This window comes from Rattus norvegicus, chromosome 1 (assembly GCF_021556685.1).
Source record: "Rattus norvegicus strain SHRSP/BbbUtx chromosome 1, alternate assembly SHRSP_T2T, whole genome shotgun sequence".
NCBI classification, from domain to species: Eukaryota; Metazoa; Chordata; class Mammalia; order Rodentia; family Muridae; genus Rattus; species Rattus norvegicus.
Genome location: NC_141534.1, coordinates 89,589,772 through 89,732,996, shown reverse-complemented (window position 1 = coordinate 89,732,996; position 143,225 = coordinate 89,589,772). Strand labels below are relative to the sequence as shown.

The 143,225-nt window shown below is 45.4% G+C and overlaps 4 protein-coding genes, 1 long non-coding RNA gene and 2 pseudogenes across 8 annotated transcripts; 4 read left to right on the top strand and 3 right to left on the bottom strand.

Moving 5' to 3' along the window:
- The first annotated feature begins 3,212 nt into the window (after positions 1–3,212).
- Positions 3,213–32,088, top strand: LOC102557319 (carcinoembryonic antigen-related cell adhesion molecule 3-like). Of its 2 annotated transcripts, none has more exons than XM_087559119.1 (5): positions 3,213–3,472; positions 23,247–23,606; positions 26,556–26,915; positions 27,681–28,040; positions 30,658–32,088. In XM_087559119.1, the coding sequence occupies exons 1-5, from the start codon at positions 3,409–3,411 to the stop codon at positions 30,939–30,941; spliced, it is 1,428 nt and encodes a 475-aa protein (XP_087415245.1). In that variant the 5' UTR covers positions 3,213–3,408; the 3' UTR covers positions 30,942–32,088.
- Psg19 (pregnancy specific glycoprotein 19) lies at positions 21,823–32,088 on the top strand. The gene is made up of 5 exons (XM_087599926.1): positions 21,823–22,085; positions 23,247–23,606; positions 26,556–26,915; positions 27,681–28,040; positions 30,658–32,088. The coding sequence occupies exons 1-5, from the start codon at positions 22,022–22,024 to the stop codon at positions 30,939–30,941; spliced, it is 1,428 nt and encodes a 475-aa protein (XP_087456052.1). The 5' UTR covers positions 21,823–22,021; the 3' UTR covers positions 30,942–32,088.
- Positions 32,089–32,922: 834 nt separating this feature from the next.
- Phgdh-ps2 (phosphoglycerate dehydrogenase, pseudogene 2) lies at positions 32,923–34,555 on the bottom strand (annotated as a pseudogene).
- Positions 34,556–54,358: 19,803 nt separating this feature from the next.
- Mill1 (MHC I like leukocyte 1) lies at positions 54,359–80,384 on the bottom strand (the record flags this gene model as incomplete). Its single annotated transcript, NM_001011931.4, is given in 6 exon segments — positions 54,359–55,963; positions 60,237–60,761; positions 62,081–62,356; positions 62,552–62,815; positions 70,641–70,733; positions 80,257–80,384. Coding segments are annotated over 5 exon segments (1,214 nt in total), but the record flags the coding sequence as incomplete, so codon positions are not given.
- On the top strand, positions 77,481–78,014 carry LOC148007267 (homeobox protein Crxos pseudogene; annotated as a pseudogene).
- A 1,199-nt stretch (positions 80,385–81,583) lies between the features above and the next one.
- LOC148007266 (uncharacterized) lies at positions 81,584–89,469 on the top strand. 3 transcript variants are annotated; one of them, XR_015646285.1, is made up of 3 exons: positions 81,584–81,991; positions 87,564–87,723; positions 88,453–89,469. It is a non-coding gene; the product is annotated as an uncharacterized LOC148007266 (long non-coding RNA). The 3 variants fall into 3 exon arrangements; XR_015646287.1 differs by lacking the exon at positions 81,584–81,991 and adding an exon at positions 85,554–85,692; XR_015646286.1 differs by lacking the exon at positions 81,584–81,991 and adding an exon at positions 87,055–87,226.
- A 45,166-nt stretch (positions 89,470–134,635) lies between these two features.
- Positions 134,636–141,716, bottom strand: Igfl3 (IGF like family member 3). The gene is made up of 4 exons (XM_087610036.1): positions 141,640–141,716; positions 137,651–137,978; positions 137,410–137,476; positions 134,636–136,135 (listed from the first exon to the last, which is right to left on the bottom strand). The coding sequence occupies exons 1-4, from the start codon at positions 141,710–141,712 to the stop codon at positions 136,130–136,132; spliced, it is 474 nt and encodes a 157-aa protein (XP_087466162.1). The 5' UTR covers positions 141,713–141,716; the 3' UTR covers positions 134,636–136,129.
- Between the last annotated feature and the right edge of the window lie 1,509 nt (positions 141,717–143,225).

The window sequence follows — 143,225 nt, the reverse complement described above, 5'->3', positions numbered from 1 at the left end:
CTTTAGTAGTTCTCTGGTGGAACTTTTGGGATCACTTAAATAAACTATCATATCATCTGCAAATAGTGATATTTTGACTTCTTCTTTTCCAATCTGTATCCCCTTGATCTCCTTTTGTTGTCTGATTGCTCTGGCTAGAACTTTGAGTACTATATTGAATAAGTAGGGAGAGAGTGGGCAGCCTTGTCTAGTCCCTGATTTTAGTGGGATTGCTTCAAGTTTTTCTCCATTTAGTTTAATGTTAGCGACTGGTTTGCTATATATGGCTTTTACTATGTTTAGGTACGGACCTTGAATTCCTATTCTTTCCAGGACTTTTATCATGAAGGGGTGTTGAATTTTGTCAAATGCTTTCTCAGCATCTAATGAAATGATCATGTGGTTTTGTTCTTTCAGTTTGTTTATATAATGGATCATGTTGATGGTTTTCCTTATATTAAACCATCCCTGCATGCCTGGGATGAAGCCTACTTGATCATGGTGGATGATTGTTTTGATGTGTTCTTGGATTCGGTTTGCCAGAATTTTATTGAGTATTTTTGCGTTGATATTCATAAGGGAAATTGGTCTGAAGTTCTCTTTCTTCGTTGGGTCTTTGTGTGGTTTAGGTATAAGAGTAATTGTGGCTTCATAGAAGGAATTCGGTAGTGCTCCATCTGTTTCAATTTTGTGGAATAGTTTGGATAGTATTGGTATGAGGTCTTCTATGAAGGTCTGATAGAATTCTGCACTAAACCCGTCTGGACCTGGGCTCTTTTTGGTTGGGAGACTTTTAATGACTGCTTCTATTTCGTTAGGAGTTATGGGGTTGTTTAAATGGTTTATCCGTTCCTGATTTAGCTTCGCTACCTGGTATCCGTCTAGGAAATTGTCCATTTATTCCAGATTTTCCAATTTTGTTGAATATAGGCTTTTGTAGTAGGATGTGATGATTTTTTGAATTTCGTCTGTTTCTGTAGTTATGTCTCCCTTTTCATTTCTGATTTTGTTAACTTGGACACACTCTCTGTGTCCTCACGTTAGTCTGGCTAAGGGTTTATCTATCTTGTTGATTTTCTCAAAGAACCAACTTTTGGTTCTGTTGATTCTTTCTATGGTCCTTTTTGTTTTTACTTGGTTGATTTCAGCTCTGAGTTTGATTATTTCCTGCCTTCTCTCCTCCTGGGTGTATTTGCTTCTTTTTGTTCTAGAGCTTTTAGGTGTGCTGTCAAGCTGGTGACATATGCTCTTTCCTGTTTCTTTCTGCAGGCACTCAGAGCTATGAGTTTTCCTCTTAGCACAGCTTTCATTGTGTCCCATAAGTTTGGGTATGTTGTATCTTCATTTTCATTAAATTCTAAGAAGTCTTTAATTTCTCTCTTTATTCCTTCCTTGACCAGGTTATCGTTGAGTAGAGCATTGTTCAATTTCCACGTATATGTGGGCGTTTTTCTCTTATTGTTATTGAAGACCAGCTTTAGGCCGTGGTGGTCTGATAGCACGCATGGGATTATTTCTATCTTTCTGTACCTGTTGAGGCCCGTTTTTTGACCAATTATATGGTCAATTTTGGAGAAAGTACCATGAGGAGCTGAGAAGAATGTATATCCTTTTGCTTTAGGATAGAATGTTCTATAAATATCTGTTATGTCCATTTGGCTCATGACTTCTCTTAGTCTGTCTACATCTCTGTTTAATTTCTGTTTCCATTACCTGTCCATTGATGAGAGTGGGGTGTTGAAATCTCCTACTATTATTGTGTGAGGTGCAATGTGTGCTTTGAGCTTAGTAAGGTTTCTTTTACGTATGTAGGTGCCCTTGTATTTGGGGCATAGATATTTAGGATTGAGAGTTCATCTTGGTGGATTTTTCCTTTGATGAATATGAAGTGTCCTTCCTCACCTTTTTTGATGACTTTTAGTTGAAAATTGATTTTATTTGATATTAGAATGGCTACTCCAGCTTGCTTCTTCTGACCATTTGCTTGGAAAATTGTTTTCCAGCCTTTCACTCTGAGGTAGTGTCTGTCTTTGTCTCTGAGGTGTGTTTCCTGTAGGCAGCAGAATGCAGGGTCCTCATTGCGTATCCAGTTTGTTAATCTATGTCTTTTTATTGGGGAGTTGAGACCATTGATGTTGAGAGATATTAAGGAATAGTGTTTATTGCTTCCTGTTATATTCATATTTGGATGTGAGGCTATGTTTGTGTGCTTTTCTTCTCTTTGTTTTGTTGCCAAGACGATTAGTTTCTTGCTTTTTCTAGGGTGTAGCTTGCCTCCTTATGTTGGGCTTTACCATTTATTATCCTTTGTAGGGCTGGATTTGTAGAAAGATATTGTGTAAATTTGGTTTTGTCATGGAATATCTTGGTTTCTCCATGTATGTTAATTGAGTGTTTTGCTGGATACAGTATCCTGGGCTGGCATTTGTGTTGTCTTAAGGTCTGTATGACATAAGATGTGATTTTAAATCCAAATCTTGCTATTCCAGTGTGTTTGGACACCCAGTATTTGCTTTGGTGGGAGAACTGGGTTCTGATGATGCCAAGTAGTCTTGGTTTCTGTTGCCGAGTTTCCTATGCTTACCACTCGCCATCATGTTGTCTCTGGTGTTAGCTTGTCTTGCTGTTTCTGACAGTGGCTTGACCCTACTGTAGGCCTCTGTATCAGCACTCCTGTAGATCTGTTTTCTTTCAGCGTGATCTGGGAACAGAGAGCTGCTCATGAGTTTGTGGGACCTGAAGTCTCCAGGTGAGTTGCTTGGTGCAGTAGAGTTGGTCTTACCTCTGCTCTCTGGTGTTTAGGTACTCCTGTCAACTGGTTTTCAGCTCTCAGTGCAGGCGGAAACCCAAAAAGTCCTGCCTGTGACTGCTCCTAGGTCCCTGTGCCCAAAGGTCACCGATGGCACTAGGTAGTTTCCTTTTGGGTCAGGAATGAGGGCAGAAAGTAGTTGTCTCATCTGAGTTCTCAGGATTGTCTTTTATTTCTGAGAGTCCAGCTTTTTTTCCCTCGGAATTTGGGTGCAGGAAGCTGTGGGACCAGTTTAGTTCAGTTCTGTGGGCAGGCAGAAACCAGTAGGTTTCTTTGATGCTGACAGAGTCACGTCCAGGACACAGCCGATGTCATCCCTGGGATGAGTGTTGTTCTCTGAGGGCATGTTGATGCTTATCAGCCTTGTTGCTCAACATGTTGATTGCAGGAGAAACATAAAGAGAGAAAAGTTGAAAGGGATGTGGAGCAGCATTGACAGTGGTAGGGACAGAGCAGTGCCTTGGACACTGACCCCACTATCCACAGCTCATAGGATTTTGAGAAGTGCTCCTGCCTGGGAAAAAACTCAGCTCTGAAAAAGGAAGGACAGCAGAGGCCAGGAGCCTTGTTGGAGCTGAAGGTCTTCTCCTCAGAGCAAGGGCAGTATAGTGAGGAGAGACATGGAGGTGTCCTCTGTGCTTCTCTGTTCAGGGTGTAGCCCTTGGCAGGGGTTCCTGCTCACAGGTAAGTGTTCCTACTATCCGATTGTGTGGGGGAAGGAAAAATCAGAGGCCCAGTGTCTTCTGAAGAGGGGAAGTCTAGAGACAACTTGGGGTTTCTGAAATGTAGTGCAGAAGCTGTAGTGAGGGACAGAGGCTCAGCAGCAGGAAGCTCTGAGCAGACAGGAGCTGATGAGGGAATAAAAAAGCCTCAGCCGCCTGCCTGTATTCAAAATCAGTCAGAATGGCTACCATGGTCAGAAGCCCCACATTCCCCACCATGACAGGGTGACTCTCTGAATAGAGATCAGCCGTGGGAGGTCCAGCAAGATGGCTCACGGTGTAGAGACATGACAGTCTGAACTCATTCTTCGGCTCTCACGGGGTGGATGGAGATGCAGACTCCTGCAGGCTCTTCTCTGCCCTCCACACAGGCGTGTGTCATACATCTGCAGTGTGCACAGCAAGACATTGTGCTTTCCCGAACCCACACGAACACACTGAATTATTAAATCACACTTGAATATATTGATTTCCCTTTGCTCTGAGCCTGGGCACTATGTAGATAAGTCCATGGAGATATTAATCTTTCCTTCCTTTCTTCGTTTGTTCCTTCCTTCGTTTCTTCCTTTGTTCCAGTTTCCTTCATGTTTTTCCTCTTCTTTATCTCTCCCATTTGTTCCTGATCTATTTTCAGGAACTGAACCTTCCAAAAAGATGATTCCAGTCCTTGTCCTCACTAAGCCCTTTTCTCTTGGAGCAGAAGTCAGAGTATCCAGAGGAGAAAGTCAATGGTTTAATGGAACCTTAACTAGAACAGAAAACAATTCAGAAAGTGAGGATTGTATGAGGAGGGAAGGAAGAGGAGGAGAAAGTCAGAGAGCTGCTTCACCTCTCACCAGACCCTCTATGAGAAGAATGATATGGGGACACCTGTGTAGAGGATTCCATAGAGAGGAAATGACACCCTGTGAGTCTCTGAGGGCATGGAGGTCATGTTTCTCCCTTCCACTAATAGTGCTCCCCAACCTACAGGCATAAGCTGAGGGATGCTCACACCTGCTCAGGATCGGTGGCTTTTCTCTCTTCCCTTCTAGCCTCCCTTTTAACCAGCTGGCTCTTGCCCACCACTGCCCAAGTCACCCTCGAGTCCTCACCGCCCCAAGTGGTTGAAGGAGAAAACGTTCTTCTAAGTGTTGACAATATGCCAGAGAATATTATAGGTTTTGGCTGGTTCAAAGGGGAGACCGACATGAACCGTGGAATTGCACTGTATTCACTGAGGTATACTATAAGTTTGATGGGGCCCGTGCACAGTGGTCGAGAGACATTGTACGGCAACGGGTCGCTGTGGATCAAAAATGTCACCCAGGAGGACACAGGATTCTACACCTTTCGAATCATAAATAAACATGGAAAAATTCAATCAAATACAACCCTGTTCCTTCACGTGAAATGTAAGTAACTCTTTGTGAACTGTGGGTTCTGGGCGGTGTCCTTCCACTAGACACAGAAGTATCAGGCCAGGGCTGTGTCTCCCTTCCCCCTGCAGTGTGTGTTCATGTTGGGGCTTGAACATTTACTGCAGGACTCACATGGTGGAGAAGAATGTCAATTGGACACAATCCTTCATTTGATTTCACCTTGGAGAAATCTGAATGCATGGTGGGCAAGTCAGCCAAACATATCAGCCTCTGTCTAGACTCTTGAGGTTCTTAGCAGGAAACTGTCCTTGGGAAAGAAAGGAAGAAGGGCCCTGGGAGCCATGGAAGTCTTACAGAGTTGAGTACTAGAAAGCCCTGACTCCACAACTCTGCTCCAGACTCACGTCCTGATGGCCCCGAGTAGCTTTTTGCTAGGGATGGACCTTGACTTTCTGTCTGTGGAGCAGAGTGCTTGTCAGTAGTCAGTGTCAATCTCCACGTGGACGGGAACACTGCACTGCCATGAGAGCCATGATTAGGCTAGGTCTCCTGGTCATCCCTGGTGACCCAGCGAGAGAGCACAGCAGGGCAGATTCCCAGGTCATTAATCCATTGTCCTGATGGGGTTATGAGACATTTAGGAAGGCCAGGATCCTGAAGGAGAGCAACAAGGACACAGGCCTCCTTACAAGTTCTTGTCCTTTGGGGCAAGCACAACCTCTCCTACAGGCATATGAGGACAGGCTTGGCTGAGGTTGACAGTTCCCCAGACATGAGCTGCAGTTCCCACGGTGAAGAGCAGGGATAGCCTGGGACAGTCAAGGAATACAAATAAGTGGATATGTCTGGTCAGGATGTCACCTTGTATTCTGGCTTTTTCCCTGTCCCCATAGACCTGGAGGTCATTGGCACAGCCTTCTCAGACCTCTCGGCTGCTTCCTGTATCTGCTGCCCCGCCAGGGGATTGTGTTCACATTCCTGACATTCATTTTCTCTGGGAAAGCAAGGGTGTCCTATGGGAATCACCTAGACAGAGGTTCAAGGCATCTCAGAAAGGCCAGGCAGCACATGGGCAGAGCCACCTCACAGCTCAGGACACAGAGGAAGTGTGCCCACCATCTTGAATCCCTACATTGGACGATGGAGCCCAGAGCAGTCCTTCCAGGACTCAGGTCACCTCCCACACACTCAGGAAGTGAGGCTCCTGACACAGCTGCTCCTGGGCCCCTTTTCTCCCTGAGAATCCGGACTGGTGGCTGCAGTGAGAACGCATCTGTCCCCTCCCCCACTGGTCACACAGCTGGCCCCTTGGGATCCTCACACACATCTCTGTCTCCTTCCTCCTGAGAGCAAACTCCATCTTTGCAGGGCACTGAGAACACAGGGCAGACTGGGTGCCCAGCTGGTTCCTGGGTCACCCAGGGAGTGCAGAGGCTCACTCACTGGTGCTGACTGAGCCAGGAAGAGGCCAGAACAGAGGGCTGCCCCCGGGTGAGCTGCTGTCTTCTTAGGGCACAGAGATGCTCAGAGGTTTGTTTGTCACTGTGAGCTCTGTGGAGCCGAGACAGAAAGAGCCCAAAGCAGAGGTTAGGTGTGTAGGACTGAGTGTGCACAGGGCAGAGAACACAGAGCTACCCACAGCCCACGGGACTCTGGGAGATGATCCTGTCTGGGATGAGTCTGAGGCTTGAGGAGGAGATCTGGGCTGGATCAGATGTGCTACAGACAGAGGACAGCTCAGCCCACAGATCCAGGGAAGACCCTCTGCACCCTCTTCAAAGGCCCTCTTGATCATGGGTATGGAGACCACACTTTCCAGAGTGTGAGAGGAGAGCACTTATCTATTCTCTGTAGTCTCCTCAGCGGTTCAGTGATCCGAGAGGAGTCCGGGTTTTTAGAGATGACATAGTGGGACAGAGTCTCACTTGGTGAAGGATTAAGGGCAGGGGGAGATTGTTGTCACCCATCGTCATGAGCCCAGTGTTCTGAAGACTGAGGTTCTCAGCTGTGATGTCCCAAATAAGAAACCAAGCTGGTGTTGATCAGTGACGTGACTCATTGGATATGGATTTTGCTTCATGTCTGACAACCTGAGAACCAGTGAACAGAAGTTGTCCCATGATCTACACCTAGGGACGTTGTCCTACATCCACCAACACACACTAAGAAATACCCTTTACAGAAACACACCACACACACACACACACACACACACACACACACACACACACATACACACACGCACGCACGCGTGCAAACACAGAAACACAGTTTACAAAAAATTAAATTTAATGGAAGCATTCAACACCATACCACCAAACAGGAATTTGTTTAACCCATGCACATTTTTGGTCCTGAGACATCATTCATTCATTCAATCATTTATTATGTAGCCACAGATATCTGATGTATTTTTAGTCAGCATTTCTTTAAAGACCCGTAAGGGTTCTCATAATTCCCTAGCCCCAGTGGACTGGGAAACAGACCAGTAAAGACAGCTAGAAGGTGAATCAGGTATTGGGGGATCATTAAAAGAACAGAAACACAACAAAATCATCAGAGAGTGAAGACAGATCTGCATCAACTCTGAGTGTGAGCAGGGATCTGAGGACGGTGAGGCAGGGCCATGTTGACACCTGAGAAGAGAGCAGCATAGAGAGGAAATGGCAAGTGAGGGGCACGGAGTGCATGAAGATAATGCACTGACCTCCACTAGCTAGGGCAGGGAGACTCCCACACCTCAGCGGAGCACTGGACACAGCTGCTCAGGACTCAGGGCACCATCTTAGCCAAATACTAAAGTCCTGATGTTGATGGATCTCTCTTCCCTTCTAGCCTCTCTTTTCGTCTGTGGGCATCCTTTTAACCCCGAACAGCCCACTATTGAATCAGTGCCGGTCAGCGTTAGTGAATGGGGAAGCGTTCTTCTCCGTGTTCACCATCTTCCAAACTATCTCCGAACACTTTTCTGGTACAGAGGGGCACTCGTGTTGAACAAGCTTGAGATTGTCCGATACAGAACATTCAAGGATTCCTATGAGCTGGGCCCTGCCCACAGCGGTAGAGAAACAATGTTCAACACTGGGTCCCTGCTGCTTCAGAATGTCACCTGGAAAGACACTGGATTCTACACCCTACGCACTCTCAGTACAGAATTCAACGTCGAATTAATACACATTTACCTTCAGGTGAACAGTAAGTGATTCTCTGTGATTGTTCAGTGCTGGGTGGGGCTTTGACACTCAGGCCTGTCTCTCCTGACATGTGACCACCTCTGTTCTGCACTTGTCAACCGTGTGAGGAATTGACCACTGGGTGCAGGACACACACATAGGAGAGAATTGCCCATGGTTTAGACTTTGTCTTCAGATTCGCCATTGTATCTTGGAGGACTTAAGATGCCTGACACCTCTCTTGTTGAGACTCTTGTGACGCATGGGAGCAAACTGATGTGTCCTCACAGAACAGTGAGCACCAGGAAACTCTGGCCCTAGTTGTCTGTCCCTGGCTTGCCTAAAAATGTCCCAGGTTCCGTTTTACCAGGGCTTGTCACTTACTCCTGCTGAGGGCAGACAGTGAACCATGGATTTTGGCTGTGTTCATCAAACCAGTGTAAGTCATTATCACTACCCAGGAGAGTTTCATAAAGAACAAAAACAAAACAAAAAACCAACAGAAAAAAAATCAAACTAAGCCAGGGTAGTTGTAGACCTGCCCACAGGCCATTCTGATATCTGTGTTCTCAGTTAAGGCTCCCTGGTTCAGATGACTTACTCTCTGGTTTGTGTCAAGTTGACATGAAGCCTGCCAGCATAATTTCTGGGACTGCCAGGAAGACCCAGCCTATTCCAATTCCTCCCCCAGCCCTAGTCCTGTGGGCTACAGGCAGAGCAGTGAGAACATGTAGAACATGCTATCACAGGCTGACTGTAGGTACAAGGAGATGAGAAAGTCAGAGAGTGTGTATGCAGGGTGTGTAGAGACCGAGGTCATGGGAGACATCATCCCAAAGCACAGTGTGCATGAGTATGTGCAATGTCTGAATGAGGGCAGTGAGGGACAGCCACGGAGACACTAAGGAGAGAGCTCCATGCAGAGGAAATGACAGATTCCTCTGCACTGAGGGAATGGAGGCCATGTTGCTGACTTCCATCAGGTGGGAGAGACACACCCACACCTGCATCTCTAGGCTGAGGGAAGAATCCATCTCCTCAGGTTGGAGGTCGCCATCTTTCCACCAAGCACAGTGATTCCATGTGATGACTTTTCTTCTTTCCCTTCCAGCCTCCCTTTCCTCGTGCTGTGACCCTATTACCCCTGCCCCACTCACGATAGATCCAGTGCCACGGCATGTGGCTGAAGGGGAAAGTGTTCTTCTCTATGTCCACAATCTGCCCGAAGCTCTGCAAACCTTTTCCTGGTACAAAGGAGTGTACAGCCTTAAGGAATTTAAAATTGCAGAATACAGCATAGCGACAAAGTCTGTCTTCCCGGGCCCGGCACACAGAGGAAGAGCGACAGGTTACACCAACGGATCTCTGCTCCTGCAGGACCTCACTGAGAAAGACTCGGGATTGTACACACTTGTAACATTAGACAGTAATGCCAACATTGAAACAGCCCACGTGCAAGTCACCGTGCACAGTAAGTGACTCTCAGTGTCTTCCAGGTGCTGGGCGTGGCTTATCATAATTCATAATTGAACTGTGACGACTGGGCTGTTCCTGCTGTCCCCCACTACACTGTGTCCTGTCATGGGTACTTGGACACTTACTGCAGGGCACACATAGGGTAGACAAACAGCAGCAGATCAGAACCTCTTCCTTGCCTTTTTTGAAAAGAGTTACCCATCCTATGCAGGGCAAACTCAGCCCAAGGATGTCAGGCTCAGCCCTGACCATTGGGTCTTTCACCATGCACACGGCCCTGACATAGACTCTGTGGGGGTCAGATAAGCCCTAGGTGACATAGCCATGTTGTCCCCACACAGAGCACCAGGCATCCCTGGCTGCAAACCTGTGTGATGGGGAAACTCCAGGTGAAACTGGGAAATGTTTTGTCATTGTTTGGATTTGGAGTCCTCTTAGAGCTGACATGGTACAGAGCTGGCTCGGCATATGTCACCATCCAGTGCACTGCCATGAGTGTCACAGTTGTGCTAGTTACCCTGGACATCTTCTGCATCGACTCAGCCAAGAATAAATGGCTGGACAGGACCAGCAGGGTGCCCAGGCTCTCAACTAGCTGTGTGGATGGCCTTCACAGGAAGGTCACGGTCTCCAAGGTGATGGACAGGGGACACAGGTCTGCTTGGCAAGTGTTTATCCTCTGATGTCCTGCTCCTGGAATTCTCTCCTGCAGGAAATAATTTCCGAGTTGCTAAAGTGGACGGACAGCACCCAGACATGAGTTGCAATTCTGTGGTTGTTCACTGGATGGCGAAATAACTCAGACTAAGACTTCAGAGTCTGCCCAGTCTCCTGAGGCTCTTGCCAAGCTCAGCAGAAACCTCAGAGAAGTAATTCCAGGGACCACAAACTTAGGTTGTAGCCCAGATCCATCCCTGAACCTCCAGACCTGGAGTTCTCTTGGGCAGTCTTTCAGACCCACTAAGCACATCACTCTGTCAGAGGATCCTGTGTGACCAGGTTCCTGGCTCTCCCTGGCATATCCATGGGGAATCACCTAGACAGAGGACAGCTGCCTCCCAGGAAGGACATGGGCAGACCATAGATGAGGCTCAGCCAGCACAGGATGCTGAGAGTCCCTCTGGAGCTCTCCTAGGGATACCAAGCCACTACCCTTTCTCTAGGACTCAGGTGACCTCCTGTGGCACAGTCACATGAAACTCTACACATGACTGCTCCTGGGTCTCATGACAACTCACCCTGACTGGTGACTCCCTTCTGGTGAGTCCCTTTCCTAGCATCAGTCATCAGGTCCCTTCCCAGTCCTCATAGGCATCTCTGTCACCTTCCTTCAGGGAGGGAATCATACCTCAGAGCATTGACAATAAAAGTTCAGCTTAGGATTTTGTGTCATAAAGGACACAATGGGAAAACAGCAGAGGGCGGTCTCAGGGTACAGATATCACTATGAGCCCTTGCATGGCACCATCCCTGACAGCGGACAGCATCAGCCTGGGAAGGGCTCCTGCCTGGGTGGAGGCTGGGCTCAGAGGGAGGAAGCCTGCAGAGCTTGGGGCAGTGGTGTAACAAATTCTGTTCTGCACAGAGCAAGGGCAGAGCAGGCAGCCTCAGCCATGGAGGCCCACTGTGTACTCCTCTCTAATGCTTGGAGCCCCTGGCAGTGTCTCCTGCTCACTGGTGAGGAGAACAGTGCTGGACTGTGTGGGTCCAGGGGAACTCAGAGACTTGTTGGCATCTCCTAAGCTGGAACGACAAGAAAGGGTCCCTCAAGTTAACCTCTGACCTCCATTCAGGTGCTGTGACCTGCACTTCAGTGTACACTCAGGATGGTGTACATCTGCTCCTGCTCAAACAGCCACACTCACACTCACTCCCCTCACATAGGAATGGTACTGCGAGCTGGGGGTTTAACTGCTGTCAGTTCCCAATATGAGAATCTCATTAACACCTGGATATGCAAGAACTGTGGACATCTACTTATTACCCACATGCACGTGAGCCTGTGTAGCCACTGGTCCTTCCAAAAATATCGAATTAGATTTTTTTTTCTAACAAGGCCTTAGCTGTCAAGCGCTGAAAGACCGACCAGGAAGGCCATCTTGAAGTGAAGTCAGGTGCTGACTGGACCAGAATCAAGGCTAGGAGGGGAAAAGCTGGGGTCTATGGAGGAAGTAATGAGATAAAGTTTGCCTGCACTCTACATCTTCTGAGGGAGAGCGGGCATGTGAGGACAGTGAGGGTGGAGACACATGAGGACACAGTTCTACACAGAGGAGGCAACACACAGTCAGGTGCACCCAGGGCTTGGAGGTTGTTTGCTCAGTCCTGTTGGGATGTGCAGACTCTGCCTCCCACCTCTCCTGAGTGATGGATCTAAGCTTCTCTGGTCACAGAACCCCACCTTTTCACCAGAGACAGCTATCTCAATATTGATTATTTTCCCTTCTATCTTCTTGATTAAATGGTGTTCCCCATCCCTCTATGGTCCAGATCACGACTAAATCAGTTTGAGGAGCATCAGGAAGCCAAGGATCCAGACTCAACTGTAGTTGTTTCCAGAGAGCTTCTCCCCAGGGCTAGCATTGGACTTCCTGTTATAGCTCGAGGAAAAAATGCTTTGCTGACTCTCCAAGTCACATAGGGCTTGGGATCAGCTGTGCACCTCCATGACAGCTTTAGTCATGTAGGTCACATGTGTGCCTCCTTCTCCTGAGCTTCAGTGGACAGGTGCCAGGACAGAAACCCACTGTTCTGATGGACTATGGTAACTCAGATGAACATAATTTCTCCAAGGGAAGGGACAGAGGTGACAGTTCACCAGGCAGCTTCTTTTCCTCAGGAGTCCAGCCTTGGGTAAGTGGAACAGGTGCTGCTGATGTGAGCAGCTCCCCCATCCACCGGTCAGAACATTGCTCATACCTGACCTTAACTATAAGCACTGCAACCATTGTGCACAGCGTGTCCTAGTAGAGGGAATCTGAGGCACATCAAACTCATTGGCTGAATCAGGGTCACACAACCCCGGAGGTGACACAAGCAAAGTATAAGATATGACTGTAGTCACAGCTCCAATTTCTCCTTTCTTGGAGCTTCATTAATGAGCAATAGAGGGACTTTTTGAGCTGTCTGAAGTACTACTGTCATTTGATCCCCTCTGTTTCTTTGTAGAGCCTGTGACACAACCTATCCTGAGAGTCACGGAGAGCATAGTCACAGTACAGAGCTCAGTGGTCTTCACTTGCTTGTCGGACAACACTGGAGTCTCCATCCGTTGGCTCTTCAAGAATCAGAATCTGCAGGTCACAGAGAGGATGACCCTATCCCCATCAAATTGCCAACTCAGGATTCATGCTGTCAGGAAGAAGGATGCTGGACAGTATCGATGTGAGGTCTTCAACCCAATCAGCTCCAAGACCAGTCTCCCTGTCAGCCTGGCCGTGATGAACGAGTGACCCCTCCTCTCATCCTACAGCAGAGTGGGGGTCCTTTCTGTATTGAGATGCCCACACCTACACAACCCTGTCAGTTACAGATTTCCATTCATGCTCATGGCCATCTGTACTTCTCTCCCATCCCTCCCTACACCTGATACTGAACCCCTCCATTATCTTCTATATCCCCTCTTCCACCAAGTTCCCTTTCTCCTTCTTCCCCCTCCAACTCTATTTCCCCCTTCTAAGTGGGTTTCAATCCACATTTGACCTTCCTTCTTGTTTAGCTTCTTTGGGTCTGTGGAGTGCAGTGCGTGCATCTTGTATTTCATGGCTAATATCCACTTATAAGTGAACACATGCCATGCATGCCTCTTTGGGACTGGACTTCCCCACTCAGGATGTTATTCTGAAGATCCATCCATGTGCCTTCAAAATTATTGTTGTCATTGTGTTTAATAGTTTAACAGTAGCCCATGTTGTGTATGAACCACATTGTCTGTATCCATTCTTTCTAGCTCCTGGTGCCCTCCCAGCAGTGCTCAGCCCACTATTGATGCACAATGTAGCCCAAGGGGAAAATATACAATTTGTTCTTAGTGGACAGAGAGTTTCAAGCCCATACTGACATAAAGAGGGGAACTGACGTTGACAGCTGTCTTAGGGTTTTACTGCTGTGAACAGATATCATGACCTGTGCAAGTCTTATAAATGACAACATTTAATTGTGATTCAGTTCACAATTATCATCAAGGAGGGAGCATGGAAGTGTCAATGCATGCATGGTACAGCAGATTTGATTGTTCTACAGCTTCATCTGAAGGCTGCTAGCAGAATACTCATTTCCAGGCAGCTAGGGCTAGGGTATTAAAGCCCACACCCACAGTGACACACCTCCTCCAACAAGACTACACCTCCAACTCTGCAACTCCCTGGCCCAAGAATATACAAACCATCCCAACAGCCATGGATTCACAGTTTGTAATAGCCACCAATCGAAACTTGCTGGGGTCTGCACACAGTGACAGAGGCACAATGCAGGCCAATGGATGTCTGCTCTTACAGGGAACACCATCCCGATGGAGACAGGATATTTTGAGCCTTCAAATCTGATATGCTGAGGTAGAACCTGAAAAAAACCTCTTTGTGTCACCACGTGGTCAATGGTTTTGTGTGACCTCTTGGTGCTATGTGGTTTTGTTTCATTTTTTGTGCAAACTGGTCTACTTCCTGTAGTGGTATTAACATTATTGATAAGCCTTGTGTGGGGTTACTATCCTCCTCAGTGTTTTATGTTCCTGAATGAAAGACTGTCACACACAGCCTCTATATTTGAATAAGCCTTAAGCAGCACAGTTGGTGGATAATCGCCCAACCTCCATGTGTTAGAACCTGCCTCCCACTGATAGCTCTGAGTTATTGAGAGGCCAAATCTTTTGTGTTCAGTCTTCATTTGAGAGAACCTAATCTGAGTCTGAACTCCGGTAAGTTAACAGCCTGGTACCCAGCATTTGTTCCAAGTTGCCCTCCAACAAGACCTGCGCCTCGTTCCAGTCTCTAGGCTATCACCCAACAAGACCAGCATCTCCAGTTTATTCCCCCAACAAACCTGCAGCCCCACATTACAACCCCACCCCCTGCCCAACAACAACGAATGCAGAGGGGAGTAGAACATAAGTGTACGACGTGACTCTCAGCACCAGTCAATTATGCTAAAGGCCATCTTGCCTTCCGGTTAGATGCTTGCAGTTATCTCTTTGGGCTTCTTACTATTAATCCTTCCCCCGATAGTTTTCAGGACTCTCCCCTAAAACCGTCCTGCATGATGGTGCTGTGCTGGGGGAGGGGTGAGCTACCTCTCATAGAATAAAGACCCTGCTGTGAGTTGCATCCGACGGGGTTCTCTCTGTGATTATTATGAACTAATTTCCGTCTTGGTTCCATCTTGGTGGCTCTTCATTCCCTCTGGGCTGTGTTCTCCTGGACCTTCTGTGTGGTCCTCTGGCTCTTCCTCCTGCTTGCCTTCTCTGGCATGGCGGCTCTCTGTCCTTCTCCTGGTCCAGAGCCCTGGAAACCTAAAACCCTGCCTGTCTCTTCTCCCGAGTTATTTACCAATGAGAATTAACCAAGGGCAGGTTCCCAGAAGCTACTTTCCGATGCTCTTGTGCAAACAGTTTTGGAAAACCCAGTTAGCATTAGAAAACAAGCAGATACATCCTGTCAGAATTTCATGCCACTTTGGAGTTTTAGAATTTATCAGACGACATAGCCACTGTAGACACACTGAATTAGCCAAATGTCTTACCCTGTTGAGAGCAGGATTTGTGTGTTTGTGTTTGTGTGTGTGTGTGTGTGTGAGAGAGAGAGAGAGAAAGAGAGAGAGAGAGAGAGAGAGAGAAAGAGAGAGAGACAGAGACAGAGAAACAGAGACAGAGAGAGAGAAGAGAGAGAGACAGAGACAGAGAAACAGAGACAGAGAGAGAGAAAGAGAGAGAAAGAGAGAGACAGAGACAGAGAAACAGAGACAGAGAGAGAGAAAGAGAGAGAGAGAAAGAGAGAGACAGAGACAGAGAAACAGAGAGAGACAGAGAGACAGAGGGAGATAGAGAGACAGAGAGATAGAGAGAGATAGAGAGAGACAGAGAGATAGAGAGAGACAGAGAGAGATAGAGAGAGACAGAGAGAGATAGAGAGAGGTAGATTGAGAGTGTGTGTGCACACGTCTCTCTATGTGAGCATATGTATCTCTGTGTGTGTGCATATGTGTCTTTGTCTGTGTGCATATGTGTCTCCATGTGTAACTCTGTCATAGTATCAGAATGAGCCCAGATTGTGTGACTCTCACCATAAACACATCCTGAGAAAGATCCTTGGGCCTGAGATTCTGGCTGCAGCAACAGTGGGATCTTACCAGAAGGGGACAAGAAGGACATCCCGGCTCTGTTTCAGTGTCCCAGAACACTGAGTGTAGGTGACCTGCGGGAATATGTGTAGTCTTGGGATCTGAGCTGTCAGATCTATCAGAGCAGAATGACTCATTAGCTGCCTGAATGTCCTAGCTCATGGGACCGGACAGTGCACTGGCCTCAGGTAGGCTAGGTCACAGGGCATCTTCTGAGTCTCAGAATGGAGAGCACAGCTGTACAAATGCTTAGCCCATCAGGCAATAATTCTGATGGCTTAGGAGGCTTTACAGGAAGGGCACTGTCCCCATGAGAGGGACAGAGGAAAGAGGTCCTCTGGAGGATTCATGTCCTCTAATGAATCCTCTCCTGCAGGCAAAGAGGAACAGACACTGCTGATCTGGACAGGTGTCCTGCCCCAGTGTCAGGGCCTTGTTCATATTTAAGGCTACCTTGTAGACAGTGCAACAATTGTTCCCCAAGTGTGCTGTCACTGAGAAACAGAGACACAGGGAACACAGTGGTCACATGAGCCTCACACTGGACATGGGTGACAGACGTGAAGCACAAGCTGTCTGTCTCCAGCCACGTATCCAGTGTCTCCACCCTGAAGGCCTTCTCAGGTGTCTGTGAATCAGGGAGGAGTTGATGTTAATCTTGGTCATCAGATGCTGAAGGGGACAACTTGTCCAGGAATGGAAAACAAATGGACAGTTAGATCTGCCTCTGGTACTCAGCCAGGTGTCTGAAGAATTTCTGAGGCATTACAGAACTCCTGAGCCCACATACTAGACAGGAAGTCATGTTTGTGTGTGTGTGTGTGTGTGTGTGTGTGTGTGTGTGTGTGTGTGTGCAGCTGTCAGTCCTCCTGGGACATAATCGACAGGGCTTTGCTTCACCTTCCTGGTAGATCCTGCTTCTACCCCAGGGCTCACTCTGCTCAGGAGTCATTGATTTCCAACACCTTTACTCTCTGTCTCTCATCTCACCTCCCTGTGCTCTTTAGAGAAATCCTTGCAGGGATCGGCATTAGACCATGGATATTAGTAACACTGGTCTCCTGTGGAGAATGTTAGCATCCCAAACCCCTATCCCAGGTCTGCCAAACACACCTGTCTTTGGGGCCACAGTCCCAGCCCATGCTTCCTCTCTACCTTTTGCCAGTCAGCTCTGCTTCTGAGAACACCCATCCAGGAGGGCTGGAGAGATGGCTCAGTGCTTAAGAGCAGTGGAAGATCCTATAGAGGAGCCATGTCCAGTTCCTAGCACCCATGGTCACTCATAACCATCAGTCACTCCAGTTCCCAGGTTCCAATGCCCCCTTCTGCCCTGTGTGGGCACCGTGGATGTTGAGGTGCAGAGATATGCATGATGACAAAATAACACCACCCAGAGAATATTAGAATAAAGCAAATTGTGTATTCTGCATGGTCCTCCCCTGTACAGTCCAGGGCATTCCAGGTGAAGGAAGAAAGTGGTTTTCTCTCAATCCTGCCTGCCTGCCTCTTAGACCTCCATTTTTCTGAGATTCATCCTTTGTCTTCTGGGGTCCTGTGCCTCATCCCAGTCACCTTGGAACCCCTGGGAAGGTTGGTCCATGTGATGATGGCCTAGTCTGTGTAGTGAGCTGAATGCCAGGCTTGCTCATTGTCTCACGTGAGATTTCTGAACACACATCAGGCCCTGAGGTCAGGCTGTGGATGTTCCTTAGGGAAGCTCAGTGTGCTGTCTTCTTACATCTGACTGGAGGACATCTTTAGATAGCAATGCCTTGGAGATCTCTGTCACAGGCTCAGCAGTGGAGGTCAGTGCAGATGGAGGGACACAGCTCCATGGAACAAGACAGGCAGTGGGTCAGTGAGGACCAGGAGAGACCCTGGGGCTATGACTCCTGGTCCTAGGTCTGTACCATCAAGCTCTGCAGCTCAGCTCCCATGTGACAAAGACTGTTTCTCCCACACAGCACAGGAGACCACCATATCTGAACACTCAGTTTCTTCTGCCTGGTTTATCAAGGACATGTGTAGGGGGTGAAATTTACAGAGACAAACACTGGCTGCAAGAAGCCTTTGCCAGGATCAGAGGTCCCACAGGGAGCCATGCTTTCTCTCTCTTGTCTGCACAGCAGTGCTACCCAAGGCCACCATCAGAAATGACAGTTCCAGCCCAATAGAACATGACAATAGCAGCCTTAAGGTATGAACCTGAGACTTAGAATAAGCGCACATGTCCAGATTACACGGTCACAGCCTCTTAGCAGGTCAGAGGATGAGTTTGTCTAAGAACAGCGGGACTCCCATGACTCAATTTCCCAACAGACACAGGTCCTTAAGAGTGTGAACCTGGAACCTAGTGAGTGCCATCTGAAGTGACCCATCCAACCTGGACATTATCTATGAGTAACTTCTCTCCTTTCATTGCCATAACTGTGTAACTACAGAGTCCTGCTGTCAGGACATTTCGTCCCTACAGGGCATCCTTACCTAGCCCAAGCACCTGATGGACCCTGCGTTGAGCTGGAGTGGGTTGGAGGGACTTCTGTCTAAAGAGGCTCAGGAAAATACAGGGACATCTTAAACTCAGGCTCAGTGAACACACGAGTGTTTGGCGGGGTTCTGTGTAATGTGGTGCTGATGGAGCAGGGCTCATGCACCCCACATGAGTACTCCTTTACCAACCTGCACCCCTGGTCTGTCTGGGATCTGCTTACCTGACATTATAGCATAGATACTGTAGCCTTCTATAGACCAGCGTTTCCCCTTCCTTCTGTTGATGTCACAGGTGGCTTCATTCTGTTTCCTCCAATGGCTCAGATGTCCTGCTGCTGCTCTCCTCAGATACTCATTTCCATCCAGGGTCAAACCTCAGCCTCTCCTTCCAGGCAACCTCTCTCCCTCTTGCACATCACTCCTGGATTTTCAATGGGAAGCCCCAGTCCTGCTCCCTAGGTCTCTTTATTCCCAGCATCACTGCTACTCATGAGTCCTATATTTCCCTTTTCCAGAACTCCACCATTGGTCTCCACAAGACCACAGTGAAAAAAACTTACAGGTCTGGTTAAATGCGTCATTGAAATGTCAGCACAGAGCTTTGGGAGGAAGCCTTGGCTTTGTGGATAGACACAGACATTAATTCCCAGGCTGAGTCCTAGGGCACAAACAGTTCCCAGTCTCATGAGATCCAGCTCTGTCTCTTCTACTTCTTCTTGCCTCTCTGGTTTCTCCTGGGAGATCCTGGATAGGTCTTTGGGGTGGAGGAGAGAGAGAGAGAGAGAGAGAGAGAGAGAGAGAGAGAGAGAGAGAGAGAGGGAGAGAGAGAGAGAGACAGAAAGGCAGAGGGACAGAGAGAGACAGAGAGAGACAGAGAGACAGAGACACAGACATGCAGAGAGATTGATCCTTTCTAGAAGGTGGGAGGAACTCCCTTGGGAGAGGGGTGTACCTAAGTCATGTGGTTTTCATTTCTGTCACCCACTCATGCCTTTCTCTCTGTTCCATTTTCTCTCGTGATCTCCATGACCCTGAAGGAACACTCAGAACTTGGATCCATGCTTTTGCTCCTTTATCCCCAATGCTCCCATCTCTTGTCTCATCTCAGGTGAGGATTGGCTTCTGCTCTGAATCCAGTGGAGACATAAGAGGGAATGGATGAAGGCTACTGGGAGGCTTGTCCTGAGTCAGGGTGGAACCAATGCGTTGAACTCGCTGTTGCACTAACTCTTCCCGACAGACATCAGATTGTTGCTGCTGTCAGTATCTGCCCAGTGGGAAAAATGGTAATGACCTATGAGCTGTGTTCTGCCTCTGAATGTTCAGCTGAGTGGGGCTGTGTACACCAGCACATGTGATTTCTGCAGGGAACAGAAGGGACACTCCCTTGGAGAATGGGGAACTTCCTATGGAGTCCCTCTTTGGAGGAGGAGGAGGACACAACAGTTTGATACAGTGTCCTTGTTAGTATTATCTGTCACCTTGACACAGTCCAGAGTCACTTGGGAGATTGCTCATCTGAATAGCCATCCTTATCAGGTCTGGCTGTGAGCATGTCTGTGAGGGAGTGTCTAAACTGATGCAGGAGACCGAGCCCACTGTGGGTAGCACCATCCCTAGGCAGATGGTCCTCTGTTGTCTAAGAGAGCTACCTGAGCATGAGTCAGAGAAAGAGCCAGCAAACAGCATGTCTTGTGCCTTGACTTCCTCCCGTGCTGCACCTTGACCCAAGTCTGGACAGGAAATGCATGCTCTGCTCTCCTGAAAGGTTTCTGTTGAGGGTGTTTTTATCACGACGAAAGAAAGAAATCTACAGTGGTGGATAGGGAAGAGCATTTTGAGCATCCATTTGAATCAATATCCTCTTCCCTGTTCTAATAGCAGATCCTCAAAGTGCCCTCAGGGGCCACAGAAGAAAGGAATGAGCCCCCAGAGATGGGCCAGTGAGTACAGGTGCACCCCTTTTCCCTTACTGGCCTTTCCTTTGAGTCAGAGGAGAAATGTACCATGTCTTTCTTTTGACATTTTGTGAACTCTAGGCTCCTCCTAAGGGGTTCCAGCCACTGGAAGCCCACTTCTTCCAACTTTAGTCCAGGACCTCCTAGGAAGATATGGAACCCTGCCTAGACCCACCCTACACAAGATGGAAACAGGAGTTCTACAGAGCACAGTGGGCAGGATGACAGACCCTGCATCCACCTGTGCTGAAGGGATCCAGAGAAGGTCACAGTTGACTTGTTGATCTCCTCTGCTGTAGCCCTAGACATGAGATTGCAGTTCTCCCAGAGAACTCCAGGGGGCGATACCAGGATGCTCACTCAACACTCAGACAATTGTTTCCCTGAATCATGACCTTGACTAGGAGACAGCTTTCCTTCCTCTTCCTACTAACCTGGAGGTCCCTCACTAGACTCTGTTTCTTGTGTCTGAGAATACCCCTCTCTGTGGGAACCGGAAAGTCCCCTCCCTCCTGGCATCTCCCATAGGGGAAGAGAGGATTTCTTTTTTTTTTTTTTTCCGTTTTTTCTTTATTAACTTGAGTATTTCTTATTTACATTTCAAATGTTATTCCCTTCCCCGGTTTCCGGGCCAACATCCCCCTAACCCCTCCCGCTCCCCTTCTATATGGGTGTTCCCCTCCCCATCCTCCCCCCATTACTGCCCTCCCCGCAACAATCGCGTTCACTGGGGTTCAGTCGTAGCAGGACCAAGGGCTTCCCCTTCCACTGGTGCTCTTACTAGGCTATTCATTGCTACCTATGAGGTTGGAGTCCAGGGTCAGTCCATGTTTAGGCTTTGGGTAGTGGCTTAGTCCCTGGAAGCTCTGGTTGGTTGGCATTGTTGTTCATATGGGGTCTCGAGCCCCTTCAAGCTCTTCCAGTCCTTTGAAGAGAGGATTTCTGATGCGGACCCAGAGCAAGGGCAGAGCTGACTCAGGAAGATGCCAGAGAACTTGGGCTCAGCCAACAAACAGGGAAGCCATCCCATACTGCTGCAAGAATGCCATGAAAGTGTCCGTAGGAAGAAGAGCCCACAGTCCTTTTTAGGACAAACAGGTCCCCTCCTTTCCAAGACCAAGAACATAAAACTCCTCACACAGCTGCTCTTCAGCCTCTCTTGGGTCAGGAACTGGACTGGTGACATTAGTGATAAGGATTAATCTTCATTCACAGGCATCACTCGGTTTGTCCTTTTCAGCTCTCAGAGAAATCTGTGTCACCTTCTGCTGGGGAATGCCACCTTCCCGGTTCAGTGAGGACATAGGGCAGACTGGGTGCTCATCTGGCTCTCTGTGTCACAGGTCCACATAGGAAAGATGGTGGCTCCCTCTTTGATGCTGGCAGAGTCACGTCCGGGACACAGCCGATGTCATCCCTGGGATGAGTGTTGTTCTCTGAGGGCATGTTGATGCTTATCAGCCTTGTTGCTCAACCTGTTGATTGCAGGAGAAACATAAAGAGAGAAAAGTTGAGAGGGATGTGGAGCAGCATTGACAGTGGTAGGGACAGAGCAGTGCCTTGGACACTGACCCCACTATCCACAGCTCATAGGATTTTGGGAAGTGCTCCTGCCTGGGAAGAAACTCAGCTCAGCAAAAGGAAGGACAGCAGAGGCCAGGAGCCTTGTTGGAGCTGAAGGTCTTCTCCTCAGAGCAAGGGCAGTATAGTGAGGAGAGACATGGAGGTGTCCTCTGTGCTTCTCTGTTCAGGGTGTAGCCCTTGGCAGGGGTTCCTGCTCACAGGTAAGTGTTCCTACTATCCGACTGTGTGGGGGAAGGAAAAATCAGAGGCCCAGTGTCTTCTGAAGAGGGGAAGTCTAGAGACAACTTGGGGTTTCTGAAATGTAGTGCAGAAGCTGTAGTGAGGGACAGAGGCTCAGCAGCAGGAAGCTCTGAGCAGACAGGAGCTGATGAGGGAATACAAAAGCCTCAGCCGCCTGCCTGTATTCAAAGTCAGTCAGAATGGCTACCATGGTCAGAAGCCCCACATTCCCCACCATGACAGGGTGACTCTCTGAATAGAGATCAGCCGTGGGAGGTCCAGCAAGATGGCTCACGGTGTAGAGACATGACAGTCTGAACTCATTCTTCGGCTCTCACGGGGTGGATGGAGATGCAGACTCCTGCAGGCTCTTCTCTGCCCTCCACACAGGCGTGTGTCATACATCTGCAGTGTGCACAGCAAGACATTGTGCTTTCCCGAACCCACACGAACATACTGAATTATTAAATCACACTTGAATATATTGATTTCCCTTCGCTCTGAGCCTGGGCACTATGTAGATAAGTCCATGGAAATATTAATCTTTCCTTCCTTCCTTCCTTCCTTTCTTCCTTCCTTCCTTCCTTCCTCCCTTCCTTTCTTCCTTCTTTTCTTCTAGTTCTTTTCACGTTTTCCCTTTTCTTTTTCTCTCCAATTTGTTTCTAATCTATTTTCAGGAACTGAACCTTCCAAAAAGATGATTCCAGTCCCTGTCCTCACAAAGCCCTTTTCTTGTGGACTGGAAGTCAGAGTATCCAGAGAAAGGCAATGGTTTAATGGAACCTCAAACAGAACAGAAAACAATTCTGAGAGTGAGCATTGCATGAGGAAGAGGAGGAACTGGAAGAGGAGGAGGAAGAGGAGGAGGAAGAGGAGGAGGAAGAGGAATGGGAAGAGGAGGAGGAAGAGGAGGAAGAGGAGGAAGAGGTCAGACAGCTGCTTCACCTCTCACCAGACACTCTATGGGAAGAATGATATGGGGACACCTGAGTAGAGGATTCCTGGAGAGGAAATGACAGCTTTTGAGTCTTTGAGGGCATGGAGGTCATGCTGCTCACCTCCATTAAGGGTGCATCCTACCTACAGGCTGAGGGATGCTCACACCTGCTCAGGATCGGTGACTTTTTTCTCTTCCCTTCTAGCCTCACTTTTAACCTGCTGGCTCCTGCCCACCACTGCCCAAGTCACCCTCAAGTCCTCACCGCCCCAGGTGGTTGAAGGAGAAAACGTTCTTCTAAGTGCTGACAATCTGCCAGAGAACATTATAGCTTTCGCCTGGTACAAAGGGGAGACCGACATGAACCGTGGAATTGCACTGTATTCACTGAGGTATACTGTAAGTTTGACGGGGCCTGTGCACAGTGGTCGAGAGACATTGTACAGCGACGGGTCCCTGTGGATCAAAAATGTCACCCAGGAGGACACAGGATTTTATACCTTTCGAATCATAAATAATCATGGAAAAATTCAATCAAATACAACCCTGTTCCTTCACGTGAAATGTAAGTAACTCTTTGTGAACTGTGGGTTCTGGGTGGTGTCCTTCCACTAGACACATAGAAGTATAAGGCCAGGGCTGTGTCTCCCTTCCCCCTGCAGTGTGTGTTCATGTTGGAGCTTGAACATTTAGTGCAGGACTCACATGGTGGAGAAGAATGTCAATTGGACACAATCCTTCACTTGATTTCACCTTGGAGAAATCTGTATGCATGGTGGGCAAGTCAGCCAAACACATCAGCCTCTGCCTAGACTCTTGAGGTTCTTAGCAGGAAACTGTCCTTGGGAAAGACTTCCTGGGGGCCATGGAAGTCTTACAGAGTTGAGTACTAGAAAGCCCTGACTCCACAACTCTGCTCCAGACTCATGTCCTGATGGCCCCGAGTAGCTTTTTGCTAGGGATGGACCTTGACTTTCTGTCTGTGGAGCAGAGTGCTTGTAAGTAGTCAATGCCTTTCTCCACGTGGACGGGAACACTGCACTGCCATGAGAGCCATGATTAGGCTAGGTCTCCTGGTCATCCCTGGTGACCCAGCGGGAGAGCACAGCAGGGCAGATTCCCAGGTCATTAATCCATTGTCCTGATGGGGTTATGAGACATTTAGGAAGGCCAGGGTCCTGAAGGAGAGCAACAGAGGACACAGGCCTCCTTACAAGTTCTTGTCCTTTGGGGCAAGCACAACCTCTCCTACAGGCAGACTCGGCCAAGGTTGACAGTTCCCACAGTGGAGAGCAGGGATAGCCTGGGACAGTCAAGGAATATGAATAAACAGATATGCCTAGCCAGGATGTCACCTTGTATCCTGGCTTTTATCTCTGTCCCCATAGACCCGGAGGCCATTGGCACAGCCTTCTCAGACTTCTCGGCTGCTTCCTGTATCTGCTGTCCCACCAAGGGATGGTGTTCACATTCCTGACATTCATTTTCTCTGGGAAAGCAAGGGTGTCCTATGGGAATCACCTAGACAGAGGTTCAAGGCATCTCAGAAAGGCCAGGCAGCACATGGGGAGAGCCACCTCACAGCTCAGAACCCAGAGGAAGTGTGCTCACCATCTTGAATCCCTACATTGGACGATGGAGCCCAGAGCAGTCCTTCCAGGACTCAGGTCACCTCCCACACACTCAGGAAGTGAGGCTTCTGACACATCTGCTCCTGGGCCCCTTTTCTCCCTGAGAATCCTGACTGGTGACTGCAGTGAGAATGCATCTGTCCCCTCCCCCACTGGTCACACAGCTGGCCCCTTGGGATCCTCACACACATCTCTGTCTCCTTCCTCCTGAGAGCAGACTCCATCTATGCAGGGCACTGAGAACACAGGGCAGACTGGGTGCCCAGCTGGTTCCTGGGTCACCCAGGGAGTGCAGAGGCTCACTCACTGGTGCTGACTGAGCCAGGAAGAGGCCAGAACAGAGGGCTGCCCCTGGGTGAGCTGCTGTCTTCTTAGGGCACAGAGATGCTCAGAGGTTTGTTTGTCACTGTGAGCTCTGTGGAGCCGAGACAGAAAGAGCCCAAAGCAGAGGTTAGGTGTGTAGGACTGAGTGTGCACAGGGCAGAGAACAGAGTTACCCACAGCCCACGGGACTCTGGGATATGCTTCCACCTGGTAGGAGACTGAGGCTTGAGGGAGATAGCTGTGCTGGACCAGATGTGCTACAGACAGAGGACAGCTCAGGCCACAGATCCAGGGCGAACCCTCTGCACAGTTTTGTACCACCTGTCAGGCCCTCTTGATCGTGGGTGAGGAGACCACACGTTGCAGAGTGGGAGAGGAGCGAGTTCACCTATTCTCTGTAGTCTGCTCAGGAGCTCAGTGACTTAAGAGGAGTCTCAGGGTTTGTTCAGGTGATGACACCATGAGACAGTCTCATCAGCAGCAGGAGCGTGAAGGAGTAGGGGCAGGGGGAGATCGTTGTCACCCACAGCTCATCGTCATGAGCCTAGTGTTCTGAAGACTGTGGTTCTCCCCTGTGACATCCCAAATAAGAAACCAAGCCAGTGTTGTTCAATGATGTGGCTCAGTGGATCTGGGTGTTTGCTTCATTTCTGACAACCTGAGAACCAGTGAACACAAGTCGTTCCCTGACCTCCACCTAGGGACGGTGTCCTGCACCCATCCACCCACACACACTGAGGAACACCCTTTAAAGAAACACACACACACACACACACACACACACACACACACACACACTCACACACACACACAGAAAGAGAGAGAGACAGACAGACAGAGACAGAGACAGAGACAGAGTTTAAAAATAATCAAAGTTGGGTTGGGGATTTAGCTCAGTGGTAGAGCGCTTGCCTAGCAAGCGCAAGGCCCTGGGTTCGGTCCCCAGCTCCGAAAAAAAGAAAAAAGAAAAAAAAATAATCAAAGTTAATGGAACCATTGAACACTGTATCCTCAAATATAGGAATTTATTAAATCCATGAGCATTTATGGTCCTGAGTCATAATTCATTCATTCATCCATTCTTTCATTCAATCATTCATTATTTCTCCACAGACATATGATGTGTTTGTAGGCAGCCTTTCTTTAAAAAATATTAGACCCATACCAGTTCTCAAAATTCCTTAGAACCAGTGGACTGGGAGACAGACCAGTAAAGAAAGCTAGAATGTGAATCAAGTGTTGGGAGGATCATTAAAGGAAGAGAAACACAGCAAAAGCGTCAGAGAGTGAAGACAGATCTGCATCAACTCTGAGTGTAAGCAAGAGATCTGAGGACGGTGAGGCAGGGCCATGTTGACACCTGAGGAGAGAGCAGCATAGAGAGGAAATGACAAGTGAGGGGCACGGAGTGCATGGAGGTAATGCACTGACCTCCACTAGCTAGGGCAGGGAGACTCTCACACCTCAGCTGAGTACTGGACACAGCTGCTCAGGACTCAGGGCACCATCTTAGCCAAATACTAAAGTCCTGATGCTGATGGATCTCTCTTCCCTTCTAGCCTCTCTTTTCGTCTGTGGGCGTCCTTCTAACATTGACGAGCCCACTATTGAATCAGTGCCGGTCAGCGTTAGCGAATGGGGAAGCGTTCTTCTCCGTGTTCACAATCTTCCAGAGAATCTACGAACGCTTTTCTGGTACAAAGGGGTGCTTGTGTTGAAGAAGCTTGAGATTGCCCGATACAGAACAACCAAGAACACATATGAGCTGGGCCCTGTGCATAGTGGTAGGGAAACCGTGTACAGTAATGGGTCCCTGCTGCTCCAGAATGTCACCTGGAAAGACACCGGATTCTACACCCTACGAACTCTGAGTACAGATTTGAAAGTAGAAATAACACACATTTACCTTCAGGTGAACAGTAAGTGATTCTCTGTGATTGTACAGTGTTGGGTGGGGCTTTAACACACAGGCCTGTCTCGCTCTGGCCCTAATTGTCTGTCCCCGGCTTGCCTATAAAGTGTCCCAGGTTCCATTTTACCAGGACTTGTCACTTACTCCTCCTCCGAGCAGACAGTGAACAATGGGTTTTGACTGTGTACATCAAACCAGTGTAATCATTATCACTACCCAGGAGAGTTTCATAAAAAACAAAAACAAAACAAAAAACTAACAGAAAAAAATCAAAGAAAGTCAGGGTTGTTGTGGAGAGAATGGAGGAGTGCTGCAGACTGCTGGTCTCCTCGTAGTCTGCTTATCCTGATCTTATAGCACATGGGACCATGAGCCCAGGGGTGGAAATGCTCACAGTGGGCGGGCCCTCCCACACCAATCACCAGTTAAAAGATGTAGACCTGCCCACCAGTCATTCTGATATCTGTGTTCTCAGTTGAGGCTCCCTGTTTCAGATGACTTACTCTCTGGTTTGTGTCAAGTTGACATAAAGCCTGCCAGCATAATTCCTGGGCCTGCCAAGAAGAGCTGCCTGCTCCAATCCCTTGCCCAGGCCTAGTCCTGGGCGCTGAGGTAATGGAGTCCATGTTGCTGACTTCCATCAGGTGGGAGAGACACACCCACACCTGCATCTCTAGGCTGAGGGAAGAATCCATCTCCTCAGGTTGGAGGTCGCCATCTTTCCACCAAGCACAGTGATCCCATGTGATGACTTTTCTTCTTTCCCTTCCAGCCTCCCTTTCCTCGTGCTGTGACCCTGTCACCTCTGTCCCACTCATGATAGAGCCAGTGCCACGGCATGCAGTTGAAGGGGAAAGTGTTCTTCTCTATGTCCACAATCTGCCTGAAGCTCTGCAAACCTTTTCCTGGTACAAAGGAGTGTACAGCCTTAAGGAATTTAAAATTGCAGAATACAGCATAGCGACAAAGTCTGTCTTCCCGGGCCCGGCACACAGAGGAAGAGCGACAGGTTACACCAACGGATCTCTGCTCCTCCAGGACCTCACTGCAAGAGATACTGGCTTGTACACACTAGTAACGTTAGACAGTAATTCCAAAATTAAATCAGCCCCTGTGCAAGTCACCGTGCACAGTAAGTGACTCTCAGTGTCTTCTAGGTGCTGGGTGTGGCTTAGCACAATTCATAACTGAACTGTGACGACTGGGCTGTGCCTGCTCTCCCACACTGCATTGTGTTCTCTCTTCTCTCTTGGGCATTTGAACACTTACTGCAGGGTGCAAACAGCAGTAGATGAGATCCTCTTCCCTGCCTTTTCCTGCAGAGAGTTATCCATCCTATCCTGGGTAAAGTCAGCCCAAGGATGTCAGACTCAGATCTGACCCTTGGGCATCTCACCATGCACACAGCCCTGACATAGACTGTGTGGGGGTCAGATAAGCCCTAGGTGACATAGCCATGGATTCCCCAGGCAGAGCACCAGGCATTCCTGGCTGCAAACCTGTGTGATGGTGAGACTCCAGGCAACACTGGCAAATGTTTTGTTATTTGGAGTCCTGTTAGAGCTGACACAGTACAAAGTTGGCTCAGCATATGTCACCATCCAGTGCACTATTATGAGTGTCACAGTTATGCTAGATACCCTGGATATCTTCTGCAGAGACTCAGCCAAGAATGAATGGCTGGACAGGACCAGCAGGGTGCCCAGGCTCTCAACTAGCTGTGTGGATGGCCTTCACAGGAATGTCAGGGTCTCCAAGGTGATGGACAGGGGACACAGGTCTGCTTGGCAAGTGTTTATCCTCTGATGTCCTGCTCCTGGAATTCTCTCCTGCAGGACATAATTTCAGAGTTGCTTAAGTGGACGGACAGCACCCAGACATGAGGTGCAATTCTGTGGTTGTTCACTGGATGGCAAAATAACTTAGCCCAAGACTTCAGAGTCTGCCCAGTCTCCTGAGGCTCTTGCCAAGCTCAGCAGAAACCTCAGAGAAGTAATTCCAGGGACCACGAATGTAGGTTGTAGCCTGGCTCCACCCTTGACAGCGGACAGCATCAGCCTGGGAAGGGCTCCTGCCTGGGTGGAGGCTGGGCTCAGAGGGAAGAAGCCCGCAGAGCTTGGGGCAGTGGTGTAACAAATTCTGTTCTGCACAGAGCGAGGGCAGAGCAGGCAGCCTCAGCCACGGAGGCCCACTGTGTACTCCTCTCTAATGCTTGGAGCCCCTGGCAGTGTCTCCTGCTCACTGGTGAGGAGAACAGTGCTGGACTGTGTGGGTCCAGGGGAGCTCAGAGACTTGTTGGCATCTCCTAAGCTGGAACGACAAGAAAGGGTCCCTCAAGTTAACCTCTGACCTCCATTCAGGTGCTGTGACCTGCACTTCAGTGTACACTCAGGATGGTGTACACGTGCTCCTGCTCAAACAGCCACACTCACACTCACTCCCCTCACATAGGAATGGTACTGCAGCTGGGGGTTTAACTGCTGACAGTTCCCAATATGAGAATCTCGTTAACACCTGGATATGCAAGAACTGTGGACATCTACTTATCTACCCATATGCACGTGAGCCTGTGTAGCCACTGGTCCTTCCAAAAATATCGAATTAGATTTTTTTTCTAACAAGGCCTTAGCTGTCAAGCGCTGAAAGACTGACCAGGAAGGCCATCTTGAAGTGAAGTCAGGTGCTGACTGGACCAGAATGTAGGCTGGGAGGGGAAAAGCTGGGGTCTATGGAGGAAGTAATGAGAAAAAGTTTGCCTGCACTCTACATCTTCTGAGGGAGAGTGGGCATGTGAGGACAGTGAGGGTGGAGACACATGAAGACACAGTTCTACACAGAGGAGGCAACACACAGTCAGGTGCACCGAGGGCTTGGAGGTTGTTTGTTCAGTCCTGTTGGGATGTGCAGACTCTGCCTCCCACCTCTCCTGAGTGATGGATTTAAGCTTCTCTGGTCACAGAACCCCACCTTTTCACCAGAGACAGAGATCTCAATATTGACAAACTTGTTCTTTGCCTTCAATCTTCCGATTTAGTCTGTGCCACCCTCCCTCCATGGTCTCGTTCACTACTAAATCAGTTTGAGGTGCACCAGAAAGCCAAGGATCCAGACTCAACTGTAGTTGTTTCCAGAGAGCTTCTCCCCAGGGCTAGCATTGGACTTCCTGTTATAGGTGAGAGTGAACAAGGCTTTGCTGACTGTCCAAGTCACATATGGCATGGGATCATCTGTGCACTGCCATGACAGTTGCAGTCATGTAGGTCACATGTGTGCCTCTTTCTCCTGAGCCTCAGTGGACCAGTCCAGGGTAGAAACCCACTGTTCTGTTGGACTTCAGAGACTCAGATGACAGTAATTTCCCCAAGGAAAGGGACAGAGGTGACAGTTCTCCAGGCAGCTTCTTATCCTCATGAGTCCAGCCTTGGGTAAGTGGAACAGGTGCTGCTGATGTGAGCAGCTCCCCCATCCCCAGATCAGAACATTGCTTGCAGCTAATCTTAACTATAGGCACTGCAATGATCATGTAGGACAGTGTGTCCTAGTATAGGGAAACTGAGGCACAGCAAACTCAGTGGCCAAATCACAGTCACACAGCCAGTGAGTTAACACATGCAAAGTATAAGAAATGACTGTAGTCACAGCTCCAATTTCTCCTCCCTGGAAGCTTTATTACGTTTGAACTGTAGAGCAGTGAATTGAGCTGTCTGAAGTACTACTGTCATTTGCTCTCCTCCTCTGTTTCTTTGTAGAGCCTGTAACACAGCCCTTCCTGAGAGTCACAGAGAGCACAGTGACAGTACAGAGCTCAGTGGTCTTCACTTGCTTGTCGGACAACACTGGAGTCTCCATCCGTTGGCTCTTCAAGAATCAGAATCTGCAGGTCACAGAGAGGATGACCCTATCCCCATCAAATTGCCAACTCAGGATACATGATGTCAGAAGGGAGGATGCTGGACAGTATCGATGTGAGGCCTTCAACCCAATCAGCTCCAAGACCAGTCGCCCAGTCAGCCTGGCTGTGATTAATGAGTGACCCCTCCTCTCATCCTACAGCAGAGTGGGGACCTTTCTGTATTGAGATGTCCACACTTATGCAACCCTGCCAGTTACAGATTTCCATTCATGCTCATGGCCAACTGTCCTTCTGTCCCATCCCTCCTCACACCTGATCCTGAACCCCCCCATTATCTTCTACATCCCCTCTTCCACCCAGTTCCTTTCCTTCTTCTTTCCCCTCCAACTCTATTTCCCCCTTCTAAGTGAGATTCAAGCAACCTCACGGGGCCTTTCTTCTTGTTTACCTTCTTTGTGTCAGTGGGTTGTAGTGTGTGTATCTTGTATTTCATGGCTAATATGCACTTATAAGTGCGGACATGTCATGGATGCCGCTTTGGGGTTGGGCTACCTCAGCAAGTTCCATCCATGTGCCTTCAAAATTAATGATGTCTGTTTCTTCAATTGCTGAGTAGTAGCCCATGGTGTATATGAACCACATTGTCTGTATCCATTCTTTCTAGTTACGGGTGCCCTCCTGGCAGTGCTCAGCCCACTATTGATGAGCAATGTAGCCCAAAGGGTAAATGTTCAATTTGTTCTTAGTGGACAGAGAGTTTCAAGCCTATATTGACATAAAGACGGGAACTGAGGTTGACAGCTGTCTTAGGGTTTTACTGCTGTGAACAGACTCCATGACCTATGCAAGTCTTATAAAGGACAACATTTATTGTGGCTGGCTTACAGCTCAGAGATTCAGTCCATTTTCATCAAGGAGGGAGCATGGAAGAGTCCATGCAAGCACAGTACAGCAGATTTGATTGTTCTACAGCTTCATCTGAAGGATGCTAGCAGAATACCCATTTCCAGGCAGCTAGGGTTAGGGTATTAAAGCCCACACCCACAGTGACACACCTCCTCCAACAAGACTACACCTCCAACAGTGCAATTGGCCCAAGAATATACAAACCATCACAACAGCCATGGCCTCACAGTTTGTAATAGCCACCAATCAAAACTTGCTGTTGTCTGAACATAGTGTCCAAGGCTCAGAACATGCCAATGGATCACTGCTCCTTCAGAAAACCATCCAGATGAAGACAATGTTTTGACCCTTCAAATCTGAAATGCTGAAGTAGAATGTGAATAAACATATGTGTATTACCACATAAACAGATTTTGTGCGACCTCTTGGTCCTATGTGGGTTTCTTTCAGTTTTGCAGACTTGTCTGCTTCCTGTAGTGTTATTAATATTATTGATAAACCTTGTGTGGGGTGACCACCCTCTTCAATGATTTATGTTCCTTATGAAAGACTCTCTCACACAGCCTTTAATATGCTTTAATATGCTTTAAGCCACACAGTTGCAGGGCAACCAACCAAACTCCATGTGTTAGAATCTGCCTCCCACTGATAGCTCTGAGTTATTGAGAGGCCAAATCTTATGTGTTCAGTCTTCATTTGAGAGAACCTAACCTAATTCTGAACTCAGGTAAATTAATAGCCTGGTACCTAGCATTAGTTCCATGTTGCCCTCCAACAAGACCAGCATCTCCAGTTTATTCCCTCACGAAACCTGCAGCCCCCGGTTACAACCTCACCCCCTGCCTAACAGCCATGAATGCAGAGGGAAGCAGAAATTAAGATTATGACATGACTCTCAGCACCAGTCATTTATGCTAAAGGCCATCTTGTTTTCCAATTAGATGCTTGCACAGTGTTCTCTGTGTGCTTCTTACTATTAATCCTTTCTCAGATAGTTTTCAGGACTCTCCCCTACTAAAACTGTCCTGCATGGTAGTGCTGTGCTGGGGGAGGGGCGAGGTACCTCTAATAGAATAAAGACCCTGCTGTGAGTTGCATCAGATTGGCTTCTTTTTTGGGGGTAGGGAGAGTTACATTCTTTACTAGATATTAATTCAGGCAGATGCCCTGGTTCTGCAATCTCTTCTCCCTACAGATCACAGTGAGCAGGTTTCCTCAGCAGAGCCTGGGAGTCTGGTACCGCTGAGCTCCAGGGTCAGAAGTAGAACTGGAAAGCCTCAGACGCATGCTGCTTCCATGCTTTCAGGCTGGGCAGCAGGAAGGAGAGGCCCATGACGTGCCAGGTCTCTCCGTCAGATACCTTGGAGGTCTGGCAGGACAGCAGCTGCATACCTGCCTCTGCCAGGAAGCCGATCATAGTGGGCAGCATTATAGGGTTGGAGGGCTGAGCCCTGAACATGAGCAGGGGCTGGCCCCAGTGTAGTGGCACCTCTGGCCTGAAGACAGCTCTGTTGAGTACCTGCAACATTGGTATGGTGCCCTGGACCAAGCCCACAGGATTCGGGAGGCCTTCCCCATTGCCCTGCTCCCCTGGAACCCCAGGACTGTGGGAGGTGGTGACACTGAGGGCAGCCTCTTTCCCACGTAGCTTAGCATTCATCAAGTTCACATCTACCTGCTTTGATGCTTCTCTCAGAAGGCCGACAATGACTGTAGGGCTCAGGCAGGTCCCAGTATTCTTCAGAGATGTTCCTTGTGTAACCACCTGGATGGACCCTTTAGGGGAGCCAGCCCAGGAGTGCATCAGCATGCCCAATGCTTCTGCCAGACCAATATAAGGCTTGGTGTGTGACGAGAAGGCACTGGTAAGGACCTGGGCACTTACAACCCCTGTTAGAGATTTCCCCTTCACTATGTCCACAAATTGGACTGCCATTTCCTCTCCACAGCGGCTCTGGGCCTCCTTTGTGCTGGCGCCCAGGTAGGGACAGCTGATCACATTCTTGTGGTCCACTAAGGCCTGGTCCTGTGGTGGCTTTTCTGTAAACACATCCAATGCATCCCAGCATACTGACCAGACTGCAGGGCATGGATCAGGGCACCTTCATCCATGATACCTCCTCGAGCACAGTTCACCACTCACAGGCCTTTCTTGCACTGGGCAAAGGTTCTATCATTGAGCAAGCCTGTGGTGGAGGGCAGGAGTGTGATGTGGACAGTGATGAAATCACAGAGAGGCCAGATCTCCTCTAGTGCCAGGTGCTGAACACCAAAGGAGGCAGCAACTTCTGGAGAATTGATGGGGATATAGCCTACAGTCTTCATCCAAAGGACTACATTCAGGTAGCCACCTCTCTTCCAATTCTGCCTAGGCCAAGAATTCCCAGTGTCATCCCATTCAGTTCTGTCCCCATGAACTTCTTCTGGTCTCATTTGTCATCTTTCATTGACACCGCTGCCTGGGGGATCTGCCTGGCCAGTCACATGATCATCCCACAAGTGAGTTCTGCAGCACTGAGGTTGTTTCCATTAGGGGTGTTCATGACTAGGATGCCCTTCCTCGTGGCAGCCTCCAGATCCACATTGTCCACACCTGTCTCAGCCCTGCCCACCACCTGGAGCTTCTCTGCTGTGTTGATGACATCAGCAACGACCTTAGTAGCTGACCAGATGATAAGGCCTTCACAGTCCCGGAGTCTGGCTATCAGCTCCTCCTTGCTCAAGTTCTGCTTCCACCACCTGCAGCCCTCCATCTTGCAGGATCATCCGGCAGCAGGGGTCTAGGCTGTCACTGATGAATATTTTGTGCAGATTTGCGAAGGCCATTGCTCGAGCAGGGCCTTAGAATCAGTTGCTCTGGTGGGCAGAAGCACTTAGTACAGGAAACTGGAGGCAGGGCTGGCTCTGGTGACTGGGCCCAGATTGGATTATTTCTGTGATTTTTTTTTAGGGATCACATTTAGGCATTACATTAGGAGGTACTAATTTCTATGTTCTATCTAGGCTGCTCTTGACCCAATTGAGAAACCCTCTGGGCTGTGTTCTCCTGGTTCTTCTATGTGGTCCTCTGGTTCTTCCTCCTGCTCACCTCCTCTGGCATGGCGGCTCTCTCTCCTTCTCCTGGTCCAGAGCCCTGGAAACCTAAAACCGTGCACCTCTCTTATATCCAGATATTGTCTGGTAGCATCTTTATTTACCAACGAGAATTAGCTGAGGGCACATTCCCAGAAGCTACTTTCAATCCTCTTGTGCAAACATGTTTGGGGGACCCAGTTAGCATTAGAAAGCAAGCAGTCACATCCTGTCAGATTTTGTGCCACTTTGAAGATTTAGAATTTATCAGAAGACACAGGGTATACAAACTGAAATATCAGAATGTTTTACACTATTGAGAGTAGGATGTGTGTGTGTGTGTGTGTGTGTGTGTGTGTGCACATACATGTCTGTGTGTGTGTAACTCAGACATAGAATCAAAATGAACCCAGATTGTGTGACTCTCACCATAAACGCATCCTGAGAAAGATCCTTGGGCCTGAGATTCTGGCTGCAGCAACAGTGGGATCTTACCAGAAGGGGGACAACAAGGAAGTCCCGTCTCTGTATCAGTGTCCCAGAACACTGAGTGTAGGTGACCTGCGGGAGCATGTGCAGTCCTGTGATTGACCTGTCAGATCTATCAGAGCAGAATGACTCATTAGCTGCCTGAATGTCCTAGCTCATGGGACCGGACAGTGCACTGGCCTCAGGTAGGCTACGTCACAGGGCATCTTCTGAGTCTCAGAATGGAGAGCACAGCTGTACAAATGCTTAGCCTATCAGGCAGTTATTCTGATGGCTTAGGAGGCTTTACAGGAAGGGCAGTGTCCCCATGAGAGGGACAGAGGAAAGAGGTCCTCTGGAGGATTCATGTCCTCTAATGAATCCTCTCCTGCAGGCAAAGAGGAACAGACACTGCTGATCTGGACAGGTGTCCTGCCCCAGTGTCAGGGCCTTGTTCATATTTAAGGCTACCTAGTACACACTGCAACAATTGTTCCCCAAGTGTGCTGTGACTGGGAAACAGAGACACAGGGAACACAGTGGCCACATGAGCCTCACACTGGACATGGGTGACAGACGTGAAGCACAAGCTATCTGTCTTCAGCCACGTATCCAGTGTCTTCACCCTGAAGGCCTTCTCAGCTGTCTGTGAAGCAGGGAGGAGTTGATGTTAATCTTGGTCATCACATGCTGAAGGGGACATCTTGTCCAGGAATGGGACAGTTAGATCTGCCTCTAGTACTCAGCCAGGTGTCTGAAGAACTTATGAGGCATTCCAGAACTCCTGAGCCCACATACTAGACAGCAAGTCATGTGTTTTTTTTTGTGTGTGCAACTGTCACTCCTCTTTGGACATAATTGACAGGGCTTGCTTTATCCCCCTGGTAGATCCTGGTGCTACACCAGGGCTCTCTCTGCTCAGGAGTCACTGATTTCCAACACCTTTACTCTCTGTCTCTCATCTCACCTCCCTCTGCTCTTTAGAGAAATCCTTGCAGGGATCGGCATTAGACCCTGGATATTAGTAATACTGGTCTCCTATGGAGAATGTTAGCATCCCAAACCCCTATCCCAGGTCTGCCAAATACACCTGACCTTTGAGACATAGTCCCAGCCCATGCTTCCTCTCTACCTTTTGCCAGTCAGCTCTGCTTCTGAGAACACCCATCTAGGAGGGCTGGAGAGATGGCTCAGTGCTTAAGAGCAGTGGAAGATCCTATAGAGGAGCCATGTCCAGTTCCTAGCACCCAAGGCCACTCATAACCATCAGTCACTCTAGTTCCAAGGTTCCAATGCCCCCTTCTGCCCTGTGTGTGCACCGTGGATGTTGAGGTGCAGAGATATGCATGGTGACGAAATAACACCACACAGAGAATATTAGAATAAAGCAACTATGTATTCTGCATGGTCCTCCCCTGTACAGTGCAGGGCATTCCAGGTGAAGGCCCCTCTGCCTCTCAGACCCTCCATTTTTCTTCCTCCTTTTTCTTTTGTGGTCCTGTGCCACTTGCCAGTCACCATGGAGCACCTGGGAAGGTTGGCTCATGTTATGATGGCCTAGTGTGGGTAGTGAGCTGAATGCCAGGCCTACTCGTTGTCTCACTTGAGATTTCTGAACACACATCAGGCCCTGAGGTCAGGCTGTGGATGTCCCTAAGGGAAGCTCAGCGTGCTGTCTTCTTACGTCTGACTGGAGGACATCTTTAGGCTGCAATGCCTTGGAGAGTGCTGGCCCAAGCTCAGCAGCGGAAGTCAGTGCAGCTGGAGGGACACAGCTCCATGAAGCAAGGCAGACAGTGGGTCAGTGAGGACCAGGAGAGACCCTGGGGCTGTGACTCCAGATCCTAGTTCTGTACCATCAAGCTGTGCAGCTCAGCTCCTATGTGACAGAGACTGCTTCTCCCACACAGCACAGGAGACCCAGCATGTCTGAGCACACAGCTCCTCCTGCATCTGCCTGAGTCACCTTCTGCCTGGTTGGTTCTTCAAGGACCTGGATTGGTGATGGAGGTTACAGAGACCAACACTGGCCGAAAGAGGCCTTTGCAAGGATTAGAGGTCCCACAGAGAGCCATGTTATTTCTTTTGTCTGCACAGCACTGCTACCCAAGGCTACCATAACAAGGGGCAATTCTAGCCCCATGGAGGGTGAGGATGGTAGCCTAAAGTGTGAATCTGACACTCAGGATAAACCTACGTGTGCAGGATACATGGTTACAGCTTCTCAGCATGTAATAGGCTGAAGCTGATAGCAGGACTCTCACTCATGTCGTGACTGACAGAGGACCCTAGGAGTGTGAAACCTGGAACCCAGTGAGTGACAACCCATGTGACCCATCCAACCTGGATAGTACCTGTGACTATAGAAACATCTTTCCTTCCTTCCTTCCTTCCTTCCTTCCTTCCTTCCTTCCTTCCTTCCTTCTTTTCTTCTCTCCTTCTTTTCTTCCTGTTTCCTTTGTTTTATCTTCCCTTTCACCCCCTTTGGTTTCTGAAATCTTTTCAGGAACTAAATCTCCCAAAAGGACTATACAAATTCCTGTCCTCACAAAGCCCTCTTCTAGTGGACCGGAAGTCAGAGCATCCAGAGCAGAAAGTCAAGTGTTTAAAGCAACTACAAGGAAAGAGAAATCAGTTCAGAGTGAGGACTGTGTGGAGGAGGAGGGGGTCAGAGATCTGCTTCTTCTCACACCAAGCACTGTATGTAAGATCGATATGGGGACACCTGAGCAGAGGATTCCACAGAGAGGAAATGACACCCCAGAGACTCCGGACAGCTCTTTGGTTTGGTTTGGTTTGATTAAGGGCTATATAGTTTTGGGGAATTTGGATTGGATTTCCTGGGTGGGTATAGATTATTGGCTGGAGTTTAAGGCACTAGGGATGCCTCGTTTGCATGGAGAGGTAGTCCATGAATTCCAGGTGCTTTCTGGACAGCTATTTAATGGGAGAAAGATGTTGAACCAGTAACCGTGCTGAGGATTATGTGGCATTACTAAAGTAGAGGCTGTAAGGCTGTGGAGGTCGGGCTTCCCAGAAAAGTTTAAGTAAAGAGAAGAGGAAGTCCTGCAAGTTAAGGCAGTCCTCCATTTTGCACTGAGCTCAGAGGAGCTGTCCAGACATGGTTGACTGTGACCTTAATAGTAGTGTTTCCCAACAGCCACCACCAAGTGGGATAGACACACCCACACCTGCATCTCTAGGCAGTGATGAATCCATGTGCTCAGGATGGAGGTCGCCATCTTTCCACCAAGCACAGTGACCCTGTGTGATGGTTTCTCTGTCCGTTTTATTCCAGCCTCCCTTTCTACGTGCTCTGACCCTCTCACTGTCTCTCAACTTATGATAGAACCTGTGCCACCAAATGGTGCCAAAGGGGAAAACATTTTCTCCATGTTATTTAATCGCCAGACCTTAGAACCTCTCCTGGTATGAAAGAGTGTGTCGAATCCAGTTCTTCAAGATCGCAGGCTGTAGCAGAGTCATGAATTCCACCACCATGGGGCCTACACAGAGCAGAAGAGAGGTGGTGTTAGCGAATACCTGCTGATCTAGAATGTCAGTGAGAGAGAGGCAGGCCTGTCCACACTAGGAACTGTAGACAGAGTATCTTGGGGTTTCTATTCCTGCACAAAACATCTGAACCAAGAAGCAACTTGGGGAGGAAAGGGTTTATTCAGCTTACATTTCCACACTGCTGCTCATCACCAAAGGAAGTCAAGACTGGAACTCACACATGGCAGAAACCTGGAGGCAGGAGCTCATATAGAGGCCATGAAGAATGTCGCTTACTGGCTTGCTTCCGCTGGCTAGCTCAGCTTGCTTTCTTATAGAAACCAGGACCACCACCTCAGGGATGGCACCACCCACAATGGATTAGGTCCTCCCACTCTTGATCACTAACTGAGAAAATATGTTACAGCTGGATCTCATGGAGTCATTTCCTCAAGGGAGGATCCTTTCTCTGTGATAACTTCAGCTTGTGTCAAGTTCACTTACAAAGCCAGCCAGGACAGAGATCTGAAATTTGAAGTGTCTCAGGTGCAACTCCGTGTGAAAAGTAAGTGACTATGGCTTCCAGCAACTGGGTGGCTTACCTGCTTCTCCAGCTGGACTCTCGTGAACCCCTTCCTCCTTCCTCATTGTGGCTGAATCTCCCCCCCCCACCTCTTTTCCCTGCCTGGTGGAAGTCTCACCCTATTCTCTCTTCTGCCCAGCCATTGGGTGATAGATCAGCGTTTATTGACAAGGCAGAGAATAAATGGAAAGCATTGTTGACACAAACTTGAGACAGGAGAATCTTGACATAAGCATTGCAATGCCATGCCCAGACTGAAACAAGATATGAGGGCAGAGACATCAGCATTTGAATAATGTAAAGATAAACATTAGGCCTACAGATGCCTATCTGGGAGGAGACTCATATAAAAGGGAGGAGGGCAGAGCATGGGAGCAGTGCTGGAACTAAGCTCTTTTCCACAGAGGGAGGACAAAGCAGGTGGCAGGTGGCAGGTGGCAGGTGGCAGGTGGCAGGTGGCAGGTGGCAGGTGGCAGGTGGCAGGTGGCAGGTGGCACGGGCCATAATGGGCTTGTTTCATTCCTCTTCAAAGGCGGCACCTCTTGGCAGTGGCTCCTCCTCACTCTTAGGCACTGTGTGTGAGGAGCACTGTGAGGAAGGAGCACTGTGAGGGAGGAGCACTGTGAGGGAGGAGCACTGTGAGGGAGGAGCACTGTGTGGGAGGAGCACTGTGAGGGAGGAGCACTGTGTGGGAGGAGCATTGTGAGGGAGGAGCACTGTGAGGGAGGAGCACTGTGTGGGAGGAGCACTGTGTGGGAGGAGCACTGTGTGGGAGGAGCACTATGAGGGAGGAGCACTATGAGGGAGGAGCACTATGAGGGAGGAGCACTGTGAGGGAGGAGCATTGTGAGGGAGGAGCACTGTGTGGGAGGAGCACTGTGTGGGAGGAGCACTGTGAGGGAGGAGCATTGTGAGGGAGGAGCACTGTGAGGGAGGAGCACTGTGAGGGAGGAGCACTGTGTGGGAGGAGCACTGTGAGGGAGGAGTACTATGAGGGAGGAGCATTGTGAGGGAGGAGCACTGTGTGAGAGGAGCACTGTATAGGAGGAGGGGGAGCTCAGAGCCTGGAGTCCCCTGGAGAAGACAAGAGCTTGAAGGGGAGACTCAGGGTTTCTGTTTTCAGTCTGAGGGAAGAAGACACAGACAGGGATAGGCAATCAGCACCAGAAAGTGACATAAGATAGCACAGTAGAGAAAAGGCCCCATTGTTTGCTCTTCCAAGTTAATCACATGGACAACTATATCCTGGGGAAGGATGTCCCTGACCTTGAGAGGGTGATTCTCCAATTAAAAACCAAACTAGGGAGAGCTGTCGAGATGACTCAGTGGCAATGTTGCTGGGAGCGTCCTGCTCCTTCTCAGCTCACAGTTGGGTTGGTGCCACCCATGGTTGCTGCAGAGGATGATGTTCTACTGGTTCAGGATCTGCCGGAGAAGCTTTGGGGCTTCGAGACAAAGTTGGCACTTCCACTTGACCATTTAAAGGAACCAGCCGTGCAGCCCTCAGTAAATCGAGCATGCTGGTGTGTACATGTCATGGTAGAGAGACAATATGGGCCTGCTGTTCTGGAATGACACACAGAAAGATGCAGGAATTTACACCCTGTGATCCATATCTGTGGATTTGGAACCACAGTGGGTCACTATGCACCTCCATGTAAGTGATTCTTGTTGACTCCTGGGTGACATGGGGTTTATTCTTTTCTGTATACACAGGGTAGTGAGGCCAAACTGCACTGTGTCCTCTCACTGAGGTTTGGGCATTTAGTGCAGGACACACATGATAGGAACAATCTGCAGTACATGCTTTGATCTCTCTCTCTCTCTCTCTCTCTCTCTCTCTCTCTCTCTCTCTCAAGTTGTATTTATTTATTATATATAAGTACACTGTAGCTGTCTTCAGACACATCAGAGGAGGGCATCAGATCCCATTACAGATGGTTGTGAGTCACCATGTGGTTGCTGGGATTTGAACTCAGGACCTCTGGAAGAGCAGTCAATGCTCTTAACCACTGAGCCATCTCTCCAGATGATCTGACTCTTAATTTGCAGGGAGGAGGATGGTAACTCGGTCCAAGGATGTCAGTCTCAGTCAGCCCCGACTCTCTGGGCTTCAACCATGAATGTGGCCCTAAGGAAGACCAAGTGGGGCTCAAGCAGTGACAAGTTGAAAAGAGTCTGGAATTCTGGCAGAGCACCAGGGAGCCCTGGCACCAGAGTGGACTCCAGGTGACCCCAGGGAGCTTGGTGGCACTGTTTGCATTTGGCTGCCTGCGAAAGCTGACTGCAATGCTTTATTCTGTGTCTAAGTCTCTGGGTGCAAAGTCATCTGGGCATCTCTGCCTCCTGACACAGTATGAACAGCATAGTTCAACAAGTGCCTAGGCCAGAAGCCACTGTCTTGATGGGCTTATGCGACTTCACAGGAAGGTCAGGTCCCCAATGGGAGGAACAGAGGATACAGGTCCTACTGACAAATGCTTGTCCCCAGGGGTCTAGCTTAAGGGAATTCTCTCCTGGAGGCAAATAGGCACCACTGAATTTAACAGCTCCTTAGTCCCAAACTGAGGTCATCAATAACATTTAAGTTTCGTTTACAGTCACGGTAATGATGATTTACCTTGTGTCCTACTGTAGGGAAACTGAAAGACAGCAAAGATCCTGCTTGAGTGCAGGTTACACAGCCCATGGGTAACACAGATCAGAAGTATAAGATGTCTCTGTATAGCCACAGCCCCAACTTCTTTACCCTAGAAGACATTATATAGTGTCTGTGGGACACAGGGGAGCTATTTGCTCAGATAATTTCACCTTAGGCAACAGCGTCTCATAGGGAGAATCTGGTCTAGGCATTGGAACCAAATTGATAAAACAGTTTGACTCTGTAATGAAGCCTTAATTGAATTTTGGACCTCCACAGCCCAATTCCCATACCCGATGCTCTGGGCTTCAGATAATAGGTTTCCTAGTGTGGTGGGTCCACTCCTCCTGGAGCATAGGGGGAGGAAGGCTTTGCCTTATCCCTCCATCAAGATTCTGCAAGTCACAGGGTCTAGTGTGCATCTCATTCAATACTTCTGTGATGAAGGAAAAAGGGAATGAGTAATGAATGAACAAACAGATGGGTGGTAGATGGGTTTATGAATGGATGGGGGTGGGTGAATGGGTGTTAAGGAAACCTTTCAGAGATTACAAACTACATGTAGAGTGCTGGTATGCCTGAGAGTGACCACTCTATCCATCTGTAGGAGGAACGACAGTGGCCACTTCTGCATAAACGCTGGGGCCGGGCAGCTGCAAAGGCAACCCCAGCAGGAGGATCTAATTGAGGATTTCCTGAGAGACCAAGGCTTGCTGACACAGATGAGCTAGCCAGTTGGGAACTGTTGCTTAGAAGAGATGTTTATTTGGGACCAATGGGGCGCAGGTGGAGGGTATAGAGGCCCCCTCCATGTATTAGTAAGCGAGCTTGTGGCAGTGTTTGTATGAGCATGATGCCGTGTTCTCACCTGCTTTCAGAGTCTGAGCCATCAGTTTCGGGCCACCTGATTTCCAACCCTCAAGGGCAAGTAGGGTTGGGCAGCTGGCAGTCCAGGGCACAGGCAGCATCTATCCTATTTGCTAAGACCTTCGCTCCATCTCTCTGACCATCTTTTAAGTTACCTGGGAACGAGAAGTACACGAGGATATAAAGATGCTGATGTGGGCAGCAGTTCTCAGAGTGACAGTCCTCTATGTGACTCTAAGCCGTTGATTAGAGTTCCTAGGAGCCCTGAAAGTGGTTTTAACCCCCACTGTTACTGTCCTGCACATTTCTGCTGTTTCTGTTCCTTCACTGCCATTTGCCTCCCGTCGCTTCGTTCCGGCAGTTCTGCCTCCATCCCACCCAGTCTGGTGTCCCCTTATCTTTCCCACATGAGTGGCTGCCTTTCCTGGTCCCTTCTCACTAACACCTGGATTCAGGCCCTCCCTTGTAAGCCATAGTGAAGGGCACAAACGTTTCCTGGACAGTGACACAGTAGAGGCTCCTTCACAGTGGGGGACACTGGCACAGCTCTGACACTAGATCATGATTCGCTGGAAGTGTTTTTTTTTCACCAGTTCTCTCTTCATAAGCTTTGTTTCCTAGGCTGTCACTTAACCGTGTGGCCTTATAGTTAGGCACATCTCTGTAGTCATCATGGTTAGTGTGCTGTATCTTAAACACCTAGCTAGCAGCCTATGCAACAAACTTCACAAGTTTTTAAAATCTGAATCTACTCTGACAATACGTATATTTCTGTCCTGGACAGCCACAGCCAAGATAAAGAGTTTTAATCTCTTGGCACAAGAGCTGTTTGACTCTTGACCAACCCCTCCTGCTTCTTGACAGCCTGAGGTTCTGGTACCTAACAAATGAGTCCCTTATTCCTGAATTAATATCCTCACATTTTTTTTTTTTTTGTACACACATTACCTTCTCCGATCCATTCTTGCAAGGGCTGTCTTTGGAGTCAAATGATTCTATGTGCTTTTCTGAGAATAATTATGCGCTCCGAGAGACTGTATGGTTTCTGTTTTGTCATTCTTAAAGCTTTCTTGGGTTTTGAGTTGGCTCAGGAATCATACCCCCAATCCTGACATGTAATTTTAATAGAGCTACCTTAGAGTTATTAAGAGGTTTCTGTTTATGTCGTTGCTGCACCCATTTTAGGCAAACTGAAAGACCATGCTGCCAAGCGCACAGATAGTGTTATGCTACAGGAAGAGGGAACATCCTATAGCCAGTCCCAGGAAAAACACCCTGGGCTGCAGATGCTGCCACACAGGTCCTTGTCAGGCATCTGAAGCTTCTCTTTGGGTGTTTCCCACAAGGAGAGCCGCCCATGAAGCATCCAGATGCTGTTTCCTGGAGCAGTGCCGAGGTTTCCACCCACGCACCTCGGAAAGTATGGCACATTGCTGACACGTCTGTGAGGACGCTCCTGAGGGGTTAGACACGCCCTGAATCTGAGTGTCTCTCGGGCCAAGGACTCGGACTAAATAAGAGTGGACATTCAGGCGATCCCTTTCCATGCTTCATGACTCTATTCTACCCACTGATTTTACCGCCTTTACCTTATTTTGTCAGGATGGAACCACGCTTCTTACAAGACCTGGGATGCCTGGTCCTAGTTTCAGCAAGTAACACTTGTACTAAAATGTATTTTATTCGTCAAAATGCATATTCAAAACCACCTGGTCAATCAGTTTTGACATCTGTCACCTTAGTCTCTTCCACTACCTCCACGCAAGGGAACGTGTCTGAGTGTTCTGACGTCGGTTGCTGCGTTAGTTAACTTCCTACCAGTGTAGTTAAGACGCCGCGGCCAAGGCAACTTAGAAGAGAAAGTGTTTAATTGGTCTCATCGCTCCAGAGGGTTAAAGTTCACAGTGTGGATGAAGTCATGGCAGCAGGATCAGCTTGCATCTCAAACGGTAAGGAGAGGGTTGTTAGCATCCCGTCTAAGCTCCACCCCCACAGTTACCTGGCAACAGCCAGGCATGCCTGATACTATAAAAGGGGCTGCTTGCACCCTCCTCACTTTCTTGCTCCCTCTTCCCCCTTAGTTCCTTCTCTCTCCACTCCCCTCCCCACTCCTCTCCACATGCTCATGGCTGGCCTCTACTCTTCTATTTCTCTACTCGTTCTCTTTCTCTGCCCTACTACCCTCTTAACTCCCCTCCCCATGTCTATACCACCGTGTGGCTGGTCCCTCAGGGGGAAGGGATGGGCCTGCTGAGGCACTCTGATCCCCTAGACCCCCATAAAACATAATCCCCCCTCTTTATCCTTTATAAGCACAACATTGGTGCTGAAACACATTCTCTCTTTATCTTTTTATAAGCACATCGAGGGTGGTGAGCACACTGGGAATCGCTCAAGTTTTCAAATACCGCAAAGCCCACCCCGAGTGACACACCTACTCCAAGGCCACACCTCCTAAACTTTCCCATACAGTTCACCAACAGATCAAACATTCAAACGGGGAGGCAGGGTGGGCATCTTATTCAAACCACCTCAGTTTGGTCTGGAGAGATGCTTCAGGTTAAGAGCACTGATTGCTCTTGCAGGGGACCCAGGTTCAATCGCCAGCAGTCACATGGTGGCTTACAAAAGTAGCTTGTTTCAGGGGATCTACTGCTGTCTTCTGGCATCCCTGGCTACTGCATGTAGGTGGTGTACAGACATACATGCAGGTAACACACACACACACACACACACACACACACACACACACACACACACACACACACACACCAGGCCAGAAGTATCATTCATTCTTCCAGCAGGGGGCGCCTAACGTCCAGCTGCTTTCCCATTGCAAGCCACTGATGCTGGATGCTTGGATATGGTCACACAATTGTGCTAATGTAATTCTCCCATGCTTTCTGTACAATCTGTGAGATTTCTATACGTGAAGAAACATCCAGGAAGGACAGTAAGCAAATAAAAGGGCCTTTTATTAGTCAGAGTTCTCTAGAAGAACAGAATGAATCTATCTATCTATCTATCTATCTATCTATCTATCTATCTATCTATCTATCTATCTATGTATCATCTATCGCTCTACAAAGGGGGTTTATTAGAGTGGCTTGCAGCCTGTGACCTCATTAGTCCAACAATGGCTGACTCCTAACAGAAAGCAAAGGATCCAGTAGTTCAGTCAATGGGACTGGATGTCTCAGCATCCACAAATCTACAGTTGGGGTTCCAGGGAAATCCTAGTGAGCTGTCAGCCTTCAGTGTTCATTGGAATCCCAAAGAAGTAGGTTCTAACAACAGTGCCATTATGCCCTCAGAACAGAGTAGATGAACTGGTCACTGAGAGTGAGGGGAAGCAGGCAAAAGGCAAAAGCTTCCTTCTTTCGTGCCCTTTTATGTAGGCTATGACTGGAAGTTGTGGCTGAGATTTGGGGTGGGTCTTCCCATCTCAAATGATCCAATCAAAAAACTCCCACACAGGTGTGCTCAACAGCTTGGGTTTAGTCAGTTCCAGCTGTGTTCACGATGATAACCAGGGACAACCATCACAGGCTTACTCTCCATTTTATAAAATTACAGAGAGGTCACATTCAGATTGGTGACTTCATTAGCACGGTGCCTAGGAGTGCCAGGCTCTGGGGAGGACAGCACCAGCTCTGATGATGGTTTTAGTGTTGGTTCTCAAAGGAGAAAACAAGATACTTCTCTCCCGTGTGCCAGATGGCCGTAATGACATCTTCATTCCTAAGCTTCCTTAGTCTCTGATAATGGGTACCTAGTGAATCTAAGCAGCTTTCAAGCTCTTTGATTCTCCTTATGGGTCCACCCAGGACCCATCTCTCCTGAGTGGGGCAGTCTCTGTTATTGACAGTAACAATATAATAAGAAACACCAGGAAGGATGAATTGCACAGTTGTGTCTACATCCCAAGTCACACAGTGTCCCAGCCCCTCTGTCTGAGTCAATGTCTTAAGGATCAAAGAGGAAGAAGAGAGAGAAAGAGAAGAGTGTTTGGTGTGGAACTGAAGGAGACTGAAGGAAGGGGCAGAGACAGGCAGATCCTGAGAGCTCCCTGGCTAGCCTTCCTATCGAAAGAGGTGAGCATCTCGTTCAGGATGAGCCTTCATCTCAAAGAATAAGGGGGTGAATAATAGATGAAGGCACCTTATATCCTTCCCTGGTTTCCACATATGCACACTGTGGTGCATGCACTCATGCACTGATATACAGGCAACACCACAGATAGACAGACAGACACACACACCAACTTAGACAAACACACACACACAGACACCGTGACAGACACACAAACAGACACACACACCTAGACAGACAAACACAGACACCCACAAGCACACATAGACACACACACACACAAACTTAGACAAACACACACAGAGACACACACACACAGACACCATAACCGTCACACAGACACCATAACCGTCACACAGACAAACAGATGCACACATACACACACACCTAGGCAGACAAACACAGACACACACACACACACCAGGACACACACACAGACACCACAACAGACACACAGACAAACAGACACACACATATACACACACCTAGACAGACATACACACACATACAATCACACTGTAACAGACAGACAAACACAGACAGACACACACACACCTAGACACACACCTACACACACACAGACACACACACAGATACCGTAACAGACACACAAACAGACACACTACACACACCTAGACAGACAGACAGACAGACAGACACACACACACAAACACACACTGTAACAGACAAATACAGACACAGACACACACATACACACACACCTAGACAGATAGACAGACAGACAGACAGACACTACAAGGCTCTATTCACATCAAGAGTACTGCACTGTCACAAGTACTTGGGTCACAAGAAGTTGATCATTGGGAACCAATTTAATTACCTGCACAGTACTCTGAGAACAGTGGAAGGAAAGAAAGAAATGAATAAAACCCCCAGTTAAGTAGAATATAAAATTAATATGAAACCAGCAAAGCCTGTGGCCATACAACCATGAAAGGGCCTGGTTTCTCCTGGGCTTGGAAGCTAAGCATGATTGGTTTTAGTTGTTACTTGAATGGAAAAACCAACAAATCTAAAAGTCTAATCTTTGAAGAAATTAATTAAAATCAATCACATTACAGCACAAGTAATAAGAGAGAGAAAAAAGACAAAATCCAATGTTAAGAGGGTTTGCCTAAATTCTTTAACCCCCTCCTCCCACTGAAGGCCTAGGAGCATGGCTCAGTGGTAGAGCCCCTGCCTAGAATCCCTCAGTGAGGGGCTGGGGGTGTGGCTCAGTGGTAGAGCCCCTGCCTAGAATCCCTCAGTGAGGAGCTGGGGGCGTGGCTCAGTGGTAGAGCCCCTGCCTAGAATCCCTCAGTGAGGGGCTGGGGGTGTGGCTCAGTACTCTAAGAAGCCAAGTGGAGTGTCTTGTTATAGCAAGAAAGAGAAAACAAGGAAAGAGTAAGATTGCAAATGAGAGAGGGAGAGAGATCAGAGCAGCAAGCGATGGAAAAGGCACACAGTGAAGAGAGGGAGGTGTGCATTTGGACAGAAGCCGACATGGGAACGACAGATCCCCAGCAGCACACACCAAGTCTCTGCAGCTGAGCTCCAGTGCTGACAGAGCTCTGTGCTGAGTGACAGATATATATATATATATATATATATATATATGTATATATATATATGAGTGACAGATATATATATATATATATATATATATATATATATATATATATATATATATATATGAGAGCAACACTAAGTGGACTCAGCAGGTTATGTCTATATATTTATTCGTAATAATAATTTAATAATAATTAAAGAAAAAGAGGCCATGCATTCTAGAGGGAGCATGAGAGGGCTTGCAAGGTGGAGAAGGAGAGGTAAAATCTCATCTAAATTGTAAACACTTATTCTGCACCCACAGAGAAGTGTAGCTCTTGCCTCTCCTCAAAGAACCTCTCTTTGCAGCAGACAGACTGTTACAGGAAGCCCCCTGGGGCTGAGTGGACTGGTGACTCTGTTGGAGAAACTGAGGCACCGGAGAGGTCCAGTTTGTTTATCACACAGAGCTGCACAGAGAGGCGGGATCATTGCCTACAGCCGAGCAGAAGGGGAGTCATCACATGCAGATAGGCAAGGAGGAAGAATTTATGCCGTACAGCTTGATCCAGGAGACAGGCTTAGTTAATCGCTGGGGGAATCTCTTTAGGGGCGGAGCTTCAGGCTGTAAATATCCAGGGGGAAGAGAAAGCTATGGCGGACATTTCTGGGCATAGGTCGATACCTGCACTCAGTTCTCTGAGGAAGGCTTTCCGTGGGTCTGAGGCCCAAGAGTCTTTGACAGGTCCACAGCACAGAGCTTTGCTTACTCAGGGCTCTGCTCCCTAAAGGTACTCATCAGGTTATATTTGTGTATCTGTGCATATATACGTAATAACAAAGTAAAAGAAGCCATGAATTTGGGTGGGAGCAAGACACAAGCAGGGACAGTAAAGGATGGGACAGGGCAGGCTATGGGGGTAAACGGAAAGGGAAAATTATGTATTTATATTTTAATTAACTAAAAATGTGTGTAGAGGGGTTGGGGATTTAGCTTAGTGGTAGAGCGCTTGTCTAGCAAGTGCAAGGCCCTGGGTTTGGTCCCCAGTTCTGAAAAAAAATGTGTGTAGAGGTACCCCAACATGGTTTGATAAATTCAGAATAAACTCTTGATTCTTCTGACTCCCTGCCCTCACTTGTACAGGCACTTCTGTTCTGCACCCCTCCCTGACTCCCCCTTCACTTGGTCCCTACACCCATCATGGCTCCTCTCTACCTCCATGGTGTGCCGGACACCTTCTACTTCTCTCGCTTATTACCCGCCTCTCCAACCATTATCACCTCAAGAGCTTGTCTACCAGCTCCACAGAGAGTCAGAGACCCCGCCTCCTGCCATTGCACCAAATGCTCACTCTGCAAAAGGTTCCATTGACACTAATCATTTACTCTGTGTTTCCCTGTCCTGAGGGACACTTCAAAATTCTCAACCTACTTGTGCGGTGGAACGAACATTTACTGGAACCTTCCCATGGCCCAAAGCACGCTAAGGCAACTGCACCAGAAAAACACCAAAGCCTGTGGCCTGCCATGAACCCAGTATTAGCAGGAGTTACCTTGCACAGAACAAGTCCCCAGGAGTCTAAGACCATATTACCAGGCTAGGACAAGCCAATGACCCCTTTCTCTAAAGTTACGCAGTGTCCTTAAGATGTCGAAGTGCCTTCCCACCACTCTTTGGTACAATTCTCCCCAGGGAGTACATCATACTCTTATCTCCCCCACCCCCGTACACACCCGGTTCCAGAACACTCCCACCACACAGGCACAGACGGCCCAGTTCCCCCTCCTGCCCAGTGCCTACTTTCACAGTGCCACACATCCAGCAGCTGGGCCATGAGTGTAGCACCCCAGAACAATGCATCTCCACCAGCGTTTGGATCTTGTCTTGAATAGAAAGCAGGGAGTTCACAGCTTGACATTGAGACAGACTCAGCACCCGTTACTCATGCCTGCCTGACTCCCAAGGAAACCGAGTCTGAGGCAGATGCCTGGCGGTGGAGGGGATCGTGACACGGAGCCTGGCTACTGAAGAGGCAGCTGGTGCAGGTCTAGGGTGCTGTGGATGCTGGGAGTTCCTGATACGGCCCTGGCAAGTCCCGTCCTGTTCCATACAGAAGGGGTGATGCAGTTTCTTACAGAGCATCCTGTCTCACTCTGCAACCAACAGGTATCAATTCTTCCTTCACATATTTGACAGGAATCTAGAACTCAGATTCTCCACCAGCCAGAGCTGCCCACATCCCGCCTCTGGCTTTCTACCTGAGAACATTCTCATACAGGGTCCAGAAAACCCTATGCCCCTGAGAAACTTCATACTGCAAACAAGGACGCAGGAGAGAATCCACTGAAATCGCCACTTCAAGAGTTGGGGGAAAGATTTTTTTAAATTGTGGATAGGAAAGAGAGAACAGCTCGAGGTACCTGGGAGAGTCCAGAGCAGAGAGAAAAACCAGTGGACTGGCCATGGTCAGGGCTAGAAGTAGAAAAATCATGCATGTTATAAACAGGACATGGCTGAGGGGTGGGAAACCTGTGAGTTGGAGCAGCCTGAGAGTTTAGGGTAGAGGAGGAGTAGGAAAAGAAGGAGGAGGAGGAAGAGGAGGAGGAGAGAAGTGGAGTGTTTTGTTATACCATGAAAGAAAAAAGGAGGGGGGAGAGGGGGAGGGAGAGGGGGAGATGGAGAGGGAGAGGGGAGAGAGGGAGAGAGAGAAAGAGGGAGAGAAAGAGAGGGAGAGAGAGAGACAGACAGAGAGAGAGGAAGAGAGGGAGAGAGGGAGGGAGAGAGAGAGGGAGAGAGAGAAACAGAGAGAGAGGAAGAGAGGGAGAGAGAGAGGGAGGGAGAGAGAGAGGGAGAGAGAGAGAGGAGAATGGGAGAGAGGGAGAGAGGGATTGAAAAGGGGAAGAGAGGGATGGTGTGCATCTCCTTAGATCGGCACAGGAATGACAGATCCCAGGCTGCACACAGAGTCTCTGCAACTGTGACTCCAGTGCTGACATAGCTCCATCCTCAGTGACAAGTGATCAGCTAAACAGAAGGTGTGAGCAAATCCACGGTGCACAACACCGCAGAGGCTAAATGTGTTTCCCGCAGCGTCTAGGATGCAGTGTGAGCACGGAGCCCTACGAACGGATGATACTCCGAGGTTGGCAATCAAGAGGGTTGTGGGGGAGCTGAAGGGACGTCTTAGAGGTGACGGGTGCTTGCTGCTCCTGCAGAAGACCAGTGTTTGGTTCCCAGCACCCAGCTCAAAACTGTCTGCAACTCTGGCTCTGGGGGATTTGAGACCCACTTCTGGCCTCCCGAGGCATCTTCACACATGTGTTGTACACTCACAAACACACTCACACATACACAGAAGTGAAAATAAAAAGAAGTCTTAAAAGGGAACTCTATGGTCCTCTTCTACCTTTGCATAGGTTCTACGGGTTGGGCCTGTCCAGCAAGTGCTTTGCCTACTGGGCCATCTCGCAGGCCCAAGACGTTTATGCTCGTCGGCTGTCTGTTACTGAAACAAAAAGCAATTGTGTAATATATGATAGTATATAAGATGAGAATTTTACTGGACGTGTATAGCATCTGAATCTTTGGACTCAGGATGGGATTTGGAGCAGATCAGACAGAGAGAAATATTTTGGGGTCTAGTTCAAATATACTTTCAGGGGGTTACATGGCCTGTGGACTCTGAATAACAATGATGAGTTTATGCAGGTTCATTAGGTGTGCTCTGTGATGTGAAATCATCTTGAATGAAAAATAATCTTAATTCTTCTAGTCAGGCTTGGTGGCATACGCTATTAATGCTAGCACTGGGAGACAGGTGCAGAGGCAGGCAGATCTCTGGGAGTTTGAGGCCAGCCCAGTCTATGTAGAGAGTTTCATGACAGCTAGAGCAACATAGTGAGACCCTGTTTCAAAACAAACAAACAAACAAACAAACAGGGACAATTAGCTCTTCTAAACGTTAAAAGAACAGTTTTACACAATTACCCGTGGCAGTATGAATGTAGCAAGCTCCCATAGGCCCGTAAGGCACTATTAGGAGGTGTGGCCTAGTTGGAGGAAGTGCATCACTGTAGAGGTGGGTTTTGAGGTCTCGTATATGCTCAAGCCACACCCAGTGGGACCATCTGCTGCCTGTGGATCAAGATGTAGAATTCTCAGCTCCTCCTCCAGCACCGTGTCTGCCTGCCGGCTGCCACGCCTTTGCCATAATGATGATGGGTTAAACCTCTGAAACTGTCAGCCAACCTCTGGTGGTTGGAATGTGCTTGGCCTAGGGAGTGGTTCTATTTGGAGGTGTGACTTCATTGTAGATGGTGTGGCCTTGCGGGAGGACGTATGGCCTTGTTGGAAGAAGTGTGTCACTGTGGGCGTGGGCTTTAAGACTCTCAACCTAACTGCCTGGGAGCCAGTCTTCTCTTAGTGACCTTCAGATGAGGTTGTAGAACTCTCAGCTCCTCCTGCACCATGCCTAGCTGGACACTGCCATGCTCCTCCCTTGATGATAATGGACTGAACCACTGAATCTGTCTGTAAGCCAGCCCCAATTACATGTTGTCCTTCTAAGAGTTGCTGTGGTCACATTCTCTTCACCGCAATAACTTCCTAAGACACTACCCCTGCAACAAGGACTGGATGGGAAATTGTCAGCTGGGTGACTTGAAGCTGCCCTTCCACTCCATCCCCAGCTCCTCCCTTTCTGCACACCATCCCAGACACTGTCCAGTTGGTCTGCACAACTGCCAAGGCTCCCTTTTGCCTCCCTGGCAGGACGTTTACTACCAGTATTTCCCTTTCTCCCCCTCTGCTCCTCTCATCCCAGGCCCCTCCCACTCTCAGGACATCTCCTAGAGCCAGCTCAGTCACTGTCCCCTGATAAGGTGCACAGACAACACTCAGGCCCTCTCCAGACACAGCATCTAGTCCTCTGCCCATGGGGAGCTGAAACTCACCAACCCCCTGTGTGTGTCCTCAGGGAAGAGACACCAAAAGCTCTCCCCCTTGTCTGCTCACGACATCAGGCATTTCCTGCAACCTTCCCCAGCAGTAGAAGCTCTACTCCCTCCCCAGAAGACCACCCACCCAGCTCTAAGAAAAGGCTACCAGTCCCTTCCTGCAGGGACTCCTGACTCCATGGTAGTAGTCAGAGCACCCTAATAGTTATGTGTCCTCCAGCTGACAACAAAGTCTCCCCAGTGTGACCTCACTTATGTCATCCTGGGCACGTTTTTGCCTTTAGTTACTAAAGCTTCCCTCCTGCCGCACCCCTACAAGCCTTTCCAAGCCCTTTTCCTCACCCTTTCCCTCTCTTCTCTCTTTCCCTAGTTCTCAAGTTCTCTGCCCCACCCTTCACCCCTCTTCTCCTTGTAGGGATGATCCCCATTCTGCCTAAAGCTCATTCTAGGGGAACAGGATCCCCCTCAATCTCCCTGGAACAGCTGTAAGTAGGAATGAGTGTCTATTTGTTCTGCCTTTCTAGAACTGCCTCCCATTGTGTCTCAGAAGGTTCTACAGCAAATATCTCCCTCCTTAGCTCTACTTATCATCCCAGTGCAACATAGAACAGCCATCCCTTCCTCAGTCCTCAGGGCCTCTGAGAATGACCTGGGTTGTCCAGCTCCCCACATAAGCACCCCTCTCTTATATTTTACAGCTAGATGTATGGTTGGCACCTGAATGCTTAGAGACCCCCAATATCCTTTACCAATACATCCCTCCTAACACTTTCAAATGAGTCAGCAGTATTTTGAGCATAATGACGAACATAGGTTGAAGGATGTTAAAGGGGTCCGATCCTTGTAGCTTCTGTAATACATCGTTGGATAGCACCAAAGTGTAATTGAGAATGAGATGAGTATAGCCTAGGTCAGTAACTAATGACCCGAGGGCTAATAAATTTAAAGAAACACTCTTAAGATGCCACATTCCCTGTAAGTTATTTTAAATTTTATTTCATTTTCATTTAGCTTAAAAGAGTAACATACACATATAACAGCAGCAGGATCCTGTAACTAACGGATGCTGTGCAGTTTGTACTGTATCTCCTAGGTACAATCACATAGTTTCTAAAGCATTCAAGACAGCTTCTAGGTTTGTATCTATACATTCCTGTGAGGCAGAAGCTACAGAAGGATTATAAGCTAGCTGATTAGCTGCTGTGGGCCAGCTTCAACTGGATCAGGTACTGAGGTGGGACACAACCAAAGGCTGAAGGCCAATGACTTCTGGCTTTTAACTCTCTTGCTGTTCTGGCGCCAAAAGCTGATGGCAATTTCACAGACGAAGGAAATAAAGAAAGTCAGATACACACACACACACACACACACACACACACACACACACACACACAACCACCTGTTTCACAAGTGCACATGAATACTTATATAAATACATACATATCTACATATGTATGTATGTACACATACATACAGACAGGCATATATACACAAAGACACATTGTAATACATACATTCACACACACACACACACACACACACACACACACACACACACACTTGTTGGATGGGGCAGAGCCTCAACAGCCACACTTTTTTCTTAGCCTTTTTATACATTTTTAGATTAAAAAATTATTTATAAAATTACCTCATAGAGAAAATGTTACATATAAGGGGAGTTCAAAAGGATGTTGTCCAAAGGGATAGTAAGTTCAAAGCAGCTTTTCATTTTGTAAGCTCGTTATAAGTTCAAAGCAACAGTTCCACACGGCCTTGCTTTATCACAGTGCACACCTGTGGCTTCTTCCTTGGACCGGACCTAGAAAGAAGGTTTCTTCTTTCATCACAAATCTGTCTTAATCCTATTTCTCTTCTTAGTGCAATGTATGAAAGCTCATTGTACTCCTTGTTATGCAGCCCTTACTTAACCATTCTACGAGGAGGGGGCACAATTTATTCTCAGTTCTAACTTTACTACATCTTTCTGGCAAAACAACCACCTAAACGGCATTAATTCACGAAAGCTCATCTTCATGTTGATCTGCAGGACATTTTCCCAATAGGGTGGCTGGCAACCAGGAAGTAACCACAACAGTCTGTAGGCAGTGAGTGAGGGTCTCCCGGAGTCCACTCTCACCAAGCCAAATCAATGAGGAGCACGGTACTGACAACCATGAGAAAACACACAGTAGCAGGAACAGCCCTGGGACTAAGTCTCTGGGGCAATGCCTCACCAGAGCACACGCATCTCAGGAGGACAAGATGGTGGGCCTTCTCCAGGGAGCTCACTTGACCATTGCTGCTACTCCTGCATGGCATCTGCCAATTAACAAAATGGGCAGTTTGTACTTGTTGGGTCGCTATGGAAGCAGCTTTAGGTACTAATAACAGTGATACTACAAACATGCTAGTTAAAACAAGACCCGAGAACCTTCCTTTTTCTGGAAGGAGCCTGATGTGAATCTGTTGTGAATCTGTTGTTCGGAATCATATGGAGTACAGGAGCCATACAGAGCACAGGAGCCATAATGAATGCAGGAAGTGCCGGAGTCCTTGCCCATTGAGTTCGGTAACCTGGAACAGAGATGTGGAGTCAACGACACTGACCATGTGGTGCCCTTCAATAAAGTGACCCTGAATAGCTCACGCTGTCTTTATTTATACAGAATTTCAGAGCATTCAAACACATACAGTTTTAGATTTTTCTTAATCACTATTTAAGTATCTCAAAAAGTGTTTACTAAAACTCATTTTAAGTTCCCCTTACTTCGTCGATGTCAGAGATCACCGTTTCCCACGTCTAAGCAGTGTAGCATTACAATCCAGATGATTATGTCATAGCTAAGCACACCTGAATACTGCAAGCCATAATGACTTAAGTGTTGTATTGCAAGCCAAAATGATTAGAGCCAGACAGGCACATCTAGTTTGTGCATAGGCCGGCAGCAGACATGCAGTTTCAAAGTAAAAGACAACAGGAATCCAAGCATTTGACAGGAATATAACCTCTGTGTTTTATCACCTCCTAACTCAGGATGCTCACAACGTATGCAAGTTATCTTTGTGCCATAATCTCTTAGTTTTACAGTATGGTCCTGCCCTATACAACTTTTCTATAAAGAGCAGAAACTGACAATTAACACTTGTCCGTCCACTCATACATACTGTTCTTTCTTTTGTATAAACCCTTACCTAAGGCAAAGATGAATCTATTCAACTTATGTTTCTTTTAAGAGCACAGCAAATTTTACTTACTAACTTATCCTAGGAATGAAGTAACTTGTCCTGAGAATGACCTCTTTACTGTTGACCTTTAGGCCCTATCTTTTCTAAGTGAGTTTTGAATTTTCCCTCTCTTGAATGTATTCACATGCTTAGGTGCTCAGAAAATGTAGTTGATGTTTCCAAACCCCTTCCTTTGTCCTCATATATTCCTATCAAATCTGAGACCATCCAATATGGGATCTTCTTTACAGGTCTTAGTCAAAATCATCAACCAAAGAGTACACGTGGAGGGACCCATGGCTCCAGCTGCATATGTAGCAGAGGATGGTCTTATCTGGCACCAATGGGAGGGAAGACTCTTGGTCCTGTGGAAGCTCGATGCCCTAGCATAGGTGGATGCTAGGGTAGTGAGGCAGGAGTGGGTGGGGGAGCACCCTCACAGAGGCAGGGGGATGGGGGATGGGTTAGGGGGCTTGCAGAGGGGAAACCGGGAAGGGGAACAACAATTCCAATTTTTGGAATGTAAATAAATAAAATAACCAATAAAAAATAAAAAATTAAAAGTCTTAGTCAGTCCTATCTTAACTTTTTGAATAAATAGAAATCATAGTTAAATTTCCAAAGGATTGATGCAGTCATTCTTGTTATCTTTCCCACTGGTCCTTGCCAAAATGGAGAAAAACTCCAAGGGACCTTGCCTCAAGGAGGTCATTCACAGAACATTCATGCACCTTTCCCAGGAGAGACAACATGGCCCCTGCCAAAGAAGGCTGTGGAAGCAAGAGAAGTTGTTATGAGCAGAGGGGTGGAGTTTATACAATTAGAGGGGATACAATTGATGCAAGTCATTTTGAAGTGTCCTCCATTCTCTCCAATAGAGGAACTCCCAGCCAGTAACAAACATGAAGAGGTAACACAGGTAGTGAGGTCAAATATAAAACAATGTCTGTGTCATAGTTGCTCATTTTCTCCAAATGTCCCATAAATGCTCACATTACCTGGGGCTAATAGTCAAAAGTCTTGCTGAACTTTTGCCCTAGGAGACACTATAATAGGGTGTGGTCTGGGAGATACTATATCAGGATGTGGACAATAAGGGCATCCTAGAAAGCCATCTTCATCAAGACCTGGTGGGCATTTGCAGGACAGGTGGACCAGTTGACCAGTTCCTCAGGTGGTTTTTGTTTTGTTGTTTGTTTGTTTTGTTTTGTTTGTTTTTTGTTTTGTTTTGTTTTGTTTTTTGTTGTTGTTCAGAGGCACAGAGTTTTCTTTAGAATTCCGGACTATGCCACTGAAGGAAGAATCCCACTGTGAAACCAGGGCACCAGATTTTCACCGTGTACTGGAAAAGGTCCATCCATTGAGGTAACTTGTGGGTGATTAGAGACTGGAAAACTCAAGTGATGAATGAATTGATAATGTCTATCCAACCCTTACTATACCCCAAAGTCATAGGCCTAACAGGTCACATCTGTGCTGACCCACCAATGACAAATAGGAATGATGGGTAATATCCCAGGACAGTTAAAAAAGGCAGTGCAGGCCCCACATGGGAAACATCTAGCACTACTGTTCTCAAACTCTATAATGCTGTGACCATTTAGTACAGTTCCCTACATTTTAGTGACCCCACAACAGGCTGTTGCTAGGCTGTAATGGTAAATTTGTTACTCTTATGAATAATAATGTAAATATCTGATATGCAGGATATCTGGAGCTTGTGACCCACAGGTGAAGAGACACTGAAGAAGATCAATGACCTCATTCTGATACTTATAACTATCATGCAATATTTTAGAAGCCAGATTTTTTTTTTTTTACATTCCAAAGTCGTCTCCCCTCACAGTGCTCCCTCCCAGAGTCCCTCCCCTATCCCTTCCCCTTTACCCCTGAGAGGGTTAGACTTCCGCTGGGTATCCTCTTATCCTGGAACATCAAGTCTCTGCAGGGTTAGATGTATCCTCTTCCATTGAGGCCAGACAAGGCAGCCATGGAGACTGAACTGCATGTTAGCTATATATGTGTGTGGGGCCTTGCTCCAGCCCATGTATGCTCTTTGGTTGGTTGTTCTGTCTCTGAGAGCCCAAGAGTCCAGGATATTTGACTCTTTTGGTCTCCCTGTGGCGTTCCTATCCCTTCAGTGCTTTCAATCCTTTCCATGAGAGCCCCAGACCATTGTACAATGTTTGGCTGTGGATGTCTGCATCTGTTTTGGTCAGCTGTTGGGTGGGGCATCTAAAAGAGTAGTTATGCTAGGCTTGTGGCTGCAAGCATTACGGGATATCATTGATAACGTCAGGGATTGGTGCTAGTCCACGGGAAGGGTCTTGAGTTGAGCTGGTGATTGATTGGTTGGCCATTCCTTCAGTCTCTGGTCCATCTTTGTCCCTGTATTTCTTTTAGAAAGGACAAATTTTGGGTCAAAATTTTGTGAGTGGGTTGTTGTCCTTATCCCTCTACTAGAGGTCTTGCCTTAAAGCCAGGTATTTTAAAATGAACCTTGACTTGATGTACATTATATCCATTTTAAAAATAATTGTTAATCACAGACCTAAAAACTGTAATATCGAATTATTTTTGTGCTTTTTTTTTCTTTTTTTTTTTTTGGAGCTGGGGACCGAACCCAGGGCCTTGCGCTTGCTAGGCTCGAATTATTTTTAAGTCTTATCCTTTATATACATTAAACTAGTTACTCATAACTTCTAAAATCACTTCAGTGTTTTATTCTGTAACCATATATCCATTTAATCTTTATGCATAAATCTTTACTAAAATAATTTTAATATTTTAATATCATTTTATTATTTTGATACTATATATTCTTATTTTATAACATTTTTTATTTTTAAAAACAATTATAGAAATATAATTTTTAATTTTAATTTATTTTATTTTTAACATAAAATTGGTTGGGACGACTTGCTCTTCTTTTATTGTGGAGGGGTATTAACATCTAACAAGGTTTGCTGTGATCGTTTTAGGCTGGCATGGTGAAGGCAGGAGAATAATAGTTTAACTTTGAAAATGGGGCAGAAATCCTGTATTGGACCCTAAAACTCCATTTGATTATTAGTATAGATTTAAGGAGACCATAGAGAATAAAATATCTTCAAAATCTTTTAGATGTTTATATTTATATATATGTACAATACCTCCCCCAGGTGTTTCATGGACATATTTTGAGGAGAAGTTTCCATGTTTGAATCAAGATGAAACTGGAGAAGACATCATCACCTGGTAAAATGACTCTCGATCACCTCACGGGCTAACAGTTCTCCCTCTGTCTTGTTTGGCTGTTTGTTTTCTATGTGTTTGGTGAAGAGACGGGGACATTTGTAGGTTGCCACAACCAGTACTTTGTTGTGAGTGTCCAGCCTGCTTCCCTGCCCCTGTATTCCAGAATGTGTGGAAGAACACATCCGAAGTAGCACTGTCCTTCCACCAGGGGGCGGTGCTTTTCAACAGCAGGGCAGGTTAACAGGCCGGGGATGGTGACTCCTTAGGTCCCTCCGTTCACCAGCCTGATAAAATAGTGGGTGGGTGACTACCTTTCTACTCGTACAGTATACAAGGCCTCTCACCACTCCTGCCACCTTCTCTTACAGCCTGCAGGGATGCTCACCTGGTTTCTTGCTGTCTTGGGTGTTCGTGCTGCTCTAGACGAGGGTCAGAACTGCCAACACTGTAGAAAAGAACAGAAGCCACCAGAGCAGAAGCAGAGTGGAGTCCCCACCAGTTTTCCTGGTCCAGGAGGTCACCATAAAAGCTGTGGTCATTGTAGTCCACAGGCTTTTCTTGACCCTGCCTCCCACACCTGAGGTGGAAGGTTGTCTTGTTTTCTCACCAGAGACAGTGTTCACAATAACAGCACGCTTCTCTATGTTGCCACCATGGTAACTCAGATTACAGATGAACTGTGGTTCCTGTCCAGGAAGAACCCAAATGGACACCCAGATCTGGTAGGTCCTGTCCCCACTGGGCAAGATGGTCCCTGGTTCAAAAGCTTTCTGTTTTACCAGCTTCCTATCCTGAAGCCAGGCCAGGGTGCCCCTGGTGGCCATATGGGGATACAGATTAAAAGCCCGGCATGTCAGTGTGACCCTGCCCAGTGGATAATTCCTGAAGGTCACGATCACCATCGGGGAACCTGGGAGAAGAGAAGTGAGTCAGTGAGGGTGAGGATCCCTCTATCTCAGCATGGTAGGTTGCCTAGAAGAACCACCCTGTTCATATTCGCCTCCAATTTCCCCTCCTGGGAGGCTCCCAGTGGCTGTAGGATTGAGGGAGGCTGGGGCTCAGTTCCAATGGCTCCCAATGCTTTTTAGGGTCAGGCTCTGATTTGCACGATGAGAGAACATGATGTCCCTGCTCTCAGCGGTCGACAGGTCCTCGATCCAGCACAGGGAGCAACAGGTACCAAGAGGACAGGGGCTCAGGGTTACAGAGGCTACAGATCCAACCTGGGTGGGATGTGCCTCGTTTCTATGACAAAGCCAGCTTTACAAGCCTTAAGGGACAAGTGAGGGACTCCTGAAGTACAGTCAACTGACTGTAGCCCTGATTCTGGAATTGACCAGTGTCTGCCTCCTGTCTTTCTTCCTCCACAGATTTCCTAGAGATAGGAGATGTGTGTGTGTGTGTGTGTGTGTGTGTGTGTGTGTGTGTGTGTGTGTGTGTAGATGACAGGCATCATGAGACTCTGTTTTTATAAAAGACAAAGCTATTTAAAAAGAAAACACAACCTTTTAAACATTATATATTTACTTACTTCATTTTATGTGTATGACTGTTTTGCCTGCATGAATGTGTGTGTACCATGTGTACACCCAGCACCTATGGAAGACAACAGAGGGCACTGGATTCCCCAGAACTGGAGTTACAAATGGTTTTAAGCCACTGCCCGGTGCTGGGAATCCAGCGTGGGTCCTCTGCAAGAGCAACCAGAGCTCTTACCTGTTGAGCTCATCTCTCCAGCCCCAGGTTGACTTTTTTAAAAGTAAGAGTTGAGCAACAGTAAGAGGACCTAGATCAGGTCACGTGACATGGGGTAGCTTGTGTTTGAATCTGTAATACAGCCCCAGGGTTATGTCCTACTCTCCTATTTTAGCTCCCGGTAAGGGTGGCTCTGAACCCACCCATCCCACCCAGGGCTCTCCCCTCCTCCAGGACAATCTCTATCCTAGAGTGGGGGTTGTTGGAAAGAGGGGAGTGCTTTTTATGCTGCATGTGAGGCCCCTGTGTCTGAGATCCAGCCAAACTCTGGGAACCCCTCCTTTCTGATCTGAGGGCACTAGTAGTAGCTCTGGAAGAGACTCTATGTCCCCACTTCCAGGCACCACCATAGACTGTGCCACCATTGTACGTACAAGTGAGAATTCGGACCACCACAAATACCATGGAAGGGGCCACTGGTCCACAGGAATGCTCCCCTGGGTTCTGGGAACCAACTCTGGTGACAGTCAGTACCTGTGTCAAGTGGTTCACTTCTCAAGGAAGCCAGATGTCTCTGGAGCTGAGCAGGACATGTGTCATCCAAGAACGTCTTAACTAGGTCAGCCCTGGGTGCACGTGGCTCCCAGAACGTCTTCTTCTGCTGGGTGAAGGGCATATCCATTGTCCATGTGAGAGTCTTCTGGTCGAAGGTGAGGAGGTTCCGCCCGTCATAGCCCAGGTGCCAGAAGCCTCTAGTGCTTCCATTTCTTTGAAGCTCACAGCCCAGGGTTGCCTGGAGGATGTGAAGGCCTGGCCCACCCAGGCAATGACCTGTTAACTTTGTGTCTATGGACCTCATTTCTCAGTGGAGCCACCAAAGTGTGGTGATCTTTCTCTTTTAGGGAAAAACCACTGGTCTGTTCAATCAGCTTAGCCACACCCTGCCCCCACCTGGACTTCAGGAACCAGTGCTGGATCTGTATGCACTGAGCTCCATCCACTCACCCTTATCTTGGCCTTTCTGGCCTGTGACCTCAGCTAGCATCCTTTTGAGTTGCTCCACCATTTCCTGCAGATCCTCAGTCTCTCTTGCCCAAGTCATAGCTCTCCAATGTCTCTTGATCCTAGGTTCCCAGGAGTCTGTTCTGTTGCTGCTTTCATTATAATGTAGGAAGGGCTCATCATCAAAGTATCTCCAGATCAGGACCTGGGGCAACTCAGGCAACTTCAGAGACAAGGCCATGAGGTCATAGCGCAGAGTGTGGGGTCCTGAGGAGACAGGTTCATGGGTTCCCATGGTCAATTCTACCTTGAAGGATTAAAACCAGACTACTCCATGCCTCAGTGTCTCACAGGTAGATTACTGAGTCCACAAGCATCAATAGCTGCTTGGGGCATAAAGCCTGGTTGTATATTAATGTATCTGTTTTTCACAGGAGGGGAAGGTGTAGCTAATGTCTCAGCAAAATGGTATACATTGGGACCTTCACAATAGCCCTGTGGAAAAGAACTCTAAAAGCATGAGTTCAAAAATAATATAATTTCTTAACTATGCAAAAATGTAAAGATGCAATATGAATTCATAGGAGCTTCACAGATCTAAAGGAACAGAGGCAGCTGCACCACGAGCCAGCTTGTCAGAAAGATACAAAGACAGGCAGATTCCTGAGTTCAAGGTCAGCCTGGGACACACTGAGTCCAGGCCCAGGTGTGGTAGAAATTGTAATTTCAGGACTGGGTCCAGCTAGTTCACCATCTGTGTGTAAGAGAGGCAGGCCGATCTCTGAATTCTTTTGCAATGTTAAAAGAAAATGTGTGCTTGCTGTTCACTACGAATTAAGGATCTGGGGTTGTGGGATGCTGATTCTTAGGATAATCAAAAGGGAACCTGAATTGATATATAAATAAAAAACTGGGGCATTTGGTCTGTATGAGATGAGCTGGCAGAAAGTGATAGCAGTTAGCTCTCTTTTTAGAATTTTCTCTAGCAAGAGCTGAGCAGTCTAGAGATCTCTGGAGAGTGAAAACAGCTCTTCAGGAATTTTTTCTAACAGGATTTCTGACTTGGTCAGAATTCCTTTAGAGGGCTGACACAGCTCTTTTAGAATGTTTGCTAGCAGCTATGCAGAGAAGGCTGTCTGAAGAGCAGGCACAGCCCTTTTAGAATTTTTCTGACTTTCTGATTTTGATAGAGAGACTTTGAGAATTTTTCTAATAGGATTTGGAAGATCCGAGAATTTTTTTTTAAATAGCAGCTTTTCTGACTTCGATCAGAAAACCCATGAGCTGTTACAGAGAGCTTTTAGAAGTTTTATTAGCAGAGAGAGCTGGCTAGAGCAGAAAGATAATCGTGTCAACCAAAGAGCTTTTAGAATAGCAAGAAAAAGCTGTATAGAGCAGAGGAGAGAGAGAGAGAAAGAGGGAGGAAGGGGGAGAGAGAGAGAGAGAGAGAGAGAGAGAGAGAGAGAGAGAGAGAGAGAGAGAGAGAGAATAGTTTGAGAAGTCATGTCAGCAGAACCTAGGCTGCCAGCTTGAACCCACAATTTGACTTCTGGTTGTTTGTTTTCCTGCTCCCAAACACCCCTCACTCAGGAACATAGACCTAGCCAAGGTTGGTCCTTGGGAGTAGACATGAAGAGTATGAGCTGTGCCCCCAAATACATAAACAAGAAGTAAAAAGATATTAAAGATAAACACCAAAATTAAGAAAGAAAGAAAAGAAATCATTGAATTAAAAAAAGAATTGAGGGGTTGAAAAGATGACTCGGTGGATAAGAACACTAGCTGCTTTTCCAGAAGACCCAGGTTCAATTCCCAGCACTGTTATGGTAGCTCACACATGTCTGTAACTCCAGTTCTAGGGGATCTCCCACCCTCACACAGACATACATGCAGGCAGAACACCAACATGCATGAAATAAAAAGAAAAGAATTAAGAATAAAAAAGTCAAGGTCTCTAAAACATTTAAGAAATTAACCCAAGGGCTGGAGAAATAGCTCAGTGGTTTTTGACAGCTTTCGAAGAGAAATGGCATTTGATTGCTACCACCCACATGGTGACTCACAGCCATCTATAATTCCAGTTCCAGGGGGGTCTGATGCCCTCTTCTGGCCTATGAGGGTATTGCATGCATCTGTTATACAGACTAGCATGTAGATAATACATCCATACAGATGAAAAAACATTATCAATTTCGAAGAAATTAACCTGTAGGTCTGGCCTCTGAAGGTGCTGCTCACATGCGTTACACAGTCTACCATATAGACAATAATGTATACACATAAAATACATTAACAAATTAAAAAAACAAAACTGTAGGTGGATGTAGAGGCATGAGCACTTGAGAGGCTGAGGCAGGAGGATGACAGGGCTCTAGGGTTCCCACAGAGTGAGAAACTGTCAGAGAGAGTCATGTAAGATTTCAAAAAATTTGCCACTGAGCAAACTAAACTGGGCTTCACTGGTCTCTGAGATCAATTGGTTTAGTCTTCCAGATACCTAAATGATCTTATCTAAACTCTAGCAGAACATGGACCATGGGATTCATAACAATTAGGCTGCCCCGTAACTTCTATTTGCCTCCCTGCCAACACCTGCCTAGGTCCTTAACCTCTGCACACCCCTCCCCAACAGTGATACCCTCACTTGCATAATTCCTTTACCTCCATGGTGGGAGACAGCCATGACCACTATAATACTGTGAGAAGCCAGATAACCCAAGACTTCCTCAGAGGCCCTGAAGGAAGGACAGAGGGAACTCAGGTTCCGTGGCCTTGTCCAGGGGTGGACTTGGCAAGGCTGGTTCCCATTGGAGGAGTTAGAGAAAGGATTGAAGGAGCTGAAGGGGCTTACAACCCCATAAGAACAACAATAGCAACCAACCAGAGCTCCCAGGGACTAAACAACCACCCATCCATCCCTCCTCCCCCTTCTTCTATGAGGGTGTTCTCCCACCCATCCACCCACCCTTTCCTGCCTCCCCACCCTGACATTCCCCCACATTTTCTGTATCCATTCCACTGTTGAAGGACATCTGGGTTCTTTCCAGCTACTGGCTATAATAAATAAGGCTGCTATGAACATAGTGGAGCCATGTGTCCTTGTTAATAAGTTGGAGCATCTTTTGGGTATATGCCCAGGAGTAGAAACCTTGATACTGACTTCCAGAGTGGTTGTGCCAGTTTGCAAACCCACAGACAATGGAGGAGTGTTCCTCTTTCTGCATATCCTTCCCAGCATCTGCTGTCGCCTGAGTTTTTGATCTTAGCCATTCTGACTGGTGTGAGGTAGAATCTCAGGGTTGTTTTGATTTGCATTTCCCTGATGACTAAGGATGTTGAATATTTCTTTAGGTGCTTCTCGGCTATTTCATATTCCTCAGTTGAGAATTCTTTGTTCAGCTCCGTATCCCATTTTTAAATAGGGTTATTTGATTCTCTGGAGTCTTAACTTCTTGAGTTCTTTGTATATTTTGGATATTACCCCTGTATCAGATGTAGGATTGGTAAAGATCTTTTCCCAATCTGTTGGTTGCCGTTTTGTCCTAACAACAGTGTCCTTTACCTTACAGAAGATTTGCAGTTTTATGAGGTCCCATTTGTCCAGTCTTGATCTTAGAGCATAAGTCATTGGTATTCTGTTCAGGAAATTTTCCCCAGTGCCCATGTGTTCAAGATGCTTCCCCACTTTTTCTTCTATTAGTTTGATTAGCATCTGGTTTTATGTGGAGGTCCTTGATCCACTTGGACTTGAGCTTTGTACAGGGCAATAAGAATGGATCGATCTGCATTCTTCTACATGCTGACTACCAATTGAACTAGCACCATTTGTTGAAAATGCTGTCTTTTTTCCACTGGATAGTTTTAGCTCCTTTGTCAAAGATCAAGTGACCATAGGTGTGTGGGTCCATTTCTGGGTCTTCAGTTCGGTTCCATTGATTTACCTGCCTGTCTCTGTCCCAATACCATACAGTTTTTATCACTATTGCTCTGTAATAGTGCTTGAGGTCAGGGATGATGATTCCCCTGGAAGTCCTTTTATTGTTGAGGAGTTTTCCCTATCCTGGGTTTTTTTTTTCCTCTTCTTTTTTTTGGAGCTGGGGACCAAACCCAGGGCCTTGCGCTTGCTAGGCAAGCGCTCTACGCTCTACCGCTCTACCGCTGAGCTAAATCCCCAACCCCTAGGTTTTTTGTTATTCTGAATGAATTTGCAAATTGCTCTTTCTAACTCTATGGAAGAATTGAGTTGGAATTTTGATGGGGATTACATTTAATCTGTAGATTGCTTTTTGGCAAGATGGCCATTTTTACTATATTAATCCTGTCAATCCATGAGCATGGGAGGTCTTTCCATCTTCTGAGATCTTCTTCAATTTCTTTCTTCAGATGCTTGAAGTTGTTGTCATACAGATCTTTCACTTGCTTGGTTAGAGTCATACCAAGGTATTTTATGTTACTTGCGACTGTTGTGAAGGGTGTCTTTTCCTTAATTTCTTCCTCAGCCTGTTTATCCTTTGAGTAGAGGAAGGCTACTGATTTGTTTGATTTAATTTTATACCTAGCCACTTTGCTGAAGTTGTTTATCAGGCTTAGGAATTCTTTGGTGGAACTTTTGGGATCACTTAAATATACTATCATATCATCTGCAAATAGTGATATTTTGACTTCTCTCTTTCCAATCTGTATCCCTTGATCTCCTTTTGTTGTCTGATTGCTCTGGCTAGGACTTCAAGTACTATATTGAATAAGTAGGGAGAGAATGGGCAGCCTGGTCTACTTCCTGATTTTAGTGGGATTGCTTCAAGTTTCTCTCCATTTAGTTTGATGTTGGCTACTGGTTTGTTGTATATAGCTTTTATTATGTTTAGATATGGGCCTTGAATTCCTGATCTTTCCAAGACTTTTAACATGCAGGGGTATTGAATTTAGTCAAAGGCTTTCTCCGCATCTAATGAGATGGTCATGTGTTTTTTTCTTGACTTTTAGTTTATATTGTGGATTACATTGATGGATTTCCGTGCATTGAACCATCCCTGCATCCCTGGGATGAAGCTTAGTTGATCAAGACAGATGATAGTTTTGATGTGTTCTTGAATTCTGTTTGTGAGAATTTTTTCTTTGTAATTTTTTCCATATTTATTAAATTGGGTATTTCTTACTTACATTTCAAATGTTATTCCCTTTCCCGGTTTCCATGTCAACATTCCCCTAATCCCTTGCCCTCCCCTTCTTTATGTGTGTTCCCCTCCCAATCCTCCCCCCATTACTGCCCTCCCCCCAAGAATCCCGTTTACTGGGGGTCCAGCCTTGGCAGGACCAAGGGCTTCCCCTTCCATTGGTGCCCTTACTAGGCTAATCCATTACTACTTATGCAATTGGAGACCAGGGTCAGTCCATGTATAGTCTTTAGGTAGTGGCTTATTCCCCGGAAGCTCTGGTTGGTTAGCATTGTTGTTCATATGGGGTCTCAAGCCCCTTCAGCTCTTTCAGTCCTTTCTCTGATTCCTTCAACGGGGGTCCCATTCTCAGTTCCGTGGTTTGCTGCTGGCATTCGCCTATGTATTTGCTGTATTCTGGGTGTGTCTCTCAGGAGAGATCTACATCCTGTTCCTGTTGGCCTGCACTTCTTTGCTTCATCCATCTTATCTAGTTTGGTGGCTGTATATGTATGGGCCACATGTGGGGCAGGCTCTGAATGGGTGTTCCTTCAGTCTCTGTTCTAAACTTTGCCTCCCTATCCCCTCCCAAGGGTATTCTTGTTCCCCTTTTAAAGAAGGAGTGAAGCATCCGTATTTTGGTCATCCTTCTTGAGTTTCATGTGTTCTGTGCATCTAGGGCAATTCGAGCATTGAACTACCTGAGGACCCAGCTATGCCTCTCTTGGGCATATACCCAAAAGATGCCCCAACATATAACAAAGACACATGCTCCACTATGTTCATATCAGCCTTATTTATAATAGCCAGAAGCTGGAAAGAACCCAGATGCCCTTCAACAGAGGAATGGATCCAAAAAAATGTGGTACATCTACACAATTGAATACTACTCAGCTATCAAAAACAATGACTTTATGAAATTCATAGGCAAATGGATGGAACTGGAAAATATTATCGTGAGTGAGGTTATTCAATCACAGAAAAACACACATGGTATGCACTCATTGATAAGTGGATATATATTTACCACTTTTCTTTCCTGTGTTCAGTGAAAAGGTGGTGTCAAAGGTCAGTTTCAAACCTTGACAAATCTGGTCTTCAGTTGCAATCTCTGTCCCCAAAGTGTTATCAGTGTTCTGTTTCTCTGTGAAAGTCAGACCATACTCATACCATTTGTACTTGTTCCAGGATCCCACTAACTTTACCAGTGTCTGTATTAGATGAGCCAGACTGCTGCATGACTTTGTTTTCACATTCAGCTCTACCAACCCAAAGCTGAATCCTTTGTTGAAAATATCTCTGGCAGCTTTGCCAAGGTCAGCATAAGGTGGAGGGATACACATTGGCCATGGGCATACAGGTACAGGACACTCAGCCATGGCAAAGTTGTGGGGGAAAAGATGATCTGTGGGTGTCCTGAGGGGTCCTGCCTGGCACTGCTGCCACCTCAGCTTGAAGCTGAGGCCACTTCGCTATCTGGAAGTTGCTCTGCAGCCACCATGGCTGGAAGCAAAGCCACTTACACTCTTTTCAAACAGCATGCATCCTCTCAACTGTCCACTCTGGCAAAACATCTGATAAGTTTGCCTTTATATGTTACTTGATCTTTTCTTTTAACATCTTTTAATATTTTTCTTTGTTTTGTGCATTTAGTGTTTTGATTATTATGTGATGAGAAGATTTTCTTTTCAGGTCCAATCTACTTGGTGTTCTATAGGCTTCTTGTACATTATGGCCATCTCTCTCTCTTTTTCTAAAGATTTATTTATTTTATGTTTATGAGTACATTGTTGCTATCTTCAGACACACCAGGAGAGGGCATCAGATCCCACTACAGATGGTTGTGAGCCACCATATGGTTGCTGGGAATTGAACTCAGGACCTCTGGAAGAGCAGTCTGTGCTCTTAACCACTGAGCCATCTCTCCAGCCCAGCTATCTCTTTCTTTAGGTTGGGAAAGTTTTCTTCTACGATTTTGCTGAAGACATTTTTGGGTCCTTTGATCTGGGAATCTTTGCTTTCTTCTAGTCCTATTATTCTTAAGTTTGGTCTTTTCATTGCATCCTAAATTTCCTGGATGTTTTGGCTTAGGAGGTTTTATGTTTTGAATTTTCTTTGACCTTTGTATCAGTCTCGTCTAAGGTATCTTCTATGCCTGAGATTCTCTCTTCTATCTCTTGTGTTCTGTTGTTGTGACTCCTGACCTCTTTCCTAGGTTTTCCATTTCCAGGGTTACCTCTATTTGTGTTTTTTTTTTATTGCTTTTATTTCCACTTTTGGGTCTTGGACTACTTTGTTCAATTCCTTCATCTGTTTACTTGTGTTTTCCTGTATTTCTTTCAGTGAGTTATTTATATCCTCCTTAAAGGATTCTATTATCTTCATGAGATAGGATTTTATATTAGCATCCTGGTTTTCAGGTGCATTGGTGTATCCTGGGCTTGCTGTGGTGGGAGAACTGGGTTCTGATGGTGCCAGAGTATATTGGCTTCTGTTATTTATGGTCTTGCTTTTGCCTCTCCACATCTGATTATCTCTGTTGTTAACTGGCCTGGGTGTCTGTCTGAAGCCTACCTGCTGTGTCCCTGGGTTGCTGCAGGTCTCCTTGGGGGCCTGTGGCCCTGGCTGTAGCCCTAGCAATAAGTATTTACTTACTTCCCCTCTGTTTTATGATGAGGTGCTAAACACCAAAGACTGCAGTTTCTGGCCTCAGAGGAACTCAGACAGGTGGGGTAGGTACCGCATCAAAGTATCAAGATAGGTAAATGCTATTATAATAAAAGCATCCATAATATCTCCCAAGACCAAGTTTTGCCCCTGCTAAAGCTCTCCTCCTCCTCCCCTACCGTCAAGAAAGAACAAGAATGCTAGATCTGGCCTCTGGCACAGGAAGTATAATCCAAATGGCCCAGGTACCAATTGAAATGGCAGAGACTTACCTGCTACCTCCTGTGTGGTTACTCTAGGCTTCTCTAGAGTGTTCCTGATGTCTGTGTTGGGGGCAGAAGGCACTCGTCTTTGGTAGTCACCCACTAGACAAGAATTGAATCAAGTTATATACAAAGAATGCTATGGCAGATCTATCTTCAAAATGAATTGAATCCAAGATACATGCAGGCAGATGGTAGCAAACTAAGTTTACATATTGTGTTAGCTATTGTTCCAGTGCTGTGAAGAAACATCATGACTATAGCTCCTTTTTTATTTTTAAATTTGGTTTTTCAGGACAGGGTTTCTCTGTGTAGCCTCAGCTGTCCTGGAACTTGCTGTGTAGACCTGGCTGGCCTCAAATGCAGAGCTCCTCCTATTTCTGCCTCCCAAGTGCTGTAATTAAAGGCACGAATCACCACTACCTGTTGACCATGGCAACTCTTAGAAGGGAAAGCATTTAAGTGAGCCTTATTCAAAGGTTTCCAGGTTTAGTGCATTGTATCACAGTAGGAAGCATGGCATGAATCAGGCAGATACGATACAGGAGTTGAGAATTCTACATCCAGCATAGGCGGGGGTGTGGGAGGAGAGGGGGAGGGAGAGGGAGAAGGAGAGGGGGAGGGGAGGGGGAGAGGGGGAGGGGAGGGGGAGAAGGGGAAGGGGAGAGAGAGAGAGAGAGAGAGAGAGAGAGAGAGAGAGAGAGAGAGAGAGAGAGAGAGGGAGACTGAGACAACTGAGATGGACCTAGTAGCTTGGGCTTTTGAAACTTCAAGGTCCACCACCACAAACTTCCTCCAACAAGGCCACATCTCCTAATCCTTTCAAATAGCACCACTCTCTGGTGACCAGACATTAAAATCTATGAGCCTATGGGGGCCATTCTTATTCAAGCCACCTCTCTGTTAGCATACACACACGATTTCACTGGTTTGCCCTTGGGGACCTAGTAGCTGCTTACATACTCACCTATGGTTCCTGCCAGGTGTGCCAGATGTGTGCAATGCTTGAAGAGCCCCCAAAGATCCCAGATCTCCCTCTCCCTCTCCCTCTCCCACTCCCCCTCCCCCTCCCCCCCTCTCTGTTTCTCTCTCTCTCTGCTCCTGGCATTTCCTCTACACCAGATCCGTTACATGGTGTATTTTCTTGGCGAGTACCTTAGCTTGGTTCACCCAAAGTATCCCCTGAACACATTATATTTCATAACATTGGTGACACGTCCTCAGGGGGCTCTCTTGGTGTCCATCCACACTGGGATCCTACCTGCCCGCTGCACCTGCAACAGATCTGCAGTCTGGTCCACTGATCGCTAGGCATTCTATCCAACACTGACAATAGGTGAGTTCTCTCTCTTACTGGGTTTAAGAGTTTCTCTGAACTGACAACTTCCCTGGTTGAGGCTCCGTTTCTCCAGTAGTTTCTCGCCCACTTGAGTTCTCTAAGAAATCTTGCCAGATGAGCCATGTCTGCTTGTGCTTTGGTACTGTTCACTGTCCACTGAATGAAAAGTCGCCTGGATGTCTTGTGCCTCCTCATCTCAACCTACCCAGTTCCTGGAACACCTCAGACCCAAGCTTGGGACTCCTCCATACCTCTGTCCATTAAAACTGTGTCCTGATACACTTAGCTTCCAAACTTATCAAATATGGCTTCAATATATCACCTAAGCGATTGGAGGGGGACATGAAAAAAGTTCTCCTTGTTTTATCCTGTTTTCCTTACTCCAAGCCTGCTTGATTCTATCTGGTTTCCCTACCTGCACTCTGTCAATGTCTTCCCGGTAAGTTTGGAACAAGTCAGAGCCAGATAGGAGCAAAAACTGCAGCATTGTCACCACATGCACCAGTTCTCTCTGCAGGGCTCCAAACCAAGCTGCTCATCTAGCCCCTCCTGAGATGAGTACAGATCATTTGTCTGTGAATTTGATTCCAAACTCTAGAGTCTACCGTGTCCTCCACATGGCTCTGGCTCCTACAGCCTGCCCATGTGAGGCAGGCTCTCTTGCCTCCTGACTTTCTTCAGTCAGCCTGCTCTAAGAGAAGCATGCTCTGTTCCTTCGTGAACTCAGGTTTTATCACAACAACGTGGCCCCATTCAAAGGCCAGAAACTGGCACATCTGATTTCCAAATTTTCACTCCCACAGACAAATGATTCCAAAATGTCTTTTATCTAAACTTGCTCTGCTCTATGCTCTTATTTCCACACGCTTAAAATTTTTTTAAATCTTAATCTTTCTGCAGTCTGCTCTCAAAAAAAAAATCTTAAGATTATGCTGTAAACTCCTTTTAAAGGATTCGAAAGTTGCTCATTGGTATTGTTTCACATCTGTATAATCTGCAACGATTATTTGGCTTTGAACTTATATAACAAAAGGTTTATAATTAAAATCTATATACATAAGCATATATATGATTTAACTCTTGTTTAAGACACACACACATATATGTTCATGTATGTATGTGTGTATCTAACTCTAATTCAACTCTATATGTATGTAACTAGGATTTAACTCTGTATGTAGATGAGCATATAACTTGGATTCAATTCTCTCTCTCTCTCTCTAACACACACACACACACACACACACACACACACACACACACACACACTCATTTTAAAGAAGCAACCATGTCAACCACATGGCTTGCAACCTGCCGTGTGATTTCACCGTTTTAAGATGACCACATAGTTTAAAGCAACAGTTGTAAAACTTCTCTGTTTATTATTGTATCTCCTTTTAGACTAGGAAAACAACAACAAGTCTTAAATATTTTAGATTGGTATGGAGTTTTGTATGATGGTAAAAATTCAAAGTTGTATTTGCTACAACATGCTGTATATATGATTCAACTCTGGCTTAGAATATGATGATGAAATTTCATGGCTACGAAGGTCCATTCAGATTAACAAAAGCTAATTTAAGGTGCATGTCTAGTTACTTAAGTCTTTTCTAATTGCTCAACACCAGGCTGCTAGAAAAACAGGTAAGTAACAACATATGTTTGATGAATAAGTTATGTTTAATAATCAATAATCCGTAAACTTCCAAAGTCTAATGAGATTTGCAGTAATATTTATATAGCTTTTTTGTCTAAGATTTAGTCTTTGAATAAACTAAGTCACACAGAAAATGACAGTGGCGTATAACGTTGTAGTACGATAGGAGCAATAAAGCCATCAGCCTCTCTATGGACTGTATCTACAATTAAAAATTTCATCTTGATACTAGAAAGGCTTCAACTCAAAATTGTTAAACCCAACAGGGATGTAATATAAAGTCCCAGTCTTTAGGGAAGCTACTATGTTATCATAAACTCTTAGGGATAATTAAATGCAAGTCAGTAGTCAGTTACCTTATAAAAAATATAAATCCTTCAATGTGTTCAGAAATATATTTGTAGTCACACTAAGAACTGAAGCAATTGATTACAGGAACAAGCCTTATTAAGCCTCCTTTATCTGCGTTTAAAGTAAATCACTGGAAACAGCAAAGTTTGTCTATTTAGGCATACTTTATACTTTATACTGATAGTCCTCTAACATTTCAGATATCTGCAGAATAGGGCATTTAACGTGTTTAATAGAGAAGCTTTTCCTGATAGGCACATCAGCTCTTGGCAGTACCCCTTCCTCCCAAGAAGATGATGGGCATTGAAGAACAACTACCTGGACCTTGCTTCGAATGTGGCAAAGCTGGCCACTGGGCTGTAGCTGCCCTTGCCTCTGCTACTGACAGTGCTCTGTCCAAACTGTGGACAGGCAGGACCCTGGGAAGTTGACTGCCTTACTTTGCCTGGACAAAGGTAGGGCAGTCCTTCAAAATTTCTGCTTCAGAGAAAAGTCTGTCAGATCTTCCAGACCTGGCAGTTGGCGAGGGATGGCGGCCACCTTGTGTAACCGTCCAGGTAGTTGATAAGCCTCCATCCTTTTCAATAGACTTGGAAGGTGCTTGGTTTGCACATCCTGCTTCCTCAGGTGAAATTTATCCTTCTCAGGTCTCTGGTGGGTTTGAAGACTGGATTTGTGAAAGATTTATCAGTTTAACATCAGAGACCAAGGTTTCAGATGCCTTCTCACTCCCCTTCGGGTGTAAAAATCAGCCCATAGGTCTTGGTCTCCTGGAACTGCCACTTCTAAGTCTAGACACAAACTACCCTGGTACCAGACTCAGAAAATAAGTTTCAAAGGAACTGTTTACTGTTCCCTCACCTAAAGAAACTCATTTCACAGTGGTGGCTTCCAGTAATCAACCACCTGTGTCTCCTGGTAGACAATTAGGAAAAAAGTGTAAAGTTTAGGTAAGATCTGGGGGTACAGAGGCTTAAGCTGTGAAGATCTAAGAAAGTGTTTTAGGGTCTAAGAAGGTGTTTTAAGGTTGGTCAATGTAGGTTATAAAGGTTGGAGGAGGTGAAAGCTTAAATGACGATAAGAAGGTGATTTAAGGTATACAAGAGAAATTAAAAAGTGCTTTAGGTTTCTTTTAGCTATGCTGCTGTAGTATTAAGACTTCGAAAGTTCAGAGTTTTAACCATTAATCAGTGGAGTTTTGATAAGCTATTAGTGCACTTCTGCAAAAAAAATCCATCCACCGTGTGATCTGCTAGTATAGTCACAAGCTCAAGATTTTAAATTTACTTTGGTTGTCTTCTAAATATATACCTAAAAGGGACTTCTCCGTGTACTAATTTCCTATGCATCCAGTCTTGTGGATCAAGGGAAGAAACCCTCTTTCACAGTTGGTAGTCACACTAAAGACCAAGATCGAGCAAGCTTTCGCCCGTTCTGCTCCACAGAAGATTCCTGTCCTCCCTGAGCTTGCCTTAAAAAGTGTTCATTCCCTCAACCTTAAGTGTTTCTTAAGCTTCTACTATGACACCAAGCTGTGAATATGTGGGTCTCAGAACAGATTACAATGGTAATGCTAATGTGTCTAAAAGTTCTCCATTTTGTAAACTTATTAAATTCTTGCAAGCTTCAGAGAATTGACTTGAATTTATCTCCTTCACAGGTCAAATGGACTCCAGACAAGTACCTGTCAATCAATAGCCTGTTTCCCTACATGCCTGTTATGGAGGGTGGGATCTCTTCTTTCCCTGGTTTTGGGAATTCCCTTCTTCAACTACCAAGACCACCGGCCTTTGTATGGCATCCTGCCAAGTCCAGCTGCATCCAGGACTGCTTCAAAGCAACTAGCCCCAGGTGCTTGGGTCTGGCCTCACACACTGCCTCAACTGGGCCTGTACTTTTCTAGCCCCATATTGTCCCACAGAACCTGGACAGCAAGTTCTCCCAGAACTTGGCAAACTTCCCAGTTTTCTTAGGGTCCCCAAGAATGTGGATGTCCCAGACAGCAGGAAGCTGTCTAAAGGACACAATGCCCTCATTCCTCCTGCATGAGGAGGAGGCCTGGAAACCGGGAAAGGGAATAACAATCAAAATGTAAATAAGAAATACCCAATTTAATAAAGATGGAGGAAAAAAATAAAAAAAAGGGAGGAACTTTTTAATATGGGTGAATAAAAATTAACAATTAATTGAATTATAATGTTAACATATTATATAACACAAATATGTACATAATATATTTATATTATTAAAATAAATTAATAAAAAGGGAAGATTTTTTATTATGGATATGAGAGTGTGCAGCCAATTCTGTTGGCCTGCTCTCTGGCAGCTGCTTCTATCAACATCTGCCTCTCCTGCCAGGTGCACCAAATGTGTGCAGTGATAAAAGGACCCCCATGTGGGATGATGTCACAGATGAGGCAGGCACAAGATAGAATGAGGCCTGTCATTGGATGAGAAGGAAGGATGGGCGGGAGAAAAGTTTGAAGGAAGAGGAGGAGACTGCCGAGTAGCCGCGGTGAGACAACCGATTAAGATTCCACGCGGTACCTTTACAGGTAGTTATGAATGTTATTAAGGGATGGGTGTGTACTGGGCTTTGTATGTTTAGGTGGGCAATTATATCTTATCAATTGGATCAAAGCTTATTGTGTCGTGTGGTTTTTCATGTGGAGAATTGAATTTATGAGAGTGTGTGGGACGCTGCGGAGTTGGGACATGTGTTTCTGGCATGGAAACCTGCCTTGGGAACTAGATGGGTAGAGAGATTGCTGCCAGGCTCAGAGAGAGGCCTTAGGCAGTGGGATATGGGATGGAGCAAAGTGGGCGAGAGGCTTTGCTGACTGAGACTAAGATATCTAGCAGGTACCTTGGGGCACTGTGGTGTCTAACCTAATGGGAGATAAAGACAGTCGTTTATTTTTGATAATTTTACAACAACATCCCCACCTATCCCAGATCTTCTTCTCTGCCCCCTCTCTGTCTGTTCTCAGATTTTCCTCTCTCTATTCCTTGTGCATGCCCCCCTTCTGCCCTCTCTCTCTGTCCTCATGGGTCTCTTGCTATCTCTGGCCCTTTCCCAGGTCCTCAATCCCCTCCACTCCCCCAGTAAAGTCCCTTTTACACCAGATCTGTTGTGTGGTGTAATTTCTCAAAGGTGCACCTTGGCTTTGGCCCACTAAAGGTATCCCCTTGTTGCATTATATTTAAACATCACTTATGTATAGATTTGAAAATATGAACCTTTTGTTATAAGTTTTAAGCTAAATTTGTTACATGTTTTATAAATTTTTAAAACAACTCCCAATGAACTTACAAATCCTAAGATAGAGTTCACACATGTAGTCTTACAATTTATACTTTAAAATTTATACTTTAGCAAAAGTTTTAGAGATATGAGAGAGGGGAGGATTTGGTGAGTTAAAACCTAGAACTGTACGAGATGAGCGGGTGATCTGTACTGGGAAAACTCACTCTGTAGCTGCTTTTACGCACATCGTGCATTTTCCTTGTCTGCTCTGTTCATCTCTCCTCCTCATCAGAGTCCGGTGGCCCACATGACCCAGGAGGGAAGCGATCTATAGGTGAGATGGAAGCATTTCTGTGTTCTCTGACCTCCTATACCATGGCTCCCCTTGACCAGACGTACAGTTGGGAGCAGCTTTGGGAGCTGGAATAAAACTTCAAGATGGAACCATACCCGGACCTCCAGGATCGAACAATCATGGCCACCAGACTCAAACTGAAGGAGAAGCAAGTTGAGACTTGGTTCATCCAGCGATCCTTGGAGCAGGAGACGCGCCCCCGCAGGCTGCAGCAGTCTGCCCGGGATGATAACTCTTCTGCTACCCACAAAGCCCTCCGCTGCCAGCCGCCAATACAGGCTCGTTCCCATCAACGCCCCGGAGTCCTCAACCAGCTGCAGGCACAGCTGCTGATCCTCCTTCCCCAGGGGGCCACTTCAACAGGTAGCACAAAAACCTCCCTCACGACACCCCTCCTTTCCAGACTCCTAGCTGCACCAGACACGACAAATGGTGGATGCATTCCAGAAACCTCAGGGTCGGTGTCTGAATACCTGGGTGCCCTGACAGATGGCATTGGTCAGAAATGGTGTGCTACATGCTGAGTCTCCAAGCTCCTCTAGAACCTGCAGGGCCTCACCCCACAGAGGTCCATCTCTGAGGGAAGCCTGTGGTTCCTTCTTCTAACAGCCTCTCCTCAAAGGTGAGCTATCAACTCAATTACGTAGGACAGTATGACACTGACGTCTTGCCTCCTTTCCCATGGCATGTTACAGACTAACATATACTGCCAGATACATTGTGTAAGCAGTGTACAAAGAAAGGTGCTTTGAGTGTTCAGCTTGGTGGCAGGCATAGTTGTGAGATTAACTGACTAACACTGCTAGCTTTTTTTTTCCCCTCTGAGACCTTGATCATTTGTTTTGTGTTCATCCATCAATGAGTATTTTAGTGCATGTGTGTGTGTGTGTGCGTGTGTGTGTTTGTGTGTATATGTTTGTGTGTGTATGTGTGTGTGTGTGCGTGCGCGCGCGCGTGTATTTTTGGTCTATTGGGGCTTCTGAGGCACCTGCTTGGGGATTTAGATCTGGGAGTGACTTACTGATAAAATGAAATTGTTGATGAATAAAATTAGTTGCAAAAAAACCAAGAAAAAATGTTATAAGGATAAAATCATTTTAATGAATACAAGTTATAAAAAAGAAATCGTTTTAATAAATAATTTACATGTAAAGATGGACTTTTTACAACATGGATAACTAAAAACTTTTTATGAGTTATAAAGGTCTGAGTACGTTGTTTAAAGTATATAAAATTGTGAAAAGACTTAAAGATAATATATATATTAAAGTTTCTAAGGTCTAATATCAATAATTCCAAAAAAAACCCCTAGCTTTAATGCATGTCAAATCAAGGTTTATTTTAAATACTTGGCTTCTATGAAAGGAATTAAAAGGGTTTTGGTTTGGTATCCTTGTTCAGGATCAGATTTGGCAAGGCTGGTTTGAGCCTGGAGAAACTCCCATGGAGGAGTCAAGGTTACAGCTTCTGGGAACCAACTCCTGCTTAGAGTCTTTCATCATCTAGGTCTGAGATCTTCTATGTTCTTTGACCACACTGTTCTTTTCCGTGGTTGTTGCCCCCTCTGTGATATATATATATATATATATATATATATATATATATATATATATATATATATATATATATATCAGCATTTCACCACGCTTGCCTGGCAGAAGGACCAGTTGTGTGAGACCCCATGGTTCCACTCACTCTTTGTCTGTATTTCTCATGCCGGGTTCCCCCACTTTGAATCTTGCTGATTCACTCAGCCTCAGGTCAAATATACCCTAGCTACCACTACCATACTCACTCTCTCCTGTCGAGGTCCTAAAGACCCTGAAGATTTTATACCCAGATCTCAGGCTACAAGGAGTCCCTAAGATGATCATTGACTCCTCTGTAGGTCTCAGGATGTGGACTCATAAAACCCTCAACTGTGCCTACCACCAAGCTGAACACTCAATGAACCTTTCTTTGTACACTGGACTTGTTCTTGTTGCCATAGAAACCGAGTTGCTTCTCAAACTCAGTGCTAGCAAAGCATGAGCCATCAGCTCTGGATAACCATTGATCATCCTGCCCCACCAAGTTCACAGGAGTCTGTGATTAAACTACTATACTAGCCAGCCACAGATAATTTCTCCCAAAGTCAGTGTTCCAAAGTTCCCCCAAAGGCTACAAGATATGCACCTTTCCAGGGACTTAACTAGATAATACACACAGGTACATACACAGACACACAGGCACAAACACAGACAAATAGAGACATGTACAAACACACAGACATACACACAATAACACCACACACACACACACACAGATCACACACATACAACACATACAGACAGACACTGATATACACACAGACACATATATACCATACACAGACATACACAGAGACACACACAGACACACAGAGACACATACCACATAGAAATACACATAGACACACACACACACCACATACACACATATAACACAGACACACACACAGGCATAGACATACAGAGACACAAACATAACATACACAGACATATGCATAAATAGAGACATACATATACATACACAGACACACACTACACAGACATACACACAGACACATACACCACACACACACACACACACACACACCAAGTTTGCTCATGCTACACTCCACAGAGGGAGTCCCTCTTCCTTCTCAGTGCTCACCTGCACAAGTGCCCAGTAAATCCTCCAGGAGCAAGAACATTATCCACAGCCGAACTGCAGCTTCAGCTCTGAGGTCCCTGGACAACATCATCTTCTGCCTTTCTGAGACTCCTGAGTTCACTTTGAAGATTCAAAGCTAGACAACAACCTCTTACTGGCTCCACCCACACCAGAATCCGAGAAGCAGGGAGAGGGGGAAGAGGGATAACATTTGAAATGTAAATACATAAAATATCCAAGAAAAATAAAATTAAAAAAAAAAAAGGAGGGAAGGGCTGAGTGGAGAGGAGGGAGGAAAAGCTGTGATCTGGATGTAAAGTAAATTAATTAATTAATTAATTAAGAGTATCACAAGGGACTGACTTCAGACGGAGGAGATCCTAAAGTGAAAGTGAAGTGGCTGAGCTGGCCAGAGGGCTGCTGTGTGGTGAGAAACACAGCTGCTGCAGAAGCTTTCGGGTCAGGCAGCCCTGATTCAAACCCTGTACTTCTCCCTGAAATCATCAAAGCGCTCCTTTACAGCTATCCCTACTGCATTCCCTACAGTTGACAGGAAGGTTTCTTCTGAACATTTTGGATAGGGGTCTGGAATACATGTAAACCCCCGAACAGCCAGATATCTCAACTGGGGATTCATTACCTGCTCCCCGTATCTAGATTCCAGCTTCCCACTCAACTATCTGTGCATGTGCACACAGGACTTGGGAAAATTCCCCTCTACAACTACAAAAACAAGTCACGTGTGTTTTCTGTAAACTACTGACTGGGAGTAAGTGAAGGCGGAAGACTCTGGAGGGAAACTGGAAACAATGTAACTGAGTTTCAGGACTATGTAGAGAGATTTCTTCTGAGAGAGGAGAAGGGAGAGAGGGGAGAGGGGAGAGGAGACAGATCTGGGATGGAAGTCGTTTGGGGCATAGTTTTGTGTACTGTGTACTCAGAAGTTGATTTCTTTTTCTTTTTTCTCAATTTGCCAAGCTGTAACTGTTTATTAACTGACCAGATTATAAAAAACACCATGGGTGACACCTTACTTCATCGGTCTAATAAGCCTGTTTATCTGGTCTTCCCTGTTGCCATTTTCTACAAAGAGAGTTGTCTTTTTCTTCTTTCCACCTCATGGGGAAGATAATTTGAAGGGTCACAGGAAGTTATTTGCAATCAAGGAATTATCTGTCAAGGCAATCCGCTTTTCATTGATTTTGCCATAGCCTTGCTTGTAGACGAGCGCATTTACTGACTTTAGGTTGGAGTGTTCCCATGCAATGTACCATCCCACAATCCTCAGCGTGTCGATTGGAGCCTTGTCGAGCCTAACAACGGTGCCATTGAGGATCTGCCCAAGACAAGCAGCTGCAACACCTCACGCACCTTTGGGCTTACTCCACTGATACCTCGGATTCTGATGACGAATGCCAATTTTGGTTCTGCTGGCACATAGACGCTCCTATCTCTCTTGCCATCCTAGCCATGGAATCTCAGTCCGGTACATCTGCCTGCCCTCCTCGTGAGAGTGCTTTGCCTTCTCATGGATGAGCTTTCTCCTTGCCTCTCGCAGTCTTCAGGGCAAACTTCTTCTTCAGACGCTTCACCTTCAACTCTGCGAAATTCCTTCACTTTTTCTCAAGAGTTTTTAGGCACACCTTCGTTTTCTTCTCTGGCACAGCCTCCATGGTTCCACCCGGAAAAAGATCAGAAGCTGATTTCTATGCCCAGGCATCTGGTTGCAGTCCAGGTAGTCTCAACGTAATGTAAAAGTTGTTTTCTGCCACCTATGATTGGTTGATAAAGAGTTGATCAGCCAGTTAACTACAACAGGGCAGGACTTCTGATCTCAGTCCCAAGAAACCAGGATGAGGAGGAGGAGAAGAGGTGAAGAGACCATGTGCATGGGCCAGGAGGATTAAACTTGAGATTTTTTCTTTTTTTCTTTTTCTTTTTATCTTTTATTAGATATATTTCTTTACTTATATTTCAAATGTTATTCCCTTTCCCGGTTTCCTGTCCATAAGCCCTATCCTCTCCCCCTCCCCCATATGGGTATTCCCCGCATCCATCCCCCTTACTGCCCCTCAACATATTCCTCTGTACGGGGGTCCAACCTTGGCAGGACCAAGGGCTTCCCCTTCCACTGGTGCCCCAACAAGGCTATTCTCTGCTACATATGCAGTTGGAGCCCTGGGTCAGTCCATGTATAGTCTTGCAGTAGTGGTTTAATCCCTGGAAGCTCTGGTTGGTTGGCGTTGTTGTTTTTATGGGGTTGCAAGCTCCTTCAACTCTTTCAAACCTTCCTCTAATTCTCCCCAAGGGGGTCCTGTTCTCAGTTCAGTGGTTTGCTGCTAGCATTGACCTCTATATTGGATGTGCTCTGGATGTGTCTCTCAGAAGAGATCTCTATCCGTCCCTTTCAGCATGCACTTTTTAGCTTCACCAATCTTATCTAGTTTTGGTGGCTGTATATATATGGGCCACATGTGGGGCAGGCTCTGAATGGCCCTTCCTTGAGTCACTGCTCTAAACTTTGCTTCTATATCCCCGCCTATGGATATTTTTCCCCCTTTTAAGCATCCGCATTTTAGTCATCCTTCTTGAGCTTCCTGTGGTCTGTGGATTGCATCTTATTTAGTTCCAGCTTTTGGGCTAATATCCATTTATCAATGAGTGCATACCAAGTGTGTTTTTCTGTGATTGGGTTACCTCACTCAGGATGATATTTTCTAGTTCATTCCATTTGCTTATGAATTTCATGAAGTCATTGTTTTTGGTAGCTGAGTAGTACTCCATTGTGTAGATGTACCACATTTTTTGAATCCATTCCTCTGTTGAAGGGCATCTGGCTTCTTTCCAGCTTCTGGATATTATAAATAAGGTTGCTATGAACATAGTGGAGCACGTGACTTTTTTATATGTTGGGGCATCTTTTGGGTATATGCCCCAGAGAGGTATAGCTGGGTCCTCAGGTAGTGGAATGTCCAATTTTCTGAGGAACCTCCAGACTGATTTCCAGAATGGTTGTACCAGTTTGCAATTCCACCAACAATGGAGGAGTGTTCCTCTTTCTCCACATCCTCACCAGCATCTGCTGTCACCTGAGTTTTTGATCTTAGCCATTCTCACTGGTGTGAGGTGGAATCTCAGGGTTGTTTTGATTTGCATTTCCCTGATGACTAAGAATGTTGAAAATTTCTTTAGCTGCTTTTTGGCCATTCGATAATCCTCAGCTGAGAATGTTTTGTTTAGCTCTGTACCCCATTTTTAGTAGGATTATTTGGCTTTCTGGAGTCTAACTTCTTGAGTTCTTTGTATATTTTAGATATTAGCCCTCTATCATATGTAGGATTGGTAAAGATCTTTTCCCAGTCTGTTGGTTGCCATTTTGTCCTAATGACAGTGTCTTTGCCTTACAGAAGCTTTGCAGTTTTATGAAATCCCGTTTGTTGATTCTTGTTCTTAGAGGATAAGCCATTGGTGTTTTGTTCAGGAAAATTTCCCCAGTAACCATGTATTTGAGACTCTTCCCCACTTTTTCTTCTATTAGTTTGAGTGTATCTGGTTTGATGTGGAGGTCCTTGATCCACTTGGACTTTAAGCTTTGTACAGGGTGATAAGAATGGATTGATTTGCATTCTTCTACATGCTGACCTCCAGTTGAACCAGCACCATTTGTTGAAAATGCTATCTTTCTTCCATTGGATGGTTTTAGCTCCTTTGTCAAAGATCAAGTGACCATAGGTGTGAGGGTTCATTTCTGGTTCTTCAGTTCTGTTCCACTGATCTATCTGCCTGTCTCTGTACCAATAGCATACATGCTCTGTCTGTCCTTGCCTTCTCCAGAAAACTCACCTTGGCACAAATTGTGTAGATGGGGGAGGTTCTGCAATTGGACTTCATGCCTGAGACCATTAACCTAACAACGGTGCTCTGATTCTGGAACACCAGACAGCAATGCTGGAAACAGGGCCAGTAGGCATAGTGAGGGTGGTGTCATTGTCACCGCACTTCGTCAAGGGGTTATACATCTGGTCTCCACATCTGTTGCTGGCTGGCAAAACAGTAGACCAGTATCTGGGAAGAGGGCAGCTGGATGATCTACACGGGCCAGCTTAGGACCCCCATCCATAGCCATTCTCTTCCTCCTCACTGTGTGGTCCTTCTCACCTGTGGCTCCTGCTGAGTGCAGGAGGGCAGAAACCAGGGCTGCAGCCCAGACAGAGAATGGAAGAAAGGAGGATGTGTAAGGTGCAGCCAGGATGGAGGCCACAAGACGGTGCCACTGAGTCATCTATTTGAGGCAGACAGCTCATGGTAGGTTTGAGATTGACCCTGAGTGGTGGCGCAGGTCTGGGATGACCTGTGAGGAAGTGCAGGGAAGGCTCTTGGGTGATTTTAAAAGTCACAGACACGGGGCTTGCAACGCAGTTGGGAGGCTAGCAAGGATGTTTGACTGGGGTTGGGGTGCAGGTGTGGGGCTGAGAATGCAGCTGGTAAGAAAGACATGTTTGAGGTTTAGTGGTAAAGACTGATGCTATAACATCTATGTTCCCTTGGGCTACTATCTCTTTACCTAAGACCCTAGCCACCATGGTCTGTCTCTGCTGCAGCACTGTAGGAGGTGGAAGGGGAGCAGGAGCCTCAGTCATAAAGACTCTGGAAACTTCGGCTGGTTTTATACAAGTGATCTCATAGGGGTGACTCAGGAAGGGTAATGGTGGGTGGGGGAAAACCCATAAAAAATTCAGGAGCCTGCACCAAGATCTCTCAGCATGAAGATTCTGTAGCACCGCTTAACGTTCTAACTCAAGCAAACGTCTCTTGGAGAGCAAGGGAGGAAAATCCTATTGCAAGAGATATCCATCCCCTGTGTGCAGTCTGCCAACCAAAAACACTCTGCGGTTTCTAGGCTCCTCAAACTCCACACCTTGGAAATTTTAAGGGCTCACCATGCCCTCAACCTGCCCAACCCTAAATTCTGTAGTTTAAAGTTCTTTAGTTATTTAGTGAAGAGCATGAAGTTGGAATCCAAAGAAGAGGGTCTTCAGAATCCATGCTAGTGAGAATGAAAAGAAGGATATAGTTTTAGGGACGACCCCTGAGACTCACAAAATAGGCGGAAAGACAGCACTCTTGTTGGCTTGTTGGTTCGCTTGCCGGGGGGGGGGGGTCCCTTGTGCAAAGAAACACTCTGTAATGTGTTGTACTGTTATTTTGTCATCTCCATCTTGATTGCGTATGATGAAAATGTAGTTTAGACATGAATAGTGTAGTATTGTTCCTCTTTGTCTCCCCGTGGGTTGTAGTACAACCTGTGGAGGCCGAAGCAAGGCGGCAGAGCTTCCGAGCCAGGGTGCCCAAACTTCTGATGCTTCTGGAAGAAGGATCGTCCCGGGCCACACATTCAATCCAGGAACTCTGACAGAAGGTGATGAGAGCGAGGAGGTCTGTATTGAAAAGCTTCCACACAGCAATTCTCATTATTGGGTAGTTCTATGTGGAAGGTGTTTCAAAACCCTCAAGCAGGTCCCGAGCTTTAGACCATACCTAAACAGTAAAAGGTGAGTTTAAAAAAAATTATTACCAAGGTAAACAGGGAAACACAAATCCAGTGGGAATTTAGACTCGGTGTTTGAGAAGCAATTGAATGCACCAGGCTCTCAGTGAGTCCCCAAGCAGCTCCTCAGAGATTTTGGTTCTATTTTTAGTCTGGCTGTGCTTCAGCAGGTAGGTGGTCCCAAGTAGCAAGCATGTGAATTTGGCATGGATGTGAGACCAATACAATTATCTCTGAAAGACAGGGCCTGTAAGTATAGTAGAGTCACAGTTGTAGCCATGTTTCTTAATGCTGCTGCCCACTTCCTTAACGATTTCCTCATAGCTCTTCTGACTGTAGGGTGGCCCAGTGGGATCCATTTTGTTCACACTAACAATGAGCTGTTTCACACCCACGGTGTAAGCCAGAAGAGCATGCTCACGGGTCTGCCGGTTCTTGGACATACCAGCTTCAAATTCATCGACACCAGCAGCAGCAATCAGGGTGGCACAGTTGGCATGAGATGTGCCTGTAATCATGTTTTTGGTGAAGTCTTTGTGTCCTGGGGTATCAAAAGTATTTGCTGGTCTCAAGTTTCCACAGGGAGATGCCAGTAGTGATACCATGTTCACGGTCAGCTTTCAGTTTGTCCAAGACCCAGGTGTACTTGAAGGGACTTTTCCCATTTCAGCAGCCTTCTTTTCAAACTTTTTGATGGTTCATTTGTCAATTCCACCACATTTGTAGATTAGGTGGCTGGTTGTGGTGGACTTGCATGAATCTACATGTCCAATTAGGACAATGTTGTCCATTTCCATATATATATATATATATATTTATTTATTTATTTATTACATATAAGTACACGGTGGCTGTCTTCAGGCACACCAGAGAGGGCATCAGATCCCATATAGATGGTTGTGAGCCACCATGTGGTTGCTGGGAATTGAACTCAGGACCTCTGGAAAAGCAGAGCCATCTCTGAGCCATCACTCCAGCCCCCATTTTGGCTTTCAATCATGGGTGGTTTTCACACCTGTGCTGTGACAGCAAACGTACAAAAGCAGGCAGAAAGTTTTAAGAGATGGTCTTAGTTGTTTTGCCAGAAAGATGTAATAAAGTTAGAATCAGAATAGAATGTGCCCACTCCTCATACAATAGTAAGTAAAGGCAGCATAATAAGCAATTGTAAAATAAGCTTTCACAATTACACTAAAAAGAGAAATAAACTTCCGAAAAATTTGTGTTCAAGGAAAAACCGTTCGTTCTAGGTCAGATCCCAGGATCACGCCACAGGTGTGCACTGTGGTAAAGCAGGTCCATGTGCAGCTGTGGCCTTGAACTTATAATCACAGAACTTCGAGGTCAGAGGATGACACACTGCTTTGGACTTCATGTCAGCATCCTTCTGTAACTCCTTTTGTGTAGCATTTTATCTATGAGGCAAGTTTCTAAGAACTTTTGACTATTAAAAGGACAGAGAAAGGAAATAAAGTGTGGCTTGGGGGGCCTCTGCCCCATCCATTCATCCTTCCAGCCACCCACCTACCCACCCATCCATCCAAATGTGGTATTCTGGGCTCAGCCCTGTCCACCAAATGTATATAAGCATATGTCTGTTTATCTATACATATGTGTGTAAATACATGTGTATGTATGTAAGTGTGTAAGAACACGTAGAGTTGAGACAAATGGTCAAGCTTAGCCAGAATGTGTGTGTTCACGCGTGCATATTGCCTCTGTAAAAGATTTAAATTCTTTTCCTTTATTTTTTCTCTAGTTCACAAGGAGTTAACAAGCTTTGAGCCTTTGACCTGGTCACCGGGCCTCTGCTGGCACCTTATAAACCCTTTACTTAATTCCCCTTGGCAAACCAGCTGTGTGCTAATCACCAGAAGACTGGGGCCAGGAGTGGGGAGAAGACAAGAGAGAGCAATGGGGTAAAATGCAATAAAATGACACCATTGAGTTGCTTGTTCTGTACAATGAATGTGTGATAATATTTTAAAAGGAAAGAATAAAATAAGCATTGCTTCGTGTCCATGTTTTCACTGTCTGCAGTGAGGTGCTGCCTGAACACTGGTTCCACACTTTTATTTTTCCTTTTCCTCTTTTTCCTCCTCTGCTTCCCCTTCTGCTTCTTCTTCTTCTTCTTCTCCTTCTTCTTCTTCTTCTCCTTCTTCTTCTTCTTCTTCTTCTTCTTCTTCTTCTTCTTCTTCTTCTTCTTCTTCTTCTTCTTCTTCTTCTTCTTCTTCTTCTTCTTCTTCAAGATTTTAAATTTATTTTATGTATATTGGTGCTTTGCTTGAATGCAGGTAAATTCACTATGTGTGTGTGCTTGGTGCCCCAGCAGTGCAAAAGAGGTCACTGAATCCCCCGGGGCTGGGGTTACAGGTGGTTGTGAGCCACCATGTGGGTGCTGGGAGTTGAATCTAGGTCTTCTGGAAGAGGATCCATCGAAGCCATATACCCAGCCCCACATTCTTATCTTTATTTGTGACACTGGGCATTGAACCTAGGGCCTCATGAACGCTCTCTCACTGAGCTGTATTCTCAGCTCCATTCCACTCTGTTTACAAGAGTGTGCAGTGGTCAGATGGAGAGGTAAACGTGTGCAGTACAGTGGTTTGTTGTTCTGTGTTGTAGCAATGCTATCTATCTTCCCCCAGGACCAGTGACACAGGCTACATGCAATCAGTCTCAGATTTTCTGCCCTGGGCATCTGGCCACATATCTGTTGTGAATGTAGATCAGCTGGACCACAGCCAGCCACCCATGAGAACTGGAACACCTGGAAAGGCGCCATCTGATGCTGCACCCTACTGATGGGAAGAAGTGACTGCTCTCTTTTCTGATGCAGTCCTCCTGAGAGACTGAAACTGTGTCGGGTCACAACCAGGTACCGTCTCAGTGCTCTCACAATGCTGGAACGCTCAATTAAAAAAATTATTAGTACGGTCTGGTGAAGAAGCACAGGCTGGCTTTGAACGGGCATCCTTCTGCCTCAGACTCCTTACGGTTCAGATTAAAGGAGTGAGAAAGTCTTGACCAACTAGACAGCAGACAAAGATTTATATGTAGGATGTATAAAGAACTGCAGAAAATTAAACATCCCCCCACAAACCAAAACAATACAAAACATGCATGGTATGCACTCACTTGAAAGACCCCCTTCCAGAAAGGGAATTGTACAAGCCCAGCCCTAGGCCCTCAAACATAGAAATGAAAGATAAGTTTTAATACACAGGCTTGGAACTAAAATAAGCCTTATGAGAAAGTTCAAGAAGTTCAAATGTGTCCCAAGACTTGTGGGACAAGCTGACCCAACATTTAGACAAAATAGCCCAGAAAAGAAAACAAAATGCAGAAACCAGACTAAAATATGGGCATTGCTCCATGGGCCACCTGGCAGGGAAAAAGAAACAGTCCCTGACCCCCCCGGGAGACCCGACCACCATGTACTTTTTGCTAACTCACTGTTATGATTATAGCCAAAATAGGTAATGTACACGTATGCCTCATTTACTCCACCAATCACATCCCTGCTTCTGTAAGCCTGCTTCTGCTCCCCAATACACTATAAAAACCCATCCCTGGTTCTGCTAGGCGTGCCAGTCTTCCGAATTGACTGGGACGCCCACAGATACCTGTGCTTCCTGATCAATAAAAATCCTCTCGCAGATTGCAGCCTGTGGACTCGGACTGGTCATTGGGGCTTGAGGATCTCCTTCCTGAGGGAAGATTCTCTCTGAGAGTCTTATACACTGATAAGTGGATATTAACCAAAAACTACAGAATACATAGGATACAACTGACAGACCATAAGATGTGTAACAAGCAGAAAGGCCCAAGTGAGGAGGCTTCAATCCCACTTAGATGGGGAAGGAAATAATCACAGGAGGCAAAGGGAGGGAGGGACCTGGGTCAGAGAGGGGAGGAGATAAGCCCAGAGGGCCAAGAGAATGAATGGAAATAAGCAGACTTGGTGGGTGGGAGTTGGGGGGCCCCTCTAGAAAGTGAGTCCAGGGAGGTGAGAGACTCTCAGGACTCATTGGGAGTAACCTTAGCCCAAATGCTCAACATTGGGGAGAAGGAACTTGAAGAGTCCACTTCCAGTAAGTAGGGCCTCAAGTGGAGGGACAGGGTTACTAACCTACAGTCAAAATTTCTTACTCAGAATTGTTCCTGTCTAAAAGAACTGCAGGGACAAAAATGGAGAAGAGACTGAAGGGAAGGCGGTCCAATGACCAGCCCAACTTGGGATGTAGCTCCTGGGTGGCACTAAGGACTGACACTATTACTGATGCTATGGTGTGCTTACAGGCAGAAGCTTGACATGGCTGTCCTCTGAGAGGCCCTGCCAGCAGCTGACTGAGACAGAGGCAGACACTTACACCCAACCCTTGGACTGAAGTTGGGGATTCCTAAGGTTGAATTAGGGGAAGGATTGAAGAAGCTGAAAGGGAGAGCAACCGCATAGGAAGACCAGCAGACTCAGCTAACCCAGATCCCAGGGAGTTCCCAGAGACTGAGCCATCAACCAGGAGCATGAACCAGGGCTGGTCCAAGGCCCCTGGCACATATGAAGCAGAAGTCTGCCTGGTCTGACGGCAGTGGGAGAAGAGGTGCTTGATCCCAGAGAGACTTGAGGTCCCTGGGAAGGGGGAGGCTTGGTGTGTGTGTGTGTGTGTGTGTGTGTGTGTGTGTGTGTGTGTGTGTACACCCTCTCAGAGGCAAGGGGGAAGAGGAATGGGATGAGGAACTGTGGGAAGGGACCTGGGGGGGGGGTAATGACTGGAATGTAAATAAATAAAATAACTTAAATTTTTATTGATTCTTTGTGAATTTCCCATCCTGTACCTCCATCCCACTCATCTCTGCATCCCTTCCTTTCTACCCTCCACCCATGCAACCTGTCCCCCTCAAAATAAAACACCAAAAATAGAAAACCAACTAAACCAGCCAACCACCGAAGTATGTTCATGACAGGTGTAGCGTATCACACAGTATGCCCTTTGGTTCACCCATCTTTATTTGCAAATGTTCATTGCATTGAGTCATCCGTCTGGTTTGAGGATGACTGGCTTCAGGTTACACTATTAATACTAGATCCTCATCTGGGACTTCGGTTGGATATCCTGTTGTTGCCCTGTGTCATGGAGATCCTTCAACTCTTTCAATACTTCAAACTTCACATGCTCTAGGTGTCCATAGATGGGGTAGATGTTGGGGTGAGTCAGCTCACAAAGACCTGGATCTGAGCCTGGCTGGTGGCTGAGTCAGTTAGCTTGCCAGCCACCAGGGGAAGCTCTCCGGCACTGACTTAGCTGGCTCACCCAGCACCACAGCCAGCTCTCAAGATCTAAGGGCCAGCTCCCCTTCCTGCTGAAAGGGGCAAAATGGGTTCTCTCTCCCTTGTCCATGCCACCTCAGGGCAGACTAGCATCAAGGAAGAGGGTCTTCTGTGCTCATGCCCTTGGGCTTGCCTCATCTTGTCTCCTGCCACCAGTATTTGCTCTAATGTGCTGTACCTGGGAGATATGGGGCCAGCTCTCCTGAATGCTGTCGATGGTGAGGGTTAGGGACAGCTCTCCTGCTCTCATGACCCTGGAGCCAGCTTCTATTTTAGATTCTTAAAAGTGCATTGCCTGGTAGTTCCCCCCAATTGAACTTCATGCCCTGGGGAATGTCTTCTTACCTGGAAGCTAAATCCTTTCCCTCAGGGCTAGAAATGTCTGTAGTAGTAAACAGTGAGGATTTGACAGCAGATCCAGTTGGAAGAAGCAGAAATAAACAGGGCATAATGGTAGCACAGCATGCATGAAGCACTGTGAACTAGGAGCCCTGAGGGGGGGGGGAGAGAGAGAGAGAGAGAGAGAGAGAGAGAGAGAGAGAGAGAGAGAGAGAGAGCGCACACACACAGCTCCCCCACACCCTAGTTGTTCACCTCTTGTTGCCAAGTGATAGATTTAGGAACTTAGACCCTGGACAGTATTTTTTCTGACTTCCTGCCTCAGCAGCCTGTGCCACTGTTTGTGTTTTGCTCCGTGCTTGCTTATACAGGACCCCAGTTGTTAAATTCCCATTCCATCAACAACTGTTACTATAAGTTGGATGGGAGTCTAGAGGTTCTTGGTAAAAGCAAGAGGCATTGGAACCCTTGTGTGATGGAGCCAGCACTTGTATTGTGCTAGCTCTGACCTCTGACTTCCATACCAAAGCAGAGGTGGGTCCAGGGGGACATCCCTGTGGGTGTGATGAGAGTACAGGTGGGAGATGTTTTTGTCTGCATCACGTCTGAGTCCACCATATTTATTATCCTGGTGCTCCTCCGGGAACTGAAATGAAGAAACAGGAAAAGGGGAATGGAGACTGTTGTGTGACTTCATACCTGGGAGATGTGAGCACACGACACTCACTCCATGTGGGGCACTGAAGGCAAACCAAAGTAATTGTTGGGGGTTCAGCAATCACTTTATAAACCACATGAACATCAATCTCAGTTAGATAGGGATAGTTTATTGAATGCACACCCCAAGACTGATCAGTCAGGGTCATAGCCTTTGGGAGCTGATGTGGAATGTTGAACACATGTCAGGGCCAGCTTATAAAGGAAGAAAACCCCACAAACCCCACAATGAACTCATGTGCAGGTGCAGGAAGTGCTGCTTGGTGTTTGGCTAGCTAGATGAAACAGTTCTAACTGTACTGATCAGTCCTAAGTGGAGTTTATGGTTGTGGAATTTCATAACATTCACTATGCTCAGAACATACAGTACACAACAGGGTATGTGGGGCAGCTTGACCCTGCTCTGAGTCAAACTGTTTTTCTGTGCCAATGACTGTCAGGCGTGGAACAAAATTATTACATCTGTGCTAGGGGAGCAGGCCTCAACAGTAATGGTGCCACTGAATCTATCTCTGTGAACCAATGAATTTTTTGTCATCATGGGAGGAAGGAATGGTGGGTCACCTATAGGAGCATGCGTGACACAAAGATGGTTGCATACCAAAAGTCAACCCAATCAAAGTTGGAACTCTCAGACGTTGGAAGCCTGGAGCTCACTTCAGGACTCTGAGCAAGCTCAACAGTTGGGATTCTTCTCCCCAGCAGTTCTTGTCCCTTATACAGCCTTGGGAGGGCAAGGGACCTTGTGAATGCAGAAGGTTTCAGGGACTTCCTGAGATTTGTGAGTTGATTTCTTTCTGAGACTTAAGGAACTTCTCTTTAGATCTGGGTAAGACCAAGCTTTCTTCCTGGATGGTGTGTTTTGTTTCAGAGGACATTGTTACACAAATGAGCTGGCCTTGAAGTGCTGCCCACATGAGGATGTCTCAGTGTACAGTGGTGCTATGGAGTCTGAACAGCTGAGTGACTCATCAGACAGAGTGGCTCCATCCATGTGGGCAATGCCACCTTGATTTATGATGTGATCACGATCTTTGCCTATGTGATTGTCCATCACCGTATTTGGTCAGTGTCTTTGCTTGAAGCATTTCAAAGTGCTCCATTTTCCTTACTGGTAACTGTCGTGCAGTCCACCTTTCTAGAGATAGCCAGGAGGGTCTGCAGAATGATGGGGGATGTTATCTCACCTAGGGCTGGGCTGTGTAATATTGTGAAAGCCATAGACACCAGAAGAAGACTTACTGCGGCCATTCTCCTAAACCAATATAATTCTAGTGTTCTGAAACCTTTTCCTTGTACCCAAAGCTCTCGCCGCTCATGCCCCATGAAAGAATTTTCTTTTTGAAACAGTTGGAGAAGATACAGAGATTCAAAATTTGTAAAATGGGAAGTCTAAGTGATTGTGGGCTGCACAGCTACAGTGCATCCTAGCTCTAAGGGAGTGTCATGGAGAAAGAGAAGAAGGGAGGAGGGAAGAAGGGAAGGAGGGAAGGAGGGGAGGGGAGGGGAGGGAAAGAACAGAATAAGGAAGAAAAATGAGGGAAGAAGGAGGGGCAGGATGAGGAGGAAGAGAAAGAAAAGGAGGAGCAGCAAGAGGAGGAGGAGTTTGTAAGAACCAGAGAATCAGGATGCCTATGGGAGCAGGCGTTTCCATTAATTCTCAACCACATGTTTGTCCAACAAACATGAATGGCATCAGTTGACATGCCACCGTATGTGGGAAAAGATTCATATGGACTAGATAAAGAGCTGTCGGTAATCAATAAGTGTTGAGAGAGAGGGAAAAATCAGGTTTCCCCTGGGATTAAGTTCCCTGATAGGTTATCCAATCCCATGTGGCCAGCCCTAAACCTATGCACATGCTAGCAACACTAAAAAGACTGAATATTATATGTTATATAATATTATATACTATGCATAACAATGTAATAAACACAGAATAGATTCTTTATTTGAGAGGTAAGGGAGGGCACAGAAGGAGTTGGGAGAGGAAAGGGTATGAATTGCGTAAATACTCCTGTATGAAATTCCAAAAACAATAAAAACTAAAATGAAAGTGTTTTATCCCTTTGCTGCGCTGTTCCATTTCCAGAGTCGTCATCTGTGGCTACACCACCCCCATGTCTGAGACAGCAAAGAGATTTTCTTGGCAGACTGCTCATCACTCAGCTCTTGGAATTTCTTGAGAAGGTCACCTCCTGAGGCCCAGGTTGGAACTGAAAGTCGTTCATTCCATCTCCAGTCTTGTGCGAACACGCCCTGGCCAGGTGGCCCTGTTATTCACTTGGGATCTTTCCAGCGTTCTAATTTACTGTCATTGTTTTTTACTTTGTTTATAAGATTTTCAATTACAAATTGAGTTGAATTATCCTTTCCTGCACATGATTCTAGACATGGAACTGATACAGGATGGGTCATACAATGACTGAGGGTAGAAGATTTGCAGTGAAGACTTAAAGTCCTCCAAGCATGCTCTCTCCTTGAGGCTGTTGTCTCATAAATACAGGAACTGATCAGAGCCTGTTCTTTCAAACCCCAACTTGTATTTAGGAATACATATTTGGTGTGTGTGTGTGTGTGTGTGTGTGTGTGTGTGTGTGTGTGCGCGTGCGTGCGTGCGTGCGTGCGTGCGTGAGAGAGAGAGAGAGAGAGAACAATTAAATCAGAAGGGGGTATGAAATTGAAATACATGAATGGAAGGTACATGGGAGAATGTATAGAGGGTGGAAAGTGTAGGAGAAAATGATATAAATATATCATAATTTCAAAAATATATTTAAAAACATTCAATTCTCCCAGTCTGCTCCTGACACCAGACTCCCAGTTGTATCATAATGGCCCTGTTTCTGAGTCCTCCATTGCTGCCAGTCATCCACATTCACCCATGTTCTTAGTCTTTCTTTTAGGTTCAGAGTTACAAAGGCTAGTTATTATTATTTTTTTCTGGACAATGAAGTGAATTTAAATGAAAATATTAATGTGGCTTTGGACCTTATGATAACGATTATATATGACTATGAGAACCTTAATCTTATGGATCAATTCCTGCAGTAAGACATGTTCATTGATGGTGTTGGAGACTCAGGACTAAAGAGATGGCCCAGCAGTTATGAGCACTTGCTCTTGTAGAGGACGTGGGTTCAATTCCCAGCATTCATGTTGTAGCTCAAGGCCGTCAGTAACTCCTGTTCCAGGATGGATGCGATATATACACACATATATGCTCAAGACACCCATACATATAAAATACAAATATCTAAAGATTCAAGGAGAAAAGATGTTGAAGATTCAAAATACTAAGTAGAAGCTTGCCTGAATGCCCCAGGAAGGGTCATTGTCTTGAGCAATAATGGAGGCTCTGGCACCTGTTTGTCTTGAACATTCTTCTCTTTCTCTAGTGTAGGACCTGATCAGCCCTATGTCCCAGAGGTCCAACTCACGAAAACCCGGAGACGGAGAGTGATGCAATCAAGCAAGAGGTTTAATGATCCAATGTACAGGGGTGACCCTGTAGCTGGGACAGAGGCAACCCCAAATGACAAAAGCACACTTTTTTTTATACACTTGTAGAGGACAGTCTTTGGCAACAGCACAAGTTGATCCTTGATGATGCACAATGTATACTCCTTAATGGAGAGGTATCTTTGGCACTCGGATGGGGGACTGCTAAGGGCCCTTCCCTCTTCAAGGTTAGTTCATTTCCTGGAACAAAGTGTTATCCTAAATTCTTTGGACAGGGTGTTAAAGTCCCAGTCACCTGGTGTTTCCCTAAGGCAGCCTTTGTCCTTGAGTTTGAATCTTACACTAGCACCTGTTTGTCTTGAGCATCCTTCTCTTTCTCCTTTCCTTCTTTGTTTCTTTCTTTGTTTCTTTCTTTGTTTCTTTCTTTGTTTCTTTCTTTGTTTCTTTCTTTGTTTCTTTGTTTCTTTGTGTCTTTCTCTCTTTCTTTCTTTCTTTCTTTCTTTCTTTCTTTCTTTCTTTGTGTCTTTCTCTCTTTCTTTCTTTCTTTCTTTCTTTCTTTCTTTCTTTCTTTCTATAGCAAATGACACATTGTTATAAACACCTCCCTGTGTCTGGGAGAATCTGACCACAGGGATCTCAGTGGGGTCAAAATATGTCACCTAGCATTGAACTGGAATGGCTGAATCCTGTGCCTCAGATTTCTTCCCAACTAAGAGACTTCTTTCTGGGTCAAAGTGATCTTGTTATGGTCACAAAAGCTGACTAATACAATCTTTGATACTTTTATGCTTTTTGACCAAGACAGCTCAGTCAGTCAACAGGTTCTTCAGGGCAAGAGTGAGGATTAAAAAGAAAAAAGACAGTTAGACAACATTATAACTTGACTCCAGCCAGTTCTGAGACTGAAGTGGGTTTATTGTTTTCCAGTCTGCTTTTATACCACTTCAATTACATGCAGAATAATAAGATCAGTTCTGGGTCAAGGAACAAGCAAGACAATAAACAAAATCCTATGAATACCTTTCTAGGGGCTGGTCGGGATGACCAAGCCAAAAGGTGCCACACACCTCTGTCTCCACTGAGCCTTCTTTGAGCTTTGCATTAACTCAAATGCAAATGTTCTTAATCTGGGCCTATTTTCTGAGTCCTGGCCCAAAGTCAGATTTCCACCTTGAGCCTACTTCTTTTGTCCTGGCCACATTCCCATCAAGTGTCTAGAAGAAAGTGGCCCCCCAAGGCTCTCCACAGTTTTCCTTTACTTCCTAAATCTGGTAACTTTAGGCAGTAGCACCCACTTGAACTGAAAGAATAAAAAATGCAGCTAAGAAGTCAGAAGTTTAAAAAAGCCCTAAATACCTCAAATTCCAGACCCTGCCCTCTACCTGTACTAGCTGACCATAAAGTTAGATTAAAATCTTAGAGAACAATCTTGAGAAACAGGGAGTTTCTCCTTGTGATTTTTCACTGGTATTCTTGTGATTTTCCAATGACACCACCCCTGCCCCCTTGGGTTGTGGTTTCTCCCTTTAAATACCCTTTCTCCCAGCCTCTCGGGGTCGAACTCCACTGCCCCTGCGTGGGATATGAGTCTCAACCCCAGTGCACTGGTTCCTATCAATAAACCTCATGTTTATTACAGCAAGGATGGTCTTGTGTGAGTTCTTGGAGGGTTGTGTCATCCTGAGACTTGAGTGAGGGTCTCCCCACTCTGGGGGTCTTTCATTTGGGGGCTCGTCTGGGATCAGCGACCACCCTCGTCTCCGAAGACCCACTTGGAGGTGAGATAGCATCTGTGTCTTTGTCTGTGTCCTTGTGTTTTGTGCCGGCTAAACTCTGGGTCTGTATTTGCTCGCGAGTTCTGGAGTTCTGGTTTTGCGAGAAGGGAGGCTCATGTCTCAGGAGAGACGCGAGTGTGAGCAGTAGATGTGCCAGGGGCTCACCGATTGTGCTGCCCTGGGAGACGTCCCAGGAGGTCTGGGGGAACCCCAGGGACGCCTGGGAGATTCCCATCTGAGTGCCGGTGAAAGATCCCTGAAGAGAGACCCTTACTCAAGTCTCAGGAAATCGCGGACCCCAGACACAGAGAGACCATTTTGGATATAATATGCAAAAGTGAGGTTTATTACGGAGATCTATTATGGAGATCTCCGGGCCGACATGTATCCCACGCAGGGGACAGAGGTGTCAACCCTGAGAGGCTGGGAGAAAGGGTATTTAAAGGTAGAAACCACAACCCAAGGGGGCAGGGGTGGGATCTTTGGAAAATCACAAGAAGCTTCCTGTCTCTCAAGATTGCTTAACTTTATGGTCCGCTAGTTCCTAGGAGAAGCTTCCTGCTTCTCAAGGTTGTTCTCTTAAGATTCTAATCTAACTTTATGGTCAGCTAGTTCCTGGGAGAAGCTTCCTCTTATCTTTACTAGGTCGAGATCACCTATCTAAGGGCCTTATCTTAAACCCTTTTATCTGGATCCCAGGAGAGCAGACTCAAGAAATGTGACCCTTTTCTTACTTACAGGTAAAGGGCAGGGTCTGGAATTTGAGGTATTTAGGGCTTCTTAGGGGTGGGACAGCATTCCTAAACTTCTGACTTTTTGGCTGTAGTTTTTATTCTTTCACCGGTGAGGATTCGGTGATTCTCCTGGACTGGAGAAGAGACCCGTCCTCCCAGCTGAAGAATGCCTCTGTTGGGTCAAATGCATTATACATCTGTTTTTCAGGAAGAATCAGACGCATGAGAATCAGAGGTCCCAGGTTTCTTTATAGACAGTAGCAACATATTTCAGGATAACTGGCAGGACCTTTGGATGTTTGTTTTGAAAGAATAAAAAATGCAGTTAAGAAGTCAGAAGTTTAAAAAAGCCCCAAATACCTCAAATTCCAGACCCTGCCCTCTACCTGTACTAGCTGACCATAAAGTTAGATTAAAATCTTAGAGAATAATATTGAGAAACAGGAAGCTCCTCCCAGGAACTGATGGACCATAAAGTTTAACAATCTTGAGAAACAGGAAGCTCCTCCTTGTGATTTTTCATTAGTATTCTCGACACTTTCCAATGATACCATCCCTGCCCCCTTGGGTTGTGGTTTCTCCCTTTAAATACCCTTTCTCCCAGCCTTTCAGGGTCGAACTCCACTGCCCCTGCGTGGGATATGAGTCTCGACCCCAGTGCACTGGTTCTTATCAATAAACCTCATGTTTATTACAGCAAGGACGGTCTCAGGTGAGTTCTTGGGGGGTCGCATCATCCCGAGACTTGAGTGAGGGTCTCCCCGCTCCGGGGGCCTTTCAGTTTCTCTACCTTAGGCATTATGGGTTGCAATTTCTCTTCTCGTATACAGGATCATTTGGTGTTATTTTATATGAACAGGGGTAGCTGAACTGATTTGTTGAAGAATTATAGAAACTCGGTTTTGGGAGGTTGTTTTTTGCCTGTTGGGGTCTGAGAATTGTCGCACAAACCACTCAAACATTAATCTCAGTCAAATAGGGATGGTTTATTGAATGCCACACACTAATACTGACTGATCAGGGCCACTGTACAGAGTAGGGAACTGAACCATGATGCTGAGTCTAGATCTTACAGTGTTAAGCCTAAAATCCAGAAACATATGTGCCAAGTTATTCTACCAATCAGGATTTAGGGATAGGAGATTTTCTTAGGAACATGTCTATTTTTTTTTTTAAGTTTAGAATCAACAGGTAACACAATCACTGGACACAGCAACTAGCATCCTAATTTGTAAGTTATTCTAAGATACAAATCCTCCAATAGCAGATCCTGGTGGATCTGCCGCTTGAACTGGGGGCCTCCGCTACCTACATTTTGTCCTATATCATATCTCCCATTCAAAAGCTTTATCTTGGAGGCTGGAGAGATGGCTCAGTGGTTAGGAGCACTGACTGTTCTTACAGAGGTCCTGAGTTCAAATCCCAGCAACCACATGGTGGCTCACAACCATCTGTAATAGGATTTGATGCCCTCTTCTGGTGTGTCTGAAGACAGCGACAGTGTACTTACATATAATAAAATAATAAATCTTTAAAAAAAAAAGCCTTATTTTTTTTCCTGCTTACCCTTTCCAACCCAAAAGTCACACCTTTTTGCCCAGTGATTGGCTCCTTGAAATTCATTAAGGGAAGGTTCTGCCACTTCTCACCTTTTCTGTCCATTAAAAAAATCTTTTCTTTCAAATATAAACTGAATACGACTACTACCATTCTGTAATTTATAAAGTACAAAATACCCCTAGCCCACAGTCCATAATTTTTGTCAATTAAATACAACCCACTGTTATCTATCCTAACTTAAAAAGGCTTATAAATCCATATTTGTTATGTCCTAGTTTATCTTGTGTACTATCTGAAAACTATCCAATTAAATATGTTCTCTCAATGCTAAATAGCCTTGGTAGGCTATGAGACTATAACTAGTCTTCAACCCCATCAGAAATCCAAGATTGACCAATATTATCTGAAAGTATAGGAAGCCTACACAGCTTCCTGAACTGAGACAGATTGTAGAGACAGCTGCCCACCTATACAGTCCCTGTATGTCAGGAAGTAGGAGAATCAATCTTCAGCCTTATGGCCCAGGAACATCTGACAGATCTTGTAATGTGGAATTTTGAAGGACTGATTACCCTGTCTTGGCAGAGATTATCGGTTGACTATTCAGCAAGTGTGTCCTTTTTTTCAGACAGAATTTTGTCTGTAGACAAAATAGGCAATTTCTGCCCAGAGGCTACCTAGCTACAAAGTACTATACCTCACCTGGAGGTAAGGATGCTCGATTTCTTCTTTGAATTGACAAAAAGGGAGCTGCTAGGAGAAGATATGTTTCAACAACAAAAGAATAAATAAAAGTAAATATCACATCTTGTGGATTTCTGACATCTTTGAAAACCATCTATCTATGTAAAGTAACCTGGACTGTTGTCCGCTAATTACTCTCAGCTATTTCTAAGTGAAGTATCTTGCAAACACCCCAGCAACTAACTCAGAGCCAAGAATTTGCTATCTGGCCTTTAACTCAAAGGCTTAATCATCTCAGATCAGTTTATAATAACAGTTATACAAGGACTGAGTCTAAGTCTTATATTCTTAAATGTGTTATATAGGCACAACATCTATATGAGAATAAGCATATTAACCCAATTTTATATCAATAAGAAATTCATACTAATAAAAACCTTAATTTTGTATCAAAATAAATTCTGTATCAAAGTAAGAAATTATGACTTCAACTTAGTAACTATCATAAAGATTTCTACCAAATGAGATTATGGCTACACAATCAATTCTAGCTGTTTCCTCCCTGTTCAAAATATGACCATTTCTAAATTCCCCAGAAAGGTAACTTAGAATAAATGCCTCCAGCCCCCATGCCCAGGGAACTGGGAAAATGACTCTTCATAACTACTTCCTGCTGAATATGGTCATCGAATATTTTTGAAATAGGGGAAGGGTGTCTGTGTCCTGACTGGATTTGGCTGAAAGTCCCTGAGATCAGGAGTTCAAGCAGGTCATTTCAGCGTGTCTGACAATGAGACGCACCACGGCTGTGTAGTCTGTAATAAACAAATCTCAATACAACATTTTAGTGTCATCAAGATATCTGTATGGATTGTATTAGTCTGTGTAGGATATTCAGACTAGTTAGGATGAAATTCTGCTTCAATCGTAAGTGTTCATTCGTGCCATGTGAGGGATGATACAAAGAATATTTTTGTTTGATTCACCTGAATTTATATTCAGGCGTTCTGCATCTATCAAATCTGATCCATGTAACTCTGGAAGATGTGTAGATGCTAGTCACCTTTTCTAATAGTGCAAGGACAAAACCTTTCTTCCACATCAGTATTTCCTTCAGTTGGTAATCAGGAAAGCTTGTATCCTGCCTTCACTTCCAGAGGAATAATAAAACAACCAAAAGCCTCATAATCCCACTCATTTTGATAATAAAAACAATGCAAAACAAATGAACTACTGAGCAAATACTGTATTAGCCCATTTTAGGCTGTTCTAATTTGTCATGCCAGGAAATTAACCCAAAACTCCCGTGGGGCCCATGAACAAAGAACATGAGTTTCCTGCAGACCGTATTATACCATCTATCTGTTATAATCTCTGCCTGGAGCCACAGACTCCTATTGGTTAATATCTGTTCGTAGCTGGCATTTATCACTGCTCTCTACTTGAAGTCAGTAATTGTCCCTATTCTAGTTCCTAACTGCAGGCAAAAATTCCCCACGTGATTTGGACAAGATCTGTATGTAAATCTATCCTAAAAGCAAATAATCCCAATTTTATAAATTCAGTTCAATCAATATCTGCTCCAAGAAGTAGGCAGCTTCCATTCTCTGGCTCTCTGACTCAGAGCAGCCATCTTGTCTCTTTTCATAGCAGGGGACCTCAGAGCCCTCTTTCTTTGTTTCAAGGTTCCAGCTCTTGAGTCATCACATGACTCAACTCAGCCCCTCTCACCAAACCTCCAAATTTCTAACTAAATTTTTAACTCATAGGCTAAGAATCAAATTTCTAGTGGATTCTTGCCTCACATGTTGGAGAGTCACATGTGGGAAATATTAAAAAGGCACCATTCCATGCTAACTCTTGCATCATACATGTAGGATGCCAGTTGCCAGGGAGATCTTGGGAACTTAAACTTTACTTGACCTTTACTTGTAATGGAAGTCTTATTCCAAATAATTTCTTATATTGGTGCAGGAATCTCTCTTATGTTGGGGTCCATCACAGGGGCTGCTTATACCGTGAACACTTGTTGCTGGGTGGTTGGTTCGGGTCCAAGCTGATTGCGGGCAACTATACAAAGCAGTTCTACTGACTTTTATCATGACTGGTTCCCAAGGGCACAGAACATAACAGAATGTGTAATCAACTTGGGCATGGTAGGTTTCCTAGTACAGCAGAAACAAAATATAAGGAAGTTTCCTTATGTTAGTAACAGAGCAAAATGGCATGCTAGACAGGTAGCTGTTACCCAGGCCTTAACATTCCATTTGGGTCTTAATACTTTACCCAGACCTTATGCTCATATCTCACAAACCTTTGTTGTCAATCTGTGAGGTTATCCAACTGTATCTTTTGATTGGGGGAAGGGCTTTCAGCTAGGAGACATTCTTCTGACAGGACAAAACAACAAAATGTTGCCGGGGGATCTGTAAGTCTGTGTCACATCATCAGAGAAGATGATAGTGGCTTTTAGTTTGTCAAAAGATCTCATCTCTCTGTTGTTAAGCACCATTCGAGTTACATCCGGCAGCTGGGACCTACTTTTATCTTTAAAAATGTTAGACTTTTATAACATTTGCCTACTCTCTGGAACAGACTGGGTGACAAAGAGAGAGAGTCACTTTTTAGCAGTTGTCTTTAACCCTTGTAAAATATTGTAGAAATTATTTCAGGTGTCCTTGATCAGTGTTGGACAGAAGAGAAAGTCTGTTCTGTCTAGGCTGCATGGTTGAGTTGTGTTGCCCTTGTTTTGGCCTGCTGCATTTTTCTACATTTATTTCCAGAGAGTTTTCCAATTATATGGACCATTGAGTGAGATGCATCATGAACGAGGAAGGAGTAGAATTTCCTCTTTTTCCATTTCCCAGGCTTGCTTAGAGCAGGCAGGGGTGTAGAGGGAATATTTACCTTGGGTAACTACTTCCCCAACTCTGTGCACATTCTGCTTAGATGACAGGTGGCCCTGTGTAACCTTGAGCTTTCCAGCCATGCCAAAGTTCCCCAAAATAGTGACTCTGAGGCTGAGTTTTATATGAATAAATGTTTAGGCCATAAACTTGGGCCTGTTCCCCAATTAGTTCATAACTCAATTACCCATTTGTTTTATTCTATGAGTTCCACATGGCTTGCTACTTCTCAGAGTTCATGTGACTATTTTCCTTAGAGTTCTGGGGTAAATCCCTCCCATGCCTTCCTCTCTATACCAGAAATCCTCTTTCTGTGCCGAACTTCCACCTCCCTATTTCCTGCCTAAGCGCATAGGCCGGCAGCCTTTTATTGACAGGTGAAGTTTCCCCACATTGCACAAAAGATTTCCTCTATAGCTTTGACTGAGAGGCCTTGCTCTTCCCTGCTTTCATACACAGGGACCTGACTGACACAGGCAGTTAGTAAGGGTCAAGCTAGGATACAGGTAGGTGCTCCAGGAATGGGATAAGCAGAAGTTTTTTGGGTTCCTCTGGGTGATCTGGCAAGGACAAAACTGTACATGTCCCCCTAAAGAGGTGTGGACATGGTGGTCTCAAACCAGAGAAAGAAACCAGTCAAATACAGGGAAATAAAACATACACGAGGACAGGGGAAGTCAGGTGACATCTCACAGAGATTTAGGACACTAGCTGAGCAGCTCCATTGACCTCTACTATGTGTCCAAATGAAAGGTTCCTTAGCCAGACTTACCCCCAGAGGTGACTTTTTAATTTGTTTTCTCTTGTGGTAGAGGTCTCAGACTCCTCTGAAGTATTAGGCAGCAAGGGATCAAAAGGAGTCTTGTGGACCTAGAACATCTCGGGTTGCCCATTCCCTAGACCCCTCCTCAACACCAGCATTCTTCAATACTCTGAGGGGCTCTGAGACCCCTGGTGTCTCAAGGTCTGGTCCCTGGGGAGCTCAGTAGCAGCTTCAGAAATATTTTGGTGCATTCACCAGAGAATACTTCTCAGACATGGGTTTAAGCCAATAGAAAGGTTTTGTTAGCCAGCCAACAACTACATTGGATGCTTTGGTTCCCATTGGAGCTCCAAGCCTTTCTCACAGCAAGCTTCTAAGCACAAAATTTAAGTGCATATTCTAGGTTGTCATACATTAGTTAACAAGGGTGGTTAGCCAGAAGTGAAACAACAGAATCAAAACAAAACAAAACAAAACAAAACAAAAACCAAAAAAAACCAAAAAAACAAAAAAACAAAAAAACAAGGTTAGTTCACCTAGAGATCTTCCCAGAACTGTGGATTCTGATAGATTAGGTCTTTGTCTTCTCTTTGGCAGGTGGTGCTGTCCATGAGTTTTACTGCCTGATGTTAAGGTCTGTGGGCTTTTTACAAACACACTCTATACTTGTGAATCTTTGCTGCACTGTGCCCCTTTCTCTTTGTCTACCATCATAGCCAACATACTCGGGCTTGGGTTCATCATTGGGGAGTGCCTGAACTTCGATGCCTTTGAATTAGGCTGAACTCTATACAAAATTATATCTCTACCCACTTTCCCCATGGACACAAATCTGTGGCATGCTCTAGAGCCCTGGATACTGCTGACTAGGTCTGTGAGGAGAGTATCAGGATAAACAGTCAAATCACACCTTGCCAAACCACACCAGCTCAGATGCCATAACAACATAGCTCTACTAGCAGCTCAGCTCCTTCATTCAAAGAGCAAGTAGTAACATATATCATAGATAAAGATAACAGGGAACTCTTCCAATAGATAACATGGAATATATGAGCAAGCTGGCCAGTTTGGAGGTGTTTAAAAAAGTAATGTTTAAGAATACCCTTAGGAGGGGTTGGGGATTTAGCTCAGTGGTAGAGCGCTTGCCTAGCAAGCGCAAGGCCCTGGGTTCAGTCCCCAGCTCCGAAGAAAAAGAAAAAAAAAAAAAAACCAAAGAATACCCTTAGGAAGGGATAGGGAGGCAAAGTTTAGAACAGAGGCAGAAGGAACACCCATTCAGAGCCTGCCCCACATGTGGCCCATACATATACAGCCACCAAACTAGATAAGATGGATGAAGCAAAGAGGTGCAGGCTGACAGGAACTGGATGTAGATCTCTCCTGAGAGACACAGCCAGAATACAGCAAATACATAGGCGAATGCCATCAGCAAACCACTGAACTGAGAATGGAACCCCCATTGAAGGAATCAGAGAAAGGACTGAAAGAGCTTGAAGGGTCTTGAGACCCCATATGAATAACAATGCTAACCAACCAGAGCTTCCAGGGACTAAGCCACTACCCAAAGACTATACATGGACTGACCCTGGGCTCCAACCTCATAGGTAGCAATGAATAGCCCAGTAAGAGCATCAGTGGAAGGGGACGCCCCTGGCCTTGCCAAGGCTGGACCCCCAGTGAATGGGATTGTTGGGGGGAGGGCGGTAATGGGGGGAGGATGGGGAGGGGAATATCCATAGAAGGGGAAGGGGAGGGGTTAGGGGGATGTTGGCCTGGAAACCGGGAAAGGGAAAAACATTTGAAATGTAAATAAGAAATACCCAATTTAATAAAGATAGAGAAAAAAAGTAATGTTCTATAATAATTTCCCAAGATGTGTTTGACCGTATCATCCTTTCCAAATACTCCTAGATTCATCCCCACCTCCTGACACAACCACCTTTATGTCCTTTTAAGCCATTGAGTCCAGTGTGTGATGCCCAACTACTTTAGGTGTTGGACTGTCCCCTAGAGTATGGTTAACCCACCAGGGACTATATTATTAGAGTAAATGGATTCTCCCTCCCCCAGAGGCTATTAGTTGCCAACAGATCTTCAACTAGTGGTGGGGTTTCATGCTCACTCCCCCTCTCTGTACATCAGTTTTGTCTGTCCTGAGCTTTCTCAGGTCTTGTGAATGCTGCCACAATGGCTGTGAGTCCATGTGCGCATCTGCCCTATGGTGCCCAGAAGACACTTTTGTTGTAACACCCACCACTCTGGCTTGTATTACCTTTCCACTCTTTTCTTCTGTTATGGTCCCTTGGCCTTGGTTAGAGAAGGGTGTGATAGAAATGTCCCATTTAGGGCTTAACATTCCAAAGTCTCTTTCTCTGTATTATGACTCTGTATGTGGGTCTCTATGCAAGCAAAGTGTCTTTGGTGAGAGCTAAGGAGTGGGAGGCCTTTCATGAAAATTTTAACCATAGTTAGGAAGATCGTGCTTAGAGAAGGACAAAAAGCATCACTATCATTTTGAAGACATAAAAGGAGACCCTTAAAGGTAGGTGAAGTCATTTATCTGGATGGCATTACAATTTGACAAACTTCCTGTCCTGTGGGGACTGGGACAATATAAAACATTGCTCAAATCTTCCATAATACAGCAAAAGGGGCAAGCTTCTGAGCCTTGATCCTATAATTCACAGGGATATGGTTTCTGTGTGACCTTATTCCACCGTGGCAGACGATCCTCCCAGAACTCTAGCTGTCTGAGACTTGCTTTCTTCTTATATAGTAGGAAGAATGATGCCATCTTGGAGTGGCCACCATATACCAGAGATTTCATAATGACAATACTCTACCATGGACTCAATGCTGAGGATAGGAGCTACTTAAGCATCTTGTAAACTATTTGCGAGCTCTATAAATGTGCAGTGCTGGATGACTAGGTTATATGGGACAGGCCATTCAAGATGGGAGTCTATAATACAGACTGCTCTTATTTCAGGACCATTGACTGATGCTATTGTTGGTCCAAATTCTGATGAGGGGGTTCCATTAAGATGTTGACCTCTTTGTTTCTGTGATCTCTGACAGTATCACTCATCTTTGTCAGACCAAAGTTTACACTACAGCCAAAAAGCAAATTCCTCGAGGATTCATCATTTAATGGCAGGATATATTGGTCTTGGGAGAAGGTTCTGGTGACTGAATTAGAGGAATTTGAGTTTGTAGCCTGGATTGGGTAGAGCCTGGTTGACAGCAACGGTCAATAGAGAACACGGGCCCCCATGGAGGACCACAGCAATATTACTTCAAGACCCATGTTACCCACACGTGAGGACACTGATGTGAATGTAAGGTGTGCGACATCTGAATCTCTGGACATTCAACCTTTTGCATGAAGATGAGCTACTAGGTCAGGCAGGGAAACCTTAAAGCCTACCTCCAGTAATATACTTCCTCCAAACAAGGCCATGCCTCCTAATCATGCTAATCCTTCTCAATAGTGCTGATGACTCCCTGATGATTAGACATTCAAATATATGAGACTATGAGGGACATTCCTATTCAAAGCACCACAAGGCTTAGCTCTGTGAGATACTGGCTGGTTTCTTGTCAACTTGTCACAAGCTAGAGTTATCAGAGAGGAATGAGCCTCAGTTGAGGAAATAAATCCATGAGATCCAGCTGTAAGACATTTTCTCAATTAATGACCAATGAGAGAGGGCCAAGCCCACTGTTGTTGGGGCCATCCCTGGACTGGTGGTCCTGGGTTCTGTAAGAAAGCAAGCTGAGACAGCTATTTTGAAGCAAGCCAGTAGGTACCTCCTTCATGACCTCTGCATCCGTTTCTGCCTCCAGGTTCCTTCCCTTTGTGAGTTCCTGACCTTAGTTCCATGGGCGATGAACAGCAGCATGGAGGTGTAAGCAGAATAAACTTCTTCCTCTCCACCTTGGCTTTTAGTTGTGGTATTTCATGGCAGCAATAGAAACCCTAAATAAGACACTACTGTGTAGGCTAATCAATTCTAAGAGAGAACCTGGAAATGTTTACCCTGAATGAACGGGTACATGCATAAATAAAGTTCCAATGTTCACTGAACTAGAGATGGAGAAATAGAAGACAAAGTGTGAATGAGTGGGAGCCTGTGTAAGAAAGCTGTGAACTTAACTGTGAAAAAGAATCAGAATGCTCTTCTTGCCCATTAGTCTTGTAGAAGGAATTGAACAGACTGTGAGAAGTAGATGCACATGAAAGCAAGGACATGACGGTAACTCCCTGGTATGTCCACTGATGTGTGGGAAAGGTGAAGGCCTGGGAAAAACATTCCTGGATCTTTCTCATAAACAAAGAGAGTAAGACAACACCAGGTGTATTTCCTCACTGTGTTTATATTTGCTTAGGCTAACTGTAAACACCACCTCAGATTTTGCTTGTTTTGTTAAAAAAAAAATGAGAAGTGCTTTGTTTGCACTGTTCTTGAGCTCACAATCCCTAAGGACCCCCAAACACCTCCCTCAGATCATTGGCATTTCCTTTGATCCATGAAGACTTAGTCTTTCTGGCTGGTGTGCGTTGTCAAGTGAAGACCTGCGTTAGTGAGAAGGTAGTGTGAAGCGTCATTGCACATTAAGGAGAGGAGCAGCACTCTTTGAGATTTTCTTTATAACCACAGAAATGGTAGCATAACATTTTAAAGAGATAGAAGAAAGTAACACCACATACTGACTTGCATACCCTGCTAAAATAGCCTTCAAAACCGAAGGTGAGCTATCTCTCACTTACTATTGAGGATGGTGACTGGGTCAGGTGGCCTTTATAAATCAGAACAGCTTTGGAGTTGTTAGAAAGGGGTGAGGGCTGTTAGAATAGTGCATGCCTTTCATCCCAGTCCTCAGACTCAGATGTTTACTTGGGGACCATTTTTCCAATGGAGTGAGCTTACCTGAGACCGGGGTAGAGACAGTTGTGTACAGATGCAGATTATCTTGCAAGAAGAGGTAGCTGTTCCTTCTCAGGTATGATATCAAGAAAATTATGCAGGACTTGAGAGATGGCTCAGAGGTTAAGAGTGCCTGCTGTTCTTTCAGAAGATACAAGTTCAGTTCCTAGCACCCAAGCAGGTCAGCTCACATCTGCCTGTAACTCCAGCTCTAGAGGGCCTCTATTGGCTTTTAGGAACAATGCAATTTTGTTCACACACTCTGTTTTCCTTCCACCCCAACACCAACAAACACGGAATAATCTTTAAAAACCCACTGGATTTTTAAAAAGGGGACAGACCTGTTTTCTGGTGTGGTTCTTGTGAGGTTGTTGAAGTTCTCCGTTAGAACCAGGCTACACAGAACTTTCATAACCACACAATCCTGGCAGACAGAAGAGACAAAGGAGATGAGATGAGAGGAGATGTCTGTCTCATTTACACATGTGGAGTTAGTTTATGGAGGTCACAGCACAGACAGGTCATTTACAGTGAAAAGATGTGTGATATGGCTTTTTGTTGAAAATGAGAGGCTAACATGTCCTTCAGAACTAGCCTATGTGTTCCAAAGGGAAAAGCAAAACAGAACCTTCGCTGTGTCTCTGAGTCAGTCAGGGAAGGCAGGAGACTCAGCATTGGTTGGGCTAGTGTGAAACACTAGGCCAGAGTGGGGTTTGCTATTTGTGTGATCTCTGGCTCCGGGTTGACCTGAGGTGTAGAAGAATTAGGTAAATGGGTTGATGGCTCTGAGTGGAGATGTAGTTTGATGATCCATCTGACCTTTTATTTATGGATAGTGAAGACACAATAATAAAGAAACAGATGTGATTACATCCAAGACACAAAGTCAGGCATCCTGTGACATGTGTCAGTTTTCCGATTTCAAGAATCACATTAGCACCATGTAAATGTCTCTCTTTCCAACTACCTTGGAATTTTTTTTTCTCCATCTTTATTAACATGGGTATTTCTTATTTACATTTCAATTGCTATTCCCTTTCCTGGTTTCCAGGCCAACATCCCCTTAACCCCTCCCCCTCCCATTCTATATGGGTGTTCCCCTCCCCATCCTCCCCCCATTACTGCCCTCCCCCCAACAATCCCATTCACTGGGGGTTCAGTCTTAGCAGGACCAAGAGCTTCCCCTTCCACTGGTGCTCTTACTAGGATATTCATTGCTACCTATGAGGTTGGAGCCCAGGGTCAGTCCATGTATAGTCTTTGGGTAGTGGCTTAGTCCCTAGAAGCTCTGGTTGGTTGACATTGTTGTTCATATGGAGTCTCGAACCCCTTCAAGCTCTTCCAGTCCTTTCTCTGATTCCTTCAACGGGGGTCCTGTTCTCAGTTCAGTGGTTTGCTGCTGGCATTCACCTATGTATTTGCTGTATTCTGGCTGTGTCTCTCAGGAGAGATCTACATCTGGTTCCTGTCGGCCTGCACTTCTTTGCTTCATCCATCTTGTCTAATTGGGTGGCTGTATATGTATGGGCCACATGTGGGGCAGGCTCTGAATGGGTGTTCCTTCTGCCTCTGTTCTAAACTTTGCCTCCCTACTCCCTGCCAAGGGTATTCTTGTTCCCCCTTTAAAGAAGGAGTGAAGCCTTCGCATTTTGGTCATCCTTCTTGAGTTTCATGTGTTCTGTGCATCTAGGGTAATTTGAGCATTTGGGCTAATATCCCCTTGGAATTTTTTAAAATGAATTTTATATGGCCACTATATTTAGATCATGTGCACATCTAAAGTTCTATCTAACTTGTAAGTGACTACTTCACTGTTAGCCTGAGAGCAATCTGAACTATTTCCTAAAATTATCACTAGGGTGCTCCACATCTTCACATACCTCAAGCTGAACTCACCAAATGTCCCTTTTCAATACTATGTATCTTGGTTTCCTTGGCTTTGGTCTCTGAGACATATGTATACAGTTAGGGGATCTCGGGGCCACAGACAGGATTGTCTTCATTAAGGTAACTGGTGCTTGAAGGGTGTGGTAGTTTGAATAGGTATGGACCTCACGGATTCGTGTGTTTGAATGTTTAGCCAATAAGGAAACAATTGGAGGAGTTACAGTCTTGTTAGAGGAAGTGCAGCACTGTGGAGGCGGAGCTTTGAGTTCTTAAATGCTCAAGCCACGCCCAGTGTGAAACACATCCAGTCTCCTTCTGGATGCCTTCAGATCAAGATGTAGAACTGTTGGCTCCTCCAGAACCATGTCTGCCTGTCAGCTGCTTTTCTTCCTGCCATACTGATAATGGACTGACTAAACTGAAACTATAAGCCAGCCCTAATTAAATGCTAGCTTTCATCAGGGTCGCCTTGGTCACGGTGTTTCTTCCCAGCAATGGAAATCCTAAGACAGAGGTTCTAACCTGTGATGGGTGTGGCATGGTGCTGGTGTCATGCGGAGGAGGAGTTCCCATGCGTTTCTGCTGTTCATTCCAGTCGCAGCTGATCTGGCACAGTGCCGTAGGTGCTTTCCTGACAGCTCATGCTGGGAATTTTTTGCGAACCTGGTCAACATTTCAACACTCCTATATTACAGGGCCATGCTACAGCTTCCTTCCGATCATCGTGATTTACATAGATAGATTTATCTTTCTTCAGAATGATGTTTTCTGCAACGAGAAGCAATTACTAAAATACATAGACAAAATCATCTTGCTTAAAGACCTTGATTCATTAATTGTCAGTCCAAGGCCTCTCCCTTGTTTTTTCTTCTCTGAGTGGCTCCTGAATATACAGTGACTTCCCACCCCTTCCTCTTCTATTCTCCGTGTTTGGACAGATTTCAAAGAGGAAGGCTCAGGTTTATTTTTAAATTTCTATTCTTCTATTTCTTTTCTATTCTTCTCTCGTACATTGTATATCAACCACAGTTTCCCCCCTTCACCCTTTACAGTCCTTCTTCCTCCCATCTAACCTCTCCCACATATCAACAGAGTTTTGCTTCAGAGAGAGAGAGAGAGAGAGAGAGAGAGAGAGAGAGAGAGATATCCAGGGATAGCCGCTGAACGTATAAGAGTGGGCACAAACCCTTCTATTGTCTAGATGTGGCAAGCCAGTAGGAGGTAAAGGGACAAAGGTCCCAAGCACAGGCAAAAGAGTCAGAAACACCACCCTCCCATTGCTGGGAGTCCCACACAGGAATACAAGCTACACAACTGTAAGATATAAGCAGAAGATCTAGCTCAGACCCATCTAGGGTCTATTTGTTGCTTCAGTCTCTGTGAGCCTGTGTGAGCCCTGCTTAGACGATTCTGTGATGCCTCAGCCCCTCTGGCCCCTGTTCTGTGGGGTTCCTCAGACTCTGCTTGGTGTTTGGCTGTGGGTCTCTGCACCTGCTCCCATCACTTGCTAAATGACTTCCCTCTAATAACAATTGATCTATGGGTATAGCAGAATATCATTAGGAATATTTCATTGACTTTTTTTTTTTTTTTTTTTTTCCAGTCATATTTGGTTTTTATCCTGGGTCTTTGAGCTCTCCTCTGGTTCCTGGTCAACCAGGCAGTGTCAGGCATGGGCTCCCTCTTGTGGCACAGACCCGGACTTCAAGTTGGACCAGTCATGGGTTGGCCTCTCCCACAAGCTCTGCCTCATCCTTGCCCCTTGCAGGTAGGTTTTATGTCTGGATTGATGTCCCAGGTCCACTGACTTGTATCCCCTATTACTAGGAGACTTGGTTAGGATCACACCTGTAGGTTCCAGCGAGTTTTCACTACAGTGGTGGTGCGTTTATAAGAAGATAAAGAGCCCACTGAGACACCCCCTTTCCTCAGACCTCCATAGAACATAGTCCCCATCTCTTTATCTTCTTATAAATACAACAAGTAGGTTTTACATGGTTTCCCAAATGCCCCCAGTTTCAGTTGTCTCTCCTAGTCCTCTCTCTTCTTGCCTCTTCCACCTCCCACCTGATCCCTCTTGTTCCCGTCCCCACCTACTCCAATCCACCCACAAAACTTATTCTATCTCCCCCTCCCAGCAAGATCCAGGAATCCAGAGAAACAAAGAAATGTTTAACATCCTTAGCTATCAGGGAAATGCAAGTCAAAACAACTTATCTGCCTGTCAGAACGGCACAGATAAAAAATGCAAGTGATGGAGAATGTGGAGCACGGGGCACACTACTCCATTGCTAGTGGGAGTGCAAACTTGTACAGCCGCTATGGTAATTAACATCACAGTCCCTTGAAAAATTGTAACTCCGTCTACCTCAAGACCCAGCTTGGGCGCATACACGAAGGATGTCCCGCCACACCACAAGGAAACTTGCTCAACCATTTTCATTGTAGCTTTATTCATAATGGTCAGAAACTAGAGACAACCTAGACAGATTTTGACTGAAGAGCCTGAGAGCAGGACTTTGGGAGGTTCTGGAACTTGAGGACAGATGTCCAGTATCGGCAGAAGTGAAGACTGACCACCTGTTGACGATTAAGCAAGCGGCTCCGAATAACTCCAGCTGTCTTTATACAACCGCGAGCCAGTGACATCATTGGCTATTATAAAGAAATCATAACGTCAGTGATATATTAGCCTCACCATTTGAAAATCCCCCAATAGTTTCCCTTCTTCCTCCCCCGATCCCACTAGGCAAATCGCCCCCCAACTGTATTTTGCACTACAAAGCACAATTTCACCAAGCCAAAAACAGTCAGGCATGTCCTGTGGACACGATGGACACACAGCCCTGTGAAGTAGACAGCTCACACGCCTGTGGCTTCACAGTCAATGAGGCTGAGTCTCTCAAGGAGAGCCGTGGCCTCAAGGTTCACGGGCGCATTTTGGCCCTGCATCTACTCTGGATCATTCTGTCTACAGCTCTGCACTGGGCTGGTGCAGAGCGAGGAGGGTGGAGTTGCAAGTGCCAGGTGACAGAAAGCCCCTTGCATGTCTGTTCATTCTGCCTTCTTGCCTCACAATGAGGGTGTAGCTTTAGCCACAGGGATGCTGCTTAGTGAGGCAAGCTGTGGTTTGGGGAGTCCTTGATAGATAGAGACCGTCTCAAAATTTTTAACCCAGAATTGGTCCTGTCTATGAAATGCAGGGACAAAAAAAAAAAAAAAAAAAAAAAAAAAAAAAAAAAAAAAAAAAGCAGAGACTGAAGTAAACGCCATCCAGAGACCACTTAGGAACCCATCCCATCTGCAGACTCTAAACCCCGACACTATTGCTGATGCCGAGAAGCACTTGCTGATAGGCACCTGATATAGCTGAGAGGGTCTGCCAGTACCTGACTAATACAGATGCAGATACAGCCAACCATCGGACTGAGCCCCAATGGAAGAGTAAGGGGAGGGAATGGAGGAGCTGAAGGGGATTTCAACCCCATAGGAAGAACAGTGTCAACCAACCAGACTCCCCTGAGCTCCCAGGGAGCTCCCACAAACCAAAGAGTATACACCAGCAAGTCCAAGGCTCCAGCTACATATGTAGCAGAAGACTGCCTTATCTGGCATCAGTGGGAGCGTCGGTGCTTGGTCCTGTGGGAGCTTGATGCCCCAGAGGTGGGGGATGCTAGAGCGGTGAGGGGGGAGTGGGTGGGGGAGCACTTTCTAGAAGCAAAGGGGAGGCGGGATGGGATGAGGGGTGTGTGTAGGGGAGACGGGGAAGGGAAAGGGGACAACATTTGAGGTGTAAAAAAATAAAATGAGAGAGGGGGGAGGGGGAGGGGGAAAGAGGGGGTAGGGGTGAGAGTAGGACACGACACAGCAACTCGAGCTCCAGGGACAAGATTTCTATTAATAGAGGTCCCTGCACAGCCTCTAACTTAGCTGTCCTTCAGCAACAGCTCCATAATAGCCAAGTCAAAACGGAATAGTGAGGACAATAAGTCAACAACATCAATAACCTTTTAGCTAAATCAGTGACAGTGTAGTGGGTGTGTATACTTTCTTCGTTCATTTTTCTAAAATATTATTAATTTTCAATTAATTATTTTATTTATTTTTTTATCGGATATTTTTAAGTTATCCCCTTTCCCGGTTTCCCATCCATAAACTCCCTATCCCCCCCCCCTCCCCCTTCTTCTATGAGCGTGTTCCTACACCAATCTACCCACCCCTTCCCGCCTCCCTTTTTGATTGGTGTTTTAGTGCCATCTAGCGACAAGTTTCTGGAATGCGACTCAAAAACTCTAGGCTCTCCAAGCTCATAGGTAGCAATGAATAGCCTAGTGAGAGCACCAGTGGAAGGGGAAGCCCTTGGTCCTGCCAAGACTGAACCCCCAGTGAACGTGATTGTTGGGGGGAGGGTGGTAATGGGGGGAGGATGGGGAGGGGAACACCCATATAGAAGGGGAGGGGGAGGGGTTAGGGGGATGTTGGCCGGGAAACCGGGAAGGGGAATAACAATCGAAATGTAAATAAGAAATACTCAAGTTAATAAAGATTAAAAAAAAATTAAAAAAAAAGCGAACCCGCACAGAGAATAGACCTGAAAAAAAAACCTCTAGGCTGGGTGGTTGTGCTGTTTTGAGTGGAAAGGTGATAATAGGTGTAAGGACACGTGCCTTAAACTTCACGATCACATGATATAAAACACACGTTTAGAAAGATAATCCATAGAATGGGAAAGAATACATACAAATTAAAATTAGTTAAAAGCCTGCACAGTGGCCACCTTTTAATCTCAGCAGATCAATTTCTGTGAGTTGGAGGTCAGCCTGGTCTACATAGCCAGTTCCAGTCCAGCAGGGCTATAGAGTGAGACCCTATCTCAAAAGTGAAAATCATGTAAGAATTCAATCCCCAGAAGATAGCACCTGAAATCATCAAAAGAAGCATTCTAATATCAAATTAGACAAAGATCCAAATAGATATTTAGACGATGAATGGACACAAGGGATCAATAACCTGAGAATATATTCAACCTACCGATGCCAGGGAAAACGAAGCTCCGAGAACTTCAGACCCAACCTGGATTGTTTGGGCAAAAGAGAAGGATCAATTGAAAAAAAGTTGTCGAAGTTGAAAGCCATGCACCAACCTTGCTCCGGCGAATGTAGCAATGGTCAGGGGCTCTGAACACAATGTAGCAAATTTTCAGAAAGGTTAATAGAATTGTCATGTGACCCAGCAGTTGCAATTGTGGACATGAGTTAAATACAACTGAAAAGAGCAAAGCCCAAAGTGGAAACAACCCCAGTGTCCATCAGTGGCAGGATGGAGAAGTGAAATGTGCTCAGTTTGAACGTAGAATATCGTTCAGACATGGACATTCTGGTTTTGTTTCAACATGATAAAAGTTGACAATACTACACCAAACCAAATAAGCCAGACAGATTTTAGAATAACATTTTAAAGTTTTTGTTAGTTATTTGAGAATTTCCTACAATGTATTTGGATCATTTTCATCCCTTCTTCCAATTTTTCCCAGATCAATGCCTCATCCCTTCCCACTGAACTCTGTGTCCATTTTAAAAAAAAATCAATTCCAGTTTGTGTTGCTCCTGTACTCTTGGACACATGGCACTCCAATGGAGCGCAATCCCTGAGTGGGAAAGTCATTTGAAGAGATTCAGGTCCCCAGGGATTAGAGTGTGTTTACAAATACCTCAGATGTTGAGGTAGCCAGTCGATGCCCGAGTGCCTAGAAGCCCCTTCATAGGAGCTAGTGACGGACCTACGTTGTCTGTAAAACAAGGGCACACTGTGGCCACTCCAGTGAGCCTGAGAAGTACACTTGAAATCTTGGATCTTTCCCCAAAACGCCACAGAGGAAGTTTGTAAGACCGAGTGTAAAGTTAGGGATGGCGCTAGAGATCAGGGAGGTGGCCTGTGAGCAGAAGTTCCTGGTGACTTTCTTCCTAAGGAGACTTTCCTCTCTATCTAGAAGGAAAAAGAAGCAGAACTGATGTGCACACGCTGAAGCCAGACAAGATCTCAGCATGGAGAGGGGATGTGGGCTTGAAGTCTGACCCTTAGCTGAGTAGTTGCAGGCAATTGGTAGCTGATGGGAGAGGGAGAGCCCGCCTTCTTTAAAGGTGTGGAGACTGGTCAGTCGATCTCACTCCGGTGGACAGCCATACATCTAAGAATATATGAGTAGCAAAAAATTGGACTTGCTGGCTTTTTAAAAACAAGACAAAGTTGAGTGATGTGGATCTGGGAGGAATTGGGGAAGGGCTGAGTAGGATCAAAATGTATTGAGAACCTCTTAAAAGTTACTGCAATGGAAGCCCTTGGTCCTGCCAAGACTGAACCCCCAGTGAATGAGATCGTTGGCTGGGAGGGTGGTAATGGGGGGGGGATGGGGAGGGGAAGCCCATATAGAAGGGGAGGGAGAGGGGTTAGGGGGATGTTGGCCCGGAAGCTGGGAAGGGGAATACCAATCAAAATGTAAATAAGAAATACTCAAGTTAATAAAGATTAAAAAAAAAGTTACTGCAAAAAGAGAGTCGGGTATAAATAAGCAAGCAACACGGAATGCGTGAGGCACGATGAAATGAGACGAACCACAGGCATTGTCTCGAGCAGCTGCAGATGTGGGTCAAAGCCAGGGGTTTCAGCCCACGTGTCTTTTGAGACCTTGTTCTGCTACCTAGACAGGAAGACAACTTTTCACTTCAGTTTTCAGAATGGATGACTCATGGTGGATTCTTTACTCGTTATGGGTTTTATTTTTTTTTAACAATAAACATATTTTAATTAGTTCTTTGAAAAAGTTATTCATGTATATAATGTATTTTGATCGCATCAAATCTGGGACAAGAGCCCACTGTTGGGGAGGCCTTAGAGCCTGGGTAAGAACTGGCCACTACATTCTGCTATGGACACAGCATCAGACTGCTTTCTCAGCACTTATCTTTACCAGCATGGATCGCTGTGGCTCTGAGGCCCCATCAGAGGACATTTTTGTAGTGAACCTAGGTTGAGACAGAGAGTGACAACGGGTCAAACCTCTGAGAATAAGTGAATGTTGAGTGCTTGGTTTTAAATAGAACATCTGTATTATACCTCCTTCCAATAAGGAACCGTTTTCCTTCCTTTTGTGTATAAATGTTCTTGCCTGCATGTATGTCTGTATACCATGTGCATGCCTAGTGCAGAGGGGGTTTAGAAGAGGATGTAGGAATCACTGGAACTGGGTTTACGCGTGGTTATGAGTGGTTCTGTAGGTACTGAAAATGTTGCCTGGGTCCTCTTTAAAAGCAGCTAGTGCTCTTAAACTCTGAGCCATCTCTTCAGCTCTTCTTTTCTTCATTTCAAAATTTACACCGGTTTTCCCAGTCTTAAATTTTTCCTGTGTGTGTGTGTGTGTGTGTGTGTGTGTGTGTGCGCGCGCGCGTGTGTGTGCCCATAGAGTGGAGATCATATTGTCTCTCCAGTGGAGACATTTATGTTTTTAAATGTTGTATGTTCATGGATATATGTTGATCACCATCTTTATGCCTTTTCTTTTAAAAACATTCAAGTATAATCAAAACAATCAGCTTTCCCCACCATGTTTTCATTCTTTACATCACATTAAATTACTGTCTAATGCCTTTTCACTTTCTGAAGCACTCACTCCCTTTGACAGTTCTTGCATTTTTTTTATTAACTTGAGTATTTCTTATTTACATTTCGAATGTTATTCCCTTTCCCGGTTTCTGGGCCAACATCCCCCTAATCCCTCCCCCTCCCCTGCTTTATGGGTGTTCCCCTCCCCACCCTCCCCCCATTACCACCCTCCCCCCAACAATCACGTTCACTGGGGGTTCAGTCTTAGTAGGACCCAGGGCTTCCCCTTCCACTGGTGATCTTACTAGGATATTCATTGCTACCTATGAGGTTAGAGTCCAGGGTCAGTCCATGTATAGTCTTTAGGTAGTGGCTTGGTCCCTGGAAGCTCTGGTTGGTTGGCATTGTTGTTCATATGGGGTCTCGAGCCCCTTCAAGCTCTTCCAGTCCTTTCTATTATTCCTTCAGCGGGGGTCCTGTTCTCAGTTCAGTGGTTTGCTGCTGGCATTCGCCTCTGTATTTGCTGTATTCTGGGTGTGTCTCTCAGGAGAGATCTACATCTGGTTCCTGTCGGCCTGCACTTCTTTGCTTCATCCATCTTGTCTAATTGGGTGGCTGTATATGTATGGGCCACATGTGGGGCAGGTCCTGAATGGGTGTTCCTTCTGTCTCTGTTTTAATCTTTGCCTCCCTATTCCCTGCCAAGGGTATTCTTGTTCCCCTTTTAAAGAAGGAGTGAAGCATTCACATTTTGATCATCCGTTTTGAGTTTCATGTGTTCTGTGCATCTAGGGTAATTCAAGCATTTGGGCTAATAGCCACTTATCAATGAGTGCATACCATGTGTGTTTTTCTGTGATTGGGTTACCTCACTCAGGATGACATTTTCCAGTTCCCTCCATTTGCCTATGAATTTCATAAAGTCATTTTTTTGATAGCTGAGTAATATTCCATTGTGTAGATGTACCACATTTTCTGTATCCATTCCTCTGTTGAAGGGCATCTGGGTTCTTTCCAGCTTCTGGATATTATAAATAAGGCTGCGATGAACATAGTGGAGCACATGTCTTTTTTATATGTTGGGGCATCTTTTGGGTATATGCCCAAGAGAGGTATAGCTGGATCCTCAGGCAGTTCAATGTCCAATTTTCTGAGGAACCTCCAGACTGATTTCCAGAACAGTTGTACCAGTCTGCAATCCCACCAACAATGGAGGAGTGTTCCTCTTTCTCCACATCTTCGCCAGCATTTGCTGTCACCTGAGTTTTTGATCTTAGCCATTCTCACTGGTGTGAGGTGAAATCTCAGGGTTGTTTTGGTTTGCATTTCCCTTATGACTAAAGCTGTTGAACATTTCTTTAGGTGTTTCTCAGCCATTCGGCATTCCTCAGCTGTGAATTGTTTGTTTAGCTCTGAACCCCATTTTTTAATAGGGTTATTTGTCTCCCTGTGGTGTAACTTCTTGAGTTCTTTGTATATTTTGGATATAAGGCCTCTATCTGTTGTAGGATTGGTAAAGATCTTTTCCCAATCTGTTGGTTGCTGTTTTGTCCTAACCACAGTGTCCTTTGCCTTACAGAAGCTTTGCAGTTTTATGAGATCCCATTTGTTGATTCTTGATCTTAGAGCATAAGTCATTGGTGTTTTCTTCAGGAAATTTTCTCCAGTGCCCATGTTTTCGAGATGCTTCCCCACTTTTTCTTCTAATAGTTTGAGTGTATCTGGTTTGATGTGGAGGTCCTTGATCCACTTGGACTTAAGCTTTGTACAGGGTGATAAGCATGGATCGATCTGCATTCTTCTACATGTTGACCTCCAGTTGAACCAGCACCATTTGCTGAAAATGCTATCTTTTTTCCATTGGATGGTTTTTGCTCCTTTGTCAAAAATCAAGTGACCATAGGTGTGTGGGTTGATTTTTGGGTCTTCAATTCTATTCCATTGGTCTATCTGTCTGTCTCTGTACCAATACCATGCAGTTTTTATCACTATTGCTCTGTAATAGTGCTTGAGTTCAGGGATAGTGATTCCCCCTGAAGTCCTTTTGGATTTTTTTTGTTCAGTTCTTGCATTATTATGCAAAGTAGACTCTAGAGCTCATGGGAAAAACAATGATCCTGCAAATCAGTGTTGGGAGGAAAGGACAGAGTTTATCAGTAGCTGAGGAATGGAGATGGAGGAGTGGTCCCCATACATTGATTTCTCAACTTCTAGGAGTTGAGAGGAAGCCGATATAGGATGAGAATATTGGGATAGACATGGGGATGGTGACAAAGGGCAGGGCTAATAGACCTGTGCTTCTTGAGAATAGATGATGTCTTCAAGGAGCTGAGATTCTCGTTCTTGGACTCTTCCAGAAACATTAGCTGCTAGGTGTGTTTAGCCTTGAAAGAAAGTGATCTTGTAGTATAGTTTTGAACAAAACACTTCTCGGATGATTAGCATATATACATGCCCATGTAGAGGTGAGAATCCGAGCCAAAGATTGAGGCAACGAAGAGAACAGGCACACAGTGGAAGCAGAGGTTCCAAACATGGTGGTTTGAATGAAAATGGCCTCCGAAAGCTCATGTGTTTGAATGCTTGGTCCATAGTGTGTAGAACTTTTCGGGAAAGAGTAGATGGTATAACCTTGTTGAGGGAGATGTGCTACTGGCTCGAAAGCCAGCAAGATTCTAATACAGCTCTCTCTGCTTTGTGCCCATAGACCAGGATGTGAGCTCTCAACTACTGCTCGAGTGCCAGGCCTGCCTGCCTTGATGCTCCCCACCATGATGGTCATAGGCTCTAACTCTCCCAAACTACCAGCAAGCCCCAATAATCGCTTCCTTTGATAAGTGGCCTTGGTCATGATGTCTCTTCACAGCAATAGAAAACTAACTAAAATGTTGGTACCAGAAGCTGGGGATTGCTTCAGTATGCTAGTCCTTGATGGCTTTTGGAGGAACAAGTGTTACGTCATGGCTTTGGAGTGGAAAAGTGTTTGGATGATGTAAGCGGCACTTAATGGTTCACATTAGGAGGAGTGTGGAAGACAGTAGTGCTGAAGGACATGTGGACTATGGAGGTGTGCATCATCTATCTAGCCTTGGAAATATGTTAATTTCCTTGTCATTAACACTATGCTTTCCTTCAACCACTTCGAGCATGCTTATGGATGACTGGGCTCGCATGCTCTCTGGTGGAAGGCAGGCTGGTAGGGATGGATGGCAGGTGTTTCCCAGGCTCCATTCCACCTGGCTTTGGGCTCCATGGCATGTAGGCAGAATAAGCGTGGGGGATTATTGGGAGAGCTGGAGAAAGAACAATATAATTCTGTCTTGCCAGCCCCACCAGAGTGAATGCAATTAGTGATTTAAAGTAGGGAACTTGGATGTAAGACTAAGGCGGCAGCCTTTTCATAATGACTCTCTTTGGATTTGCAGAGCTACGGAAAAACAGTGAATTACAAGTCTGGCTTCTGTTCCTGGCACACCTTTTTGATAAAGGATTGACATGACTGCCTTGACAAATTACAAGGATCTTTATCACTGCTGTGCTTTCCCATTAGTAGGAAAACTATTTTCTGGGTGGATGATTTAGAATTAAATTTGCCTGCAGCAAAATGCTGTGGTAAGAGTGTTTTTCTCTTCCAGTGGAATCGTGCGGAGATTCAGTTTGCAAGGGAGTGCACTCCTTTATTTCAGACAACGTTCACAACCAAGCTAAATCCCAGTTTTAGTGGAATGGAATTGGATCCCAGTAAAGAAACTGTGCTTCCCAAAGGGGTTCTGAGTGAGTACCTGGATGTTTATATGTGGGACATGTGAGCAAGTGTGGGGCTGCAGGGCAGAGGTGGCAATCGCTCTACTCTTTTCTGTTTTCTTGTCCATAAATTGTTAAGTTAAACCTACCAGATGTTTCTCTGGTTCCAATGTTGTGGGAAGTGTGGTACATGTCCTGGGGCCAGAATCTGGTGGGGAGCAGGGAGCAGGGGGCAGGGGGCAGGGGGCAGGGGGCAGGGGGCAGGGGGCAGGGGGCAGGGAGCAGGGAGCAGGGAGCAGGGAGCTGCCTACTGTCTTGGGTGGGTACCTGGGTGCTGGGGACTCTGGACCTGCTGTGCCTTACTGAGTTTCCTGCTGTGTCACGCACAATGTCAGCTAGCTTTGACTTGATTCAGCAAGAGGAGGACATAAGCAAGGAAGGAAAATATAATTTCTTTTATTTTTTGCCCCATTCCTACCTTCTTGTTCAGCACGTCTGGTAGCAGATAAAACTCCATCTCCTTAGACCCAGGCCACGGAGACCATTGCTTCTGTTCTCCCTTTCACCCGTGAGCCTTCCCTGGGTTCTCCACATCCCTTTCTCTCTCCTTATTCACTTCCTGCTCCTTCCACTCCCTTTGCTTCTCTGCAAAGGAACTGCTATGATTTCCCATTGTTGCCGATCTATCTCTGTCTATCTTCTCAACCAATGATGTAAACGATTCTTCATCTTAAAGCCTCTTTAAATGATTTGACTTATGTTAAGGTAATTGTGATTAAAATAGGTATTTTGATAGGAATATCTTTGTAAATCTTTGTTGTGACAGAACTTAGATAACGTTTACAGGGTGGGGGATGTGAGGCAGTGGCAGAGCACTAACCTAAGACGCATGAAGTCCTTGGTCTTGACATTGGTACCACAAGGCAAGAGTAAAGAATCATATGATTTGTAGACAGAGTAATCAAAATATTAACTTTAAAGTTTTCCTGGTCACTTCAAGACAGTATGATCAAAAGTAGTGGCATTTATCCCATAGAGGACATATTTGTGGGATTTTAATTTATGTTTTTTTTTAAAAATTATTTTCACTTTTCATTGAGTTTCACGGCTGAGGCGGTAGATATATGATGTTTTACGTAACACTCGTGGCTCAGTAAGATCTTTCAGGATTTGCACAGCGACTGAAATATGGTCTCAAAACTCTCAAAATTCTAAGTCTCGTGTGGTCACTGAAGCCAGGAATCTCAGGGTCATTTAGGAGCACGTAGAGCACTAAACTGGCCTGTTAAAAACACCCTGGGAGTCTTGAGGCTTTGACATACGAAAACAAGTAAACCTGGCTACCATGATGAGTAAGAAGTGTAGAGAAAGAACATCGCAGTGACTCACATTGGTGTGTATATAGTGACCACTGGTGCGTTTTCTATCATTTCAACTACATGAGGAGATCCCTGATCTAAACTTTAGTTTGTTTCCTCCCTGATCATATCCACCCTAGGTGATAACCACAGCACATCAAAATGACCCAAACCATTCATCCTAGCTTAAGGGAGTAGGGCAATTTCTTCCTGCTGAATTGGGGCCAAAGGAAAAAAAACAGTCTTAAAGTCACTAGTTACAGCATTTGTTGCCTAGTCTCTGTATTATCTGTCCAGTCTATATATTGCTCCGTCTCTGTGTTGTCTGTCCGGTGTATGTGCTGTCCAGTATCTGGACAGTGATCCTTAGACCAATGTTTTGCCCTTCCCACAGCAGTTATGATACCCTGGAAGCATTTGTGTTTCATTGCAACCACAATCTGCTTGTTCTCTTCTACAATTCCCTACTCTTCAGCGTCAGTGTATCTGCTACTTTGAGTTCTGAATCTTTCTTTTAACTTTACAATTTCTTTGGAAATGGTCAACTTCACCACCATTAAACATATATTTTGATTTCTGAAACTTCTAGCTACTACTTGCCTTATGATATTAGCATGATGCTCTTGCGAACTAATACCAATGATCTCTCTTACCCATTCATCTACCAGGGCTCCTCATGTTTTCAATGGTCTGATTGCTCCCTTACATTGAGTATTCACATTTTCAAATGCCAGGACCTCTATCAATGACTGTCTGATTTCAGGGTCTGATATGGCTCTGTTAACAGGGGGCCCCAATTTCCATAAGAAGTTAGTAAAGACTTCTGCAGGATCTTAATTTCTATGTTATCAACACTATGTTGCCCTTCGATTGCTTTAGGAATGCTGATGGATGTCTGCACCACCATGACCACTGGAGCAAACCAGGCTGCTGGTAGGGATGGATGAGAGGAGCTGGTTCTCAGCAATGCTATTTCACACTCACTCCTCCTTACTCGGGACTTGGGCTTCTCAGGCTCCACTTCGTCTTGCTTTGGGATGGATTTCAGCTAGGCAGGACAAGAGTGCGGGGTTCTTGGGAGATCTGGAGACAGAACAGGTTATATACGTCTCATCAGCTCTATCAGCGAGGATTGGAAAGAGTTCAATTAATGATTTGCACCAGTGAACGTGGATGTGAGTCTGAAGTGTCATGATCAGCGCTGCCCAGCGTTTCCCTTCTCAGTGTTTCAATGGCAGCCTAGGATCATTTCTCAAAAATGGTTTTGATTTTCTGGGCTATATAAACATGATTGGAAACATATAAACATGGATGGAAAGTCTTGCTTCAATTCCCGGAACTCCTTTATGATAAAGACTTGTGGGCTTCCTGGAGAGGTTCCAGAGACCTTTATCACTGCTGTGCTTTTTGGTTAGTAGGCAACTACGTGCTGGGTTTGTGGTTACTTAGAATTCAGATTTTGCCTGCTGCGCGTAGACGATGTTAGGAGGAATTGGTTCTTCCAGCAGAATTGGATGGAGATTCAGTTTGCGAGTGAGAGCACTCCTTTGTCTCAGGCAACTTCCGCAACAAAGCTAAATAGCAGTTTTAGTGGAATAAAGTCAGGTCCAGGCCACTTAAGGAGGCTACACTTCCCAAAGGGGTTCTGGCACTTATATGTGTATTTTGCATGTGAGATTCATGATATCCAGTGACACAGAATTAGTCAAGTATGGGGTTTGTGAGGGTAGGCGGAGATCACTCTGCTCCTTTTCATTTTTGTTCCCTAATTGGTAAGCTTACTCCTGCTGGATGTTTCTCTCGTCCTGATGTCAGCTAGCTTCAGGTCAATTTAGCAAACTGAGGACATAAGCAAAATTTTGGAAAGTACAAGGAAGGAAAGAAAATATCTGTCTTTTGCCCCAATCCTGCCTTTTTTGAGCACATCTAGGAGTAGGTGAAACTGCATCTCCTTAGGTGCAGGCCACAGCATTATTCCTTCTGGTTCATCCTTCATCAGTGAGCCTTCCTCGGTTTTGAACACCACCTCCTTATGCCTTCCCTTCTCTTCCCTTTCCTTCTCTGTAAAGGAGTTGCTATGACTCATCACTGTCACCAATCAGTCTATGTGTAGCTTCCTCATCAGCTACATAAACTAGTCCCAATTTAAATTCTCTTGATCTTAAATACTTGATACGATTTTTCTTATATTAGGGTAATCCTATTTAGAATCGATTTTTTTTTGAGGAGAATGTATTTGAAAAACTTTGTTGTGACAGAATTTAAAATGACAAGTTTGGGGTGGGGGTTGTGAGTCAATGGTAGAGAACACTTGCCTATGGTCCGTGAGGTGTTGAATGTTATCCTCAGCACCACAGTGAAACAGAAAGGAGTCTTATGTTTTTTAGGCAAAGTACTTAATACAATAAAAGTATTAACTCTTTAGAAGCTTCCTTGTTATTTTAAGCAGGTCTGATCAAATGCATGTGAGTTTATGCCAAGAAGAGTAGATTTGTAGGATTTTAATTTATATACTTTTATTGAACTACATGGCTGAGGTAATGAATGTTTCGTGCTTTTACTGAAATGCCCATGGCTTAATGAAGACTTTCAAGGTATTCAGAGCTACAGAAACACAGTGAATATCAAGTACATCCAGAATTTAAAACTCTCAAAATTGTAAGTCTGATGTGGAGATTGAGCCCAGGAATGTCAATGTAATTAAGGATATCTTAGAGAACTAACATGTCTATTAGAAAACACATCTGGAGTCTTGCTGGGCATATAGGAAACTTTGGCATATAAAAACAAGTAAACTTGGCTGTTCCACTGAGCAGGAAATGTAGAGATGGAGAATTATTGTGTGTCACATCATTATATGTTTAGTGTCCATTGGTGTGTTGGCTACCATTGCAACTGCATGAGAAATCCCCAAATATAGAGGAAATTTGTATAGCACAACAGCATAAAGGTGTGGAATCATTTGCTGGAAAAATTGAATAGCCTTTTTTTATGATAGAGCCGAAATTAGTATAAGGACTTTGGGGCCCAAGTTTTGTGGAGGTATATAATTACAGAAGTGATAACCCTGATTTTCTCTTCTTTTTCTTTTTTGTTTGAAAAGGTAGTGGGACTTCATCACAAAAGGCTTTTGTGAAATTGATATAAATATAAGCAAGTGTGGATCCCTATTTCCATGGTAAGAACTAAAGTCCTGAAACATAAAACGTGGAGTAGGAGGCTTGAATAAAATGTTTTTGGGAGGGAGTTTCAGAAAGAATCTTCTAGTGTGGAATGAGTGCTAGCTTGAGTTATAAAGATCTGTTCTAAGAGCATGGCAGGAGAGGAAAGATCTGAAACACAGGGCTCCTTGGTGGTAGGGCAAACATCAATAGGTCTTGGCTCTAGGTACAAAAGTCCTAAGGCAGGATGGGAAATTCTTCTGGAGTAACTTTCAATCGTGTCTTGCATGCTCAGCAGTTAACTTGGGTACCCTCTTTGGAGAAGATGATGTTAGGACACCAGAGCAGCATGTCTTGTTGATCTGAGGCAATGGGGGTACTCTAGGTGGACTGACTGTGTGTCTGATCTCATCCAACACATCCCAGGCACATATCAGCCAGCCAGACCAGACCCTGCACCTTTGATGTGCCCATTGCTTTAGCCTCTTTCTCCACCGGACAGTGTTAAGTTTCCAGTGAAGTCCTGTCATGCCAAGTATGTACCGTTTACCTCCTAGCTTCATGGGACAGAAGACATATAAAATGCATGGCATTGGAGAAGTGATTTGGTGAAACCTCATAGGGCAGGGCACCCACCCCATAGGTAAGCAGTCAATATTCGTTCTCCTCCCACTGAATTTTCCTTGTGGAATTTTCTGGGCTGCATTTTCTAGGTCAGCCAATGTGACAGGAGCAACCTATCAGGACTGAGGGGAGTGACAAGGTATAAAAGTGTAACAAAGAGGAGCAAAACTCTAGGACACGCACAGAAGACAGTCACAGCTGACTTGCTAAATAGTTATGTTTTGGGTCCAAGGACATCAGTCCTAACAGGAACTTCCTGTGTCCTGTTGTAAGGAGGGGGTAGGAAGGTGAGACTGCACAGTAAGGAGCAGATGGAAAATAACTGCCCTGTAGTGAGAAGTAGGAAACCCCAAGTTTCTTACCCACCCTGAAGAGATGTGTGACACACCTCCTTCCAGCTCATGACTCATTTTTGCCTGTTTCCTGCTCATTTTCAGGCATCAGCAGAGTAGGGTACTCTAGTAAGCGGCTCCACGGTGTGTCAGGAAAGCCAACCACACTACACAAATGGTGTGTTTGAGACACCAGACTTTGTTCTCATTTCTTATAAACATTAGCTATAAGTGAATGCAGGATACATCAGAGAGGAGCTGTGTAGCCACTACAGAATCTCACCATGTATGGTGAAGATCACATCTCTGTGGGTTGGGTCATCTCATGTTGTAATATTGCCTCTTGGTGAATCACAGGAAAAGGGTATCTATTGTGTCTCCCACACAATGGTTTAGTCCTCACATGCCTGGTTCTATCCCTTCCCAAGAACCCAGATGGGCTCCTTGCCAAAGGCATGGTGGGACTGGGCATTGGTCTAGGTAGTTTCCTGTAGACTTCCCCACGGCAGAACACAACATCACTGTAACTAAAACCTGAGTCCCTTGGCCATGATCGGATTCCAGTAAAGACATTTCTACTTTTGTTTAAATTTTTATTGGTTATTTTATTTATTTACATTTCAAATGTTATCCCCCTTCCTGGTTTCCTCTGTGAAAAACACCCATCCCCCCTTCCCTCCTGCCTCCATGAGTGTGCTCCCACACCCACCCACCCACTCCCACTCCACTGCCCTAGTATTCCTCTACAAGGAATCAAGCCTTCACAGGATCAAGGGTCTCCCTCCCATTGATGCCAGACAAGGCCATACTCTGCTACATATGTGGCTGTAGCCATGGGTCCCTTCATGTGTATTCTTTGGTTCCTGGGAGCTCTGTGGGAGTCTGGTTGGTTGATACTGTTGTTCTTCCTATGGGTTTGTAAATCCCTTCAGCTCCTTTAGTCCTTCTCCTAACTCCTTTATTGCGGTCCCCATGCTCAGTCCAATGGTTAGCTGAAAGCATCCTCATCTGTGTCAGTAAGGTGCTGGCAGAGCCTCTCAGGAGATTTCCATATCAGGCTTTTGCCATCAAGCTCTTCTTGGCATTAGCAACAGTGTCTGGGTTTGGTGGCTGCCTATGGGATGGATTTCCAGGTGGAGCGGTCTCTGGATGGCCTTTCCTTTAGTCTATGCTCCACTTTTTGTCTCTGTATTTCCTTTAGACAGGAGCAATTCTGGGTAAAAATTTTGAGAAGGGTGGGTGGTCCCATCCCTCAACTGGGGGCCATGCCTAACATCCGAATATGGTCTTTACAGGTTCTCTCTTCCCTTGTTGGGTATTTTAACTAATGACATCCTCATTGGGTCCTCGGAGCCTTTTGTTTTCCTGGCATCTGGGACTTTCTGTTGGCTACTCCCAGTTCCTCATCCCCTATTGTTTCACACCTCTATACAATTTCCTGACCCTCTGTACATCTCCCCCATCTCAACCCACACCTGATCCTGCCCCTGTTTTTCCTCTCCCCCTCCTTTCTTCCACCCAAGTCTCTTCCACACTCTAACTCCCGTGATTCTTTTGTTCCCCATACTAAGTAGGACTGAGGCACCCACACTTTGTTGTTCTTCTTGACCTTCATATGGTCTGTAAGTTGTATCTTGGGTATTCCGAGCTTTTTTCCTAATATCCACTTACCAGTGAATACATACCATGTGTGTTCTTTTGTGACTGTTACTTCACTCAGGATGATATTTTTTGGTTCCATCCATTTGCCTAAGAATTTCATGAAGTCATTGTTCTTAATGGCTGAGTAACACTCCATTGTGTAGATGTACCACATTTTCTATATCCATTCCACTGTTGAAGGAAATTTGGGTTCTTTACAGCTTCTGGCTATTATAAATAAGGCTGCTATGGACATAGTGGAACATATATCCTTGTTATATGTTGGAGCATCTTTTGGGTATATGCTCAGGAGTAGTATAGCTGGATCCTCATGTAGTACTATGTCTAATTTTCTGAGGAACTGCCAGACTGATTTCCAGAGGTGTTGTACCAGCTTGCAATCCCACTAACAATAGAGGAGTGTCCCTCTTTCTCCATATCCTCGCTAGCATCTGTTGTCACCTGAGTTTTTGATCTTAGTCATTCTGACTTTTGTGAGGTAGAATCTCAGGGTCATTTTGATTTGCATTTCCCTAATGACTATGGATGTTGAACACTTCTTTAATTGCTTCTCAGCTATTCGAGATTCCTCAGTTGAGAAGTCTTTAACCTTGTATCCCATTATTTATTTATTGGATATTTTTATTTATGTTTCAAATATCCCCTCTCCCAGTTTCCCCTCCAGAACTACTCCATATTCGATCCCCTACCCCCCTGCCTCCATGAGGGTTCTCCTCCACACAACTACCCATTCCCCCCTGCCTCCCTGCCCTGGCATTCTCCTATACTGGGGCATCCAAGAGCCTATGCTCCCATTGATACCTGACATGGGCCATTCTCTGATACATATGCAGCTGGAGCCCTAGGTCCTTCCATGTGTACTCTTTGGTTGATGGTTTAGTCCCTGGGAGCTTGGAGGGAGGTCCTGGTTGGTTGATAATGTTGTTCTTCCTATGGGGTTTCAAAAATGACTCAGCTACCTCAGTCCTTTCTCTAACTCCTCCATTGAGGACCCCATTCTCAGTTCAATGGTTGGCTGCAAGCTTCTGCCTCTGTATTTGTCAGGCTCTGGAAGAGTCTCTCTGGAGACAGCTATATCAGGCTCCTGTCAGCATGTATCTCTTGGCATATAGTAACTGGGTTTAATGACTGCATGTGGGATGGATCTCTGTGTGTGGTAGTCTCTGGATGGCCTTTCCTTCAGTCTCTGCTCTACACTTTGTCTCTGTATTTCCTTCTGTGAATATTTTGTTCCCCCTTCCAAGCAGTACTGAAGCATCCACACTTTTGCCTTTCTTCTTCTTGAGCTTCATGTAGTCTGTAAATTGTATCTTGGGTATTCCAAGCTTTCAGGGCCAATATACACTTATCAGTGAGTACATATCATGTGTATTCTTTTGTGATTGAGTTGCCTCATTCAGTATGGTATTTTCTAGTTCCATCCATTTGCCTAAGAATTTCATAAAATCATTGCTTTTAATAGCTGAGTACCACATTTTCTGTATCCATTGCATTGTTGAAGGACTTCATCTGGGTTCTTTCCAGAATTTGGCAAAATGGCCATTTTTACTATATTAATCTTGTCAATCAATGCGCATGGGAGGTCTTTGCATCCTCCGAGGTCTTCTTCAATTTCTTTCTTTAGAGACTTGAAGTTCTTGTCATACAGATATTTCACTTGCTTTGCTAGATTTACACCAAGGTATTTTATATTATTTGTGATGAATGTGAAGGGTGTCCTTTTCCTAATTTCTTTTTCAGCCTGTTTATCCTTTGAGTAGAGTAAGGCTACTGATTTGTTTGAGTTAATTTTATATCCAGTCACTTTGCAGAAGTTGTTTATTGGCTGAAGGAGTTGTCTTGTGAAATTTTGGGGTCATGTATGCATACTTTCATATCATCTGGAAATAGTGATATTTTGACTTCTTTCTTTCCAATTTGCATCCCCTTGACCTCCTTTTATTGTCTAATTGCTCTGGCTAGAACTTTGAGTTCTATTTTAGATAGGGAGAGAGTGGGCAGCCTTGTCTAGTCTCTGATTTTAGTGGGATTGCTACACGTTTCTCTCCATTTAGTGTGATGTTGGATACTGGTTTGCTATATATTGCTTTTACTATGTTTAGGTATGGGCCTTGAATTTCTATTCTTTCCAAGACTTTTACCACGAAGAGGTTTTGAATCTTGTCAAATGCTTTTTCAGCATCCAATGAGATGGTTTTGTCCTTTGAGTTTGTTTACATAGTGGATTACGTTGATGGATTTCTGTATATTGAACCATTTCTGCATCCCTGGGATGAAGCCTACTTGATCACGATGGATCATTGTTTTGATGTGTTCTTGGAATCAGTTAGTGGGAATTTTATTGAGTGTTTTTGTGTTGATATTCGTAAGGTCTGAAGTTCTCTTTCTTTGTTGGGTCTTTGTGTGGTTTAGGTTTAAACATAATTGTGGCTTCACAGAAAGAATTGGGTAGTGCTCCTTCTGTGTTTATTTTGTGACAGAGTTTGCACAGTATTGGTATTCTATCTTCCATGAGGTTTGATAGAATTCTGCACTAAACCCTCTGATCCTGGGCTGTATTTTTGGTTGGGAAACTTTTAATAACTGCTTCTATTTCTTTAGGAGTTATGGGACTATTTAGATGGCTTATATGATCCTGATTTAACTTTGGTACCTGGTATTTGTCTAGAAAATTGTCCATTTCATCCAGATTTTCCAGTTTTGTTGAGTATAGGCTTTTGTAGTAGGATCTGATGATTTTTTTGAATTTCCTTGATTTCTGTTGTTCTTTCTCCCTTTTCATTTCTGATTTTGTTAATTTAGATACTCTGTCTGTGTCCTCTGGTTAGTCTGGTTTATCTATCTTATTGATTTTCTTAAAGAACCAGCTCCTGTTTTTGTTGATTCTTAGCATAGTTCTCTTTGTTTCCAATTGGTTGATTTTGGTCCTAAGTTTGATTATTTCCTGCCCTTTACTCTTCTTGGGTGTATTTGTGTCTTTTTTGTTCCTGAGCTTTTAGGTGTGCTCTCAAGCTGCTAGCGTATGCTCTCTCCAGTTTTTTTTTTTTTTTTTTTTTTGGAGGCACTCAGTAGTATGAGTTTTCTTCTTAACACTGCTTTCATTGTGTCCCATAAGTTTAGGTATGTTGTTCCTTCGTTTTCATTAAATTCTAAAAAGTCTTCAATTTCTTTCTTTCTTTTTTCCCTGAACAAATTATAATTGAGTAGATCGTCGTTCAGCTCCCATGTGTATGTAGGCTTTGTGTCGTTTTTGTTGTTATTGAAGATCAGTCTTAGTCTGTGGTGATCTGATATCATGCATGAGATTATTCGAATTGCCTTGTATCTGTTGAGACTTGTTTTGTGACCAATTGTATGGTTACTTTTTGATTAGGTTCCATGAGGTGCTGGGAAGAATGTATATTCTTTTGTTTTAGGATAAAATGTTCTAGAGATATTTGTTAAATTTATTTGATTCATAATTTTGTTAGTTTCACGATGTCTTTGTTTAGTTTCTGTTCTATGATCTGTCTATTGTTCAGTGTTGAAGTCTCCCACTATTATTGTGTGGTGCTGTGTGTGCTTTTAGCTTTTGCAAATCTTTTATGAATGTAGGTGCCCTGGCGTTTGGGGGACAGATGTTCAGAACTGAGAGTTCATCTTGGTAGATTTTTCCTTCGATGAGTTTGAAATGTCCTTCCTCATCTTTTTTGATAACTTTTGGTTGAAAGTAGATTCTACTTGATATGAAAATGGTTATTCCAGCTTGTTTTCTAGGACCATTTGATTGAAAAGAAATTCCTGGCCTTTTAATCTGAGGTAGTGTCTGTCTTTGTCACTGAGGCACATTTCTTGCATGGAGCAAAATGTTGAGTCCTGTTTACATATCCAGTCTTATAGTATATGTCTTTTTATGGGGCAATTAAGTCCATTTGTGTTAAGAGATATTAAGAAAAAGTGATTGTGGGGTTGGGGATTTAGCTCAGTGGTAGAGTGCTTGCCTAGCAAGCGCAAGGCCCTGGGTTCGGTCCCCAGCTCCGGAAAAAAAAAAAAAAAAAAAAAGAAAAAGTGATTGTTGCTTCCTGTTATTTTCGTTGACAGAAGTGGAATTAAGTTTGTGTGGCTATCTTCTTTTGGTTTTGTTGAAAGATGAATCATTTCTTGCTTTTTCTTGGGAGTATTTTCCCTCCTTGTGTTGGAGTTTTCCATCTATTATCCTTTGTAGGACCGGATTTGTGGAAAGATGTTTAAATTTGGTTTTGTCATTTTGTCTGTTTCACTATTTATGGTATTTGAGAGTTTTGCTGGGTTTAGTAACCTGGGCTGGCATTTGTGTTCTCTTAGGATCTGTATGTCATCTGCCCAGGATCTTCTGGCTCTTAGAGTCTCTGCCGAGAAGTCTGGGTAATTCTGATAGGTCTGCCTCTATATGTTACTTGACCTTTTCCCCTTACTGCTTTTAATATTCTTTCTTTGTTTTGCACTTTTTGATTATTATGTGACAGGAGGAATTTTTTTTCTGGTCCCATCTATTTGGAGTTCTGTAGGCTTCTTGTATGTCATCTCTTTCTCTTGGTTAGGGAAATTTTCTTCTACTATTTTGTTGAAGATGTTTACTGGTCCTTTGAGTTGGGTATCTTCTCTCTCCTCTATACCTATTATTTTTGGTCTTTTCATTGTGTCCTGGATTTCCTGGATGTTTTGGGTTAGACGTTTTTTGCTTTTTGTATATTATTTGACCATTGTGTCAGTGTCTTCTATGGTATCTTCTGAACCTGAGAGTCTCTCTTCTATCACTTGTATTCTGTTGGTGATGCTTGTGTCTGTGACTCCTGCATTCTTTCCTAGGTTTTCTATTTCTGGGGTTGTTTCTCTTTGTGATTTCTTTGTTTATATTTTCATTTTAGATACTGTATGGTTTTGTTCAATTCCTTCACCTGTTTGTGTTTTCCTGTATTCCTTTAAAGGTCCTACTTGGGCTGGTGTTTGGGTAGCGGTGGTGGTCTCACCTGTGATCTTTGGTGTGCCAGTACTCCTGGGAGACCTTCTTTCTCTGGGAGAGACTGGGGTGCAGATAATTGTGGCACAGGGCCAGTACCGGGCAAAGATGGAAATTGGAAGGTCATTTCTTCTTTCTTTCTTTCTTTCTTTCTTTTTTTTTGGTTCTTTTTTTCGGAGCTGGGGACCGAACCCAGGGCCTTGCGCTTGCTAGGCAAGCGCTCTACCACTGAGCTAAATCCCCAACCATTTCTTATTTCTTGAAAGGCAGAATTATTATTGGTTTTACAAAATGATATTTATTCACTTATTTGAATGTCAGGGTAAGTACATGGAGGTGTGGGAGTCAGCTCTCTCCTCCCATCATATAGGTTCTGGGAATTGAACTCAGGTCATCCAGTTTGCTTGCAAGTGCCTTTACCCACTGACCTATCTTGACAGCTCAGAGTTATCATTTTACACTGACACATGAGATCAAGGTTTTGGTTTGCACTCGTGAGTCAGTAAACAGAAGCACTTGACCATGTCTGTCTATGTGTTTGATCTGACTTGGGGACCTAACTAGCCTTTAGTAATCTCCCAGAATGAAGGTCCACTTGGTTGAAGTCATTTGTATTCCTTGTTTCAGAGTGTGATGAGATCTATCATTACAAATTATAATTAATTTGAAAGTGAGAAATAGAACTTGTTTCCTGACATCAGGAGCTGACCTGGCCTCTCAGCAAGGCTTGCTGATCACAGAGCATCTACACCAGGCCACTCTGTGAACAACAAGTGGATATAGCCCACTCCCAGGCCACTGCATAGCTGTCTTTACATGGACAAGAACATTAGCTTTGTCTGAACCTCAACTGGGAGCAAACATCACTCCATCTGTGCTAACATTGGTGACTTCTGATCTCTACTAACTCCATCACTTAAGCCTTTTCTCATTCTATACAGCAGTTACTAAGACACTGTATCAGTCAGATTGAGTTGCTATAACAAAATACACAACCTCACAAATTAGACAATAGACACATTCTGATAGTTCTGAGATGCCAGAGACCAACTTATCTGCTGCTGTGTATGTGATTTTCCTGGTGAGTTGTGCCACAAACATATACTCACCCTACATAGGAACTGAGAGTTTACAGTAACAGTTTAGCAACAGTACAACTTTTTCAACTAATCAGTTTATTTGAGTTCCTTACAAGAGTGTAGGCAAGGGTTACTAACAGGGTAGGGAGGACTCAAAGGCATTACTAAAAAGCCAAGCCAAGCCTGGTGACTACTCACAGGAGCTGCAGCTCTGGAGCTCACTGAAGGACATGCAGACAACTTGCCTGGTCTGAGAGTCTTTCCTCTCAACCCCAGTTTGCTGCCTCTACAATCTTGAGAGGGTCCTGTGGATCTTGATGTTTCCCCTTTTCCTAGACAGACATGTGATTTTTGTTCAGGTCTGGACCCTCCTGAGCATCCAGGAAGGATTGTTTCTAGAAAAGGACTACATATGCCCCTAGTTTGAATTTTTGTGAGGGCTCCATGCCTGACTTGCATGTAGCTGCTGCCTCTCTGTGGACTCATGGACTCTGGCTTGAATATACTTATCTTTAGTTACATTGAAGTACGCTAGTTTTAGAAAGTTATTGGGGAACATTTCAATCCAACACATGCTTAAGTAAACAATATTCAAATGAACATTGTAATAAAACATATATCACTTCACACCAATGCTTCAGGTGTCCATTCTTCAAGTATGAACATTCAGGAACTGGTGCTTGCAGGAAGAGAGCAGACTCTCAAGCCTGTCCAGGGAAGAAGAATTAAAGTTGAGATTCTCAAAATATAGTCAAACGTGTGACAGAAGGAAGATGTGTGTGTGTGTGTGTGTGTGTGTGTGTGTGTGTGTATGTGTGCATGCACACACATATTGGGGGAACACAAGGGTGATGTGAGAGTAAGAGTGAGCGTGACAGAGCATGTGAATATACTAAAACACATTGTTGAAAATGGCCAAAATGACATTTATTATACTGTATACTGGCTTAGAAAAAATGAGAACACAATAAGCTGTCATTCATAGTCCCCAGGGTGAGAGAGTGTGTGTGTGCGTGTGTGTGTGTGTGTGTGAACAACCAGTGGTATTTTGATAAATGTTCATGCTATCAAAAGATCTTATTTAATTTATTTAACTTTTTAATGTTCATTTTTTTATGCATTTGGGTGTTTTGCTCTCACATAGGCCCATGCACCATGCATATGTAGTGCCTGGAGAAGCCAGAAGAGGGCAACCTGGGACTGGAGTTACAGACAGTTGAGAGCCATCATGTATGTTGGGGATGTACCTCAGATTATGTGGAAGAACAATGTATGCTCCTAACTACGGAGGTTTCTCTCTATTACTCAAATTGCCTTCTTAATATTTTTATTTATACCCATACATCTCTGTTCCCAACCTTGATGATAGACACTTCTTTTTGCAGTAGGTAATGGTTGTTAGAGGCTATTAACTGCTCCACATGCTGAGAACGAGTGACTGTGAGTCCCCAGCTGTGGATGGATCATCTTCATCAAGGCTCATGGAGCATACCGGTACAGTGTGTAGGAAGAATGTAAGAGGTTAGGGAGGAGAGCCATAAAATGCTGGCTTCCGGACATGACATGGATGAAGTACGCATCATCTCCTAGTAACTGTGATTGCCTGCACAAGACCTAGACAAGTTCAAACCAGCCAAAATTCTGGTGTATATGGGGATGGGGGGTGCTTGAGGCACCACCCCAGGCTGAGAAGCTATTGACAATTTTTCCCCTTGGGTCATATGGTGTAGGTTATAATGCTCATGCCCCTGTAGCTAATTCAGTAGGGAGAGAGGGAGCCCCACGAGCCTCGCCGACTTCCGTGGTTGATTATTGACAGGCCTGGTCTTCCACAGCTAACTGAAGTAAGACTGAGCTTGCCAAGAGCCTGATCTCTCTGGAATGTTTCCTGAGCCTTAGAAGAAGCTGTACAGATATTATGTTTACAATCCAGTTCTCAGCCTACCTCTTGGTTGGTGACTGCATAGACCCTGAAGTCTACCTGGGCACCACTTTCTCCCCTAAGACAGAGTTTGTTTTCTTCAATATCTGCTCCATGACGTCTTTTGCTACAAAGGAGAAAGCAAATTGAAGAATCAGAGAAGGGAATGAATAAAAGAGCCTGAGAGTTTGTTAGCAACAAGAGTAGGGGGGCAAGGGTTTTCTTAAAGGTATATACCCATACATCCTCCTTCTCCATTTTCATATCTAACTCTACACACAGACAGGAAGAGGGTACTTGCCTTGCACAGTTCCTGGAGACAGGGGATGAACTGCAATGGGATCTCTTTCCATGAACTTTCAGCTTGACAACAAATTTCTTCTTGGCGCTATAGGACTCAGGACAGCAGAGCTCAAAGCAGGGCCTGTAGGTGCAGCTAGGGCCACAGAGGTTAATATGCTTAAGGGACAGGATGGTGTCATCAGCACAACACTCCTTGGAGGGGTCGTAAGTTTTGCCATCACACTTGGGATTGCACGGCCATGAGTCAGGGCCTGAGAAAGTCGGGGATTTTTGAGCTCCTCTCACTCCTTCAAGTATACACAGGAATACTGCAATAAGGACAGCACCTGAGAAATATGAGAGAGAGAGAGAGAGAGAGAGAGAGAGAGAGAGAGAGAGAGAGAGTCAGAATGTACACAGCAACTGGTGACAATCAGAGGCAAGGGCACATCTATCACCAGGTCCTTGTTGGCTAGAGAGGATGCTGAATGGCTTCTGAGGCTGATTCTGGATGTGGTTCTGGTGCGGGCTGATGCATAGGAAATGCAGAATGCTGGGAAGAGGGGTAAGTTTCTTAAGTCTGCAAATAAAAAGGATTCTATTTACAGATGCTAGGTCTATGTTTATGAGGGAAACCCTGGGAATTGAGCAGGAAAGACAGGATTAATTTGAAGTTCAAAGGTACCTTAGAGTTGCAATAATATTTAGACATGATTTTGTCTGGTCTGTCCTTCTAGAAGATTCCAGACACCATGATTCTGATCAGGCTGCAGTGTAGTATATGGCAGAGAAAAAGCAGCGTGTGTTTCCAACTGAAGCTACTATAGCAAGCCTGACAAACAGTGAAGACCTTGATGTAGACTGAAGCCTTGATAGTTCCAGAATGAGATGCTTGGTTATCTATCAAGGAACAGCTGGTGCTTGGAGGTTCTTTATGTGTAGGGGAGGGAGAGACTGGTATTTCCCTATTGGAGAGTCTGTCAACAGCTTTCTTAATAAGGTGTTAAGCAGAATCATGTTTAAAATGTTGTTACTTCTTTACTGTTATTTTTTTATTGTGTGTGTGTGTGTGTTTGTGTGTGTGTATGTGTGCCACATACACACAAAGACATGTTGGCAGGCACACAAATACACACAGAGTGAGGGGAGAATGAGGATGTGAAAGGAGGTCTGCGGACATCATAGAATCAGGTCTCTCCACCTTTACATAGATTTTGCCAATGGAACCCAGGCCATGAAGTTTGCTTGCAATCATTTTCATGTGCTGAGCCATTTCAACAGCCCCATGTTTAATAAATACATACAAAGGAAACCTTTCTGTGTGCCCATTCAAGTGTGTGAGAACATCCCAGGAGTGTGGAGTTCAGAGGACAATCTCTGGTGTTAGCCTTCACTTCCTACCTTGTTTGAGATAGGACCTCCAGTCCCCTGCTGTTGCATTCCAGGGTGCTGGCTCTCGAGCTTCTTAAAGATTCTCTCAGTCTTTTCATGAGAGTCCTGGGAGTAGACTACAGTTCTGGCTTTATATGGGTATTGAACTCGGGCACTCATACTTGAACTGCAAACATTTTATGCACTGAACTATCTCTTTAGCCCCAGAGCCACACTTAAAAGTTCCAGAGTAGAATTTTGTTGAATCTGGAACTGAACTAGAGGCAATTTGGTAAGCTATTGCTGTTCATGATTTACTGGACCCACTCTTATATTTTTGGTTGTGAGCCTAGCCTTTAACGGCTGAGCCATCTCTCCAGCCCTACTGGACCCACTCTTATCAGGAGATGCTCGGCTTCTTGTGTGCTCTGAGGTGTCAGGATCCACCCCCCTCAATGACTCATAATGAGTTACAGAAAATTCAAGACCATAGGGATATTTTTAATAGTCATAGCATTTGATTTTTCCATGGCAGAACAACTTGCCAGAGGCTTGGTAGTTTTCACAATCAGACACTGAATTGAATTCTGGCTCCAGGTTATAGAAGCTGGGAAGTTACAGGCTGCACAGCAGTCTTTAGACAGGACTATGTTTCTTTAGCTCCATGTAGATATTTTGGAAAGAGACGTCATGGGAGGCAGCCTGCTTTTTTCTAAGACTCTGTTACTACTAGGTGAGAATGAGAGCTCCACCATTGCTGCCATGCACTGACATCGCTTCCTGTAAAATGACTCTGCCTCCATGCTCTAAAACACCTTATGAGGTACTACCCCGAGTCACTCTAGCATTGACTAATTAAGATTTTATGACATAAACATTTAGGGCACACACTCAAAACCATGTAGTAGTAAAAAAAAATCAGTATTTTTTTTAAACCTATATCATATTTGGGTGACCTGCTATCTTCTGCCTAAAGTAATCTAAGGGGCTAAGAGATGACTTAGTAGGGTCAGAACTTGTTTTGCAAGCAGGAAGACATGAACACGAATCCGCAGAACCTATGGAAAAATCCAGGCATGACCCTGCACATCTACGACCTGAGACTTGGAATAGAGACCTAAGAATCTGGCCAGCTAGAGTAATCAGGTTCACTGATAGATCTTGTCTCAAGGAATTGAGACGGAAGGCAACAATGAAAAACACACGCTATCTTGCTCTCACTTCTGTGTTACTCACATGGGCACTTGAACCCACACAACTCATAAACATACAACACACACACACACACACACACACACACACACACACACACACACACACACACACACCCAGCAACAATAATAATCAACAATTGTCAAAAACAATCTAGGTGAAGTCAGATCTGGTCAAATCTGGCCATGACTGATTGGGTGATATTCCTATAGAATGAGAGATGGGGTAGAGGAGAGTGATGGGATGAGAGAGAGGGAGGGAGGGAGGGAGAGAGAGGGATGGAGGGAGAGAGAGAGGGAGGGAGGGAGAGAGAGAGGGGAGGGAAGGGACCAGCACATGGTTACCTGTAGGTGAAATTTTGGGGCACAAACACAGCCAGACTCTATCCATGATACGTCTCCCTCAAGCTCTTGCTATAGTAGGACCCTCACTTGTACATAGACCTTGCAATGATGAGGGTGTGCAGTCAAGCTTCCTGCCTAGACAGCTATCTGGAGAAGTTATGGCTAGGCGAGCTTCGGGACTCCTGCTATCCCCTGCTGCAGTGTTCCACTTTCTCACCCCTCACTGCACAATGTCTTGGAAGTGATCCCTTCTGAGACTGAGCACAGGAGTACAAAAATGAGAAGCAGTAAGGGAGTGAAGCTGATACTGGGAGAACCACCAGGTGGCCATGGATAGGGCCACTAGGTCATGATTTGAGTTTCTTTAGTTGGGTCTAGTGGCTCTGAGTAGATTTTGGGAGTGGGTATCTGTGGTTGACAGAAAATCTTTGAAGAGGGTCTGGGAAGAGGGAGAGCTCTGAACTAGTCACAACCTCTCCAGGTAGCTGTCTGTTAATTATCAAAACAGTGCCTGGAGTGAGGGAGCAGAGCAGGAACAAGGATGCAATCCCTATTCTCGGTACCCAACTCTGTGCCCCAGCAGCACGTCCAAGATGTGCCTGCAAGCACTATGGCCTGAAGTCCTGAGCCCCTCAGAATCAGAGGATCATGATGTTCTCAGTCCTAGGCTTGATGCTTGACTGCTCATCTTCATCATTACAGAGTCATTGAACAGTAGCCAGAGACACCAGCATGTATCATGAGATGGGAAAATATGAATAAAGAAGAGAAGGGAGAATTCCGTAAATTCAGAAGGGCTGGGCATGATGGCTTGTACCTTTAATCGCAGTATTCTGGGGCTGAAGTAAGAATATTTCTGTGAATTTAAAGCCAAGACGGTCTAAGTAGGAATTTCCAGGACACTCAGGGCTACATTGTGAGGCTCCATTCTAAATAAATAGATGATAAGAGAAAGAAAAAAAAAGAAAAAGAAAAAAAGAAAGATAGAAAGCTAGAGATAGCTAGCCAGCCAGATAGACAGAATTCAGGGATAAATGAGGGATGCTAAACACACATGTACCCATGTCTCCTTGGTACTTACCAGGGTTTCTAATCTTCATGTTTCTGGATAGGCTGTGTGGTTGTAAGTGGTGGAGTTGTGGAAGAATGGTCATCTGGGACTATGAGCTGTGGCTGACACACCCATGATATTTATACCTTATAGGCAATGATACTCTTGGATGGGTGGAGTTCAAAGTGCTACAGAACAGAAAAGAAGACAAAAGAGTCAAGTCAAACAGATAATCATACCCTAGAACGTTCCATTGTGTGACTGCTGACTGACTCTAAGGGGAGGTGCTGATACTGAGGTCTAGTTCCTTAATTGGTTCTTGACTTGTAAAGAAAGAAGGCTGGGCGGGGGGGGGGGGGGGTGGCTGGGGATTTAGCTCAGTGGTAGAGCGCTTACCTAGGAAGCACAAGGCCCTGGGTTCGGTCCCCAGCTCCGAAAAAAAGAACCAAAAAAAAAAAAAAAAAAAAAAAAGAAAGAAGGCTGGGGGCCAATTGCTGGATGGTAGGTACAAGTGGAACTTCTGGGTCCCAAGGGGAAAAAGGCATGCAGGGAAATTGTGAGGAGCCTTTTCAGCCAGGTTTTGGAACAAGAAGCACGCTGCAATCACATAGGGGCAAAGGGCCGCTGGGAGGGGCCAGAGTGCAGTAGCTCCTGGGCAAGCCGGGTCAGTGCTGGTGGCACTGATCCAGCTAAGTCGGTGGAACAAAAGGGAGCTGGGAGTGCGCTGGTATCACAGCAGCTCCTGGAAAAAGATGGTAGCGTGAGTTTTAAAGCTGCGCGCCACAGCTGACAATCTTCAGGATTTCACTTTGGAAGGGATGTCACATCTGGATATATTCTCCTTTATTCGTGTACAGACTATCAGCGAACATCGACTCTTTCTACCTTCTTCATGTGTTTCACCCTGGAAGCCTCAAGACCTCACCTTGCTTGTAGTCTGGTTCTGAATTCAGAATTCTGTTGTTTAATAAAGTACTTGCTTAGCACATATAAAGCCCTAATACTGCTCCAAGTAGTGCATCATGTTTTGAAAATTAAACTCTAAGAAATAAAAAGTGAGTCCAAGAATCAGCAGTTTTTGAAACTCCTGTTCTAGGTCATAATTTCATAATTTCCATCAAATAACTCTGAAGACTTTTAATTGAAAAAAAGTATTTAGCAGTACTGGGAATTGAGTCCAGGGTCTTGGTCTTCTATCACTGAGCTGTATCCATCAAATGTCAACAATACAGTCACATAAACCAAACCTAAAATGGATACTGCCAGTTGCCAGGCTAACGTGTGTGGGTGAATTCTATAAAGCTTCCTCCTTAGAAGAAGAATGGATCCAGGGAGAGGGAGATTCAGTCTTCTCCAAGGATGAATACTGAGGTTAGTCAATCCAAAGATTCATCCATAAACACATATGAGCAAACAAACATATGTATGTGTGTGCACACATATGTATGTATATACACATATGTATATATGTACATAAATTATGATCAGAAAATAAAAGCCATGTGGTGCCAGCCATGCAGCATCTGCAGGGTACAGCATTCTAGTGCCTCACTGATGGGATTTTACTGTGGCAAAGCCCATGGAGACCCCTGGGATTCTACTGTGGCAAGGCCCAA

What these genes read in the sequence shown, in the direction of transcription:
- LOC102557319 (XM_087559119.1), top strand. Translation starts at nt 3,409, where the DNA reads ATGGAGGTGTCCTCTGTGCTTCTCTGTTCAGGGTGTAGCCCTTGGCAG. An exon ending in CATTTACCTTCAGGTGAACA is followed by an intron (nt 26,916 to 27,680) that starts GTAAGTGATTCT and finishes TTTCCCTTCCAG; the next exon opens with CCTCCCTTTCCTCGTGCTGT. An exon ending in TGTGCAAGTCACCGTGCACA is followed by an intron (nt 28,041 to 30,657) that starts GTAAGTGACTCT and finishes GTTTCTTTGTAG; the next exon opens with AGCCTGTAACACAGCCCTTC.
- Psg19 (XM_087599926.1), top strand. Translation starts at nt 22,022, where the DNA reads ATGGAGGTGTCCTCTGTGCTTCTCTGTTCAGGGTGTAGCCCTTGGCAG. An exon ending in GCAGGGGTTCCTGCTCACAG is followed by an intron (nt 22,086 to 23,246) that starts GTAAGTGTTCCT and finishes CTTCCCTTCTAG; the next exon opens with CCTCACTTTTAACCTGCTGG. An exon ending in CCTGTTCCTTCACGTGAAAT is followed by an intron (nt 23,607 to 26,555) that starts GTAAGTAACTCT and finishes CTTCCCTTCTAG; the next exon opens with CCTCTCTTTTCGTCTGTGGG.
- Igfl3 (XM_087610036.1), bottom strand. Translation starts at nt 141,712, where the DNA reads ATGACCATTCTTCCACAACTCCACCACTTACAACCACACAGCCTATCC. An exon ending in CATGAAGATTAGAAACCCTG is followed by an intron (nt 137,979 to 141,639) that starts GTAAGTACCAAG and finishes CATATTTCTCAG; the next exon opens with GTGCTGTCCTTATTGCAGTA. An exon ending in GTCTCCAGGAACTGTGCAAG is followed by an intron (nt 137,477 to 137,650) that starts GCAAGTACCCTC and finishes TCTCCTTTGTAG; the next exon opens with CAAAAGACGTCATGGAGCAG.